Source organism: Eptesicus fuscus, chromosome 6, assembly GCF_027574615.1.
Source record: "Eptesicus fuscus isolate TK198812 chromosome 6, DD_ASM_mEF_20220401, whole genome shotgun sequence".
NCBI lineage: Eukaryota > Metazoa > Chordata > Mammalia > Chiroptera > Vespertilionidae > Eptesicus > Eptesicus fuscus.
The window spans coordinates 95,679,652-95,823,830 of NC_072478.1; the positions used below are offsets into that span (position 1 = coordinate 95,679,652).

A 144,179-nucleotide genomic window follows, 5' to 3' on the forward strand; every position below is an offset into this window, starting at 1 on the left:
AGAAAAGTAATCTTCCTTCAACCCATGGCAGTCAACTTGATAGTAAGAGGCCAAGCTTCCAGACAGGTTATTTACAGTGAAACTGTGGTGGTGTTGGTGGCTGGGCACCATTCTGGACACCTGGACATGGGCAGTTTGTCCTTTTTGGGGGTGCAGCACTCCCCTGCCCTACATGTGCTCTGGGGGAGCCAGGTTGTAAAAGGACCTCAGGTAATGTCCCTATGTGTATGGTATCTTTTCACCAGTGCCTGGGACAAGTGTGCATTATCTGGGGACTCTGTTGGAGTCCAGATATTATATTGTGTTCCTATCATCTCCCTGGCCCGGCAGCCGCGCTACTAGGAGGACAAGTGTTACTTGTGACTACAGAAACATTGTGAACCAAAATGGTTATACTGTGTCACCTGAAGCACATTTTAATACTTCTTGCAATTATGTGGATGTATTTTAAATTCATACTTTTTCTGCCAGAAAAGAAATTGAATGATGCCAAAAAGGGGGAGGGGAGAGTATAGAGTGAGTCTCATTATTTTTAAATAAAATCTGGGCTGACTGGCCACATAATTAGCTAACTAATTAGGAAAAATAATTAGCAGCTTAAGACTTTCACTTTATCATCTGTTCATGGGAGACACTATTTCCCTGGAACTATTTCTCAAGAATTTTTGATTCCTAACAACATGTATATTAAGCCACATTCAATCATTATAAAATATCACCTTGCAAGAAATCATTAGCACCAATTATGTTTTTAAAGTAAGAATAACACAGCCAACAAAGAAGGTAATTATATTATTGTAAACAATTATTAGGATAATTAATAACATATAAAATTACATATTTGTATAAGAAAAACTAAACTTGTCCTGAACAAGAGCATAAGCAGCTAAACAACTGTGTTGATGGGCAAAAGATTACTTATGTCATTCCCAAGACCCACTCATGTGGAATAAAAGAGGAAAAAGATAAATACAATTGTAAAAAACAACAACCATTCACTTTATTCTTAATGATTAAGAATAAAATGAATACATTTTTGACCTGACAAAAGAAAGCATCATTGTTGAGATGAAATAGAAAACTACAGAACAGAAAAATAAGTTAATAAACATCCCAGTCTTTTGAAATCTTTGTTTAATGACCACTGCAAAGCATCAACCTGAGAATGAATGAATCAATGCAATGAATGTTTCTATGTGCTTTTTCTTCCACCCGCCTTCAGCTGCCGCCAGGTATCGGGATCACTGAAGATAAGTACTGTCAACTCATCTGGTCCTTCTAGCCTCCAGCTAGTATTCCAGCTAACCTATTTCATTTGTGGATACAAGTTAGAAACAAAATATCAGAGAAGGGTGGAAAATCTTAAAACAGATGTCTGGGTTTCTTCTCACAGTACAGCTGAGGGAAACCAGGCCCAGGTGGCTCCACGCTTTACCTGAGGCCAGACCCCTAAATGAGCGGCAGAAACAGGAGAGAAACCCACGCCTCCTGGCACTGGCTCTCGCCTTGTTTATAATAAACCATGCAGCCAATGCTGAAATATCTGTCTATGGACTTTCTGACGAATTCAGTAGTGACTTTGCTGGAAATTAGAAGATGGTAGTGCAGTGTCCTCAGGGAACAATGAAAGAGCATCCTACTGGAAATACCTTCTTTAATATTTCTATTTTATGTTTGAAATACAGTATTTTAAAATTCCATTATGTATTCATAATGAAGTACATGGAATAAAAAGTGGAGGACATCTTTCTCTTTTCTCAAACCCGCTTTTTTTATGATTGTATGCTAATGTGTGTTCTTCCGATCTTTCTTCAATGAAATGATGTGCTCATACACATCTACACAAACATACAAAACTTTAGGATGATTTTGGATGCAGCAAAAGCTAAACAGCAGTTCCCCCTTATCCACCGGGGAGTCATTACAAGACCCCCAGTGGATAACACCAAACCCTATGTACAGGATGTTCCCAAAAAAATGTATACACACTCTCACAGCTGATAGCTCATTTTTGAAAATGAAATGTATTTTGATAAACACTACCTTTATAATTATTCAACGTGTGTGTGTTTGTGTGTGTGTGTGTACATTTTGGGGGACACTCTATATATGTTTGTTTGTTTGTTGTTTTTTTACCTCTAATATGTGCGTTTTCACTGAAAGGAAGCACTTTGTGGCTTCTTTTTGGCATCTCCAAATTGCCAGGATCACTATTCTGGGTGCTTTGGGGCCATCATTAAGTGAAATAAGGATGATTTGAACATAAGCAGTTTAATACCATGGCAGCCAAGCTGATAATCAACACGACTGAGTGACTCACAGGCAGGGAGAGTCTATATAGTGTGAATACACTAGACAAAGGGAGGATTCATGCTCCAGGCAAGATTTCATCACACTACTCAGAATGGCACACAATTTAAAACTTTTATTTCTAGAATTTTCCATTTAATATTTTCAGCCCACAGTCAAAAGTGGGTAACTGAAACCACAGGAAGCTAACTGCATAAGGGGTAGGGGTGGTTAACGTATGCAAAACCCACTGGCTTGAGCACTGGGAACATTTATCAGCTTACCTTACTGAATGTCCAGATAAATGTAGGCTTCCAGGTTGACTTAATTCGGGGCCTCTGGCTATGTTTCCTGTGATTCCTTGTTGAACTCGGCCTCTGTGCATTGAGCTTTCAGTGGGATGGCTTCAGCAGTTCTGGCTCTTATAGCCTCACATAGCAGCGTCCTAAGAAAGATATAGCTGGTTACGGACACCAAACCAGAAGGGAAAGAAGAGCGTTCCTAGAAGGCCCACAGCAAACTTGCCCTGGCCCAGAGAGCTGTACTGGGTCACGCCCCTGAGCCAATCACTGATAAGGAAGAAGAGTTTGGAGAGTCTTGAGTGGGGACACCATTGCACGGAGACACATGGGATTTACGAACCCCTGAAGATTCCTTCGGATTCTCCTAAGAAGAAGGGAAGGTACAGATGCTAAGTAGACAATTTACAATGTTCACTACAGACATACAAAATAAATACTTCTCTCTCCCTAGATCTAGATCTATCTAAATCTAGCTATAGGTAGAGATAAACATCTGGAACATCTAATCCTTTTTTATTGTTTCATTATTTAATAATACACAGTACAAATGCATCACAATATATAACTAGTGATATGAATCACTTTTTAAATTTATTTCCTAAATAAATTTGGCTGAGATCTGAAAGAGAAAATTTCCTAAATTTAGCTGAGATCTGAAAGAGAAAATTTTAAATTATCCTTATCATAAACCTAAAACCAAACAAGTAAAAAACACAATCGTAGACTTAATTACATTTTAAAACATTCATGTAAAACGACTGCAGGGAGCAGCACCCGTGGCCTGGCCCCGTGAGCACTGTATGTAGCATCCAAATGGAGTTAATAAAGTTTATATACCATGTGTCTCTGGTTCTCATGATGAGCAAAATGGAAATTCTTCAGCAGTGATGCAAGGAAAGTAAGAGTGGCAAATACTTTATTAAAAAGTCATAGAGACCCAATCAATTAGGCTGGAATTGCTTCTCAGTAATTCAAAAGAACTGTGTAAACTTAATTCTTATTTTTGATTCTTAAAAATTCTAATAATATTCTTTTTAAAAATATATATATTTATTGATTTCAGAGAGGAAGGGAGAGGGAGAAATAGAAATATCAAAGATGAGGAAGAATCATTAATCAGTTTCCTCCTGCACGCCCCACACTGGGGATCGAGCCTGCAGCCCAGGCATGTGCCCTGACTAGGAGTCGAACTGTGACCTCCTGGTTCATAGGAGAACACTTAACCACTGAGCCATGCTGGCCAAACCTAATAATTATTCTTAATTCTAATGTTTGTAGATCCATTGGGGGTATTTTTATTACTATTTTTAAAGAAACCACCAAAAAATAGTCTTTGAAATATTTAAAGAATACCTAACTTTCCCAACTGACTCACTGAGTGATGTTTAGTATAGCCTTCATGCAATATGACACCTAGAATGTACTTCCCTGCAATGGGTTATAAGTCCCACATGATTAGAAACAATGTTTGTCTTGTTGATTACTGTATCCCTAGAGCCTAGCACAGTGCTGGGATAAGTATGCACTGGATAAGTACTTGTCCTATATAATAAAAAGCTAATATGCAATTGACTGAACAGCAGAACCACTGGTCGCTATGACGTGCACTGACTACCAGGGGACAGATGCTCAATGCAGGAGCTTCCCCCTGGTGGTCAGTGCACTCCCACAGGGGGTGCACTGCTCAGCCAGAAGCCAGGCTTACAGCTGGCGAGCACAGCGGTGGTGGCGGGAGCCTCTCCCACTTCCACAGCAGCGCTAAGGATGTCTGACTGCCAGCTTAGGCCCACTCTCCCCCTCCCCACCCCGAGGGTTCCTGGACTACGAGAGGGCACAGGCCAGGTTGAGGGACCCTACCACCCTAGTGTATGAATCTCATGTACCAGGCCTCTAGTTGAATGAATGAATGAATGAATGAATGAATAAATAAATAAATAAATAAATAAATAAATAAATAAAATAAAGAGCAGTGAAGAATGGCATGGTCCTTGCCCTTTATTGAGGACTAGAGGCCTGATGCACAAAATTCATGCAAGAGTAGGCTTTCCTTCCCCCAGCTGCTGGCACTGGCTTCCCTCTGGCACCCAGGACCCGGGCTTCCCTCTGGCCACCTGCAAGCACCCATGACACGGGCTTCCCTCACAGCCCCAGCTTTGTCCAGAAGGTCGTCTGGAAGGATGTCTGGTCTAATTAGCACATTATGCTTTTATTTTATAAACTAGAGGCCCGGTGCATGAAATTTGTGCATGGAAGGGGGTTCCTCAGCCTGGCACTGGCTTCCCTCTGGCACCCTCTCCAATCCAGGACCACTCGGGGAATGTTCAACTGACAGTTTAAACCTGCTGTCAGACATTCCTCTCACAATCCTGGACTGCTGGCTCCTAACTGCTCACCTGCCTGCCTGCCTGATCACCCCTAATCACTCTGCCTGCCTGCTTGATGCCCCTAACTGCTCCCCTGCCTGCCTGATTGGCCCTAACTGCTCTCCCCTGCTGGCATGATTGCCCCTAACTACTCGACCCTGCTGGCCTGATCCCCCTAACTGCCATCCCCTGCCTGCCTGATCCCCCTAACTGCTCTCCCCTTCCATCTGATCCCCCTAACTGCTCCCCCCTGCCAGCCTGATTGCCCCTAACCACCTCTGCCTAGGCCCCTGCCACCATGGCTTTGTACGGAAGATGTCTGGTCTAATTAGCATATTACCCTTTTATTAGCATAGATTCTAGTATATATTCCTCCAGACTATTTTCCTGCATATATTTTTGATACTATATACTATATACTGTATGTTTCTGTGTATAAGATGCCCCCTATTTTTCCAACCCAAAATTAAGAAATCAATATTTTAAACATAAAGCAGAACACATTTTTATCTAGTAATTACCACAGGTAATTTACATACCAATACTATGATATTATGCAGCATATCACTTTATTCAGCCTCTGTTGCATCACTGCTCTCTTCTTCGTCACTATTAGTTCCAGACATATCAATTTCTTCAAGTTCTATTGTATCACTGCTATCTTCTGAGTCACTGTCTATATATGTGAGATCATCCTCATAAACTGGTGGCATTTTCTGAGCTAACTTTGTGTCCTCATGGCCAACCCTTCTCTCCTCATGAAATTGAAACACCATTTTGCCTTTCCTGTAAAATCAAAAATGTTCATTTCGCTTGCAAACATTCTTGCCTGACATTGAATAAGTTTGGTTGACACACAAGCTACTCTGATGCTGCTCCATAATCCAAGTCTGAAGCCTCTGCTCCAAGTTTGCCCATTTTGCTGGTTTTCCTCATAAGGCCTTCTTTTTTAGCATCTTAAGGAGTTGTTCTTCCTGTTTTCTCCACTGTCTGATGATACACTCAGTGGGAGGAGGTCTGAATTGTCTCTTTGCAACTCTATTTCCATGCTCTTTTGTATAGCTGATTAACATTCAGTTTGAATTTTGCAGAGTAAGACAATTGCTTACCGGTATTTAGTATCTTTTTGACATCTTTATGGGCTCAGAATGCTCTGGTCCCTGTTGCATCTGCACACTCTCCACTTCCACCTCCAATTATGGCATCAGGCTCATGACTGGAGGAAGCCTGATTGACAAGGTATGGGCAGCTACACACCCGCAGGGCTCCCTCCTCAGCTGCTTCCGTGTATAAGACGCCACTCGATTTTCAGTCTAACAATTTTAGAAAAAAAATAGTGTCACATGGAAAAACACGGTACATTGTTTTAAAAACAGATAAGGGATCTCATTCTGTATTTTTTAAAAATATACATTTTTGTATTGATTTCAGAGATGAAGGAAGAAGGAGAGATAGAAACATTAATGATGAGATAGAATCATTGACTAGCTGCCTTCTGTGTGCCCCCCATTGGGGATCAAGCCTGTAACCCGGGCATGTTCCCTCTCCAGTAATTAAACCATGACCTCATGGTTCATAGGTCAATGCTCAACCACTTAGCCACATGGTTCATAGCTCAATGCTCAACCACTGAGCCACTCTGTATTTTTAAAGATCACATATTTCTGGTTGCTTATTTATATTACTTACTCCCCTTAAAATATTAATTTAAATGACTATATAATATTCTCTCCTAGAAATTCATCATCTCTATTTACTTATCTCCTCTCTCCATTGCCTGTTATCAGACTTATAGACACAATAACATTGTGGCAAATATTATTTTACCTAAATACCTTTACATGCTCTGATTGGGTCCTTAAATAGATCCCCAGATATAAAATTACTGGACACATTGCTATGAACTTGTTAAAGGCTCTTGAACTATATTGTCAAATTCCTTTTATAAAAGTTATGTTTACTTTTACTCTCAGCAATTGTATAAGAAGCCATCTATCATTTCATTCTCCTCAATTATCCCTAGCATGGTGCTTATGACCTTATCTAGTAGAATATTTCTATAATATGCTAAGATGGGATTCCTAAATAATATGAGTGGGTTTTTTTTAAATGCCTGAAGTATTAAAATCTAGAATTAATTGAGAATATATTCCTTATTTTGGAGTTGCTTTCAAATTTACAATAGTCTAGATCAACTACATAATCAAAATTCTCTTAATTTTTTAAATTTATTGGGGTAATATTGGTTAATAAAATTATATAGGTTTTAGGTGTACAACTCTATAATGCATCATTTATATATTGTATTGTGTGTGCACTGCTCCAAATCAAGTCTTTTCCATCACCATTTATCCTCCCTTTTATCTTCATCTATCTATCTCCCACCAACTCCCTTTTCTCTCTGGTAATCACCATACTCTTGTCTGTGTCTGAGTTGTGTGTGTGTGTGTGTGTTATTTTTTGCTTAATCTCTTCACCCTTTCTACCCAGTACTCCAAACCCTCTCCCCACTGACAGCTGTCCGTCTGTTTTCTGTATCTATGAGTCTGTTTATATTTTGTTTATTTTGTTCATTAAACCAGATTATCAATACAACTTCCCACATCTTTAAATTAATTAATTTGTTCAACTATACTTTTTCATTCTCAATAAACATTAGACATCTATTACAAGCCGAGGCAGTGGTAGGTCTAGGGACACAAATATGAATAAAATATTTTTCTGCACACCCCCAAATCACAAGGTGACAGACAGACATGCGAAAAATCTATTATGATGCAATATTTTAAGTGGTCTGAAAGACTAATGCACACAGAGCTATGTGTTCCAAGAGCAAGATACGGCTAACTCTGCGGCAAGAGACCAGCAAGGAAGTCTTCACACGGAAAATGACATTTCTCTACTATTAGTACTGATGTGCTTAGTACAAAGCACACACGGACTGGCTCAGCTTGCAGCTGGAAAAGAAAAAAAGATAGATTTGGCCAGATAGTGAAGTGTCTCTGCTGTTTCAAATAGTTTGGCATTTATCTTGAAAGCAAAAACTAGCCACTGATGGGTTAGGGCAATTTAGAGGCTGTTGGGATGATCCAGGAAAGATGAAGAGATGGTGATAATGCTGAGGAGCTGGAGAGCTATGAAGAGTCTTGGTGATATTAGGAGATAAAATCAATGATGTTTATCAGCCAATTAGATGTGAATTCTGGAGAAATGGGAGCTGACTTTTTTTAGTGGGTTTATTAGTAGATGGGTAAGGCAGAACCAGTTAAGGTCAATTTGGGCTTAAGTAAGTTTAAAGTGATCAAAGGATATAAATTTGTGTTTACAAATTTGGAACTCAGTAAAGAAGTGAAAACTGATGATAAAAAGTTGAGAGTCAAAAGCACATAAATAGATCATACGTTATATTTGAAAATATAAGATGGAGAGAGTATAAGGGGTAAGAAGAACACAAGGCATAAAAGGGAATCCTAAACATGATGACTGTTTTAAGAACCTCACAGGAGAAAAGAGCTACTAAAGGAGATGGAAAATCAGTCTTTCTAAAGTCTGTGTCACTGAAAAAAAAGAATATATGCCTCAGAAGCTCAAAAACAGAGGGTGTGCTCAAATTTGTCAAGTACAGCAGAGAGATCAAGTAAAATAAGGGTTACAATTGCCCAGTACATTTTGTAATTGGGGGTCACTGTCGTAAATGTATAGATCATGCTGTGGTAGACAAACTAAAGAACCGTAGGTGAGAATTAGACAGTGGAAATGTACAGTACTGTCTCAAGAATCTGATGGTTCATGACAAGCTATGTTATTTGTAATAAATATTATGTAATTGTTAATAAAATCATTTTTTTTGCCTTGTGTAATATTTTTCTGCCTGTACAGAATACAAACTCCACAACGTCAGGAATTTATCTGTTTATCTCTGTGTTCCTACTGTATGATACAATGCCTGAATTTAATAAGCACTAAATAAATAAAATGACAAATGTTGATAAATGAAATTAAATGATAGATGTTGAGAAGTAAACATAGAATAACCACTCATAATTAGTATAACTTTAAGTGATTTTGAATGAAACATATCTAGGATCATAGTGCAGAGAAAAAAAATCCAATTATTCCTCAACTTCCCACACATGTAAGTCTGATTGATGGTCAATACTGTGATAAGAAAGCTAGGAAAGTGAAATTTTCATCACCTGAGTCTTAACTACCTAAAGTTCTTAATGTTTCCAAGTTAATGATTTTTTAATGTTCAATGTTAATTAAAGAACAATTTTAACTTAAAAATATTGGCACCTATCTTTACTAAATGTAACACAATTGCAGGTTTTGTTCATGTAGCAATATATAATCTGGTATAAATTCCTGAAATTAAATATTTTACTGCACCATTTTCATATTGGATAATGATTGCTTTTTGTTTGATGACTAAACGTTTTAATCAGGCTCTGGACCCTCAATCTGGATGCAAGAAATTGCAAACCACATTATGGGAAGTAAGACAGGAAAATGAATTAAATGAATGTCACTTTCAACAATGAGAGGTGGACCATCAAAAGTACTTTTTAGTGAATTTTAATAAATCATAAATTCACCGTTTCTGAAGATCCTATTCCCCCAATAGTTTGTTGTTGTTGCTGTGTTAAAATACACATTACATAAAATTGTATTCCCTAATTTTAAGATTAAATAAGGATATAATATACATGGTAGAGATTACTTAGCTGTTCTCCAAACCTGTTTCTTCTATTTTCTGTACTTATAGCTAAACTTTATTTCCCAGCTGTTCCATTAGCTCCGTGTGGCCTTATGCCTGGGGTGTATGTAACTCATCAAATGTGGAGTCTGAGCAGAAGCTAATATGTAATACTAGTAGCCCTGCACATGAATCCGTGTGCCAGTAGCTCGCTGCCGCCCTCCAGTAGTTCTCCGCCTGCTGCCCCACCCTCCTGTAGCTCCCTCCACCCCCCCCTTCCCCTTCATAGCTTGCTGCCCTGCCCCCTCCTGTAGCTCTCCACCGCCCACTTGTAGCTTGCTGCCCCACCCTCCTGCTGATCTGTGATCTGGTTGTTACGCGGTTGGTCATTACAAGTAACGACCATTTGCATATCACATCTTTATTATATAGGATGCTCCCCTTCCACAACTGCTCTAAAAAATACTTCCACCATGACTTTCTCCATGCTCTTTCCTCATTGAGGTGTTGAATGGAAGGACTTCAAGACCACAAAGGATAGCAGATTCACAAAATGGAATGATGCTAGTGTGCAGAATGGTCCCTTGGACAGTGACCAGACACAGTGGAGCATTAAGAACACTTACCATGAGGTGGAATTTGCAAATTTGATGATTCACAATTATAGAACCTGGCATTACCCCAAGAAATACAATGTGCATTTCATAGCAGATAAAAATATTGACTGATAGCTTTCCCCCAGGTATTGAACTAGTAAAACATTGTGGGTGCTTTTTCTTGTTTGCCTTCCTTGTAATTGACCAGTATCTGGAAGCTGATGGTAGCAGCTGAAGAGACCAATGAAATAGCCCTAAATTATCAGTAAGCAGGAAGAGAGGCAGAGACAAACTGTACACCCTTTTGGAAATGGCACAAATCTCTATGGAGTGCCTTAGGCAGGCCTGAGTTCACATCAGAATGTCAAGATGGTTGCCATGACAATGAGACAGTTATTTCTGCTGAAAATGTCTGAAGCACATGCTGCACCCTTTCCAAATCGAATGCTCTACTTAGAAGTAATTTGCACAGACTCCCTACCCTACACGGCTACAATCCCCTGCTGAGCTCCACTCCTTCCTGTAGAGGCTAAGAGCCTCAGCAAGGACTTGCCATGTGATTGGCGGCTCCCTTTTCAGCTTGTCAGGAGGATGGGAGGTGGATACAGAAGGATTCTTGTGACTGGGGAGAACTTGAACCATGAAGGTGATAGAGAAAGGGAGGAAGTAACAAACTCTGTCCTTTATTCATCATCAGCAGATGGTCACTTAGGCTGTTTTCATATCTGTGTTGTTGTGAATAATGCGGCCATAAATATGGGAGGGCAGATAGCTCCTTGAGATACTGAGTTCATTTCCTTTGGATATACATCCAGAAGTAAGACAGCTGGATTATATAGAAATTTAATTTTTAATTTTTTTGAGAAACCTCCATACTGCTTTCCATAGTCACTGTCCCAATTTACATTCCTAGCAAGAATGTATGCCCTTTCTCTACACCCTCACCAACAGTTGCTATTTTTTAACTTTTTGATAACTGTCATTCCACCAGTTGTAAGATGATATCTCATTACAGGTTTGATTTCAATGTCTCTGATTATTAGTGATGTTGAACATCTTTTATATACCTAATGGCCATTGCTATGTCTTCTTGGGAAAAATGTGTACTCAGGTCGTCTCCCCATTTTCATTTGATTATTTGTTTTTTTAGCTATTGAGTTGTATGAGTTCTTTATATATTTTGGATATTGACCAATTATCTGATAGACAGTTTGCAAATCTTTTCTCCCATACTGTAGGCTGCCTTTTCATTACAGCGATTTGTTTCTTTTGTTGTGTATAGCTTTTTAACTTGATGTAGCCTTACTTATTGATTTTTGCTTTTGTTGCTTGTGTTTTTTGTGTCATATCCAGAAAGCTACTGCTAAGACTAACGTTAAGAGGCATTTTTCCAGTTTTCTTCTAGGAGATTTATAATTTCAGGTCTCATGTTTAAGTCTTTAATACAATTCAAGTTCATTCTTGAGAGTGGTGTAAGATAGGGGTCCAATTTCATTCCTTTGCATGTGATCATCTAGTTTTCCCATCATCATTTATAAAGAGACTATCCTTTCCACATGAAGCATTTTTAGCTCCCTTCACAAATGTTGGTTGACTGCATATAAACTTGTTTTGTGGCTCTCTATTCTGCTCCATTGGCTTATGTGTATATTTTTATGCCAGTATTATGTTATTTTTATTACTATAGTTTTTTTTAAATAAAGTTTGAAATCATAAAGTATAATGCCTCCAGCTTTGTTCTTCTTTCTCAGAATTTCTTTAGCTATTAGGAAACTTCTGTGGTTCCACATGCATTTTAGAATTGTTTTTGCTATTTCTGTGAAAAATGCCTTGGGACTTTTTTGAAACTATAGATGGTTTGGAGTAGTATGGACATTTTTACAATTGAAACTATAGATGGTTTGGAGTAGTATGGACATTTTTACAATATCAATTCTTCTAACCCATGATCATGGGATACCTTTCCACTTATGTGTGTCTTCTTCAATTTCATCAAAGCCCCAGAGTTTTCAGTGAACAGGCATTTCATCTTTTTGGTTAGATTTATTACCTACATATTTTATTTTATTTTTATGCTATTATAAATGGGTTTTTTAAAATATTTTTTCAGATACTTCATTGTCAATATTCAACCGTTTTTAATTTAAATCATTCATAAGCCCAAATGGTTTTATTTTTAGGAGGCTCTATTTGAAAACCTTGGCCCTTGAGATTAGGAAGCTGGAAGAGTCTAGGTGATGGTCCGATAAAAACACATGCACGCTCCATCATGGCACAAATAACATCAACGACATCTAACAAGTCATGTCTGTTGTTTTTGTTTATGCCCACTCCTTTTGCCAATGCTTTTTAACTCTCCTCGGATGACAATTGGTGATAACTACAAGGACAAGAAATGGGCACTTTGATTTTCAATTGAAGGCATTTGTAGGTTATTCTTGATTTAGCAAAACATTACATTGTAAATGTGTGAGGACAGGAAGAGACAGTAAGGTAAAAAAGCATAGAGAGTAGAAAAATGCTAACAATTTATCAACCAATTAAGTAATAATGTATAATAATTAATTGAGCATCAAATGCACATTTTTTGAGTTATCCAGATGCTGATATTAGTTTATGTTTTAAAATTCTTATCCTATCTAATAAAAGAGTGATATGCAAATTAACCACCACTCCACCACACTCACAAGCCACGCCAACCAGCCAATCAGAAGCAAGTATGCAAATTAACCCTAACCAAGATGGCTGCAGCCACAGAGCGAGCAGGAGGGAGGCTTGGTTTCCCCAGTGATGGAGGAAGCCAAGCTTTCCACACACCCTGGCAGGCCCAGGCCTCCACTCAAGGCTACAAAGTTTCAATTATAGAAGTTAAATAAATCCCAACAAAAATGGCAGCAGCCATGGAGCTGGAGAGAGCAGGAAGCTAGGGGAGCAGTTGCCCCGGCGGTGGAGGAAGCCAAGCTTCTGCAGCCCTGGCCTGTCTTGGCCAATGCTTAAGGCTACAAAGTTTCAATTGTAGAAGATAAATAAATCCCAGATCCCAGGGCCTCCGCTTGGGTCGCCGGGGGGCATGGCCAGCCTGCAAACCACCACAGGCCCCTCGCCCAGACCACCCCACACCCCAAGAGAACCCCCACCCTGATCCGGAACACCCTTTAGGGCAAACCAGCTGGCCCCCACCCATGCACCAGGCCTCTATCCTTTCTAATAAAAGAGTAATATGCAGATTGACCATCACTCCAACACACAAGATGGCTGTCCCCATGTGGTCAAAGATCCTGCCCCCATGTGGACACAAGATGGCCACCACAAGATGGCCAGCAGAGGAGGGCAGTTGGGAGGGAGCAGGCCTGCAAGGGAGGGCAGTTGGGGGTGATCAAGCATGCAGGGGAGGGCAGGTAGGGGTGACCAGGCCAGCAGAGGAGGGTAATTGGGGGTGACCGGGCCTGCAGGGAAGGGCAGTTGGGGGGGGGCCCAGGCCTGCAGGGGAGAGCAGTTAGGGGTAAATAGGCTTGCAGAGGAGTGGTTAGGGGGTGATCAGGCTGGCAGGCAGAAGCAGTTAGGGGCAATCAGGAAGGTAGGCAGGCAAGCAGTTGTGAGCCAGTAGTCCTGGATTGTGAGAGGGATGTCTCAGATTGGAGAGGATGCAGACTGGGCTGAGGGACACCCCCCTCCCCGTGCACAAATTTTGTGCACCGGGCCTCTAGTAATTTATATTTTGTAGTCAAGAATATACAAGGAACATTTAAATAATTGGATAAAATGATTCATATAAATAGAGGTATATTTATAAAATAAGAGATAAGATTCATGGAAAGTTATATAAAGTATTTATTAAAATATCAGTCATCAAAACCACTTGTGATATAAGATATAGTAGTGGATATAAAGAGCAGAAACAGTTTATGACAACAAATAATAATACTTGAGTTAAACAAAGGAAGTTTAGAGGTGTGATAAGCTTTGGAGTCTAAATTTCACGCCATATTATCCTCGTTAATATCGATCTCATGCCTTAGAAAAACCAAGGTGTTCCCCCCACCCCAGGTATTTTCTGTATCATCGTTTTATCTCCCCTAGGCAAACTTTGATATCTCTGGAACATTAGGCAAGCCTCTGGCGCTCCCCTGTTCTTTGAGACGCTGCCTCTATGTGCTTGGATTGCATTAGTTCTGCGTTGATTGTGGGCATAGTAAATCTGGGCAGGATACCAAAGGGACAAAAGCACATTCCTGAGCCTTCAAAATAAAGCACTCCATTCGTGCAGCCCTGGCACTGGAGGATGAAATATCAATTATTATAAACATATTCTGGGCACTTAGAAGCATTACTCATTCTTCAATGTGTAATGGGAATTCGTGTTTTTTAGGAGACGAGAGAGTTGGCAGGTGCAATAAGAAATGTTGCAGTAAAAATTTCCCCTACGAAGAGAGATGTTGTGTGTGGAGAGTGTGTACAAAACTTCCTGCATTGCTTAATCCATTCCCTGTTGTGTGGAGAAGCCAGATTACATTTTCCAGTGAACCTTATCCACGGACGACTGCTTTGATTTCGCTGTACAGGAAGCTTAACAAAGAGCCAACGGATTTATGTTTTAGTGGAAAGTGCAGCATAAACTTCAGCAGAAAACCTCCTTCTGAAAGAAACTGTGATTAGACTGCCAAATACATTTAAATGTTGCAACAGTGCCCTTTAAATTACCCCCTCGCGGACAGATCTACACACAATAGCACACACATGTGTCTTGACCTTTGCGAATCTCTAGTTGGTGCCATAAAGACTGAGGAGAAACTGTTTAATGGTAAGATTCTTTTCCTTTGGAGGGGTTTATGCCTTTAAGAAATGTTCCTATTTAGGGCATACATGTTGTCCTCTGTGGAGAACAAAAACAAAACAATAATGTGGATAGTACAACAGATCATGTTCCATAATTGTGAATTTTAAATTGTAAATGATACATTAACTGCTTCTTTGAGGTGTAATTAACATACAAAAAATGTAAATGTGTAATGTATACAACCTGATCTGTTTGGAGATAAATACATACCCAAGAAGTCATCATCCGTATCAATGCCATCAACTTATCCGTCATTTCCCAAAGTTTCCGCTTGCTGCCCTTTTTTATTTTTATTATTATTTCCTTTTGTAGTAAAGATCACTTAATATAAGATCTACCATCTTAGGAATATTTAGAGCATTGTGAATCACAGGACCTAAGTTGTGCAGCAGACTTCCAGAACTTACTTATTTTGCAGAACTGAGACTGTACCCTTTGACCAACACCTCTCCTTTTTCTCTCCTCCCCAGTCGCCATTGTATTCTCAGCTTCCACATGTTTGACTATTTTAGATTCCATGCATATGTAAGTGAGATCATGCAGCATTTGTCTTTTCTCTGGCTTATTTCATTTTGCATAATGTCATCCAGGTCGATCCATGTTGTGTTAAATGACAGGACATTTCTTTTTAATCCATTTATCCATTGATTGTTTCCATAGCTCGCTATTGAGAATAGTTCCACAATGAACATGGGGTTACAGGTACATCTTTAAGATCCTGATTTCAGTTTCTTTGACTATATACAGAAGTAGAACTGCTGGATCAAAAGGTAGTTCTATTTTTAATTGGTTGAGGAATCTCCATATTGTTTTCCATAATGGTTGTACCAGTTTACATGCCACCCAGAGTGTATAAGGGTTAGCTTTTCTTCACATCCTCACAAACACTTGTCCTTTCTTTAAATAACCGACATCCAAATGGGTGTGAGATGATATCTCATTGGTTTTGATTTGCATTTTTCTGATAGTTAGTGACCTTGAGCATCTCTTCCTATGTCTTTAGCCATCTGTATGTCTTTGGAGGAATGTCTTTTGAAGTCCTCTGCCTGTTTTGTAATAAGATTGTTGTTTTGATATTTAGCTACACATGCTCTTTACATATTTTGTATATTCACCCCTTAACAGATATATCATTTGCAAATATCAAATTTTAAATGTTTTTACTCTATTTTATCTTATGGTTGATCCAAATACCTATTTATAGATAAATATATATGATGTGTCTATGTCTTACCTAGGCAATGCTAGCATCTTCAGTCCCCTTGTCACGTGTCTCTGATATAATGCATATGGAAGAGCGTGGCATCGGGTAAAAAAGTTTTGTTCCTTTTCTCCAAGGGCCAGGCTTATTGTAGAATATGCCCAGGTGATGGAAAATAACAGGTGGGAAAGTCAGCCTGCTTCACAGCTGACTAAGAAACAGCTTCTACCCACAAACTTCTTTCCAAACTGCTCTCTAGTAACCAAGAAATGTTGGGACTTACCTTGAGCTCTTAACCTCTTGTTCAATGTAAATCCTTAGGTGAGATATTATTTGAAGCCCTTCTTCATCATTTGCTTGTGAATAAATTGTCAGGTAATCGGTTTAGATGCCTGCCTTGGAGAACAGAGCAGGAATGAAATAAGGAAAAAGTGAGAGGAGTGTGTGGTTCAGAGTTAACAAGGGGTTCCACTGAAGGGTGGCCAGGAGGCTTGAACTTTGGTCTGAACAGAACAGGTGATCTGGTGATCTCTTTAGGCATGCTTGATAACTCGGATTACACATAAATGGTTCATGGTTTATACAGTTGTTATAAGGAGAGGAAGCAAGAGAAGACAGGAGATCTAGCTTCACTGTGAGCAGAGAAAATTGCTGAGGCAATGAACTGACTAAGTTAACTGGGCAGCACAGACTAAGGCTTTTTTGCTTGCTTGTATTATATGGATAGCATCATAATAATCTGCTTTATTTTTCAATAAAGATGCTATCTTTGTATTTTATTTATCAATATTTATTTATCAATAAAGATGCTATCTTTGCAGAGAGATGCTATCTTTGGAGCAGTATCAAGAAAAAATATGGGGTAAAATATTATTTTGGTGTCTAGTTTCTATGTAGGTTAATGCAGAGAAACAATATTTTTTGCAGCACAGATGGAGGAAGAGAAAAGTTGAAGCAGCTTGGCCAGAGTGGCTCAGTGGTTGAGCATCAACCCATGAACCAGGAGGTCACGGTTGGATTCCTAGTCAGGGCACATGTCTGGGTTGCAGGCTGGATCCCCAGTAGGGAATGTGCAGGTGGCAGCCGATTGATGAGTCTCATCACTGATGTTTCTATTTCTCTCCTCCTCTCCCTTTCTCTCTGAAATCAATAAAAACATATTTTTAAAAAATGAAGCAAAAAAAAACCCCACACAAAACTTGTTAGTCCTTGATCTCATTTACAAATACAAGTCTTTGTCATGAGCGTAGGTTCTGTGGGCTTAACTCCAGCTCTGCTTCTTAATTAGTGGTTATAATTAGAAAGTAACTATTCTTTGGTATTCTGATTTAAAATTTGGAGATAGACACATGCCTACTGATTTTACATGTATGCACTATTTCAGAATTGTAAGAGAAAGATTTTCTTTCTTTTATTTGCAAATATTCTTTAAAGTTACTCATTTCTCACAAGCCAGCCTGGCATCTTGGAACACAAGAGAGGCACTGTGTATCAGGACTTTTCCCCCGCTGTTCCTGCTGTCTGGAACACTTCCTCCAGCAACTCAAGATGTTGCTCAGAGATCATCTGCTCAGGGAGGTCCTCCATGGTCACACCCCTGAAGATGTCACCTCCATGCATACACTTCCTATCCCCTTCCTTCACTTTTCTCTCTAGTACTTAACACCTGAAAATAAAGTCTAGCATTTTTATATTGTTAATTTGCTCTCCTTTCACTAGGATGAAAGCTCCACATTGGCAGAGATCTTCAGCTGCTGTTTTTACTGTTGATAACCAGCTCCTAGAACATTGCCTTACACAAAACAGGAATATACACTCATGTCATATATTGAGTGAAGACTATCAATACAAGGGAAATTGAATAGATAAATATAACTACATACAACTTAGATTTATTTTAGTAAACTACATATAATCAGGCTCTTTTTAAAAATATGTTTTTACTGATTTTAGAGAGGAGGGAGAAGGAGAGAAGAGAGAGAAACATCAAGGATGAGAGAAAATCATTGATCAGCTGCCTCTCGCACACCCCTACTAGGGTCGAGCCCACAACCTGGGCATGTGCCCTTGACTGTATGGAACCCGGGAACCTTCAATTAGCAGGCTGATGCTCTCTCCACCGAGCCAAACCAGCTGGGGCCATATAATCAGAGTCTTAATCAGAGCAATAACTAAGAATACTTGTCTAAATTCTTATATTATTATAATTCCATATTTAGACAATCATTTAAAAATTAAACATTCCACATTAATTTTAAACTGACCATTTTATCATTGTTTTGGGTATGAGTTCCTAAAATTTTTCAAAGTTTAGTTTTTTAAGATATATTTTAGCTTAAAGAATAATGCTTTCAAAAGTATGTTCCCATTAAACAAAAGAGAAATTTTTCCCCCTTATGTATTAAAAGGATACAAAACAAATCAAAATAGAGTTTACCTAATTTCAATCATTAACTGAAAACACCTAAAACAGAAAATAGAAAGACCAAAAACTAGAAACTTGTTTATATCCTATAAGTCTACTGTGACAAAAAGAATTAGAGTTGGAAAAGTTTTTTTTCAGATGAGCGTAGATTTGAAGGTGTTTGGCATCAGTTTGGGTTCCATTTCTGATTTTACCTCCAGTTTTCTCCCTACATGGTGGCTCTACTTGGAAAAACATTTTATATAAATACTATTGACTTAAAATAAAAACACTAATAAAATTAAATGCTATTTAAATAATCTTTTCAATTAAAATTTAAAAAAATGGTCCATGTTTGAAAGCATGGACCTATGTCTGCAGGAGGTGACAGTGCTCATATTCAGTAGACATGGGGATTTTATGGTAAAATTTCACCAGCTAATAATGTCCATTGATACTGTGGTTTTTTTTTCCTAGTCATCATGTAAGTTACAAATCTCATTGACTCATTCAACAACATTTGAGCACCTACACAGTGTGCAAAGGTTTACGTATAGGGCATTCTTTACCGTAGGCAACTTGCAACCTTCCTTCACTTTCATCTATCTGTCTCTAAATGTAGTTTCAGCGCACTCCTAAGCAGTACTCAGTGTCCATGTTGCAAAGATATATTTGTTGTCTCTCTTTTTTTTCTCCCACACAGAGATATAGTATGGAATACAGAGCCGCATGGTTGGAAATTATGTAAATAATTGTTCTTCTTTAGAGATTATCACTGGCTCCAGGAGAGAACATTCTCATTTCTGATCTCGGATACATATAGGATGCACTGTTGCCAATGAAGGGAACAACCAGGTATGTGTTTTTCAGGAACAAGAGTTGAGAACTGTGTTTATATTACGACAAAATATCCAGTAACACCGTTCAAAATTTCAGTCATCCAAATGTTTTGAGTACATATCTAATACATTGGACAGATGGGAAGACATGGTAAAGATAGTGGTTGAAGAATAAGAGAAATACTAATGTAACATCCTTCTTAGGGAAAAAAGTAACAGAGTCTAACGGATACCTACATAGTTCATTGCCATCCTCAGAGACTGTCACTTTGTCTGAGATCCTTTTCCATTGAAGAAAACCACATTTCCAACACCCAGGAATTCTGCAAGGAATTAGTCCAAGATTTATGGAGCTTAGTATCAAATTCATGGAAGGCATCATAGCATCATGCCAGGAGCACGTACTCAAGTTCCTTGGCTTAAAAGCCTGGCTATGCCACATAATAGCTCTGTGGCCTTGGACAGTTGATTTTCTTCTCTGTGCCTCAGTCTTCCTAGCTGTTAAGTGTAAACATTACCTCATAGTGCCATAGTCCATAAGTACCATAGTACAGTGGTACTTACCGTGTTGACACAGAAATTAAATGGTAATAGTTATAAAGTTCTTAGAACATTGCCTGCATATAGTAATTGTTACATGAGATATGTTCAATAAAATGCATTTGATAAGTACTTATCCAAGAGCTCCGTCATTTGTGACTTAATGCATGAGTATATTAAAAGCTCCAACCACATAACAGCTGTGTTTGGTAATGAACTACAAAATCTCAATAGCTTATAATTTTTCTCTCGTCTTACATGTAAACAGGTTTAAATATTGGTTCCTATACTCACCAGTGATGAAACTTTGGGCAAGTTACTTCTCTGTATGTCAGATTCCTCATCTGTAAAATGGGAATAATAATAATACAAATGTACCAGGAGATTATGACATTGTAGGCACACCAAATGTTAACTTTATGATTAAAATTCTGTTGCCAAGTGACAGAAAATTACATCTCAAAAAGATGAGGTGATATAAACAAAGGTCATGCAGCCAGCAAATAATGGATTGCAGACACACTAATATTGATTAGAATTTAATTCATCTTCCCCCTTTTTTATATTACATGTGTAGGAAATTCAAATTGCAGAAATACAAACCATGATGCTATTATAAATGTGGTCAAGAATTTGAAAAGAAATATTTTGTTTCTTTAGTTTATCATATTTTAGTGGACTTATAACTTGCCACATTTGGATGCATACACAGTGTGAGAGAGTATGAGTTTGCAAGAAATAACAATGCTGGCCAACATCAGTGCACTTTTATCTCTTTCCCAGCCCTCCTTAATCTCAGCGAGTACAATGGGAGATGGAAACAGTGGGGAAAGAAACCAGCATTTATGGCATACTGATTAGGCTTCATGCACTTCACTTAATTCCCCAAACTGCAACACTGTAAAATGGCCTCAGTATCTGTAAATTTTAATTCAGGAGCACTGCATTATTGTTTCTGGATTTGCTATTGACATTGTCTGTCACTAACTTCCCATTAAATAAAATGTCATTTCCCAAGAAAGACTTTTCTTGATCAAACTGCAAAAGAGGCTCCATCCAAGTCATCACTCCCTGACATTGTAACATATATCTATAACCTTTATCCCCCATCATCAGTGGAAGCTTCGCAAATGCAAAGGTACTGTCTTCATCATTGTTTAATACTCAATGTCTAAAACAGGGCCTGAATGAATGAATGAATGAATGAATGAATCTTTGGATGCAAAATAAAAAGAATGAGGCTAAACTATTTTTAAGGATGTTATCCAACCATTCAGAGCTTGTAAGTTTTACAACTGGAATTTTAACTATAGGTTTCAGTCCGAACCCTGTGGGCACCCCATTGTGCCAGCTGTTTCTATTCAGCTTCCAATAGTTAATGTCACCATGGCCACGGAGAGCCCATGATGCAATATTCCTTTGAACCATGTAGAACTGCCTTTCTGAGCTCAGTGGCATTTAATCCATAGCATGCAATATATAAAGGAGCCACTCTGCTAATAGAAAGGACATCTTATACAGAAGAATCAGTAAGTCCAAAGGCCCACATTTCAGAGAAGAGTGTGCAGTATTCTAGAAACTGACCAAAGGCCCAGATGGTTGGACATTAGTGAGTGAATGACAAGGTGAGCATTTAAAATGAGCCCTAGCTCTTACAAGGTCCAGTTGGCTATGTAAGGAATTCATATTTTATTGTAAGCACAGTAGGAAGACACTGAAGGTCTTCAGTTAGAAGAGTGACATGATCTAATGTGAGTTTTTCTTTTTAAAGGTAAGATTTCCTTCCTTTAAAATAATGATTTAAGAGAGAGGAAGGGAGAGGGAGAGAGAGAAAGAAACATCAATGAAGAGAGAGAATACTCAATCAGCTGCCTCTTGCATGCCCCCTACAGGGGATCGAGCCCTCAATCCAGGAATGTGCTCTGATGGGGAACTGAACCGTGACCTCCAGGTTCATGGGTTGATGCTCAACCACTGATCCACACCAGCTAGGCTGATGTGAGCCTTTGAATAGTGTGGAGAATAAACTAGGAATGGAAAAAGTATACATATATGCACATACACCTTCACACCCCACATGCTGTCTGTCCCCTTTGGAGGTATGTGTAGGAGGGGGGATGTTTTTGCATGTCACTGGGCACATGGTGACAGAGAAATCTGTGACAGCATCCCAAGTCTCTGCTCACCAGGTGCCACGTTTCCCTCCATCCTGCCCAGCTGTGGGCCCGCGCAGTAGCATGAGTGCTCTCACACAGGGTGGGGGCCTACCCTACAGATGACAGCTCCTCTGAATGGAATGCTGAACTAGACGTAATTTCATAAGCAGAACCCTCCAAAGGGGATAGGCAGCATGTGTGGTGTGCATGTCAGTATACGTTTTCCATTTTCCTTCATTCTCCACATCATTTAAAAGCTCACATCGGATCATGTCACTCTTCTAACTGAAGACCTCAGTGGCTTCCTGCTGCACTTAGAATAAAATCGGAATCCCTTCGTAACCAGCGGGACCTTGTAAGATCTAAAGCTTGTCTGCTTCTCCAGTCTTATTTCAGATGCTCACATTGCCAGTCACTAATTAATTTCCAACCTGGTTGTCCTTTGGTCAGTTTCTAGACTACTCCATGCTCTTCCCTGAAAGACGAGCCCTTGAACTTACTGATTCTTCTGTACAAGATCTCCTTTCCATTAGCAGAGTGATTCCCTTATATATTTCATTTTGTAAATAAACTAGAGGCCTGGTGCACAAAATGCATGAACTCGGGGGTCCCTCAGCCTGGCCTGTGCCCTCTTGCAATCTGGGAATCCTCAGGGGATGTCTGACTGACAGCTTAGGCCCGGCAGTTGGACACCTTTAGTGCTGCTGCGGAGTCGGGAGAGGCTCCTGCCACCGCAGCTGCACTCACCAGCTGTAAGCCCAGCTTCTGGGTGAGCAGCTTCAGCCTGGCTTCTGGGTGAGTAGCTTTCCCCATGGGATGGGGCTGAAATTGGCTCTCTGACATCCCCTGAGGAGTCCCAGATTGCAAGAGGGCGCAGGCCAGGCCAAGGGACTCCACCGATGCATGATCAAGGCCAGGGAGAGATGCGGGAGGGCTCTAGGGCATGTCTGGCCCCTCTTGCTCAGTCCGGATTGGCCGGACCCCAGCAGCAAGCTAACCTACCTGTTGGAGTGTCTGCCCGTGGTGATCAGTGCATGTCATAGTGAGCAGTTGAGCCGCCTTAGCATATCATTAGCATATTATGCTTTGATTGGTTGAACAACCAACCAGTTGACCTGATACTTAGCAACTTAGCATATTAGGCTTTTATTATATAGGATGCCACTAAACTCAGAAAGGCAATTCCATATGTAAAAACAATTTATATCTTATTATTAAGATGCATTTTATTCCCGTGTACTATTCAATTGCTAACTATGGTCTTCTTTAATATTTTTTCCATGGCCATATGATTCTTCCACCTAGTGTTTTTTGTTTGTTTGTTTGTTTTTTACCAGTTCCCATTGTATTTTTTTTTTTTTTTGTAAGATAAAATGCCAAGTTCCTCATGGTCTGCTCTATGTATTCCTCTCCATTCTAACCTTTATCAACAACCCCCACTCACCCATCACACACACATATACATGTACTTAGTGCCAAGGTAGTAATGAATAGATTCATCACATTCCATGGTTTCTCCATGCTTTCATATCTTTAGGGACTTTTAATTTTCAGTCTGACAAACTTCCAGTCAACCTTAAAACCTCATTTTCCCCATCTTCTCCAGAAAGCCATCCCTGGTATTTCCTTAATTGGAGGCAGTCATATTTCTCTCTACCCCTCAATAATGAATATGTTAATACTTTTTTATTGAATTGCTATTTTTTTGTTACCAAAATGAGTTTCCTGTTGAAAATTTACTTTTTATTTTATGTTTCTTGTGTGTAATAGCATTGGCCTTGAGACAGTTTAACCATTCAACAAATATGTTCTAGGTTGAATTGGACTTTTCATAATACAGATGTTCTGAATAACTAATATGCCTGTGGAAATAAATTCACATTATGTGGTATGAGTGAAATCAGGATAATTATTATTGTTAGTCACTTGTCAAATTCCAACTACAAAAAGCATTGCAACTTGACAAAACAAGTTTTGAAATTCTATATTTATGAAAAATATAATACAAATAAAGGACACATTAAAATTAATTTTAAAACTTTATTGTTTGGGAAAAAAAACAACTTGACACAATGTGTCAATATACTGTCTAAACCACCTTCTTTATTGTTTCGATGTAAGGATTTTAAAAATAATGTTTCCACTGAGGGCCTCTACTATAATTTACAAGGGATTTTGGTCTTCCTCTTTCATATGGAATAATGGAATATGGACAATTATAAAGTCTTTACATTTTGGGAAAATCATAACTGTGGTAAGTGGAATATATGGTTTCATCCCAATATCTGTGAGTCTGATTCTTTACAAGGTTATAATTCAGAGGTTTCCCTCCTTTTACCCTGAGGAGTATAGGTGATGAATGTCAGCATTAGTATCTATTTAAGGAATCCTTCTCATGCTTCCATTCTAAAGTGTTTCTTCCTATTTATAACTGAAAAAAATATGAGTAAAACTGCTCTTAAAAATTGAATTTCCTTATAGATCCTTGAGAGGTTATCATTATCTTTATCAAGAAGTGATCTCTTGAATTACCAAAGAACCAATTAGTGTGATTCTGAGAGCAATTTATATTTGAATGGTTTCTAAATATGTACTTTATGACAGGGAAGTAAAAAAGTACCTATTTGATTAATTTGATTGCTAAAGGAGAAACTCCAAAAAAGAGAACTCTTTCCCTTCAGCACACAGATTCTTATTTTTCCCTAAAGCTAAAATTCGATAATCAAGAGCTCCCAAACATGACCTTTGCTGGGATATAATGGGGTCTTATGAAACTGGGGTACTAAATATTTCTAGACACCTAAGGAAGATTCCTTAATCTTTTTTTTTAAAATATATTTTATTGATTTTTAACAGAGAGGAAGGGAGAAGGGATAGAGAGCTAGAAACATCAATGAGAGAGAAACATCAACCAGCTGCCTCCTGCACACCCCCCACCGGGGATGTGCCCGCTACCAATGTACATGCCCTTGACCGGAATCGAACCTGGGACCCTTGAGTCCGCAGGCCGACGCTCTGTCCACTGAGCCAAACCGGTTTCGGCAGATTCCTTAATCTTTTAACTGGCAGATCCTCAACTAAATATAATGAAGGCTTTTTTTATTATTTGAAATAATTTGTTTTCATGTCTTGCTTTTGTAAGAGAAGTAATCACACAGTGTTCTACCTAGTTTTAAAAATCTGATTTGAATTATGTCACATTTAGTTTCTAAACAGGAACTTTTAGTCTTTGAGCTCTGATTTACATGTTGTTTCTTCAGGCATTTTTCTTAAAGATTTTTCTAAAAATCAGGCATGAGTCTTTGTAAAGGAAATATAGATGGTGGGCAGAAGCAGCATGGATGACCTTGAGTTCTAATTCTTCATACACAGACTGATGTCTCCTAGAAACCTAGTTGGTAGGGTGGAAGTGATGAGTTGTGGTTGGGATATAAACGACAGCAAAAGCCACCATTACAATAAAGACTATAATTTATCTCTTCAACATGGAGACCCCATAAAAATGTAACTCCTCAGCTAGAAATCTCATTCAGGAACATTTCACAGCTCTTCCAAAAAGTTTGCAAAGTAAGTGCTGTCCTTCAGAGGTGGGATTGTTGTGAAGCTCAGAATCTCCTCAGAATTTGGTGTGGTAGGAGCTTGGTACAAGAACTCATGAGGCTGGATATACACTTTTGTTTTGTTTCAATGTTAGAGATGATAGGGGATCCTAAGGTTGTCATTATTTCCCAAGGAAATGATGGTTTTGTGTGAAATAGAGACTACACATGTTTTCATTGATGCTGCAGCCATTGGTTCTTTAGTGTAGATGGTACTTTCTCCAGTGAAAGCGGCCCTGGCTTCAGTCACAATGCTCCAGGTGGGCACAGCACTAACCACCTCAGCATCTTCTCAATGCCAGGAATGAAAGGATGGGCCCAGGACAATGGGGCCTCCTTGACTAGAGATACAGAGATAAGAGGTCTGCACAGTGGCCAAGAAATCACAACTATCTTCAGCATGGAGCAATCTGAAGATGGTTATGATTTTTGTGCTTTTATAAAAAAATGGAGAATGGTAATTAAAAAAAATTAATTCATGGAATCAGTTTTTTCAAACATGGGCTTTCTATTGGCACAGGAGTCAGCATTCCTTGATTTCCTCTGACTGTTGGTGAGGGTCATGGAATTGACATTGTTCCCCAAATAAACACTAGTGGTCTTTCACTAGTCAAAGAACTTACTACTACAGTGGTTTGCACACTCTTGATATTTGCTCTGGACCATTCCACAACCAGAAATTTGACCTGCATGTCATTGGCTTCTTCAATAAAATATAGACTGGGAAATATACTTTTGTGCATGAATATATACCTGGTTGTAATATACCTACTAACATGTTATATGCCTTTCCCAAATATAAAACTAAACAGGTTCTGTTACTAAGAAAAAAAATATGGATGAATTCTGCCAAAGCTTTTTCAAATTATGAAATAACGTGAGTATTTCTAGAAACATGCATTCTTTGTAACACAATTTGGAAAACACTGGTCTAGACAATCTCCTTTAGACCCCCTTTGCCCCTCCACCACCAAGGGTCACTCCATGTCATTAGTTACTAATTACCCAAGGACTGGACTGCAGATCTCCTCTGGCTTGATCTTCTATCTTTCTATTATGTCAAACCTGCCTTATTAGTTCAGGTAACTTTTAGTGTTCCCTTCCCTTTGACTTTGTGCATTTGTGAAGCATATTCTCCAGGATGATCATAATCCCTCCTCATTAGAGATATTTTCCAGAAAGTCATTATTTTTCTTCCAAAACACCAATGCCTAGAAGCGCCTGGAATAAAACATGGGTCAGCTATATTCTCCTGCTAGATGATCGATTTGGGCACTTCTGCCCATCGTCTCGTTCAGGCCTGGTGCATCTGTTGTCTGCTGTGGATCCACAGGAAGAGCAAATGGCATGTGCTGTATTTCAGCTGTTATACAGGCACAGGCTTTCAAACAATGCCGATAAAAGGCACCAATCATTTTGTCCCGGGACTGAACCTTACGATCTCTGTTGGGATACTACAACTCTCTATCATCTGATGGCAGAGCCGCCTGCTTTATGAGGGAAGAACATCTGCAGTGGAAGAGGCTGTACTAGAACACAGTCTGCATATTCCGCAAAAATCCTGGATCTGGAGCCAGAGAGCTGCCATGGGTCAAATCCTGGCTCAGGCACAGGCGAGGTGAAAATTTCAGGAGAAGAACTTTTCTCTCTGAGCCCGAATTTCCATCTCTGGAAGGAGCATCAAAGCATTTTGCAGAGTAAGTTTGAAGTTTAGAAAAAGTATGTAAAGCATTAAATGTAGTTCTTGGCACAGGAATCTCTCCATAAATTGTTTTCTTTCTAGCCTTCCTCTTCTTCCTCCCCGTCCTCCTCCTTTTGCTCATCCTTCTATTGTTACTTTTAGTAGTAGCAGAAGTATTAGTGGTTTAGTAGTAATAATAGTAATAGTGGTAGTTAATTGTAATTATACTTAGTTTTGTTCTCCAAAAGTTTCTAGGTAAAGGCATTTTCCCCCCTAGAAATCCATACACCTGAATTCTAGAGCACAAATGTGTTCCTTATATTTGAAATACTCTTAGTTTTTAAAGAAATGCAGCAAGTGATCCAATTTAACTTCACAAAGGAAAAGAGACAGCATTTATCCCAGCTGACTATAGTCTATATTTCCTAATATGATCCGGCCCCTGCACTAACTGCTAAATTTACCCAGTATCACATTTCCTCTCACTCATTATATTCCAGCAACACTGCTTTTATTCTTCTCGTTCAAGCCTCTGTCTCTTCTCAATCTCTCTTTCCCTCTCCCCTCTTCCTCGCTCCTTCTTTCTCCTCCTCTCGTTCTCACTCTCTTTTTCTCCATCCTCTTGAAATGTTCTTTCCCCCAAACTACATGGCAGACCTCAGACCATGTGTCACTCCTTTAGGAAGGCCTTCCCTGACCTCCCTAATTAAAGATGCTGTCCCTAATCACATTATCCTTTTCATTCTGCTTCACAACGTGCATAACCATCTGAGATTTTAGATTGCATTTACTCACTTATTTATATTTGTCTCTGCTCATGGATAGATATGGAGCCAGAAGGAGGGAACTTGTCACTCATAGTCAGTACTATATTTCTCATACCTAAAACAATTCCCTGCCACATAGATGGTGCTCAATATATAAATAAAGGACTTAATGCTAAGTAAACCTTTATTAAACATGAAGGGGGAAAATCACAGGCTACTGTTTACTCTTTTACCCCTCTAGAGCTCTTTCATATGCTCTATCTCTTAATTTTTCTATGTGCTGTCAAAATCTATGAAGTGCCTAATACTTTATTTTACTTGCAAGCTACGACTTTATTCTGCTGCAGTTTCATGGATGCTGGCAGGCATAAGACTCCTGGGCCAAAGACAAAGGACTTTATTATTCAAGGCATAGCAAGCAGCATGAGTATTACGTTTGTATCAGTGCTGTGCACCCCGATTTCCACAGGGCCAGATGACACCCACATATGGAGTGGGTGCATCACAGGAGAGGAAGCCTGAACTCAGGGAACCCACATCTCTTATTGTGAGAAGCATGCCCACACTTCAGTCCAGAACGGAATGCTATCTCCACCTTCCAAGGCTGTAAGGATACCTGCTCTTTCTCTGAAGACAGATGCTCTCTCTATCGTTTAAGGCTGTTTACTACAGAAATATCCCTAAAAAAATAATCTGGAACAAAGCAATCATTGTCTATGCTGATAAAATGGGCAGGAATGCTAGAAAGCAAGAGTGAATCGCCCTAGCCGGTTTGGCTCAGTGGATAGAGTGTCAGCCTGTGGACCAAAGGGTCCCGGGTTTGATTCCAGTCAAGGACATGTGCCTTGGTTGCAGACTCCTCCCTGGACTGGGCCTCGGTCAAGGTGAGTGCAGGAGGCAACTAATTGATGTGTTTCTCTCTCATCAATGTTTCTCTCTGTCTCCTCTCTCTCTAAAGATCAATGGAAAAATATCTTTGGGTGAGGATTAACAACCCCTCACCCCAAAAAAACAACAACAGTGAATTGTCTCCCAATAAGTCCTTCTAACTTACACTTCACCCCAATGTCTGTTTTGTTTTCTTCTAGATTCTGCCTTAGGTAAGACTTGTTCAACCCATTTGCTTGATCCCATGCTCCTGGATCTTAGGGAACTCTCAGTCTAATATTAGTGAGTAAGGAAGCCCATGTGTTCAGCCTCCTAAATACTTGCAATGCCGGCCACTGTTCCTCAGGCTCTCTCGCTAACTAGAGCAGGCAGCAGGTAGTCAAGCAATGCTTTCCAATGAGACTGGAGAGCTGGGTATCCTCTGAAGGACTTGGGGATAGTACACCCAGCAGGGGAAGTGAAGGCGTAATTGCACTGAGAAGAATCCCCTCATGTGAATCCCTGTTATTGGTATTGGTAGCAATCATAATATCCCTGATCAGCATGGCTCTAACACTCTGAAGTTGGAAATGTACCTGTCATAGTTTGGAATGCAACGTCTGCATTTGTAAGAGCAAGGTTAGGGGAGGAACTTTTTAAATGCAGTAAAAGCTTAGGCACCAATACATGAGCTGCCAAGTTCTTGAAAATGTTTGGTAAGATCTTTTGCCTTATACATAAGGGACATAGGGGCTGGCATATAAGGAAGTAATTTTCTTGCTTAAGTACTGCAATAAGGACATAGCCTTTAGTATTCAAAAAGGAACAGAGAAGGTGACAGGGACATACACAATTTGCAAAATGCAACATGAGCATTTTAAATCTATGTATAGACTCGTGGAGCCAATGAGAAGTAATCGTACGTGCTGGCTGATCTAATGTCGGTGTTCCTACGACTTGGGTCTTTCTGAACCTTTCTGACTGCAGAGTGCAGTCTTGAAGGCAGGATCACCTGAAGCCTGCAATGCCTGCTCATGCGCCAGCATCACTTCTTCCAGAGACTTGAATTCATCCATTACATCCTAAACTGTGCAGTGCATACAGAGAGGCCTGAGTTCCTGGATGTGTGACATTTACACAGTTATTTTGTGAATTCTCAAGTGACTGTGACACAGTGATATTCCTTACAAAAAAATGTTTTAATACCAGTGTCTTAAGTAATGGTACCTACAGTGACATTCCTCTTGTATTATTGACTTTGTACCTCACTGTGAGAAAGAATATTAATTTCAATCTACAGATTCAGAAACTGGGTCTCAGAAAGCATTTATTATGATAGTGATAATAATAATATGAACAGAAATAATATCAATAACATTTTTAAAATGTTCATTGAGTGTTTATCACGTGCCAGGCATGGTGCTAAGCATTTTCTCTAATTTAGGTTTCATAAGAAAAAAAAAAAAGTGAAGTAGCTCTTATTCCTAATTTTCAGGCGAATAATCAGAGATATAGAAATTCAAGTAACTTGTGTCAGCTGAACTAGGTCCTGACCCATGTTTCCCTGAAACTGCTCTGCAATATCCACGAGGACATCAATGTCATCGAGTTTCTTTTGAACAAAACCTCTCTGTCATCTTTATGGTCATCCCAAACTGGACATTTAGACCCTCCCTTCAACCTCTACTCTCACTTTATCTCACTACCCTCCTCTTTATAACCAGACTGGAGGCTGATGCATGCCATACTTCATATGAATGTCCACTTAATCTTCACTTACTCTTCTGAAATGCAAACTTATTTAAGGTACGTGAGAAATAAGAATGCTAAACTCATCTGCCATAACTCGATAATAAAATGCAATGATCAGAGTTTTTAAACTTAGAAGTGTTTCAACAAAATCCTGCAGATATATTTATCAAAGATTGAGCCTGATCTTTTCATCCTTTAGACAGAAAGCTGTGCTTTTAACTTATGGAAAATAGATGCCCAAATTGCAATGTATATTCAGACGTGGAAAAATTGTTGCCTTTCTTTGTCCGAATGATGCAAATTATACATTTTTTCTTGACCAAGAGGGTTAACTGTGTTTTTTTAATGCCCCCATAAACAGTGAATGTATGATGGTATATTTTTAGGGATGAAAACAGGGAAACTTGAGACATTTAAATTTACTCCCTGTTTGTTTGTTTTTAAATCCTCACCCAAGGATATGTTTTTTATTGACTAGAGAGAGTGAGAAATATTGATGTGAGACAAAAACATTGATCAGTTACCTCTGTATGTGCCCCAACCTGGGATCAAACCCACAACCTGGGTATGTGCCCTGATTGGAAATTGAGCCTGAAACCTTTTGGTGGGTGGGATGAAGCTCCAGCCAACTGAGCCACTCACTGGTGAGGGCTTAAATTTACTCCATGTTTTAAAACCTATTCTCCTAGCTGAGGCCATGTGGAAGGAAACACAAACACAAACACACAGACACAAACCACAAACCTCCAAATGAGAGAAAAGATCAGGCTTGATAGGGTCTTATAGTTGTTTGCTTACGTAACTGTTGTGCAAAACTGAAAAACAAAACTTAAGAGCAGATTCACTTAAAAATAAGCTATAAGAATTATATGGTTGGTGAAGAGTTCCAAAGTCTATAGACAGAGAAGTAGGCGAAAAACTTTGTCTCCCATCAATGCGGTGCTAACATACTTAAACATATGCTCCCTAGGGTTTTTAGCAAGCACAAAATGAATTCTGCATGAAAGCACACAAAAAAGTGGCTGTAAGTCTGCACTCTGGATAATACTGTGAAAACGACCTGGTATTTATAGCATGCACTAAGGAGTCTTTCATACTCAACCATGTCTGCTCAGTTGATTGAAATCCTCTATTTTTCAATCATTTGTTTTTGAGTTTATGGTAAGCCTATATGCCCATTTTTTGGAGCAGTGCCTAAGATTCTGAACTGAGTGTCTCTTTTCTGCAGGGAAGTGTTACTCCTGGAGGACTATATAATTAGGAAATGGGGAAGGTGAGTATGAGCTTCTAGCACTATGCTGCCACTTCCTCCCCGACTTCCGAGAGAAGTGAATGAAATCTCAGCAATTCTGAGACTCCAGCTCTTTCTGGGTGATAATTATAACAACAAACCTGGCTCTGTAAACTGAGAGTCAGACTTCTGAGGTTTTAGCTGAACACCAGTGTTACTGATTCTTTTCTTTTATACCCAGGAATCAAAATAAAATCCTTTGCTTTTCTTTTTCTTTTTGTTACTGTTTTATAAACACTTTTACAAAAGAGGTGCAAACTCACTAAAAAAATCATATTATATAGAAAGGATAAAATAGAAAGGTGTGATCTCTGTTTAGGGGTGACTGGTTAATACAATTATATAGGTTTCAAGTGTATACAATTCTGTAATACATCATCTGTATCTTATATTGTGTGCCCACTACCCAAAGTCGAACCTTCTTCCATCACTATATATTTGACTCCCTTTATCCTTTACTGCCTTGACCCCCAAATAAAAAAAAAAGAAAAACAAACAAACAAAACCTCACAGGCACAGATAATAGTATGGTGGTTACCAGAGGGATCATACTATTTAGATGTTTGCTTTCTGATTGAGCAATACATTGCAAGTACCTTCTTGTGTCAATGGATATATTTTTTAAAACACTACATACACATAATTATATGTGTAAGTATACCAAAATTTATTCAGCTACTCTTCTATTTTTGAACTTTTAAGATGCCTCTAATTTTAGAGGCATTTACAGATAGTTGATCCTACATTTAAAATTTCAACTATATATACCCTTCCCTACTTGCATTAAAATATCTACAGAATACATTCCTACAAATAGAATTACAAATTGAAATTTTGTATATATTTATCATTTAATATATACTAACAGATTGCTACCAATTTTATTACCAGCAACTGAGATGAACATTAAATAAAATAAACTGTCTAACAAAATAGAAACAGAGGCGTGGATACATGGAACAGATTGACAGTTGTCAGAGATGAAGGAGGATGGGGGACCGGATGAAAGAAGGTGAAGGGATTAAACAAAAAGACACAGACAACAGTGTACTGATAGACAGAGGGAAAGAGGTGTGGAGTTAGGTGGAGGGGGAGAAAGTGGGGAAGGAAAGAGACTTTGCTGGGGCCATGGGTATACGATGCACTGTGCAGATGATGTTTTACTGAGTTGTACACTTGCAATCTATACATTCAATTAAAAGAAAGTTAAATTCTTTGTTTTCAATCTGATTACCATGGCATTACATTGTTTTAGTTAGCATTTACTTGATCACAATTAGTGTTTAATGCCTGCTCTCATATTTCTGCTAGCAGAATCTCCTTATAAATGTACAATTTTGTCCTCTTTATCCATTTTTCTGTGACTTGTTTGTCTTTTAGTATTGACTTAGTTGATATATAGTAGTTTTTTAAAGATTTCTTTCTTTACCAGGAATCCATTTTTATTTATATTTGGAAGTTCAAATCTAATTTTAAGGTTTTTTATTTATTTGTTTAGTTCTCTTTTACTGTACGACTCATAGTCCTGTTCCATGTATTACATAAAAGTTACTTCACAAAGATGTGGAATTCCACCTTTTCTTACAAAATTCCTCATATATGTATGGATCTGTTTCTGGGCTCTTCATTGCTTTTATATCTGTACAGGTATTTCTGGACCAGAACTATTGAGTCTATTTATTATCGTTTCTTCATGTATATTTTTACATGTGGTAGTACAATCCCTATGCCCAGGTTCCCTCACCCCTGTTTTTTGTGTGTCTTTGTTCACATTTCTTCCTTCAGAGGGACATCTGAATTGACTTAACCAGTTCTAAAAAATTAATCTGAGCAGATTATTCACCACGTTTGTAAAGATTTTGTCTGAAATAAATTTTTGAAATTCCAAAGCAGAAATATATACAGATACGAATTCTGCAAATGGGCATAGGAAAGTGAAACCCAAGGCTTGAGTATGGTGTGTCCCTGATAGAGTCAGAGAATGCTGTTTAATGAGAGAATCTCAAATTTGGATTTTTGAATTGGAAACTAGACAGAAATAATGATCTGAACAAAGCATGGTTACTGAGGCCTCCTCAAATAACAGTGGCATGAACAAATAACTACTTACTATTGTCCAAGAGTCATGTTTTTAGATTTCATAAAATTTTTATTTTTCCATGATATTTGATGTGCTGAGCTGTGAAAACCATACTTCTCTTTATGTCTTAATCAATGTGTTTCAAAAGATAAGTGATTTTAGCAACATTAGCCTAAGAATGATATTTCAAAGTGAAAAATGATAAAAAAAATTGGGATTACAATTTCAAATCTTACACTTTCTCCTACCTGTGCCCATGCATTATAGTTCAGAAGTTACTGTAAGTTTTAAACAAATTTAGTCCTAAAATGTTTTTTTTTCTCCCCTTCTTACATTTTCCTGGTGCCTCATAAGCTCTTCTATTTTTATTTTTATTTTCTTTTGTTCTTATATGTTGCTCTGGGCCAAATTACACATTGATTTTAGGAGATGTGAGGAGAGGAGGCCACATTGTGTAATGGATATTTTTTTCATAATTTATGGGGCGTTCCATAAGTATATATATAAGTATAATACTTATATATGAGACAGATGCTGTTCTGTCTGAGAATAGGGCTTGTATTTGTGTCCTCCTTAAGCCAAGGCTTTTTGAACCTTGACTGACCTTCCCCAAACATGTTCTTCTAAAGCCACAGGGCAATTCTCCTGAATTTGCTGACTTGCTTGGGAGCCTGACAAAATTTTCTCCAGGCACTGAAATCATGATTTAAACATATGGCTGTCAGACTAACTTAGGGCAGTTCAATTCCTGAAATAGCTAATTTTCCTAGAGGTAAGAGTCTCTCAAGGTCACCCAAAAAGTAACTGTGGTATTTTAACATGGTTCACAGAGCTAAAAATGAAGGATAAGCACAGAACATTAGTATAGTTAAGCTGCTTTTCAGACATTGTTTCTAAATTCTGGCTGTATTCCACTTTGATAGTGTAGAAGAAATATAAGCACGATCAAATTGGTCTATTAAAGATTCATAAAACAAAACAGAATGTTTTGTATGATTTTCAATTTAATAAGAGCTGACATTTGTGTTTAATTTGTATTTCAGAACATTGGTATGATTCACTTGGTTCATCATGGAATGAACTTCCCTGCTACAGTATTCCCATGTGAGTAAATAAAAGAAAAAGCACTGTATAAAAATGGATCTCCAGAAGGCTTTTCCCTGATTTTTCTTTGTCCAGGAAAGGTGGCTTTTCAATTTCAGAATTTGCTGAAACCATAATAATGGCTTGTCTTTCAATGTTCCTTTCTAGAGTTTCTGAACTGCTTCCTCCTTTAGCAATATCTATTCCAATTGTCAGAAAAGGGTAAGACAGAGCAAGAGTAGGTATTTTCCTTAAACTCTTATTCATTAATTTTCATCCCATTTATTTTATATTCCACTTTGCTGATTTCAATATTAAGCTATCCTACATTTTCACTAAACATACTGTCTTAATGCCAAAACAGCTGAGCAGAAGTTGGATGGAGACAGAATTTCTTGCCTCCTGTCATAGGGTTATGGTTGAGTTATGCAGTTGCTTCAGCCTTAAACATTTTATGTTTTATGTCCTACAACTGGCTAAGTTGAATTTCTATGAGATAATGAATTCACTTTCTTTGCAAAGGCCAAAGCTTTCTTGATTAAGGCTATAACTATTTGATCAAAAGAACCAAATGGTCAGCCTGGTATTTGATAAATTTATGCTAAGTGAGTTGGTTCAACTGCAAAGCCACAACATAATTGGTTGTGATGTACAAAAACTTAATTTCAAAATTAGGAAAGGTAAGAAATGTTCTAGGAAAAGTTGTATGTTTTCACAGACCGTTAACAATGTAAAGATTTATATTAATAATTACCATAGTTATCAATTAGTGGATATATTTTAATATGTTATCTACTTTGCAAGTATTAGATCATTAATATTTGAAGTAAAATTAAACTATTAGTCCTCTGTGAAAAATAATAAAACTGAAGCTCAGACAGTTAGGTGGCCAAACAGTAAGCAATTGCCAGAAAAAGAAAATATCTGACTCCAAATTCTACTTTCTTAAGTGTGTTACTCTGATTACCTATACTAATCACTAAAAACTTTCTAATTCATAAGACCTGCATTTCATTGTGTAACTATTTGTGATCAGAATGTTTTCATCAGTCTCTCATGACAGTGCTTCTCCCGCCCTACACAGGGGAGATTTACATTCATTGCCTTATAATCCAAGTTTTTGAAGCCACAAGATCTATGCCTAGGTTAAAATCAAGGCTGATTTATAAGCCATGTGTCTCTGAGAAAATCTATTTGTTTTGAACCTAGGTTCTCTATCTGTAAACAGCATTATTGTGAGAATGCAATTGTGAAAGTTATGTGAAAAAACACACACACTACAGTGTCTGGTATATTATAGGTATTAAATAGGAGATAATCCCTCTCGTATGGGGAAGAAATGGTATTTTGGAGTTCATTCTCTTATCTCCTTAAATGAAAATTTAAAATGGTCTACTTTATGTTTAATTCTAACACCAAATATGAGTAGTGACAAATAGTAAGCCCACTCAATTGCCTTCAAAATCACACTTTACATCTTCCCAAGGCAACTAAGCTCTGTCATCTTAGAAGCACCGAAGTGTAGGACACCTAAATATATCTTTGTCATCCTGATTCTATATGTTAAGTTGGTTCTGTGCTACATAGTTTCTTACGTTGTACCAAATTACTCATCTATTGCAGTGCTTTCTGGCCCAAACCTAGAGTTCTCATGGGAGAAAGTCTATATTTCAAAGATTTGTAGGGGCTTCTAGTTTCATAAATAAAATTACTCAAAAGTGATCATCACTCATCTTTAAAATTCATCAGTTCCTCCCTACCCATGCCTAATCTCACAGATGCAATTAAAATGGAGGCTATCAATTTTTCTCTAATAAAAATCTTAGTGAATGTTATTAAAATCAAAATTGGAAATGGGTTAAGTTGAGAGATTTTTTTTTTTAGTTTTAAATTATAGTAAAAAAATTGAATTAGTTCTATTTCCTACATTTAACACAAGGACATTAGTCACATTTAAATATATTTATGAATAATCATAATAAAAATGCATTCACAGCCACAAACTCATTTTCATTTTATTCCACAGAACACAATTATGTGAACACCAAGAATTGGGAACTATTGAACAGATGGGGCATTAGTGTCTTAATTCTTGATCTTTGTTCTAGTAAATCCTTCCATTTCATATCCTTTCCACAAATACTATAGCCATTCAGGGAAGGCTGAATGATTTTTTAAACGCTGCTTTACTGTTTGTGTCACTTTTTGTGTTTTACAAATTCAAACAAATATGTAAACGCAGCTGCCCAACAGGATAACGAGGCCACATTAAAATCTTCAATATTCTAAACAAGGCATAGGCCTAATCATGCCAGAAGGCTCTGCATAAACGAAATGCAGTTTTTGGGTATCAACATGCCTATTTATTATTATTATTTCTGATAATTAATCTCTCTAAGTTGAGTCCCCAACTCAGATCTTTATTTTTTAGTCTGCATGCTAAACAATAATGATACTGATTAAATATCTATTCATTATGTTCACCTTAATGAAGAAAAATAGGGATAGATAAGGATTCTAATGGTTTAAAGGAGTTTAAAGAGACTATGTACACACACACACACACACACATACACACACACACACATACACACACACACTCATCCTGAATGTCTTCATTTCCCCACAAAAATAGAGAGTACATGCTTCCTATGTCAACTCATATAGGATATAACACCTACAAATATAACATCTAAAACTGTGACATTTTAATTAACAATATCTGCTTCCCTATGCCCTCCTGACTCACTACATGCCACTCATCGAGTTGCTAATGGTATCTAGAGTCGTTTTGGAAATAGTTGATATTGTTATATTTTTTATTGATTTCAGAGAAAAAGGGAGAGGGAAAGAGGTAGAAACATCAATGATGAGAGAAAATCACTGTTTGGCTGCCCCTGCATGCCTCCTACTGGGGATCAAGCCTGCAACCCCAGGATGTGTCCTGGCCAGGAATCAAACCAGTGACCTCTTGGTTTATGGGTCAATGCTCAACCACTGATCCACACTGGCTGGGTAAAATTATTGGTATTTTATTTGATATTCTAAAATATCTTTCAACTATCAGCATATTATAACTCCTCTTAACTCTTAATAAATCTGTATTTTCCTGCCTGGGTTGATGGGTTTGACAAAGTGAGAAGACTTTGAAGGAAAATGGGTGAATCTGGGTTACACATGAGTTGCTGATAAATGAAAACTGCCACAGAAGAAAATTAAATAGTGTCCTACTTATATGACTATTAAGTCATATATATGACTTATATATGTGGGTATTGGTTGGGTCCTTCTTAGATCTTATGGAAAAATAATGTAAAATGTACTCTGGGGGCGTCCATGGCTGGCTGTAGTAGCTGTGGTGTGAACACGTGCTGTGGTTGGATCTACCATGGCGCATAGACTCTTCAAATCTCCTTGGTTTGGAGTGTGTGTAAAATACTCTATGCCTAGGGCAGGTGTAGTGAAAAGTGTCCTTTTTCTCTGAAGACCTTATAAATAAAAACACAGGCCTAGGATTAAAGTGGCGTGGGAGTTAGCTTGTCATAGTACCTTGTCTGACAACTGAATATTTTATGTTTCAGTTAAATCTTATGTAAAATATGGACAATATAATCAGTATTATGAGTTACATGAGCATACTACTGACAATGTACCAAAATGCTAAAAAATAATGACTCTATGTTCAGATAAAAGAGAAGGAAAATGGCATTCATTGGACACCTCTAGGAGTTACACAAGAGGATTATTTTTTCCCATGTTATGCCATAACCAGCTAAGGAGGTACTATTACTTCATTTTAAAACATGAGCTTCAGAAAATTTCAGTAACATACAGCTCTTAGGTGTCAGTGACTTCAGACATATGTCCATGGATGAGCATTCAGTGTGCTGGGCTAACCTGGGTTCTACCTCTGCAAAGATCACAGGAAAAACTGCACAGTCTCTGATCTGTCAAAGTGGTTGCGGCTAACTATTTCTAAGTCCCTTTTAATGCCAAATATTTAGGACTCAAGTATTTTGAGGGAAATTTGATTTTGTTTTCTCGATACCTACCATGTTTCTCACTATGCTGAGATACTAAACTAGCCTTCCAGGTTGGACAAAAGAATTTGCCTAAGTAATCTAGATGAAAAAAAAAGTATCTAGGTTAAGGTTCAAAATTACTCGATTACGTACATCATAATCTTTTCCTTTCCCCAAACCAAACCTGTATTTCAATACCAATTATAAATGAAGGGCTAGCCTTTTGGATGTGCTAGAATAGTTCATTAATAAGATGGTCTTTATTTTATACTGGGAAATTAGAACAAAGGGCTAGTTTAGTGAATGTAAATATTCTCTATAAAATCTAACTATATATACACAAATGTAGGGAAATCATGTCTAATTGTAACCTGTATGCTTATTGTTGCAAACTGATAACCACGTTTCACAGTATGCTAACATTAAAATATAATTTCAGTGTATATATCTGAGCCATGCAATTACTTTGAAAATGACCACTTCATTATAGATTTCAGCTGAAGCTTATTTGATATTTTATCATTTTTACTTGTCTCTTCTTTTCCCTCACTCCAATTTATTTTGTAAATGATAAAAAGCCATGCTGAATTAATGAGAACACTCTTACTATTTTTTTTCTCATTTGGGTTCACATTTAGTTGAAAAAAGTAAAAACATTTCTGTTGAAAAGAATCAGTGCCACTTCTTCAATTAGGTCAGGGCTCCCTGCCATTTAAAATTGACAGAAAAAGCAAAATGTACCAGACTGCAACACTAGAAATAGAGCTATTAGGCCTCCCCAGGATCCCTGGTCCTAGGTTTGACCTCAAATCCCTTCCGCCCAGAACTAGTGCCTGTTTGGAAGGCCTTTGCAGCTGGGCCCATAAGGCAGGAGGAAAATAGCAGAAGACTCTGAAATACTAAAGTAAGCCTATTACATTGCAGTTGGATGTACTAGATCATTAAAATAAAAAGTCTCGGTGTGAATAAATACTCAGAGAATATTTTATGTGACAGACATGAAGATGGTCAATGATAGACATAAGATAAGTAAGATAGATTTTAACTTGAGCTCACTACCACAGAGTAAGGAAATAAAGTAACACAGACATGTGGTTAAGAGGATAAGCCTTGAAGTCAGAAGATCTGGGTTTGCATTCCAACATGAACATGCACCAGCTGTGGGACCTTGGGCAAGTCTCGTGCTCTCTATAACTCAAAATTTATTGAATAATTTGTAAACTGGGGATATTAAGACTCTCACAGTCATGTTTTCAGAATTAAATGGCATGATGTATGCAAACTGATTAGCATATTATTTGGCACCAAGTAAACATTTTAAGAATATTGAACATTATGGTTATTGTTATTTCAAAACTTCCATCAGATTCACACACACTTTGAAGAGATTCATTCCCCTAGGTAAAAAATAAAAATAATTTCAACAGTTATCTAAGGGGTGTTAAATTAACAAGACAATATAAAGTAAATTATTTCCTTTCATTAATTTCTTATATTTTATTCTCACTGGTATTATGTGCAAATGGTAATAATACCTTAGATGGGAAATAATAAACACAATCATAATTTATAGTTGCAATTGCTGTTTTTTCAAATGGTCAAATTATCAAATTTTAAACACTCACAAGTTATTAAATTTACTTATTAAAAACATACATACCCCCAAACAAGTCACACATTACTCATCTGGTAAAAACTACCTTTGAGTTTTTGAAATAGAAAATAATAGTATGGACATTTTCATTTTCATATGTGTGCTATATTTTAAGATATACCCAAGAGTTATTTATAAATACTTGTTTGAAAATATATGGAATTGCTATGCAATTGATTCCTGTTGGATAGTTACATGACTCTTACAGTCTGAAGCAAGATGTGATTGGATTTGTTCTCAGAGATTACTGTTCAAATGATCAAGTTTCACTGGCTCTGCTCATAAAAACATCATCAGTATGGTGATTTGGTTGTATTCATTAGGTATAGGAAATAAAGTTATTCTCAATTTGCAGAGGAGAGTAAAAGTAGCTGCAACAATTCAACTAAGAGAAAAATACACTAAAATATCACATTTTTAGGACTATCAGTCTTTGTTGAGTCAAAACAAAACTATGGAATTGCATTATATATTATCAGGTAAAAAAACACACACAATGTTTTCTTATTGTTAACCTCAGGATTCAAACCTTACTAAAGTGAGTTTTAGTCTCAGAACTGCTCAATAAATAACTAAATTAATGGACAAACTAATTAAATAAAAATTGGGTCATGTAGCATAGGGAAGTTATGATGTTTCTTTAATGGGTATCTTTATGCATATATGAACATTGGTTAAGTCTCAACAGAGTAGGCAACTCCTGCCCAGAAATAGGGTATCATAAGCTGGTCTTCAATTCTCCCTTCCTCAAAGATTTATTTCTGAAATAATTTCCCATTAACATTTCCCTTTGAAAACTCAGAAGATAACCAAACCCAACTGTGAATGTTGTCTTTAATGCTATATTCCTTGTCATTTCAATCACCTGCCTTAAGTTTTCATCATGGAAGATGATTGTGTTGCAGCACAAAATCAAGGAACACTTGTAGAATCCAAACCCACGAGTGGTATGGACTGGTGTTTCCTCTGCTTAGCCAAGCCCTGCCCCTATCAGAAGTATCTCTTCTGCTAGAAGTCCTCTTAGGGGGGAAAATGGCTAGGAGCTCACCAAAGTTGGAAGTTCAGAGTTTATTTACCAGAAGCCTTACGTGGAGGCACCCCATCTTTTCTCCCTAGTTCTGGCGAAAGTGCTGAAGGAACAGCTCCCAGCGCTTTGGGTCCTTTCAGTAAGCATCCCAGGAAGACAGCACCCATCTCCTCTCTGCTACAAACACCCATTCACAAAACCCAAGGAGAGAACTACAGCCTTCCCGGACTCCTTAGAAATTTAGTGAGACTGCGATGGAAACACACCCTCCTTCCCTAAATGTATAATTACTCGTGGGTGGAGAGCCACCAGGGCGGGGAACAGAAGAGGGCAGAGGTAAACACACCAGAAGGGGGTTTGGTCCTGACTTACAAACACCTTTTTGTTCATCTCTCCTCCCCCTCTCCCGTTTTCCGAATCCCTAGAACGATGGACTTGGAGGCAAAGGGAAGATTCTGGGAATGGAGATAGGAATCTCAAACCTAGAAATGATCTGGGCGATGTATTTCAAGTTAAATGCTCCTTGTCTTAGGGACCCAGCACAGTTCACATTTAAGGAGCCTGCGTTGTCTCCATCACCAAGTAAACAAACAATTGCATCCGAAGGTTAAAACCCTGTTCGGAGACTGATCTTGCTGTCCTCTAGCTCAGCCACAGATTAAGGGGGGTTGGAAAGCGCTCACAACCGGGGAAAGTGCGAAAGGTTCTCTAAACCCTGTAGCCGGTTCCCCACTGTCCAGAACTCTCTTCCGGCCATTCCTCACCATTCGTGACTCCGCAAGACAGGCACTCAGACATGTGTGTGGGAGTGCGTGTGCGGGGGATGGAGGCGAGGGGAGCGTGCGCCACATGTGTAGCCCTGCGTCGCCCTGTTCCACGGCTTGCATTCATTCATCTGCGTGCACTGATGACAATTTTGATCAAAGGCGGAACAGTTACCCTGATCAGCTTTGTTTTTAACGGGCACGCGTTGACATAGTGTGCTCCTAAATTGAAAGCGGAAAAAAAACAAACACATTTCTGAATGTGGGTCCTAGGTCTCTCCCCCTGTCTACCCTTCCCTCCCCCATCTGGACTCCCCACAAACAGGGAAAGCTCGCAGCAATCTGATGGTGGAAGGATCTGAGTCTGTAGCTCGGGAAGGAGATTAGGGCCAAAGCGGTGCAAGTTAAATTGTGCTGCATCTATAAAAAAAAAATAAAAAAATAAAATGGGCGGATTGGTCTCCAGACCCAGAGACTGGTACCACCTTCCTTTCTAAAATAAAATCTCTCTGGCATGAAGTCACCGCCTATTTCACATCCGGTTTGCCCTGGGACGTATTACTACTGTCTCGGTAAAGAGAAATCTTTTGTTGTAGAGCCGCGGATTGGATTTGGGGGAGCCAATCTGGGTGTGAAATCCTCGGCAGAGGAGCACGCAGAGTCCATGATGGCTCAGACCGAGTGAGTGAGAGGCTGGGCGCAGACGCCCCTCCGCTCGCCGCCGGACTCGCCACGGACTCCGGCTGCTCGGGCTCCCCACGATTTCCTCTCGCACACACTTCGCCGGGTCTGGAGCGATCGATCGGTGCCCACAGGGGGCCTGAGGTAAGCGCCGCTTCCGACCACAACACGCAGAGCTCGCGCCGCGGCTTTGCCTAGCGGGAGAGGCTGGACTGCTACCCACAGCCGCGGGAGCCAGGGGGACCGGGACCGAGCCCGCTCCCGTCGCAGGTAGAATGAAGGCATGTTTTCCTGTCAAGCTGAAAACCGCCGCGATGTAGGGGCATTTTCTTTTCTTTGCTCTGTTTCTCTTTCCCCCTTTCTTGGGCAGATCTGAATGTGTCTCCCACAGGGTGGGTGGTGACCTGTTGTTTTGGTCGCGTTGTTGGTTGTTGTTTTCCACCCCACCCCCTCCTCCCCCGGAGGGAGTTGGGATGAGGTGGGGAGGGGCTTCGGTGGGCACAGCCTGAAGTTAGGAAGGCTGGGACAGAAACCCTGTCTCCAGGTTCCCTCCTGGCCAGGGAAGCCAGCCATCCTCTCCCTCCAGCTGCACAATGCCTCTTCTCCCCCTCTCGGTGGACACGCTGCTGAAATGCCCTCTGGTGTAGGGGGTCTCTCTGATTCCTGACACAAACAACGCAACTTATCCTTGGACAGACGTGGGTGCCGTGGAATATGGGTGTTTGGAGTGTGTGTTTGGTGGGGGGGAGGTGGAAGGTGGAGAAGGGGGAAGGAGGCAGCTTAACGTTTCTTTTAAACTATTATGCTTGTATTTGCAAGAAACTTTCTCGCTGAACAACTCCAGTGCCATGGCAGGTTTGTTTTTCTCTTTCCAAAATGTTAGAGCACAAAAAGCTATGGTACCTTGCCTTGGGGTTTTGTTTTGTTTCATTTACCCTTTCAGGAATTTTTTAAAAAAGAAAAACCGACACGTATTAATAGGGTAAGAGAAACTGTTGTTCCTTCAGAACAGCTGTCAAAGATTACTAAAAGGATGAATTATAATCGTGTAATTTAGATGCAATATTTTAACATAATATAATTTATCTAATATTTCCTGTCATATACAACTCATCTGTGTCAGAGCCAGACAGTAAATTAAGTAGAAAACTATGATGCTCACAGTTCTTATCTCTAGACCATTTCACTCTAAACACATTATGTTGTATTGCTTACATGCCTGTTTTTAATGGGTTTTGCTGATATAAATGATCCCAGAGAGTGTGGAAAGCATTTGGTAGCTGTATTTAAAGGCATACTGCATTAAATTATAGAGTGCTTAGTGAAAAATAGGTTTTAAAAGATTTGTTATACATTTAGGAAAGTGCTAACAAATACCTTGAACATTTCTCATATTATGACTGGGATGAATTATAGCACATTAAATCAAGTGTTGCCATATCTGCTCTTTAACTAGGTAGTGCAGTGCCTTTTAAAAATTGACTCCACAAATAGACTATACTTTAAAAAAATTATCTAAGCCTTCCATACTCCATTTCTCCAGCATCCCACTACGAAGTCTAAATTCAACAATCAGATGGTGATTGATTACACTTTACCTACGAGAGAAAAAAGAGTTCCTTATTTATGCAAAGCAAAGCACTCAGCTTCCATCTGTTGGAGATGAAACATTTTCTAACAGCAACCTGGCAGAATACGAGAGGGCTTGAAAGATATGTGTGGGCATGTTTGCGTGCACTGATGTGAGTGTGGTATGCGTGTGCGAGGGAGATCAGCACATGGCTTGACTGTAAAGTGTGTCCTTTAGTCTCGCTGAAGCACGAGTGAGCATATTTAACAAGGCAATCACAGGCAGAAAATACAAGCACGACTTTGACATTCAACAGTGTGTTTCGTATGTTGCTGGGTTTTTTTTTTGAAAAAGATAAGTACAGTTGCTTCTGAAATCAAGGCACATCCAGAATGCAAAGATGGATTCAGTCATGAAAGCATTTTAACCTTCCCCATTCTGGTCCCCGAATATTCTCTCTCTGTGACAGACACCAGCTTAAACATTTCAATGCATACTTCAGTTGCGGGAACACAAATCAGAAAGGTCAGATTTCTCAGATGATAAAAAAACAACAACAAACAAACAGAAGAGAGTAATGCAAACTATATAGGAAGTATAAAACCTAGAGAGAAAAACAACTCACAGTTTTTATGTTAAGCAATATTGTAACCTGAAAGCATTTCAACTTGTATTCTTTTACAGGAGAAATTAAGATACTGGTATATTTCTGAATGGAGAAATGGAAGGGACAGTGGAGAATGGAAGGTCCAGGTTTCCATTGCTTCCAATGAGGTGTCATAGCCCAGTGAGGTCATTTCCTGACTTCAAAGCATTCATCTGAACTGCCTCAGTCAGCCCTAGTGGTTATAACCTGATGTTTCTTACAAGAGACATTGATCTCTACTTGTTCTACTTTTCAGCTGCACAAGCCCGCGATGAAGAAGAAAAGCCTGCGTCTCCCTGACTATCTTTGGGCCTGGACCCTCCTTCTGGGCACACTGACTGGAAGAAGGTGGGGACGCTTTATTTTACATCTGCATGAGAATTTCTGTAACTTTTCATTTTATTCTTTCAGTGGGAAGAAAATTGCCCTTGGATGAATTCATGACTAAGGGAATTCAAAAAACTTAACTGCAATAAAATTCCAGTTAAGCATAAAGAAGAGCAGTATGAAAAAATAACCACCTTATTTGTATGTTAGTTAGAATACACTTATTATGCTTTTATTGAGGAATGTATTAATTCAACATTTAAGTCTTAAATTGAACTTTTTTTCACAGTTCATCTGTAACTGGACAAAACCAGCGGTTTCTTATTCATGGAAAAGTTACCTCAGTTAATGTCTGCATACTATGTCAGTTGATTTTTTAACAAGAAAATTTTTAACCAGTAGTAAAATCGTAGAGAAATTTATGACTATATGGTAGTGAAAAGTTCAAAATAATATATGTAATTTGAAAGTCATAAGTCTCAATAAAAACATATACATATGTTTTGAAAACATTACTTATATAACAACTAGAGGTAAAATATGCCAGAAAAATATTTGAGAATATCAGATAAAATTAAAATTCTTAATTTAAGCATAACTACTATGGAGACAAGTTATAAGACAAATTTAATAATATGCTTAACCATATTCAAAATGTTTGCTAATGACCCAACCGAGCATATAAATATTATAGTAGCAATGATATAAATAACCAAATATTTCAGATTATTCTTTACTTTTATATTTCTTATGTAGTCTATTTCCATGGCCCATAAGAAAGTCTTAGACGTATTATAAAAATCTAAGATTCTTCAAAATGTAATGGAAAGTGAGCCCTTATGCGTAAGGCAGAGGGAGAGAATAGCCTGGGAAGATATAAATTCAGAAGGATTTTTAAAATTGAGAAGTTGCTTTTATTTTTGGTATTTCGTGTGGTAAATAATGACTACCAGATGAACAGGAAATGCTTTATTGCCAGATACTCTTAATCTGAGGAGTTAAATGTTCTTCACTGCTTTTGAAAAATTACATGAAGTGTTACTATTGTAATGACCTGTAGATGGAGGTAGTGCACAGTGTTTTATTATCTAGTGGCTCATATGGAATCAAAATCAGGTACTGTAACTGACATTTCTCACCAAATTATATATTTAGTTTAGGAAACATTACATCGGCATGAGTGTTTAATTGCAAATCAATTATATTTATCCTAGGGCTATTCTCTGACAATTACAATGGGGCATAGTGAATTAGAAATAAAGAAAGAATACCTGTTTATAAAATCACATTTTAAAACCAGGTTACCATTTCAATTGCAATAACAGAACTGGTTTTCTGGGAGTGTGGGGATACATATCTTTTGGCATTTGTATTCCAATGCAAAAAAAAAAATGGTGAATACAACATTTACAGGTTAAAACAGGGGGGAAAACATTTCCTGAATGTGATATAAGCTGTAAAAAAAAAGGAATTCAGGTAAAAGTAATAGATAACTAACTCCATATTCTAAGAATCATGGTAACAATCTAATTGTGCCCTGTCATGTCACCCATCTCATCTTTCCCCCTGTTCATTTTATTGCTTTCTTCCTTTAATTACTTGATCTGGCCCCTCACAACGTAAGGTGTGCTAACATTTCTTTCCCATTTTTATCAGGATGACCTTCTAATATCCTTGAAAGACACATTTGACAGTTGGTTTTGTGACAGAGTTTTTGTAAATAATTGCAGTCAGAAAACTATTTTTGTTTTACTGCTATCATCGACTAATGAGACATGCTGGAAGACACAGAGCTCATTAAAAATTTGATTTCAAAAACTACTAAGATGTTTAATTTTACCAAAGGAGAGCAAACCCTTAATCTGCATGATATTGATGTTGAATTTAGGAGAACTAAAGATCATTTAATAGAGGTATATTCTATGCATTGATTATTGTGAATTGCATTTAGTTATAATGTTATCAAATTAAAACTTACCAGAAAAAATAGCCATTACATTTTGCTGCTATAAATTTAATTAAACAATCATGTTGTGTGTTTTTTTTTGAAATGATATTTTGGTTATATATCTTGCTCCTGTAAAATAAGTGGATCCTACTTTCATACGTTACTACTTGTTTTTTAAATTGATTAGTAATATGAACACACAAGATTCAAGCCAAAGCATGTTAAACAGAAAATACGAAAGTGTTATTTTGTGGACGTTTCCTCCTTTATACTCTAATTCACATTGTTTTTACTCAAGGTCAGAGCTATCACTGAAATATATCAGTGACTGTGATCCATCCTAAATTAGAAGACTTCTCTCTCACAGGATTTTGGAGGTGTCATCCTAATCATTACATAAAATATGATTCAAGGAGCACAGATAATATAATAATGTGATTGATGTAAGAAAGACACAATATTTGAACTGCAGTCACTATGTGGTTGAAACTCAGAGACTAGCAATGGTAAAGAATAATTACACCTTCAACTATAAAGATTTAAGTATAAACAAGTACTCCAATACAGAAGAATGGAAATAAAGTTTTAGACTAAAATGTGGAGAAAACCGGGTCCTATTTCAAGCTCTGCTCGCAAGTAGCTGTGTTTTCTTAAACAAAACACCAATCCTACACTACAGCTTAGTAAATCATAAATTAAGAATATTGGACCATATCTTTTTCAAGGTATTTTTTTACTTTTAGGACCAGAAATGACAAAAAATCAATTAATTAGAGGCTTGAATAAACAAATTATAAAACTACCTAAATAGCTTCATAAACCTTCAGATGAATGGAAACTACTCAATGATGTAAAAATGTAATTATACTAAGAAACACGTTTTATCTATTTATCTCATCTGTATTATCTTGAAAGAACATCAAAAAAGCAAAGCACAGCCCCAGCCGGTTTGTGCTCAGTGGATAGAGCATCCGCCTGCAGACTAAAGGATCCCAGGTTTGATTGGGGTTTGATTCAGGTCAAGGACACATACCTCAGTTGCAGGCCCCTCTCAGGCCCAGGCCCTGGCTGGGGTGAGTGCAAGAGGCAACCAATTGATGTGTCTTTTCCTCTCTCTTCCACTCACTCTTAAAATCAATGGAAAAATATCCTCGAGTGAGGATAAAAAAGAAAAAGAAAAAAAGCAAAACACACATGTATGTACACGAAGTAGATAAAGAAAGGCACGTTAGGAGGTGAAATTTTAGCTTATGTTCCATGTTAAATAAATAAAACTATTAATTATCTTGGTAGCTCATATATGTATGTATATGTATATATATATATATATATATATTTGGGAAGAAATCTCCCAAAATTTCTCCTCCAATATACATTAACCTTCTTGTTTGCCCAGAAAAAAACACATTAGAGCATTGCGTTTACGTTCTGAGAACTATGAATGTAAAGAGAAGGAACTTATTTCCTGATAATTTTCCTTCCATGGTTAGAAATATTAGAATAAAGAGCTTATCTCCCATGAGAACGAGTATGAGAAAATGGTAGGAATTAAAATAAGACCTGTTTTTTTTTCACTACACCAGAAGGAATTTTCAAATTAAGATTCAATGGAAGGAAAGTAGGAAAATCTGAGGAAAAGGTTTTAGTAGAAATGTTATCATTTAGTTATCACCTCCTATTATGCTTTTTTCAGCTATGGACAACCCTCAATACAAGACGAACTTAAAGACAATACCACTGTCTTTACCAGGATTTTGGACCGACTCCTAGATGGTTATGACAATCGCCTAAGACCAGGATTGGGAGGTGGGTCACATTATTGTTTCATTTTAGAGAACAACATTAAACCCTTACTTTTAAAGCCTAGCTTTCCCTCTAAATGGTAATGTAATAAAAATGGCAGCATGTAGTTAAATGACTAACTCTATTTTTAATAGATTTCTCAATATTGAACTTACCAGGGTAGCTCCATGTACATATGCATATGTAGTAAAAGGCAGATACAAACTTATAATAACATTAAAGATATGTTACTTTTACTAGACAAGGGAAAAATGGGGGTTAATATTCTTCCTTCCAGCCTGAAGAGTGCAGCTACTTCACTCGGCATTGCTGTGCCTGCACTGAATTCAAGTAGAATATCTCTGAATCTATTGCTCTAAACGTTACTTTTGGAATATTACTCATTGATCCACTATTTTGCATTAGATTAACACCGCCTCTGAGATAAAAGGTGAATAAGATAGATGGTAGCGATTTTTATAAACCATGCATTCAAAACTTAAACCCTTATTTCCCGAAGTAAAAGTGTGTTTTTCTTTGTATTGGTATTGCTATTTGGTTATATTAATAACTTTTTATTATAACCAATTGAATTTAATTGCTTATACAAATAAAATTTTGCTTAGGAAGAAGATAGACTTAATAACACAATATTTATAACAATAAAAGTAAATAGTATTAGACATTACACACTTACTTGACTAACCCTTGAATAAGATAATCAACCTATCTTTTTTAGTTAAACAAAGACTAATGAAGCCAAAACAAAATATTGATTTCAGCGTAAAACAAGTGAAGCAAATAAATAAATTAACATCCAAAGTTGCACAAGAAACCAAGGTTAGAATCTAGGACTCCCAACTATTACTGATGGTGTACCTTCTCCAAAGAATTTATAGAAACTATTTAATAACAATATTAAAATTAAAATTAAATAGAAATATTAAGAAATTCATCTCTTCTTCATTTAGACAGTAAAGATATGTAAACAATACGAAGCTTAAGAATTCAAAACTGAATGGCAGCATGGATTTAGACTTAATTTTTAAAATACTTTGGTTCACGTCATCACCTGAATGTGGATCATGGGTCTATTTTGACGCTGCCAAATGCCATTAATGTCTCGGGGATGGGAGGGAAACTGCTTTGTCAGAGACACAAGACAAATACGTCACAGATTTTACCAGGGATCCTTTCTTACCAATTCTAAACATTCATTCTAGAACTTGCTGTTCAAATTCCTTGGGGTTTGTATTCCACCGAGTTTTCCTTTACTATGTCCTTAGAAAAAAATCTTATGGAACAAAATGTATGGGTCACAAAATGGAGCGTATAATGGTATATGCGATGTATTAATGTAACGTCTTTGTGTATCTAAGCATCTGAATTGGTTTCAGGAAAACTATTTCCTGATTCATAAAATTTGAAATAAATAGAAAGACTGCAGGTAGGGAAGGAAAGTATGCAAAGCAGAAACACTCAGGATAGTAACATAAGTTTTATTTTTATTTATTTTATTTTTTTTATTTATTTATTTTTTTTTAAATATATTTTATTGATTTTTTACAGAGAGGAAGAGAGAGGGATAGAGAGTTATAAACATCGATGAGAGAGAAACATCGATCAGCTGCCTCTTGCACAACCCCTACTGGGGATGTGCCCGCAACCAAGGTACATGCCCTTGACCGGAATCGAACCTGGGACCTTTCAGTCCGCAGGCCGACACTCTATCCACTGAGCCAAACCGGTTTCAGCAAGTAGTAACATAAGTTTTAAAAAGCAAGACTTTTTAACGTCCTGATGGGCATGCATCTAATTTCTTTACTGATTCTCTTTCCGGTTCTATGATTTCAATCCTTACAAAATCAGCAGAATTTTTTAAAGACATCTAGAAAACCAGGTCTTTATTCTAGTTTAAGAAATCCCATTTAATAATTTTACATGTGAATGAGTATTCTTTCTAAGCTCTGTGCAAAGTATTCAGTTTGTTAAAGAATTTTACACACACACACACACAAACACACACACATATTCACACACCCTTTTTGTTAGCAAAAACAACAATATTAATTCATAAAGCAACAATACTATTTTGATAGAATTTACTTTTATTATCTATCTATTAATCCCCTCAAATAAAACAAAAGCAGATCCAGAGACAGAGAAGCATTGATCAGACCGTCAAACCTCAGAGGGAAGGTAGGGTAAGGTGGGGGTAAGGAGGAGAGATCAACCAAATGACTTGTATGAATGCATATAGGCCTAACCAATGGACACAGACACCAGGGGTTTGAGGGCATGAATGGGAGTGGGGTGGGGGGTCAATGTGGGGATAAGGATACATATGTAATACCTTAATCAATAAAGAAAAAAATAAAGAAGAGAAATAGGTAGTTGACTATAGTTAAGGTATATTCTACTTAATTGAAATGGATAAAATTTGCTGTTGTAATAGCAAATTCAAGGACTCAGGAAAATTGAAAAGAATAATGTCCTTTCATCTTTATTACAGATAATTTTTCTGATATTTATTATTCCTTAAAAGTGATTTTGAGGATATAATAAACATTAAAATATTAAAAAGTAGCTCAAATATTTTCCTCTATTTCTATTTTATGTATCATCCTGTAAGACATTGAAATTCAATCTAATGGATATGAGACTTAGGAAAAAACTTCAATAATAATGACTAACTTAATTTTTATAATTTTTGGAGTGTATTTTTTAGCCTTAAAGGATATAATGGTATATGTTTATTACAAAAATCTTCAGAGTCGAGTCATTAAAAATTTTAAGTACATTTTGAGAATGTCTGTCTTTTGAAAACTACTCTTCATAGTATTAAGTACAGACTGTAGATTTTAAAAAAACATAATCAGCTACAGAATTAGAGAAAAATGTTAACTCCATTATGTCTGGATGTCATAAACTGAAATGACCTAAAATATATTTCTCTGTAAAATTATTTAATTTCATTTCTTTACCATTGATTTCTGGTAGGTTATATGTTCCAGTAGATTTCCATTATAAAAATGGACCATTTAAAACTATTATCCATGTGGGAAAAAATGGGACATATGTAATACTTTCAACAATAAAGAATTATTTTAAAAAATCCATTTGCTTTCAGAGGAAAATATGCAGAGGAAATATTTGAGACTGTCAATGACTTCTAAGGGAGTAAAAGATTCCTCTTAGTAGGTTTATTATCACAGCTGGGATAATCTACTCTTACAAGAAAAAGGGGCTCACTCTCTTCATTATTATGGCAAAAGTCTGGTTTTATAAAAATAACAGCACATTGTGCAGAAGGCAGGGATATTTTGTTCCGAATGCCCTCAGAAAATATAAAAATGTGACAAGCTGAGACTTGAGACTAATGTAAGAAACTCTGTGTGTGCAAATTCATTATGACCTGTTTTTTTTTTTCCCCCAGAAACACGCACTGCATCAGGTTTAGCATTACTCTGTGGAGATATACCCAGGGTCCAATAACTAAGAAACAAAATAGTTAACTTGGTGCATCCTGATGACAGAAATCAGTCTGCAGATATTATAACACTATTTAACAAGACTACCTTTTCAAGACCAAGAGCAATACTGAGAAAATGAAAATAAAAGGATAATATATAAGCAAGATATACTGGAAGGGGCTTTGTGTTTGAGATAAAAGAGATAAAAAAGAATAGAATGTGTGGAATTCTAATGATTTCATATACTCTATTTAGGATCACAAAGAGAAAAATAAGTTGACTTTGTTCATATTTTAAGTACAAAATAAATGAAGAAACCTTTATGTGAACCTGAATTGAAACACAATCAGTAGCCAGAAAATACAAATCAAAATTGTCAGTAATTGTGGAATTTTTTCTCATTTAAAATCCCTGTCTTTGAGGGGAGGGTGTGGAGGTCTGCTTCCCTCTTGCAACCAGGGCCTGAAGAATGTTTTTGAAAGGCTCTTGACCTTCTGTACTGACCTAAAGCATGGTCAGTATAGAAGAATACAATGGTTGGGGAAAGGGTGAAGGCAAAAGCCAGAAAGATGGTGAGACAGGAAAGTACAGGTTAGAGAAGGAGAGCAAAAAGGATATTAAAAATAAGGAGAGTAGAGAGAGAAGTGAGAGGGTAGTGAAGGGGAAGGAGAGCAACATGAAGACACGGTAAAGGAGAAAGATCAGCATTATGAGGAGTTCCTAGATGAGTCAGGATTCCATTTCAAATCAGGACCAAACTATACACTTTTCTGATATTCATTTTCCCAAGTTTCTCCTTATTGACTGTGATTATAATAAACTAAAGAAACCTGAATTCTCTCCAACTTTCTAAAAAATTAAATAATGCTCCCTTTGAATTGTACCCATCTGGCTGCAGTTCAACCACCAACAGAGTGGCCTCCTGCACTCTGGTAAGGGGGTTGCAGAAAGAATCCACAACATAGATCCAAAGTTTAATTCAGAAGAAAAGATGTTTGGGTTTTTAATGACAAGCAACGCCTTTCCAGTGACACCTTTGCCTTCCTGTTTGCCCCACCATATATACAGGTGACACTTTATTGATGATATGACAAAATCCCAGGATGAGCCAGGTTAATGACATCCAGTTTAGTGTCTGGGGCTTGCCACCAGGCTGAGGGTTGACCTTCCTCCTGTTCACTGGTTCATTCTCACACAAAAGACTTTTGCTTCGATGAACAATTTTATCTCACTCCTTAGAAAACAGATTAGGGCAAAAGACATTTTTTTAAATGGAACTCAATCTTGGTTGAGTCACATGTTAAAGGAATTGCAGAACTTTTCACCCCCCTCCCTACTAATGGTATTTCCTAAAAATAGTGTTATAATTTCTAAATACTGCCTTAAGTTTAATCTCAATAAATAATGTATAGGATGATGGATACCTCTCAAAGATTTCATCATCAAACCATATAGATAAAGAAGGCAAAGAAAAGAGATGCACCATCAGGTGACAAACCCAGATGGATGGGAGTAGATAGAAGTGAACTGGTGAGCAGGAATATAGATAGAAGAATGGGCTTTATTTCTCCCTACTTAACAGATATTCAGTTAATATTTTCCTATTTTTCCTGTGTTATAGATTTTATGTTTTGTGTTGTTTTATATTTTACTTAATTGGAGGTATCAGTTAGATAAGTATTGGCAAACAGAATATAACTAGAGTTTTCTCTTAAGGTATTTTAGCACTAACATGTTATTTAACAAACAATCTTTGCCTCAAAGCAGACTTTTTCCTTAATTATATAATTTCACTAATTTTGGATTTATTTATGTCTGTATGAGACCTTTCAGACTTCTTTTAGCCCAATTATTATAAGAAACTTCTGCTTTAAGATTTAAACATCTCCAACTACGTAAGTTGACTGGGCTGGATATGCGTGCAGCTGGCCAGGTGGCATTGGATCCTTGGGGAATTAGGTTGGGATCTTGGCTTATATATGTGTCTTTATGTCAAAATATGTGAAGTTGCAAAACTAAATGCTCTGGGGAAAAAACTGGATTAACTTCAATTTGAAATTGTATGCAACTTTGTGAAGTTTAGATTACTAAGGAATAGAGAAAGCAGTACAGTTTAATACGTTATAAAAAATTTCAGCCTAGTTCTAGCTCAAGATTATAAAATTTCTGATATCCATGCGATCTTTTATTATTTTTCCACCCTGTGTGATGTTGAGATTATAGGGAATCATTTTATTCATGTTTAACTAAAGTTAAAACACATGTTTTATATTTATGTGAAAAAGCTAAACCGAAAGGTTAGAGGACAAAATATATTTCTGTCACAATGGAATAGTTTTTGATAAAATAAAAAAGATTCTGAAATACTGACAATACCAAAAACAAATTTTAAAAACTTAGATTTATCCAATATTTGTTATTGTTATTATATTTACTGTCCCAGATAATGGCTTTGAGTGTTATCTTTTGAAATTCTATTCTTGAATTCTTCGTTTTGAATTTGCTGTAGTTTTATCTGGTGCTTTCAATGCAAGGTGTGTAGCAGATGCTCAGACTTTGGCATAATGCAATCTATTTCCACAGAAATCGTATATCTAGACATCCCATAATTCAGTTGAATTTCAGTGAAAAGGCAGTTACCAAAACCCAAGAGGAACTGTTAAAATGAACAGAGAGCACCTCTTAGCCTTTGCTGGCTGACATCGCCAGTCAGCTCATGAAGCCAGCCCGTCTAATGAATCCAACCAAATACCCAAAGGGATGTGCCAGCATGTTTCGGAACTTTCTACTCTCATCTTTTCCTGGTGTGTAGAAACTGTCTACCAGTGCAGAGCCAAGAATTTCCTAAGATAAAATGTAGCCACCGAGGCTATGCTCTCCTTGTAAAGGCCAGATGACTAGTACAAGGATGCACTTGATTTTTTGTGCAGTTATTTTGACCTTTCATTTAGTTTCCATTTCCCATCTTCTTTCTAGAAATAATGTTGATTTTTTAAAATAAATATTTTCTATAGATGATTTATTTTTTCAGGTAAAATCTGAATTATTTATTTGAAAAATAATGTAGGAGTGCTTTAGAGATGACAATCTCATTATTAATCATCAGGAATGCTGTCACTTCAGAAAACATCAGAGGACAAAGTCCTAAGTGGATGCTTTCTCTCTCCAAGATTGTTGTATTATTATTCTCAATAACTAAAATGGGAAAAAAGAAGTATCTTACCTCAAAGTGACTGCAGGTTACACAATCAAGAACTGACATAGAGGGAAAGAAACCCATTCCTCCAACACAGCAACCATACTTTTTTCTAACCATTAGCCCTCTCTCTAGAGAAACTGCCCATAATGTAAGGAGCAAAGGAGGAAATTTCTCAGTGGAATTGAGATAAAAGTCTGCCACAGTAAAATTTACTTTTGTTCCCCCCACCCTGGGAGTTACTTGTATCACCTGAGTTCTTGAAATGAAATGCAAAGGCAACAAAGGATCAGGAACTATTTAGACACCTTGAAGTGGGAGTCTCCACCCTCTCTGCATCTTTAGCAGCTAAGCACATACAAAATTAAGTAGCACTACATACCAACTAGGGAAAGCTGCCAACTAGTCTAACACATTAAGGGATGAAAATGAAGGATGTTCCCGAAAGATTGGCAGGGAGCAGAAACATTGCCCAATCCAGGAGCATACATTGATATTTATGTAGGGAGTCCAGGATATTTTCAATTTCCAAACAGGACCATTTCAAAGTAAAACTTAAAGATACACTTTATTCTGATGACTAATGTGAGTCCAGTTAGTCTCCAGATAGTGACTGCCTCTGTGGACTGATAGACCACAAAGAAGCTTAGAGGAGGCAGTAGACTTCCTTCGGAAGGTACAAGTCCTTGGAACTTGGCATAGTGAATACTCCGAGTGCCTCAGTAGACAGCATTTCCAGTGAAACTATGGCCAATGCCTTAGTAAATAAGTTGCTGTGATAGGCATTCCTAATAAAACACCACCTATAATTTTTCACTGTTGATTGCCTTCCCAACCCCCTTTTGAACACTCTTGGAATGCATTATTCACACAGTATTAGCCATCTTCTTAAACTGCAACTGACATAATTTCACTTCATTACCCAAAGGCTTCTTTTTGCATTAGAATAAAGGTCAACTGCTTAGTGAAATGCACGAAGATCTTTAGGTGTGGGCCTACTTGCCACTAGAATGTCATCTTATATCATGATCATCAACAACACCAGGCTCCGGACATATTAACCTTTGTTTTGTTTTGTTTTGTTTTAGAGCGAGAGGAAGGGAGAAGAGGGCAGGGAGAGAGAAACACTGAGAAAAATGTCAACCAGTTGCCTCCCCCATACACCCAGTTTGGGGATCCAACCTGCAACCTGGGTATGTGCCCTGACCTGGAATCAAACCAGGATGCCTTAGGTGCATGGAACTATGCTCAACCCACTGAGTACACCAGCGAGGGCAAACTTCCTGTTTCCTAAACATAACACACTTACTTTGAATCTTGTTCTTTCCTCTCCTTGAAACGTCTTTCCCTGGATCTGCCTCTCCCTGACGTTTTCTCATCTTTCAAGTAGTTTACAGTCATCTCTTCAAAAGACATTCTTTCAGAGAATTCCCAGTAATCTGAAATTTATTAATATAATTTGTGTATTTGTATATAAATATACATATAATATCTATTTATCTAATCTGTTTCTAATCTATCTAAAACATATTTTCTCAAAGACTATGAGATATGCTACAGAAGAACAAGAACATTTGCACTTTTGCTCACCAATGTGTTACTGTTACCTGCCTGACACAGAAAATGCTACACACACATTTGCTGACGAATTTAATATACCCAACAAATTCATCTCAAAATGCTTTTGGCATCAACAATCTTATTTAACCCTCACTCCAATGCAATGCAGTCATCTGTGCAGGTATTATTTCTTGAGATGAGAATTTCATTATTAATAGTCATGGATGCTCAGAGGGATTAAAGGATAGTACCTAAAATCATGCAGCTTGTTCTCCAGGAAAATCACAGTAAAAATCTGAGTCTTTTGACTCAGAATCCACTGTGCTTACTGCTTACTATACTCCACTGCTTTTCTCATTTTTGCCTCAAGCACTAATCATCTTTTTGAATTATCACTGCAAAACATCTGTTATTTCAATACTTATCAGCGGGTTATCAACATTATAAGACATCCCAAGTGAGAACAGATCTACTGTGGTCTAGCAGTTAGAGTATATAATATAGTGTATGTATATATATATATATATATATATATATATATATATATATATATGTGCATTTGTATGTGGGTATATATGTTTTATATATAAGTGTATTTTTGCAGTTTGTGCTTGTTAAAAGACTTATTTGAATTGATTTATTTATCAACAAAATCTTCATTTACATTGATGAACTACTTGAAGATATTCCCCAATCATTGTAAGAAGAGCAATCATCATCATCATAATTCTGTTTTACATAACTCTATTCCATGTTACACCCTTGAAAACTTGAACATGTGTATGCGTTTAGATAATTCTGTTGTTGTTTTTTACATTGGACAGTGAAGGATTATTATGAAGAAAATATTTGATTGAAAAAAATATGCTGATTAATCTGTTCTTTCAACATGTCTTCCAAACAAGTTATTTGAAATGATTTTCATTTTCAGGGGTTCATTTATGTTTAACTTTGGCTAGGTGTATAAACATTCTAGCTGACCTTCATTAGAAGTTCCTGACTCATGTTGCATGCTCTTAACTAGAGTATTTGGAAGGATAAAAATTTATTGTCTTTTCCTCATGTGATACAGATAAAGGCTTTGAGTACTTCTAATAACACTTTAGAATCTAGCACTAAGTCAATAAAGTCTGGCATTAGAGCAGATGATTTAGATCCTAATGTTCAGGTATTCCTTAAATAATAAATAATTTATATAGATAGATTCCTCCTCCCACCCCATGGCGATTTCAACCTGAAGGGGAGAGGAAGACATGACTAAATTTTCCCAGATTTGGGGAAAAGAATATTCCTCAACCATTCCCCTAAATCTCAAAGAGTATGCATATGAGCACATCTTCCATTGAAGCCTGATCCTGAACCTGAAGAGGTCTTGATTCTAGACCACCATTTCTTTGCCAAAAAAGCAAGTTAACCACTAATTACAATTTGGCTGAAGTCCATTCACAACAATCCTCTGGCTATCTTAAAACTTTGCACCCCAGATTTCTCTGCCTTAAAGAAGAATCAATTTCTAATAGCACATGATCTCACTCATCTAGGGATAAATAATGAACAACATAGACTGATGAACAAGAACAGACCCAGAAACAAGGAGGCATAGATCAGACTGTCGGACCTCAGAGGGAGGGTAGGGGAGGGTGGGAGTAAAGGGGAGAGATCAACCAAAGGACTTGTGTGTAAGCATATGAGCCTAACCAGAAGTTAAGGACAACAGGGGGGTGGGGGCATGTGTGGGGAGGGATGTGGGATGGGAATGGGGGGATGAGGACAAATATGTGATACTTTAATCAATAAAGAAATTAAAAAAAATAATAATAAATAAAAAAATATTTTAATAAAAGAAGAATCACTTCAGGGGCCACTTAGGGACTTCCTGGTGAGCTACAGTGAGAGACATACTTGTGCTCAAAGGTGTCTATCCCTTGTTTACCAACACTGAACTCAACTGAGTGAGAATGCAATTTGAGGATAATCATTAAGCACATATTTGAATAGAAAAAATATAAGGGAATACATCAAGATATTATTAGTGGATTTATGTGGATGGTGATACTCCATGATAGTGCATGGTGAAAAGGTCATTTCAGAGACTCATGTGGTGAGGCTCTTGGTCAGGTATCTGCCTTGGAATAGTACAGTGGTGAGTTTTGGGAAACCTCAGAGGGAGATGGCTGGTAGAAAATAGTAAGTACTGGAAGATGATGAACTGGTATGGTAAATACACTTAGGGGCAAGGATAGATAAAATAATAGACTTTAAAATGTGGCTATAGCCACTGATGTGACCTGTTTTCCATTTATGCCTAATCCCTACATGCACAGAATCAATTATGTCTGGCAATAAACGTATGCAAACTTAACCATGTTTTATGTTCTATTTGAATGGTACAGTGATCTTTACAAATAGGCTTCTGGGCCTTTATAATTTGTCACTTATGTAGACCAGTAACCTACTAGAAAGATAAAAACATCAGAGGGAAACAGCACATAAATTTGTCAAGTGAATATCTCACTGCTTAAGAGCATTTTATCATGCTAGATAAAACAGATTGGCTGCTCCCAAAACATCTGGTAAGCTAATTTTTGTAAAGCTAGCTACCTTGGGGAAATACCTTACAGAGCAGAAATGTTACCCTCCCTGTACTCATGATGTAGGTAATCGTGATAAAGGAGTCCAGGAGAGCTGCCCCACGCCGCCCAGCACTGCCCAGTGCAGACAGGCATTCATATATTTCTCAAATTATCATGCATTTAATGGCATATCCTTGCTATAAACATAAAAGTGAATATAATTTTAATGCCATAAATGTCACTCAGATTTTTGAGATATTCACCATAAATCTCATAGTTTATAATCTGGAGGGAACCTAAACTCAACCTTGGAAACGAATGACTGCTGGAAGGGGCTTACAAGCATGGGAACCCATATAAGGGGCAAATGGTTAATATAGCTGAGACTTATTGCTGACAGGTGTTCTTTCCTCTAAAGCTGCACAGTTGGTGCAGAATATTAAAACTGAGGTCCCAAGTGAGTTCTAAAAACACAACTCTATTTTTTGTCTCAGACTATATCCTCTATTTTGAAAATTTTAAAAGGTAAACCCCAGATAATTCTTATGAAAACCATCTCTTTATGCATTTTGGAACAAACAAAATTGTTTGCAAAAACAAAACAAACAAAAAGAAGCCAAACATATTGTATTGGTTAGTGAAGGGGCTATCTCCACCTTCAAATTATTTTATATTGTGAGGTACACATTATGTGTATTGTCTAAAATGACTTCTTTGAGAGAAATTTGCTCAGAGAGTATTGACTGTGTTCAAGTGAATTGCTGAGGGATAAAATTGATATTCAAAAAATTTATTATCACATATATTGGATCACCATTTTAATATCCTATGCCAGAGATACATGTCCCAATAAATAAAATAAATTGCTTAATATACTGGGGTGTTATTTCTCAGAACTAAAGCTGGAAATTACAAAGTCATCTGTTTTTCATTCTCACCTCTCAACAAATTGTTTCCTTTTATGAAAGAAACATTTTTCTATTTTTTGTGCAAGTGAATGTATTTCCTTAAAAATGTCTGTGTTGAGTTGTTAGAAAACTATAATAAATATGTTTTATTGGTTGATATATATGCCTCAGAGACCAATACGATAAAATCATATTGAACTTGAAATTGAATCTATTAAATGAACTTTTCTGTGCCACATAATATGTTCTTCTTATCCTCAAAATTGAAGATATTTATACAAGTTGTCAAGTTTTTCCAGGGAGCAATTTGGGTAATTCAGTTATGATTTAGTGACAGAAAGCAATAATTTATAAAGCGTACCCTTGAGTCCATAAAGAGTTAATAAAGCTTCTAGCGTACAGTATATAGTTACCAAGAGTAGCTAAATCCTGACGGATCTGGCAAGCTGTGTAAGAATATAGATACTTAAACCATAGCCATATGCTAACACCTTTTTATTGCAATGTGAAATGGCCTTGTATCATTTAGGAAAGTGTGTCCATTCTTGAAGAATTCATTAAGCAGCAGCTGACTTCTCCATAAAGTTTCCACCTCCCAAAGTAGCATATTTAGGCTCTGTTCTCCATTGAAAAATATTAACTGTGAAATTTCATGTGTAAGCAGTAAATTATCAGGACTACACAGTGGACCAATTTTAGAAATAGCTAATCAAAGCCAATAAATTTCCCATTTGGGTCTAAGTGTGTAGCGGTGAGATCTAATAAGGACTGTTGATAGACATTCACTGTCCCAATTTTCTGCTTCATCAGAGCGCGTAACTGAAGTGAAGACTGACATCTTCGTCACCAGTTTCGGACCCGTTTCAGACCATGATATGGTGAGTAACACTGCATTTTTTTTGCTCTCTTGGGATGTTTTCTAAATTTACTTTTGAAAGAAAAATATATTCTAAGTATTTAGGGAACAACTTGAAATACCTTGACTACAGCTTTGTGCCTATGTGCATAATATATAATATAAAATGAATACATAATATTTATATAATAGAAAATACCCATTTACTTCTCTGACCAAGACTATTTATGGTTATCAATCACTACAGCCTTCTTTATTTCCATCCCTGAAGTGACAGCTTTGCCTTGGTTTATGTTCTGTATTCCAAATAGTGTGAGTGTAAGTTATCTTCCATTTCAGTTAGGAGGATTCTAGGTTTCTGAGTAGCCAGCAATATTATAGAATAACCATAAATATTGTGGTTTCTGAATTTTTTGGCTAAAAAGGGGAAATGAATATAAAATCTTAATGCATATTTGACCAGAATTAGACAGAGAAACAGTTAAAATGTACTAGTAAGAAGTATTCCATTTCATTACAAAAGGCATTCATTAAATTGTTATCAAGAGTGTGAATAAAATGAATGCATACCTGTTCTTTCTTTTCCAAAACCCAATGATTGACATGCATTTCTCTTCCATCTGATGGGAACTGGTGCACCAGTAGAGCTCTTGCAGGTATTAAATAATGTTTCCAAAGTCCTAACAGCCAAGCTCCTATATAAGCAAAAAAAAAAAAAAAAAAAAAAAAATCACAAAGAGGCCATGAAGATACATCATTATGAAGATTTCAAAGATTTATTAATTGAATATTATTTTTGAAATGCCATATTAATGTAAAAGTCCTGATTTCATAGTAGCTCAGATGACTCAGAATAAAAGTTATAGAAAATATCAACTGAGACCAGCATTTCCCAAAGTGTGAAATTTACAGTGCACCCACCTTGGCAGGGTAAAGGCTCTGACAAGTCCTGCAGTAAGGAAACTGCCTAACGTCATATAATCTAGTATCTTCCAATTGTATTTATCCAAAATCCTTTTTCTTCATGTAATACCTGTTGACATTCTATAGACCTAATGCTCTGTGAGTCAAACATTGGGAGATGCGGGCTCAGGATAATTTAGATCTTAAAGCAGGTTATGAAATGTACCAACTGTTACAAATTAGGGTCAGTGGAGCACATGAGAGAAAGCAGAGTGGTGGGTAACAATACAGATTTCTGAACCAGAATGTCTGGGTTTATGATCCCAGCTCCTCCACTTATAAGGATAGCTCCTTGGGTAATATCTTTCTGCCTCAGTTTCTTCATGTGTAAGATGGAAGTAATAATAATACCTCATGGGGTTATCACAAGTGTTAAGTGAATTAATACATGAAAAGCAATTAAAATTCTTGGCGTATAATAAGCACTAAACAAATGTCAGCCATTATTACTCTGGAAGAAATAGAAATATAAAAGTTAGCCACAATCGTGGATTTATTACTTCAGCAAAACATTTTTGCCACTGTGGTTAGTCTGTAGACCGCTTATTGAAATACTGTGTGATACAATAGCTGCTATATTGATTGCTCTCTGAGGACCTATTGTGATTCTTCCAGGTGGGAACTGCGTCTTCACACACACCATTCTCTCATGCTACTTTTCTAATTAAGAAGATTTCATAGATCTCAGTCACGTTTAAGGTCAAATTTAAACTCCTCTGCTTGTATTCCATACAATCCAAAAATGATTTTACTAACGTGTCCTCACTTGTTCTAAATATTGACTATTTAATCATTTGTGTGAGACAAATACAACTTGGGGGTTAGCAGGACTGGCTCTAGAATTCAGGCTGGCTGAATGCAAATCTCACTATCAATAGCATGACCTTGGGAAAATCACTTAAACTTATAGTGGGTATGTTACTATCATTACCTATTATCATAAGATTGTTAGGATTTTTTTTAAAAATAAATCTTTATTGTTCAGATTGTTAGGAATTTTAAATGAGATATGCAACTGAAGTGTCTACTGATAGTACTCAATAAATAATAATTATTAATTTTGCCTCTGAACTCCTTATGTACCCTTCATGGAAATTCCCTCTATTCTATACCCATCTAAATCCTGTATTTCCACAGAAGCCCAAATCAAGACCCAAATGCTTTATGAAAAAAAATGTTTTAATTAATCCAATATCAAAATAACTTTCCTTTTCAGCATTCTAATTACATTTACTGACTGTAAAATACAATTTAACCTCACATAGAGCACTGCTTTGTAAAGTTATTTTTCTTATAAAATGTCTTATTTTCCTAAAGTGATGCAAAAGTACTGAAGATACAGTTTCACATTCCTCACAGTATCAGTGTGCTGCTAGCTTACTAAAAGTGTTGAATTATTACTTAATTGGAATAGGTTTAAGAGTCTATATTATCTTTAAAAATTAAGGTCTCAAGGGACTTAATAAATATCACCATTTTCTCAACTTGAGTTCTGAACCTTTTGAGAAATAAGACATTGAGTAAGGGATATGAAATATGACAAAATCACCTTTATTACTAATAATGCTATTGCAGAAGGTGGCTTTTATCTGCAGAAAAGTGTGTTTTCTGAGAGTAAACCCCAGGATCAGCCCGATTAACCCACCTAGTCAACAGGCAGTGTTGGCCTCCCTCTGCTAGGGTGTAGACTGTCCACGTGAACCTTCTAGCAGAGAGGTCCACAGAAAACTTGGTGAGTTTTATGAACAGCCAGCATCCAAAATGGAAAAGTCAAGAGGAAGAGGCTATGATTGGCAAGATTGATTTTTCCTTCGAAAGTCACCTATCAAGTTAAATTAGTTCTCCTTCCTCCCCTCCCCAAATAGAATAGTATTAGGGAATGGAGAGCATTCAAATGTTGTATATTGGATCTGTGCTCTTCTAATCAATGGAAACATCAAGAGAGGAAGTGAAACATTACAGACATCATACTCAGGTAATAATAATAATAATAATAATAATAATAATTAAATAATAATAATAATAATAAATGGCTATTCTTTCTCCAGCTCCTAGTATGATGCCTAACAAAGAGTAGATGCTCAATAGGTGTTGTAAAGAGATAGTAATGAATAAAGCCCAAGGCAATCAAAAACTTTCCTCTTGAAAAATAGTTGGCATGACTTTGAATTATTGCTTCAGATTAACTGTGACTTAAGGAACCAATGGTATCTATTTTTTGGTCTTAGACCAGAGGTACACAGTAGGATTTTTAATAAATCATTAACCCCATGATTATCATGAATTACTTTCCATGCATGGCCTGTGGTCAAATATTAGATAGGAAGAAGGCGCAGAGTCTAGGCCACTGATACTCCCCATTGCCTAAATATCTGGAGCCAGACAACATTTGAATTGTTCTGCAATCACACTAGCCATAGGTCTGCAACTGATCTGCTAAGTGGCTATTGGAGATGGTACCCGACCACTTTGAGAAGATTAATCATGTAAACCATGTTATAGTAGAATTATGCATAAGACAGAGCAGCATGATTTAGAAACTGTCAGAAATAGAAGGCGGAATGACAAAGCTATTTTTAAGACAGGAAAAGCTTCCTAGTTTTTAAAGTGGGAACTAATAAAGTATCTAATTAATAATAGCCATTATGACACTCAATATTATTGGACACTTACGATACGGTAGGCACCATGCTAAGGGTTTTATAGACCATATCTCATCTAATCCTAATACCCAACATTTTAGCTAAGTATTCTTATTATCCACATTTTCCAAAGGAGGAAAGTGACCCAGCTAGGGAGCAACTTGACCTCAGACTGTCTGTCCCTAGAGGCTCCACAGCTCCCTAAGCATCTGACTTCAACTGGAATAGAAAACAAAATTAGGACAACTCCTTAACTTTGTTTTAAAAACCATTAATTAGCAATCAAACAGCACATTCTCAGGGCACTAGGTTCTGACAGAAATATCCAGGCAGCACAGCCACAGAGCCCTGCTTTCCATGGTGCTTACAATGTAGTAAGCCAAAGCACACACAGATGGCAATAAATGGTGCAAGCGGGAACACTTCATTACAATACTTATTTAGGAACGTAAGACGTTTTGCCCAGTCTTCAGAACAAGCCTTACATTGTTGAGGGACCTACTCTGTTGAACAAGGTAACTTGGAGAGACTTTTCACCTGGGTGGCGGGGGCTGGAACTGTGATCCCTGAACAAATTCTTCACCACTGCTTCCTATTTGTTCAGACAACCTTCTGTGGAGTCCTCTCTTTTGCCTCTGTCTTTACTTTGCTTGGTTATGATTACCTTCTTATTTTCCTCGGGTTTTCTGCCCTAACACCATTTCAAAGAAATAGCAATTTTTCATTCCCAGCTACATAAAAATCCATGATAAATATATGTTCATAAAAATAATAAAATAGGAGACGTATAATAACTTCTAACATTTACTGAGAGCTTCCTAGGTTCCAGACAAACTGTTTACTTACAGTAACTAACTTATCAAAAGAGCAAGTGAAAATAAGTGCTGCTATCATCCCCATTATCAATTGGGAAACCAAGGTTTAGAGAAGGTAAGAAAATGGCCTAAGGCCTTTCAGGGGGCACAGACAATTCAGTTCTAGTTAGCAGGTTTAGAATTTATTTCTGTAACCGTTATAGTATGGCTCTGCCCTCTCCTTCCTCTTGTTACAATTTCCGGAAGAAGAGGTTCTGGCCTACCTTGGCCTAATGAACTGTTACTGGGGGCAAGGCCATGCTCTACAAGGTGCTGCTGGCAGCCACCTGCTGCTACCATGGCAATATTGCAGGGGCAGTTCTCAGGACACGGGAGACAAAATATTTACACTCCAGTAGGCAGGAGCTGATCTTTATCAACTCCTTTTATTTCAATTTTCATTTTCACTTCTAACAGAGGAGAAATAGAAATGAAAACGTATCCAATTAGTTTTGCTCTGTGTGTGTGTGTGTGTGTGTGTGTGTGTGTGTGTGTGTGTGTGACCAGTACAACATTTGAAAAGAGAATATCTTAAATGAACTTGGGGATTTCATTGTCTGTTATTAGCACAGGTAAGTAAAGCTGGCGGTAAACATGATATCCATGTAAATGTGAGAATTTTTTCAAGACATATTTTTGAAATCACTGACTTTGGTATAGATCTTGTCAAAGATTTGATAACAAATATATTTTCAGTTTATTCTACATTAACATTTATCTTCAAAAATATCCTTGGAGCAAGCAAACAAATGAACCCGGTTTTTAGATTCATGAGGACTTGGACAGTTTACATATCACATCCTTGGAACTTTCATTTACAAGTGGCCATTCCCTCTACTGTTGACCAGGCTAAAGTAGTTCAGTTGGACAGTGAAGAGAGTATATGTGGCTGATTACCGAGTAATGGCAATATCATCATGATCTCATACACTGGCCTGTTGTCCAGAGAAGAGGACATGCACAGCCCAGAGTAAATGCACCCACAGCTCCCCCCTTCCCCCCACCCCAGCACTACTACTTTGTATCCCTTCCTGGTAGAATGAATCTGCAGGCTCCCTTGCCATTTCTCTCCTCACCAAAGAGACCATTCTATGACCACCCTATTTCCTCCAAGAGTTTTTCTTACAGCATCCAAATCAAACCATTTCTCCCTCTGCTGAATTTAACAGATGCTTAAACAAATGTTTCTTGGTGAGTAAATTCCTATCTCATGCATCTTAGTGCCTTCATCTGATACTGCCAGACACAGAAAAGCCCAGCCATCAAACAAGGTAACTTCCCTTGTCTACAAAGATAGATTAGCATCATGTTACACTTTTTGTTTCAATCAGAATTTCACACTATGCTTAGTGCATTATAAACTACCCAATATAAAGTGATCAGTAAAGGCCCAGCAGAGCCAACGGTGCGCCAAGAATGAGCCTTCAGGCTTTACCCAATCTTGCTTAAAGTCTGAGAAAGAGACAGGTAGTTAAATTCATGCACAAAATGCCTAGACAAGACATTAGTTTGCAAGTTGAAAAGCTGGTATGGATGTGATTTAAAAAAACAACAGAAGCAGCTTTCTGATGCATCAGAGTTAAGTAAATGTAGGATGATGTCTTCAAGTTAACCTTCCGTCTAGTTTGGAGCATGCTAAGATTAATGGAGAATCCAGTAATCTTTATTTCAAACCATTGAGTTCCAAATTTAGTGTCAGTGTAGCAAATCCTGCAAGGAAGATGGATACTACCGTTTTCAATTTTAGGAGCCGGTAAGTCACATTGCTTGTATTCAGATTAGCAGATGTTTGTCTCTGGGTATTGCCATAAGGAAAGCTGTGTTTATTCAAATAGACAGAGTCCCTGGCTGTGAATGATGATGAGCTTCACACATTTCTCATGTGTCCTATACACACATACACTCACAAACGCACACTCATACACACACACACCCATGTTCTATATTCTTTGTTTCTTTGGAAAAGATCCAAATTATCAGCAAAACAGATTCCTTATTTTCATACTCATCTCCATTGCGTAGAGTTGAAACTGTATATACATTATCTATGATAAAAAATGTTCAATTTAGTAAAAAACGGAGATAGGATTGTTACACTCACATTGGAATCATGAATGATTTGGGATTGAATGTGAGGTCTCCAGACATCATGAAGGGCCCTCCAAAACACTATGCTTTATCTTTATAATTGGAATTGTCTCATTAAAAAGTGTTCTTATATGTAATAACTTCTAACATGACTTCCATTTTTATTTGCAAGATATTCTATCTCTTCAGGTGCTGGTGTAGTGGAGGTGGGTTGGGGACAGGGTGTTATTTTCATTTATCTGAGGAGATAACTAGATCCAAGAAGTATTTCAGAAAATTATTATGCCAACCAGTGATTCACCTGATATTGACATGTACAGGCCACCACAAGTTTACTTCTAGAAACATCACTGAGCTCATATTTTACTTCTAAAGTTGCAAAAATTATGCATTGTCAATGTAAGCTATTTGCATTGCAAATTACAGCACAGTAAACTCTTTGCCATTTTCCATAATTACCTAGGAATATACCATAGATGTATTTTTTCGTCAAAGCTGGAAGGATGAAAGATTAAAATTTAAAGGACCCATGACAGTTCTCCGGTTAAATAACCTAATGGCAAGCAAGATCTGGACTCCAGATACCTTTTTTCACAATGGAAAGAAGTCAGTGGCACACAACATGACCATGCCCAACAAACTCCTGAGGATCACGGAGGATGGTACCTTGCTGTACACCATGAGGTAAGGAGGACCGTGTCCCTTTGTGAATCTTTCTGTCCTTCCTTTTTTCCATGGGTAGGTGATCATCAAGCAGATAGGCAATGGTAGGATATCTGGTTTCATTTTTTCCCTATTATTCAACTTCAGTAATTACTCTGCTATGAGAAATAAGCTAGCTAAACTATTACACAAGTATTAAGTGTTATGTAAAATAATTAGATAAAATAAAAAAGTGTTTACAATACTAGTATATATTAAGTAATTCAATGCATTTCTCCCACATGCTCTAGTGCAATATGAGTAACTTCCTTTCCCTACAATTAACTTCATACATTCCTGCATTCCAATAAGGTCTAGATCAAGTTTCTAAAAGCCACCTCAAGGTGTATATATGGAAATCTTTCTAATTATAAAGAAGGGAAAAACACAAAGGAAGGTTCAAAATTCTTAGAAGTGATAGGTTCATGTGGAAGTATACATTTTGAAGGGGGATATGAATTCACAATGATATTGTTAGTTAGATTAAGAATATAGATATTTTAAATGTTGCTTAAATTGAAGATTAGTATATATTTATGCTTTATAAACATTCCCCACAATTTGAGATTACCAGAGATCCTAGCATCTAGATACCAATAATTTATTTATGGCTGAATGAAGGTAACATGACTCAAATAAAACTTTGAACATTTTTAAGAAAATAGAAATATTTTTAAATATTCATATATGTTTATGACTCATTTTTAAGGGAAATATCTGTTTCATACCCAGTTGACTTGTTAAAATGTTGTTTTTGTAGATCTGGCCAGCACTTGGTAATTCAGACCATACAATTATTTCTTTGGTATGGAAAGACAATGAAGGCAAAATTCTAGACTTGGAGGATTCTGTTTAGCATGTAAATAGAGTGATATTTTGCTTTTGGAGAGAGCTCCCAGAATTCCTAGCTTCTTATTTTTAATATTCAAATAAATACCAAATATTCAAATAAAATATTCAAATATAAAAGACAGAAAAATGCTTCAAGAACCACTTTAGATGTTGGACTCAACTAGTATAAGTATAATAGGACTTAAAAAATGAAAAATCAAAAAAGAGAGAAAATAGAGGATCAGATACAGGTGTGTTGAGACCTTTCAAGATCATCCAAGCAGGATCTATTGATATTTGAAATTTGAAATAATCTACCTTGTAGCTGCCCAGATGGCAATGTCTATAATGTCTGGCCTTCCTTTTGCTCATTTCCTAGTATTAATAACTAGCTAATTACAACAGTATCAATATGGATAAATATATTTTCTAAAGATCGTGTGAGGAATTGGGCCATAAATTCCCTCACAGTTCCACCAAAGGAGAGCAAAATTATTTCAGCAAGTTCCTTTCTTAAGTACACTTTTTAAAGCGTGAATGGAATTCACATTCCCAGGAGATATGGACTAAAGGGAAGCACATCATCCTGGCTTCAGTTAGGCAGTGGTTTCTTAAATAAAACAATGGTTGTGATATAGTGAGATCACATGTTCACTCTATAGGACACTTATGTTAATCTCAATTACACAAAGCCTGAGGACACAGTTCCTGTTTCGCCTCTTCCTTTGATTTATGCATTTGATGCTATTTTAGAGGAGGAGGTAGGGAGAACTGCTCGTAGGAAAGAAGAAATTCCCTTTTTTTTTCCTTTCTATCTATGAATTCTTCTTAACCAAGGATGAATTGGTAAATTTGCAAGTATTTGCTTATATCCAGTCTCATCCTTGAAGGATTTAGTGTTGCTAGGTGGATTATTGATGATACTTATTTTGGAAAACATTAGCAATGCTTGCCCAATCATACAGAATCAGGTGTCACCTACTTTCTCAAAACAAACAAAAATGGAAAAAAAGTCATCATAATTATAAATAATTCTTTTTAGATCATTTGATTACTAATGGCTCAATATAGTGCTACCGTTTGTGCCTGTCTCCCTGCTTTGTTAATATATTTGCTATAGGTAATAATATCACATTTGTATGTATCAGGAAGTATCTAACCTATAAGACTCTTCTTTGTGTCCCATATTTTTCCTGAAATGATAAGGTTGACAGTGAGAGCTGAATGCCCAATGCATCTGGAGGACTTCCCTATGGATGCCCATGCCTGCCCACTAAAATTTGGAAGCTGTGAGTAAATTTATTCTCATTAAAAAAATTTTTTTTATGAGAGGGCTAAGTCTTTACATAAGCGAGAGATCTCTAATTAGTTAAGTTTGTTAGATCTATAAAGAGCATCCAGAAAGTTTAAATAGTGAATTGCTGCAATGCATTCTAAAAGTAATAATCTTCTTTTATATTTTTATTAATTTCAGGGAGGAAGGGAGAGGGAGAGATAGATAGAAACATCAATAAACAGCTGCCTCCTGCACGCCCCACACTGGGGATCAAGCCCACAACCGGGGCATGTACCCTGTCCGGCAATCGCACCTTGACGTCTGGTTCATAGGTCAACGCTCAACCACTGAGCCACACCTATCGACACTAATAAAAGAGAAACATGCGAATTGACCATACCTCCACTACGCCTACCAGCCAATCAGAGCGAGTATGCAAATTAACCCAACAAAGATGGTGGCGGCCTCAGAGCTGGAGAGAGCAGGAGGCTTGGGTTGTCCCTGGCGATGGAGGAAGCCAAGCTTCCCACCCACCCTGGCCAGCCCTGGCCTCTGCTCAAGGCGACAAAGTTTCAATTATAGAAGATAAATAAATCACAGATACCTGCTTCCAGCTGGCCCTGGCCTCCACTCAAGGAGGTGCAGAAAAAAGAAAAAAAGGATGGGCTGGGAGCTTGGCTTGCCAGGGGGCGTGGCCAGCCTGCAAACAGCCATCAGCCCCTCACCCAGGCTGGCCAGGCACCCCAGTGGGGACCCCCACCCTGAAGGGGGTGTGGCCAGCCTGAAAACAGCCTTCAGCCCCTCACCCAGGCTGGCCACACCCCCATGGGGTGAGGGTTCCCACTGGAGGGCTTGACCAGCCTGCAAGCAGCCATCAGCCCCTCACACAGGCTGGCCAGGCACCCCCGCGGGGACCCCCACCATGAAGGGGGCATGGCCAGCTTGAAAACAGCCCTCATCCCCTCACCCAGGCTGGCCCTGCTCCCCCCAGTTGGGACCCTCACCCCATGGGGGCATGGCCGGCCTGCAAACCACCACAGGCCCCTTAGCCAGGCCACGCCCCAAGGGAACCCCCACCCTGATCCGGGACACCCTTCAGGGCAAACCAGGCGCCCTCACCCGTGCACCAGGCCTCTATCTATACTAATAAAAGGGTAATATGCTAATTAGACTGGGAGACCTTTCAGGAGACCTTCCAGACATTCTTCTGGACAAAGCCAATGTGGCGGGGCTGAGGTAGAGGCTGTAGAAGCCAAGAGGGGAGGGCAGTTATGGGTGATCAGGCTGGTGGGGGGCAGGGGCTGTTGGGGGTAAGCAGACCAGCAGGGGGGCCAGTTGGGGGCGAGCAGGCTGTCAGTGGGGGTCAGTTGGAGGTGATCAGGACAGCGCTGGGTGGCAGTTTGGAGTGAGCAGGCCAGCAGGGGAGCAGTTGGGGATGAGCAGGCTGGCAGGGGAGGCAGTTGGGGGCGAGCACACTGGCACAGGGGGCAGTTGGGGGAGATCAGGCTTGTGGGGTGGGGCATTTGGGGGTGAGCAGGCCAGCAGGCAGAATTGTTAGGGTCAATCAGGCAGGCAGGCAGGCAGGTGAGCAGTTAGGAGCCAGCAGTCCTGGATTGTGAGAGGGATGTCCAACTTCCGGTTTAGGCCCAATCCCTGTAAACCAGCAGTAGGACATCCTTCGAGGGGTCCCAGATTGGAGAGGGTGAAGACACCTCCCCCCACTAGTAAGTAATAATCCTGACTGCAATTTTTAATGTTATTTGATAAAGGACTTATTTTCTATCTACTGGACTAGAAAGAATGGATTTAACTATTTAGAGAAAAATTTTATTTCTGTTGAAGTTGTATTCACAGAAAAACAACTGGAGTATGGATGCTTGAACCAAATAGATAACATTTCTTTCCAATAAATGGAGAGGATTGTGTTTCTTTTCTATCATTATTGACATTTGTTTGACCTTAAGAATAAATCAGCTTGTTTATCATATGGAAATACTGGTAGTTGACAAAGGACAACAATTAGCTGTTTCCTAATAATTAAGCTTACACCTAAAAGATGCAGCCAGGAAAAAATTTATCCTGATCAAAGTCTTCAGGATGTTATAGGTCTGTTTGCATAATGCATAAAACTCATGTATATATTAATGCTTTTGAAGGTCTGTTAGATCAATCCCTTTCATAATAATTTTCTGGGTTTCTGCTACTAAATATGAGGGCACACATTAGAGGGGCCAAGAGAACTGTGGCCCCAGAGCCAGGTTCTCTGGTCTTCCTCTACCCTTCTGCTTTTGACCAGTGTGCGGGCAGAAAGTGTGTGGGAATAATGCATTCCTGGTTTCCTGCAGGGGAGGTACATACAAAGACTGAGTCAACTCCTGGACTTACCTAACCAGCTGTCTGTTCTCTCTAGACAAGCAATCTAAGCAATTATTTCAGTGAAGGTATATGATTCATAGAAGAAAATTGTAGTAGTGTAGGAAGACAGCAAGCAAAGAAAATAGCAAAGGGCCTTCAGGCTCCTAACAGCACTAGTCATGGAGAGACAAATTTCTTTTTTTATGAGTCTCATTCTATAGTGAAACCCAAGGATATACTACTTCACAAGCTGTCCGCTAAATAGAACTTTGGTGATAAATCCCTCTTCCCCATTCTTTTCCCATTTTAACGGATGTTTTATGTCAAGAACTATTATGTTTTCTTCTGATTACCGATTTCATTTTTAAGAATGGTATTATGTGTTAGTTGTATGCCAGGCAGTACAGTGAGCATTTGTATATGCATCAGTTCATCTAATCCACAAATTATCCTTATAGGTAGGAATATCAAACCTCATAGTAGCCTGACATTGTTTGGGTGCAAGCTACTGCCTTACCCTTATTTCATCTCTCATGCACTTCACTCCCGCCACATTGGTCTTCCTGTCTGTTCGCACACATGCCACACTTTTACCTGCTCTGGAGGAAGAACCTTGTTAGTTTGCCTATCCAGAGGAACTCTTCACCATGACTTAAGATGACTCATTCTCTCACGTCTTTACATAAATGTCACTTCTTCAGAGACCCTCTCTGAGTCCCTAAAACAGGCCCCACCCCCTTCATTTTCTATCCCCTTACCTGTTGTGTATGGCTTTATTGTATTAAACACTACTTGAAAGTATACATTGATTAGCTTATCTGGTGTTGCCCCCACCACTGCAATGCCCATTCCCTAAGATCAGGGAACCTTGCTAATGCTCACTACTATATCCTCAGAAAAGTGCTTTGTCCTTTGCAGATGCTTAGTGACCATTTGTTATGAGAGTGAACAGATAACTGAATGAATCAGGAACATGTGTTTTAGTGTTCCTAAACTAAGGGACATGGGCTCTCTGTCCCTAGCCTGCCCCTGCAACCATGAACTAGAAAATATGAAGCTGATAGAACACACCAACTCATTAGGAGAAGCAAAGTGGCATGACACGCGGACTGTTTTCCATTCCTTCCTTTTAGATGCTTATACCAGGGCAGAAGTTGTTTATGAGTGGACCAGGGAGCCGGCACGCTCAGTGGTGGTAGCAGAAGATGGGTCACGCCTCAACCAGTACGATCTTCTTGGACAAACCGTAGACTCTGGAATTGTTCAGTCCAGCACAGGTAAGCGCCATTTGGCAACTCCAGATATGGAGGAGGGAGCATAAAATATTTTTTTTTGTGAGAATGTGGTAATTCGGTAAGTCTTTCAAAATCCCAATAAGAGAAAGAGAAAAAACTGCACTAAACTGGGATACGGTTGAGCTGAAAACTAGTGTAATCTCTAGAGACCTGTCATCTTAGACTTTTCATTTAATGCCCTTTGTCCTGTGTTTATCTGCAAAATAAATAACTGATTCTATGTGATCAGTATAGCACAATATTTAGGTATGTGAACTCCTAAGGAAGAATGTTTGGGTTAAACCCTTACTCCTCTACCTTGCCAGTTGTTTGTGGTCACCTCACAAGGTAGTTGGAAAGAAAAAATTACATCCATTAAAAATACATACCATAGTTCCTGGCACATAAAAAGCTCTCAGTAGGCCCTGGCTGGATAGCTAGGTTGGTTAGAATATTGTCCCATTACATCAAGGTTATGGGTTTGATCCCAGGTCAGGGCACATACAAGAATCAGAAAATGAATGCATAAATAGGTGGAATAATAGATCGATTTTTCTCTCTTTCTAAAAAATCAATAAATAATTTTAAAAACTCTAATAAATGTTAGGTATTAATATCATCTAGTCCCCATTTACTGCCATGATTCAATGAATCCTGGTGAAATTATAGCAGTAATCATTACACATGGGACATCAAAAAACAATTCATTCTACAAATCCATTTGTATCTGTAGCCAAGAATCTTCCTCAGCTATATTATCACATTACTGCTAACTCCATTTTGGAATTAAAAGTAGGTGGCACGCCATCCTTCTTAGAGTTATAACTACCTTACCAATGCAATACTTAGAAATAGATCAAATAATAATAAACAGCTGGATCCAAAATTTTAAACTTGGATCAAGAAATAAGATAAGAGTTTAATTATGCAAGTATCCATTTTGTGACTAACTTAATTGTGATCATAAGGGCATATAATTATAAATAAAATTTGGGTTCTAACAACTAGTAAAATTTACCCCCTCCAATCCCAATATTTTAAACTATGTTCAATTACTGAAAGCGTAGCAAGACTCAACAATTACTTTTATGGATGTTTTTAAAATTTTAAATTAATTTCTTCATTTTGATTTGTAATTTCTAAAGACAACTTAGTAATATAAAAGGGTGGGATTGCTTTTTTATCTTCCTTAAACTTTTTTTCTTAGATTTCAGATTTTATATTGGGACCCTGATCATTCTAACATGTTTAAGAAATAGGTCAATATTTCTTACTGAGATTATAGGATAATCCCTGCTTAATAGAATTTGTGTTTTGCTTACTTTAAAGTATCTATGGCTACCCTAAAAGCTTAAATATTCACGTTTCTTCTTTTGAAAAATGGAGAAAGTTGTTTCCCAGCTTTAAAAACATTAAAAATGCACATAGAATTGAAAATTTTAAAAATAATGAATTTAAAAAATGTATGTAGCATAGTGGACAGGTCTTAGGCTTTGTAGTGAGAAAGATGTGGACTGGATTTCTGGTCCTGTCCCTTAAAAGAAGCCTTGTGACTTTGTGAAAACCATATATCCAATTATAAACTTTGATCTCTTCTAAGAATGGGGATTCTATAATTTTGCATTCAAGATGAGATAATATACAACATTGATTACAATGTTTATATAATGAATGCTCAAAATGATATGTAATACTTGTTGCTATAGTCCTAAAAATATCACAGAATGTGGAAAACACTGAAGTTTTTTCTCCTCACAAGTTATGTTGGAAAATATATTAAAATGAGTAGTGTTGACTTTTTAGAAATGGAATGGTATTATAAGCTGAATATTATGGCAGGCACTAGGGAGTCGATGATAGACAAGGCAGAAATCTTGCTGCCATGAAGTCTAAGGGAAGACAAACACAAACTATAACTATCAAAATGAGTGGTAAGTGCCATGGTTAACATTTTTGTGAGGGAGGGACTACATCTGTTTTTTTTTTGTGTCCCTAGCATTTATTATAGTAGCTGAAATATAGGAGGTACTAAGTAAATAAAAAGTAAATGAATCCAGCCTAGAATAATCAAGGAAGGATTACTGCAGGATTTAACTTTCATTTTGTTAATCTGTATTAGTTGGGAGCCAAATAATCACTGTTCTAGAGGCATTCAGAATAATAGACATAGAACTTATCCTCAAGAAACTCCCCATCTATTATCATTAGGATGGAAGTTGGAGGATGTCAGGGAAATAGTAATTCAAGTGCAGCAGCACACATGCAATAGAAGTATATACAAGCCACAAACGTTACTCAGCAGAAGGAGTGCCTTTATTCTAGTCACAGCACCAGTGACTGACTTGTCATGGTATCCCTTCTCATGTCTATAAATTGATGTCTTAGTCCGATTAACTTGGAGACCACTTTCATCTCTGGCTTCCTAAGGATTCAGCCTAGCTGCATTCTAGTTACTCAGAAAGATGCATAGTCACAAAGAGGGGCAATAGGTGAGAGACAGTGACCCAACTCATCAACCCCAAGCTGTCTGGACCTCATAAATTCAGTCCATTAAAAGTCATCATTCTGTGCTAGAGCGGCAAGTTTATCTGTACAAAATTGGAGCTTTTTCTTATCATTCCCATAATGAATATTGGTGGTATTGGTGGGGAGAATAATGACCAAATTCTCAAACGCAGGGGTTCAGTACAATGCATATTCAACTCCACAATATGACACTCAAGTGTAGTTACACTTCCTCTGGGTCTACTTTGGCTCATCAAAAATCCACCTTGATGCCCTAGCCGGTTTGGCTCAGTGGATAGAACATCAGCCTGCAGACCAAAAGGTCCTGTGTTTGATTCTGGTCAAGGGCACGTACCTTGGTTGCAGGCACCTCCTGGGCCCAGGCCCTGGTTGGGGCTCATGCAGGAGGCAACCAGTCAATGTGTTTCTCTGACATCGATGTTTCTCTCTGTCTTCCCCCTTTCTCTTGTACTCTCCCTTAAAATCAATGGAAAAATATCCTGGGGTGAGGATTAACAACAAAAAATTTCACCTTGATAGACTTCTGTGGGAAGAAACAAAGATCTTTTGTAAAGTCTGCAATCCCATATTTCACATCTCCTAGTGGAGCCCTGAAAACATCAAGATAAATGACATTCGGTGCTATTACCTCCCTGATTCTGCCAGAAGACTAGGAATGATGGCAGGAAAGAGCACACACATTGACAATGATTAAATAAAGAACATCTTTTTCCACCTTAAAATCTCTGTGGGGAGAGAATCAATTCAGATAATCTTTTAGAAGGTTAGAAGGTGTGGTTTCACTTGCCTGCAATCCACACTCACATGGAACAAACTCACACACACACTACCAGTGACCTCTTGCAGGTCAAAATACCCAATTCTATAACACAGGAGCTAAATATATGAGGCTCAGTCCAATACTCGGGTTTTTTAGAGGTGCAATCCCTTCCTTGGAGTCTGCCATCATATTTTAGGGAAGAAAATGAGTCAGAGACATAGTTTTAAATGTACTTACTCAACTGGCAGAGCAAAACCTTTAAAGGCACATAATTAGCTTTCAAATCCAGTACAATTATCTGTTATTCATTCATTTATTCTCTTATTCCTTTACTTATTTCCTCATGTACTGTGCTTAGGCCTGGAGAAGGACATACAGTTCCTATTCTCAAGAAGCTCATAGTTGAATGATGGAGACATTATTATTATCCCCATATTTACATATGGGACATAATTGAGGCCCAGAGAGGCTTAACTATTTTCCCACAGCTAATGGCACGGGATCTGAAGCTGGGTAGTCAAGCTGCAAATTATGTACTGGCAACCACATACTCTGACACACCGGTAACAGGCAAGACAGGCATGTGTGGAAATGTAACAATGTAATGGAGCACAGTTTAAGAGTGTGGAATCCGAAGTTATACTATCAGGGTTTAAAGGCTGTTTTTACCTTATTAACTGTGTGACCTTTGGCAAGACCTTTCTCTGTTTATCCTTTGCACTATTTGGAGATAATAAGAGATTGTACATCATGAGCTACTTTGAGACTAAAATGAAAAAAAAAAAAGCATACAGACTGATTAGTAGAGTATCTGAAATGTAAAAATTTATATAATAAATATTAGCTATTACTATTAATGATAGAGTTAGTACAAGAGAGCTACCTGATGACATAAAGAAGAAGAGTTTTTTTTTTTTTTTTTGCTTTATGTATTGGAAAGGCAGTTTGGAATAGATGCCAGGCATTGCTCTTGTCCCATTCTACTATACCACAGTATGCTTCCTAAGTAATTATTTAAGGAGAATCCATGTAAAAATTATAAAAGTGATTAAAGAACATGACAATATGACATACAGAGAGGTAAAATAATTAAATTGCCATTAGTCATAAGAATAACTTCATGGCCAGAAGAGAATAAGAATGAAATAATATGTAATCTTTTATTAAAAACACACAATGACTACAAAGTCTTGTATTTACCCCAAGTCAGTGGTCGGCAAACCGCGGCTCATGAGCCACACGCGGCTCTTTGGCCCCTTGAGTGTGCTCTTCCACAAAATACCACGTGCGAGCGTGCATGTACAGTGTGATTGAAACTTCGTGGCCCATGCGCAGAAGTCGGTTTCGGCTCTCAAAAGAAATTTCAATCGTTGTACTGTTGATATTTGGCTCTGTTGACTAATGAGTTTACTGACCACTGCCCTAAATCAACACACAGATTTGATCAAAGGAAATGTACATTAATTTTGCTGAACAGAAATGTCTTTTCTTCATGAATGACTTATAACAGATGACCAAGAGAAACTTTGGGGTCCTCTTTCCAGTTTCCTGTGGAGGAGGTGATTTAAGGATGCACTGAGTTATGATTACACAGTCAAAATAAATGAGGAACTGAATTGTCTTCCCTGACCAGGGAGCAACAATGGTGATTAACCTTCATCAAAGGAACCTGAGGGCTCCCACTCACACAGCCTAGTGCAGTGGTCAGCAAACCATGGCTTTTTGGCCCCTTGAGTGTGGCTCTTCCACAAAATACCACGTGCGAGCGTGCATGTACAGTGTGATTGAAACTCCGTGGCCCATGCGCAGAAGTCGGTTTTGGGCCTGGGCGAGTCTATTTTGAAGAAGTGGCATTAGAACACTCAAGGGTCCAAAGAGCCGCATGTGGCTCGTGAGCCACGGTTTGCCGACCGCTGGCCTAGTGCATGGTAGTCAGAGAAATAATTATAACCATAAAATGTGAAAACTAGGGGGTGGGATAGGGAGACATCTATAGTTATCTGGTCAACCTACTCATATTTCAGGTAACTTGACGGATCCAAAGAGGCTAAGTGGCCTAAAACTATAATCACTGTTTCGTTTCTATTTCAGTATACTTTGAAGCAGAATTTAAAATACCAACCACTCTGCCAATGATATTTTTAATATCTCCTTCCTCTTAAAAAGGTAGTATTTACAGAAAATACTAACTTTTGAATACTTGGAAGAAAAAAATAATAGCTGTACATGGAATCAATGCTCACTATAATTTTGTTGAAAAAGTGAATGGTTTATCTCTTGAGCTGGAGAGAATACATTTCTAATCTTTCTATCTTTTTTTTTTAAAATATATTTTATTGATTTTTTACAGAGAGGAAGAGAGAGGGATAGAGAGTTAGAAACATCGATGAGAGAGAAACATTGATCAGCTGCCTCCTGCACACCCCCTACTGGGGATGTGCCCGCAACCAAGGTACATGCCCTTGACCGAAATCGAACCCGGGACCTTTGAGTCCGCAGGCCGACGCTCTATCCACTGAGCCAAACCGGTTTCGGCATCTAATCTTTCTATCTTTACACTGCAAATCTGCAAGTGACTCCCACTGTTCAAAAAATACTCTCACTTCTATCATTTAATTTTATCCTCACAGCATCTCAGGAATAATGAAGTAAACACTATAATTTTAATTGAACAAATGAGAAAATGTCAACGAGGTTAAGCAGGTATTTACCCTTCAAGTAACTAACATTTGAGAAAGCAAAGAATGGAGGCCAGGTCTACACAAACACTGGATTCTGCTTTACAAAATCAAACCCCTGCTTCTATTTTTCTACTCCCCTTAATTTTGTATTGTAATGTAACAGAAATATTGTCACATCTAACTTACAAGATTCCCTCAGGGTTACATGATGTACAAGAATATTTGAATTACAATTCTTCTAGACTGTTGAGTTAGAGGAAAATAATTTGACATGCTTAGTGCATAAACACTTGATATCTAGACATATTCTTTTAATCCAATTTAGGAGACCATTTTTGTTGTTGTGTTTTTCCTTCCCTTTTTTAATTATTACAACATGATTTTGATTTGGCTGCCTTTTTCTTTCCTTTTTAAAATAGTTTATGCCAAAACTTAGATTTTGTTTAATTTAGGAAGATGATTTTAAAAGATCTGAAATTCTCTTAGTCTAATTTTTTAGTAAGGAAGTGGTTTATAAAACAAGTATAATGTCAAATAATTGCTCTTCAGAACATCAAAATCATATTCTTTGAAGAATTTTCCCAAAATGGCACACTGTGAATAACAAAAGATGATAATGAAATATATGTAGAGACACATATCATCTTTCTGATATTATATGAAAAATATGTCTTAGATGTATGTACCAAGATAAGGATGTAAGACTATCGGCGACATCCTTGGCACATCAATCTCATCCTCAGAGCCATTTTGTCATGTTATTAAAGTGTCTTCTTTTTCTCTTTCCTGGATAAAAGCTTTTCTCTTCAGGAACTAGGTATCACATGGAGAAAGGACGTGTCTAACCTCCAGGTCTTTGTTGCTGATGGAAAACCTCAGAGATTAACTTTTTTTTTCAAGGTCAAATTGCTCAAAGTTACTGTCTGTTTCACCCTCTAGGAGAATATGTTGTTATGACCACTCATTTCCACCTGAAAAGAAAGATTGGCTATTTTGTTATTCAAACATACCTGCCATGTATAATGACCGTCATTCTGTCCCAAGTCTCCTTCTGGCTCAACAGAGAGTCTGTACCAGCAAGGACCGTCTTTGGTAAGTGCCAATCAAAACATGCATGCGAGGGTTGGGAGGGCAAGTTATTCGGGTGATAGTGCAAATAGAATGAAAAAATAATTGTATGTTAAAATACGAAGTTAGTACAATATAAATTGTTTATTATTTAAAAATATTGCCCTAAATAGCAAGCTGCTTCAGTGAAAGTAAATCAATGTGATTAATGAACATTTGATCTGATATTTTGGGAGACAGACTGGAATGATGCAGGCATAAAGTGTATCATACTAGATTAAAACACACACACACACACAGAAACATTAATATTTAAAGCCTACTTTCAGATTACATAATCATATACCTGTGTATTTTTTTAGAATCTAAGAAAATATCAGCAGAACTACTTCCTTACATATATGAAAGCAGGGTTTTCTTACATAGGGCAAGAGCATTAATGACCATATCATATGACAGTACAGGAATAATTCATCCTATATAATAAAAGCGTAATATACAAATTGACTAAACGGCGGAATGACCAGTTGGCAGGGGGCAGGGGGCAGGGGGCAGAGGCAGCGTCAGGTCAGCCAGGGTGCATGCCAGTGGGCAGAGGGAGGGGATGGCGATCGGGGGGGGGGGGGGCTGGTGGCGGTGACCAGTGGCAGTGGAGGGGTGATCCAGGAGGGGGGGCTGAAGGCCAGCCACTTGCTGGCTGGCGCTGTCCCCTGACTGGCCTGCCCAGTTGCCTCCTGCAGAGGAGGAGGCCAGACTGCAGCTTAACCCGCTCCCCCTGGGGAGCAGGCCTAAGCCGTCAATTAGACATCCCCTGAGGGCTCCCAGACTGCGAGAGGGTGCAGGCTGGGCTGAGGGACCTCCACCTCCCCCCCAAGTGCATGAATTTTCATGCACTGGGCCTCTAGTTTACCTATAAGTGTGCATTTCTGAAGAGTTACAAATATGCAATTTTTTTCTATTGAAACGCTTAAAATGCTGTTAGGTGCTTCAAGTTAAGGCAAGGTAATGGAAAACTGCTTAAAGGGTAAAAACCTTTTACTAATAGGAAAAGTCATTCCCTAATTTATTATTTAAGAAATTTGTACTTCATAAAAAGTGTTATACTATCTTAATTATACTTTTTAGACTGATGTAAACAAAAGATTCCATTACCATAAACTCATTGATTCATTCCTTCACTCAGTGATTTTTATTTGAAGTCTACTATGAGCTAGACACAGAATACAGCAGTGACCTTAACATAAACCACTCCCCTCATTAAGGTTATAACTTGGAGCTTAATATTTGAATAACAATATAATCATACACATTATTTACTGAGTGTTTTTATTGCAGGCTCTGTTCTATGAAAAAAACCTACACTATCTTACTTAACACTAAAAAGAAAAGCCCGTGTATTATTATTATCCTTGTGTTAGAAATAAGAAAGCTAAGGAAAAGGAGATTAAGTAACCTGCTCAAGGTCAGAAGCTACGAGGTGAAGTAGTGCGGAGGAAGACCCAAAACCTTAGATCCACAGTCTGTGCCCTTAATGACATGCTGTACCCCCACCAGTGGGCTACCCTGTTCCAATGACAAGACATGGAATGGGGTTCTTGTGGGCAACATCATTTGTTTGTAAACAACAGCCATATATTCATTGGTGAAAGGTGCGGTTACCAAGGTTCATTCCAGAAATATCAGCTGGCACAATGCTATATGTAAGACCCTTAACTACAGAATAGAAGCCTTAAGAAGCTTAAAATCTAAATTGGAGATCATTCATATGCAAAGATCCCTATGCCATCCTCCAATAATATGCAACGTATGAGAAAATCAGTTATCTCAGAAAAAAAGCAAGACTCTACTCCAAATGCCCAGAAAAGACTATTTCCTTCTGAATGTTGCAAGGTGCTTCTAGGTTGGAAACCACCAAATCTTTGCTCTGACAATACCCTAAGAACACAACTAAATCAAGATCCAGAAAGAGTCAGCTACCAAGCAAAGGTGATCACTCCAAACATTCCTTATCACCATTTGTCAATATTAACCAGCTTTGACTCTACTTGTTAGAAATAAAGACACTCACTTCTGTGTACTTATGTAATTTGAGCCCCTTTTTTCCCCCAAGAATTTTTTAAAAAATTAGAACACATAAGATACTTACATTATATTTTATGTAGAATGAATCAAGCACTACAGTGAAAAATGTTTTTAATGTAATTTTCCCCACTTTACCCCAACATAGCTGATCCTTCCAGTTTGGAAATTTTCTAAAACATTTTGGACTGTTTTATAAATCAAAAACTTTGCTTTTTTAAAAAATACGTATCCATTTATTTTAAAAACCTTGCTTTTAACACTTTCAACAATCAGGCAACTCATGCCTTTTTGGTAAACATAACTACCTATACATAACCTTAACTGTGGCAAGTATTCTGTCCATCAAGTTTTATATTTCTAATGTTTCAAGCTCAATAAAATCACAAATACAATTTTCTAAGACCCAGCCTCTTAACATTTATTTAGTACACATGTTTCTATTCTTTTTTTTTTTTTTTGTCTGAACTCAGCATATTTCTCTGAGCTGTGTAAGATGCCTGGTAGGGTCATGAGTTATAATTTATAAGAACTTACTAAAAGGCAACCCAGACTGCAACAAAGCTGAAGCCTGTTTTATGTCTTAAAATATCATATTTTTTACCTTCCATGCTCACATTTGGAGGCAATGTGGTCATGGAATTTTGCTGCCAGACAGATTCAAGTTTTAGTTTTAATCTGTTTTTCCTAAGCTTCATTTGTCAATAAAATGTGAATACAATTAATATCAAATTATACTGTTTAAAAGATTAAGTGATAAAAATAAAATATGTAAATTTTCAGGCTTAGTACTTGCAACTTAAGAGATGCTCAACACACTTTTGTTCTTTTCCCCTCCCCTATAGCAGGAATTATAAGAACACACACACACACACACACACACACACACACACACACACACACACTCTTTATGCTATTCTTCACTGCTTTTAATTTATGCATGCATTTGATTTAAGAACACCTACTCCCAAATTCCTTATGCTGCTTATATAAACCAAAATTCACAAAAATAAAGAAATGAATTCACTATAGCAGGAATTTATCCAAAAGGACTGTATTTGTCAATAATAATAAGTAATTAATCTTGCCCTAAGTAAATATCAGGCTAAGTGCTAAACACTCTACTACTGTATTGTATTTAATAGTCACAACACTCCTCTGAGTTAGACTTATTGACATGAATTTACAAAGAAATAATTATTTTTAAAGAATGGAGCAGAAGCTCTGAATTGTGAGGCAATTTTCCCAAGGTCACTCAGCAATTACAGAACTGAGATTTAAAACTGGGTTGCTCTGTTTCCTAGATACTGGTATTTAGTTACCTTGCTCTTTGCTCAAGTTAATATCGGCATGTACAATTGAGAGCTGTTTTCCAGCCGATATTCTTTAAGACATTTGTTAGTTAGGTAATATAGACAAGGCCCCAGAACTTTCTGTAACACCGTCAAAGTTCAAAGTAATAACTATGACTCGATAAAAGTCTCAGTGTTTCTTCTAAATCCTATCACTTTCTAAAATAGTTGCCAAGATGATCTACCTTGAAATTCATGGAAAACTAGGAAATACTGGATGGTTTAAAGCAGTTCATAAAAATTAGCCACCCCCCATCTCTGTATTCCTACCAATTCTCTGAAAAGTCATCAAGTGGGTGAAGTATAGATATTAATTTTAGACCCCATTGGAAGATAGCATCTTCTAAGGCAATAATTTATTTACATCTTTAAAAGGCTTGTACATATTACTACATTTTATCCTCAAAAAATCTTGTGAATGACTGTGTGGAAATTTTCCTCTCTTAGAACCTCAACAATGATATAGACAGTCAAGAAAATGAAGTTTCAATCGAGCCTCCAAAGATATGAAGACTGAGGTCCCTGGAAGTTAATTCACTTACTCAGGTTATGGAGCTAATAAGTGGTCAGGTTGAGAGTAGTCACTGGAGCAGGTCATGATTTTTCCACATCATGCAGCCTGAGTCATCCTTACTGGATTATGGTGAATTTTTAAATACTTCTCAAATGGTTTATAAGGAACCTTGCAATAGTCTAACTATAAGGTGAATGACATTTAGTAGGCTGATAATATTAATTTGTTATGTGAACATTAATGGATATCATTATTTACATACCAACTCATATAATTACATAAATTAACTAAAAACAACGGACTTAAAGATGGCATTGGGGCAGCAATAACAGAAAAGGAAAGATTGTGGACATTTAAATCTCAAAATGTGTTTAAATTTTGGCTTTGCTCCTTCTGAAATGTATAATCTCAGGCAAGTTACATGCAACTTATTTTAGGAATTTCTTCAAAAGAGTGGCTACTTCAAAATCAGCAAAAAAACAAGTATAAAAGCAGAAGAGTTAATAATGTAACAAAGTATTATCTAAAGATAATTTAGTTATCTATCACTTATCAATCATCAATACACTATTATCTTCTTGGTTTATAACGTTAGAGGTACACGGGAAGAATATCAAACAGAGCTGAGGATTCAGAGTTTTCTGTGGATCAGAGATAGTGATCTATGCTTTCTATTTCAAAGAGTTGGAGAAAATGAGGGAATATTATTTCCTTTTCTAACCAAGACATCACGTTCAAGATGCCCATTTAAAAAGTTCACTATTTTATTAACAGCTCAACAGCAAAGTAGTTTATCCCTAGAAGAGATCCCCTTCAAATTGCCATTCCATCAACTGAAAACTACACTGGGATTAAATTAAAACTCATCCATTCCAGACCAGAATGTGATGAACAAGAAAACTTATACTCTGGGGTACTGTGGTTCTCCCTCTGTACAAGCAGCATGACATCCAGTGATGCCATTGTGTAGTAGCAATTGACAAATTCACTTAATTTCTTTCTTTACAGGAGTAACAACTGTGCTCACCATGACAACTTTGAGCATCAGTGCCAGGAATTCGCTCCCTAAGGTGGCTTATGCAACTGCCATGGATTGGTTTATCGCAGTGTGCTATGCCTTTGTGTTCTCCGCTCTGATTGAGTTCGCCACCGTAAACTATTTCACCAAGAGAGGTTATGCCTGGGATGGCAAAAGCGTGGTTCCAGAAAAGGTAAATGCATTAATATCCCCTGTGGTATAGCACTAATATGTCTTTTTAAACATATTAGATGGCATGTTTGGACTTGATGAAATGGATGAAGAATGCAGAGAGTGGTTAATGAGGATTGTAATTCTTATGTCATCAATGATTAAGTGCTATGATAATTTCATTCTTGTTAAAGAAAGGTTGAGTGGACAGATGTGCAGAGTAGATGCAGAAGATAAAGGAGACAAAAATTAATATTTCTACTCAAATATAATTTTCTATGGCTTCAATTGATCTGAGAAGAGTTTTAACAAGCCTGACATTAGGAGCAAATAAACTGACAACACAGCATTATAATTTTTATAACTTGAAAATCATAGGCTTTTGGTTACTTTTTAAACCTAATCCCTTTGGTTATAAACATCATTACTACAATGCCTCAATTTAACTGTGTTTGCAAAATGCATTATCTCCAATTATCAGTGAAACAAAGGGGAGGAAACATTTTCTCTTTTCAAAATAGAGGCATGCTTGCTTTAAGGGTCATAACACATAGAAATCACAGAAAAATGTAGAAAACTATCAAGGATGGAACTGGAGAGCATTATGCTAAGCAAAATAAGCCAGTTAGAGAAAGATAAATATCACATGATCTCACTCATTTATAGAATATAACGAACAACAGAAACTGATGAACAAAAACAGATCCAGGACAAATAAACATCGATCAGACCATCAAACCTCAGAGAGAAGGTAGGGGAGGGTGGGGGTATGGGGGAGAGATCAACCAAAGGACTTGTATGTATGCATAGAAGCCTAACCAATGGACACAGACAACAGGGGGTGAGGGCATGAGTGGAGAGGTGGGGGTGGGGGCAATGGTGCTATAAGGACACATATGTAATACCTTAATCAATAAAGAAAAAAATTAAAAAAATAAATGAGGGAGTTAAGTAAAAAAAAAAAAAAAGAATATCACTCAGCCCTAGCCAGTTTGGCTCAGTAGATAGAGCATTGGCCTGTAGACCAAAAGGCTCCAGGTTCGATTCTGGTCAAGGGCATGTACCTTGGTTGCAGGCTCTTCCCTGGCCCAGGCTCTGGTGGGGCTCGTGCAGAAGTCAACCAATTGATATGTTTCTCTCACATCAATGTTTCTCTCACATCAAATGTTTCTCTCTGTCTTTCCCTCTCTCTTCTACTCTCCCTAAAAAACAATGGAAAAATATGCTGGGGTGAGGATTAACAATAACCAAAAAGAGAGAGAAAAAGAGAGAAGAGAGAGAGAGAGAGAGAGAGAGAGAGAGAGAATATATCACTCAGAAACTAGAGTAGATTTGAAAACAGTTGGAGCGGCTATTTCTACTTCTGAGGTTTGAAGGAAAAATATATCAAAATGCAAGTGAGTCTTGGGATGGTAGGAAGAAGGGCAAAATCAGAGACAGAGGTTGTAAGACCTCTAGAAGTAATCGAGGAGGATTCACTCTTCAGCAGTTTTCCCTGAATTCCACTCCATTGAATTCTATCTTCTTGTGATGGTCCCTGAAAATACAGCTCTATGGTCAAATACAATTAAAAGAAAATATGCTGCTAAGGTAAAATTCTTTTAGATTTACCCTCAGCAACAGATGAGTCAGTTCAACACCCCAGTGAGCTACATAAGTAAAAGCAAAAGGGTTCTGTACAGGATGCACTATCATAGCCAAAGTGTACCAGAAGCTGGCCCTGAAAATCCAGCCTGCCTTGAAACATTCTTGCCCAGTATAAACATTCTTTGAATTTGCAAACCAAGAACTCTGACTCAGGTTGAGTAGAGAGAGGAGACAAGATACAGGGACTGCATATACCAGCTGGAGAGAGGCCAAGAAGGTGGAGACAAAGTTATTGTCAAATACGTGCCTTAGTCACCCATGGCTCCCTTTGTCCTAGACCAGAAGGGCAGCCTGAAGGAGAGAGAGCCAACCCAGGAGACAGGTTATCATAAAACACTGAGAATTGTAAGACGCAGCCCAGAGACAGAGTTGTGAAAAATTTTTAAATGTACATCTTAGGATTACTGACATATTCTACTGAAATTATTCAGAATGAGTAATAGGCAAACATGGGTGACATACAGTGAAAGTGGGGTGTAAACATTGGGAAATTTGCTTTTCTAGCTTACTACTTTCTTAGCAAGCTGTGAGAGGCCAAACATCTTTCTGATTCTGGCTCCTAAGTATCATCTGTTAGTGACTAGTGGTTAGATGAATGGAAATTTTTATGGAGACCATGGAATTTTGGTTGAGGCATTGGTGAGCTCATAGTTCTGATTGTTATTTATCCCATTCTGACCCCTACATTAGTCTTTCATGTGCTATGTCTCAAAGAAAATATTTTAACCTCTATCAATCTTTAGTCCATACTAGTCAATATATATGTATGTACTGCAATACATCCATATGTAATAATACATCTATATTTACATTAATCATCCTCATTAAATAGACAATATTTTCTATAAATTATTTATGCTTCTGTAAAAATCTTCCCACAGGCTTTGACAGTTTGATTTGCTTATTCTAATCTAGGTCTCATCTTGACATTCAGATGAAGAAGAATATATTTTTTTCTGGTACTAGGTTAATGTTTCTAAGAGAGTTAAAATTTCAACCACTTAACAAGGTTCAATTTAAAATTCAAAAGAACTTTCCCACAGGGTCATCACATTATCCAGTGAGCATACACAGCCTGCTTACAATCATCCTTCTATGGTTAATTGCTAAAAGAAATGCCAACTTCTTAAGAACATGGGGGAGCTCAATATTTTCATAAATTAGTATTTCCTGATAAACAAAACAGTTATTTCTAAATATTCTATTCAACATGATATTGCAAAAAAAGCACTTAATTTGAGAATTTTTAGTAGTGGAGTTATAATAAATTGACATGGGAAGAGATGAAATCTCCATGAACTTTTTCTTTAGAAGATTATTTATTTCAGTTTACCTAATAGGATGTCTGTCACTCAACAAGTTTTGGTTAGACTGGAACCCTTGGCCTCTCTTCAACACCAGAGTACATTACACATATTATCTAAAGGGCATAACAAACTATTTAATGTATCTATAATATTAAAACTCTCATTTTTAAAGAAATGAACTCAACATAAGGTCAGTTTGGCTCTTTAACGGTGTTGAAATAAATCATAATCTCTTTCTGACCTGTAGTCATTTGGACCACATTCAGAATCACTTTAACTTAATTATGGAAATTTCTATTCTTCCTCATAAAGCTTAACCAACTCTGCCTTCACTGCAAAATGAGTGTATACTTAGAGAAAGTGACCTTATTTTAATAAAGTAATATTAGAAAAAATAATAATATATTTGTTTTTAAGTCTCAAAATAGCTTAAGGATTTGGAGAGGAAAAAAATAGCAGACATGGCACATAGCTGGGAAATAAATAAATTTACCTGTTAAAATTCCTGACTATGGTGTCTAGTGAAAAGCATCAGGTCCTCTGGAAGTAATAATTTATCCTGATTTAATAATTTAAGAATACAAATTATTCAGAGAGTACTGCATCTGGTAGTTCAAGTTTAGGTGCTCATCGATGGCTAAGTTTTGGCAACGTCAATAACCAGGTTCAAATCATGAGGAATCCTAATCAAAATATGAGACTGTATCTAAGACACAGCACTTTAAAAAATGTTACTAGTAATTTACTGTACACAAAAGAATGAGAACCACTCTTCTAGACTATCGCTGTCCAGCAGATATATAAGTACACTACAAGCATCAGCCAGATATGTACTTTGAAATTTTCTAGTAGCTTTATTTTTAAGTACAAGCCAGTGGAATTAAGTTTAATAATATACTTTAGCCCATATATAAAAAACTAGAGACCCGATGCATGAAGATTCATGCAAGAATGGGTCTTCCTTCCCCTGACTGCCAGCACCGCCTTCACTCCAGCTCTGGCCCGGAGCCACTTTTCTGCCTTCCCATGCTGCCCAGAGGCCCGGAGCTGCTGGGGCTGTGCAGAACGCCTGTGTCATCGCCATGGCCCCGACCGCTCGGCGCCTGGGTATGCAAATTAACCTGCCATCTTTGTTGGGTTAATTTGCATACTCACTCCTGATTGGCTGGTGGGTGTCACTAAGGTACTGTCAATTTGCATCTTTCTCTTTTATTAGTGTAGATATTATCTTTACAACATGGAAACCATACAAAACATTATTAAGGAGATAGATTTCATTCTTTTTTTCACACTAGGTCTTCAAAATACTATGTGTATTTTAAACATACAGCATGTATCTAATCAGACTAGCTACATTTTATTGCTCAGTAGTCACATGTGGCTATTGGCAATTGTATTGGGCCACACAGCTATAAACAATAATCTACTCAATTTTTTGGCAATGTCTACATGACAGAAATCTTAAGAAATGCTGCAGTTGCCAATTGTTGCATAGACGACATTGATGAAGAGCTAACATGAACAAGAATTGAATTCTGGATATTCTGAATAATTCTGCTTTATCATTTGCCTACCTGAAACCTGGGGAGAAGGAGCAAATAATACTAACTGGCTCAGCAACTTATTGCTGAAAAACAAACCACCCGGCAATAGCAATGGCAAGAGCAACAGTAACGTATAGATCTTAAAATAACAACCAAGCATTTGGGGCTGAGAACAGCCCAGGGGGTAACTCCATTAGTCTAACCTGGGCTCACTCACAGGGTTACAGTTAACTGCAGGCTCCACCAGGGTGAGAAGACCCACAGTGGCCTCTCTCACATGTCTGGGGCCTGATGCTGGTGGGCCTCTCACATGGTCTCTGCCACTCAGTAGTCTGGTCCAGCCTTCTTCATGCGGCAGTGGCATGTTTGCAGAAGGCAAAGGCTGAGGTTGCAAAGCCTCTTGACGTTAGGCTCCTACACTGCAACAGCATCACTCTGTCCAAAGTCACAAGCAGGGAAACAGAGCGCAGCTCTTGATAGAAAAGTGGGGGAAATATTGTGTCGGCATTTTTCCAGCTTTATCAAGATATAATTGACACATGTCATTGGGGAAGTTTAAGGTGTACAGTGTGATTGCTTTGATACATATACATACTGTGAATTGATTACCACTGTAGCATTAGCTATTATCTCCACCTGTTGTATAGTTACCATTTCTTTCTGTAGTAAAGCATTTAACATCTATTCTCTTAGCAACATTCAAATATATGATGTAGTATTATAAGCTATAATCACCATGCTGCACATTATATCTCCCAAATTGTTAATCTTATGACTGGATATGGGTGTCTGCAATTTTAATTTACCCCAATAATACAGTCATAAATTACATTTCTTAGATTTTTAAATAAAGCACAGATTTAGGTTCCAAAGTGAAGGTCACTTTTACTCAGCAACTTATAAATGTGCTTATCTCACAGTTTACCCACCAAAATGTTTTTACTCTTTCTTTTATAGCCAAAGAAAGTGAAGGATCCTCTTATGAAGAAAAACAACACTTACGCTCCGACAGCAACCAGCTACACCCCTAACATGGCCAGGGGTGACCCTGGCTTAGCCACCATTTCTAAAAGTGCGACCATAGAACCGAAAGAAGTCAAGCCAGAAGTCAAACCTCCAGAACCCAAGAAAACCTTTAACAGTGTCAGCAAAATTGACCGCCTGTCAAGAATAGCCTTCCCGCTGCTATTTGGAATCTTCAACTTGGTTTACTGGGCTACCTATTTAAACAGAGAGCCTCAGCTCAAAGCCCCCACCCCACATAAGTAGGTCCTTTCATTCATATTCTGCTGTTCAGTCCTCTGCAATGGAAATTGCTTTCTGTTCTCAACGCAGTAATTCCCATCTGCTTTATTGCCTCTGTCTTAAAGAATTTGAGGGTTCCCTTATTTCCATAATTCCTACAAGAACAGACCCCTGTCCAGCAGTGCAGAGCAGAGCAGAGAATACAGCTAAGAGACAGGATTCTGAGAGAGAGAATGAGAGAGCAAACACAATCACAATGGAAGGAGACAGAACGAAAGAGAGAGGGAAGAAGGGGGACATAGTTCCCAAGAAAGGAGGTAAAGTAGAAGAAAAATAAAACAACTATAACTCTAGATAATTTGTAGATATATATTTCCAAATATTCTAAACAAAGAAGATACTATATATGTCAAAAATATTTTTATGTGAAGGTGTTTAAAAGAAAAAAATTATAAATGTTTAATGGAGAAAATTTTCAAAGAATCTATATCTTTATTGCACAAACTATGGTGTGCTTACATTTTGTGTTGCTTTTTGAACTGATGGATAACTTCAATATTTTTGTTTCCAAAGGTAAGGACCCCCATTCCTTCTCCTGTTATAAATGCCTAACATGCTATTTTGTTGCTAAGAGCTATTTTAAAATTCAAAGAGGAGCAGTCCCTCCTTGTAGAGCACATTTCGTCCAAGGAGAGAAATGCTCTACACAGGCTGTTTTCACTATCATCTGCGCCTTCATCACTGGACTTGATGAAGAATCATTTTAACAAAAACATAGATACTCAATAACAGCCAAAAATTTTGAAAATTAAATAAAATACTTAAAAAATATTCCCTTTCTCATCATGCCTATTTAGAGATAGCACATGGGTCCCATGAATCACTTCATTCCCATTATAAAGATGCTTTAGAGGGGCAAAAATATTTTGCAAGCTCTAGAATTGTTGAATGTATTTTATATACAGTACATTAAAAGCTTTAGATTGAAATTTATGACTAGTGAACAAAAATAGAATATATAAATTATCTATGTAAATATACAGCATGAGATTGTACATTTTTTACTTTTTTTTTAAGGTTGTGTTCTTAAAATAGTGTGTAAGACTCACCGCTCTTAGCTGTTAGAATGTTGTTAAGTGCTATGGAAATACCTTTAGAGCCTGCATTCAAGATCAGAACAGCTTGCAGGAATCAGGTGGAACTTCAAATATATGGGCATAACGTTTATTTACATAGAGAAAGCTTATAATTGCAAACTGCTGTCTGGCGTACAGTAGTAAATCAGTTGCTATCTGCTCCAGTCCTGCCACAGTTCCCTAAATTAGGCTCTTGTAATATAGAAATGAAATGGAAAAGCATTAGTGAGAGCGAGAAAATCAACTGTATATTACCGCTATCTTTGCTGATATCAACTATTTCGATGTGCTATACCATATGTAGCACCAACTATAAAAATTCATGAAAGAATGTACAGGAAATAGCTTTTATTGAGTAATGTTATTACATTTCATTTATACTGTAGCAATATATTTGTAGGTATATTATGTAAGGGCTTTAACGACAAGAGGTCCATTAATACTCCCTATGAAAGTTCTAGGCGGTTTCATTACTTCCCAGATGTTTTAGAGATAAATATTTATGCAGAAGGTATTTTTGAAGTCTCCTTTTTGTCTGATAGGGTTTCAGATGTATTTAAAATTAGCATCCAGAATCCACAGGTCATAGTCTAAGCAACACATTTAGGATACCACAACATAAGCCTATCAGGCTAGTTGCCAAATGAGACAGTCGGGATCCACACCCAGGTTTGGAGCTATGTCTTTCTCAAAAAGCTGCTATCCAATGATATAGGAAAATACACTGTTTTCCTAAACAAACTCTGGTTTCTTTTTAAATGTGCTTTATTGTTTGATTTGGTCCTGCCGAAATTCCATGAGCTAGGCCAATAAAGGCTGAAGCAAGGGTGTTCATCCTCTGGTATCGTGTGTAGATATCATGTATAGAAAATAAAGTAAAATATGGCTCGAACTTCTATGTTACTGTTTATCTTGTTATTTTTCCGTGTCAATCTAATGTGTTTATTAAAAGTATTTTATCTTCCAGACTCATCATGAGTAATGTTTGGTCTGTATTTTGCTCATTAGATGTGAATATTTCTTATTAGTCAGCTTCCTGCTATGCAATGATGGCATTTCTCTCATTTCTTAGTTTGTTAGTATATGTGGATAATATTCTATTGTATTAATTGATTACATAATTTAATGGAAGACAAATAATTCTATGTAGCTTTTCTACAGTGCTTTGCTAAACCATGTAATACTAGTTAAGTCTTCCTTGAATATAAAGTTACGCTGTTACACAGGACAGTTCCTGTTTATTACCAGGAATATTTTTAAAGATGACACTGAATGTTTATTGCACATTAGTGCAGTGAAGTGGCAATAAAACCTAAGATGAATTGAGGTTGTTTATCGCAGATGCATGTATTGCTTTACAGCGTTTAGCAAAAGCTCTTAATTTTATGTCATACTGTATTCTATTATAATAATAAAGCTAACATTAGTAAATAACAAGATGGAATGCCTGATTGTCTTTTCATATTATCAATAGGACATGCTGTTTCCCTATTTTAAAACATTTTCAGGTAGGAGTACCTAAAAGTGCCAATTATTAGCAGGAATCTAGGCTATAGAGAAGGTTTTTGAATATGTATCAGTAGTATAATCCTAAACTATCATTTAAAAATATACATTTTATCGATGCCAGAGAGGAAGGGAGAGGGGGAGAGAGACAGAACCATCGATGATGAGAGAGAATCTTTGATTGGTTGTCTCCTGCACACCCCCCACTGGGGATTGATCCCTCAACCCTTGTATTTGCCCTAATCTGGAATACAACTGTGACCTCCTCATTCATAGGTCCACACCCAACCACTGAGCCACACCAGCAGAGATAACCTATCATTTTTAATGAATCACTTTAAAAAAGAAAAATTATTAAACACCTGGAATCTAAGGTTACTAGTAGCACTTTAACTCAAATTTTATACAGCATACACAGAACAGCATAAAAATGCTTAAATGAGAGTAGAGCCTGGTCATACCTATTGTTAATACAGAAAATCTGTGTTTTTTTTTAAATCTACTCTGAAGAGACTCTGGTTTAATTGTTTTTGGGGAGGAATCTGAGTATTGTAGTTTTATTTAAAAGCTCCCCAGGAGCTGTTACATTCCTTAATGTTTCTATAACCACAAAGTCAGATGGAAGTACAGAATACTTACAATTATTTGAAAGACAATAGAAAAGTCATTTAAATGACAGGCATAAAATTGTACCTGGTTTTTACAGACAAGACCACATCTTTCTGTGTCAATGGTGGCCAGGGAAAAAAACAAAGTATATCGTACTTCTACAGATAAAGTATGTGTCTTCCTAAAAAGTTATTCATAACTTAGCAAAATTAATAATTTTAAAACCCTCTAACTCACTTGACTGATTCAACCAACATAAAACTGCCCATTATAAACTAGCTAAACCATCACATTCATTGACTTCTTGGTTCTCCTAAAAATGAACCTAGTGAATGATGATTATTTTGGCTATCAAACTCCATCCATGCCAGGGCTCACCATAATAATTACCTAAGGAGTGGAAACAAGGATGGAATTGGCATGATTGCTGGCCATCTGTTTGAATTTCACTATACCTGTTTGTTGAGACCTTCTGTTGGAGGTTTCTAAAATCTATCCAGCCCTTGTGAACAGCAAGAACAATTATCTCACTTGATTACGTTATAGCCACAATTCGGTCGAATACGTTGACTCCAAATGTGAATGCAGTTTAACTAAACTAAATTCTACCAATATTGCTGAATCCCTACCCTGTGTTAAGCATTGTGCTAGAATACAGGGATGTAGAGACAAACATTTCATGGCCATTTTCATTAAGGAAATCACAGTTCTGAGGGGAAAGAAAGAGAATCAGGCAAAGACAACATAAATATTGTGAAAAAAGTAGAGGATAAAAGTCACAACAGGGGTTCTTTGCTATTCTGCATAAGGTTACATAATTGAATATTTAGGAACTAATAATATCAAAATGAAATAAAATATAAGAGGTGAAATGGCCCTGGACCACAAGTTAGGTAACTTGGATATAGTATCAGCCCTATGAGTTTCTAGCCATTTAATCCCTGACTAACATTTGAGACCCATTGATCCTTCAGTTAATGTGGTAGGTCCTGAGATGACAGAGATAAAGATGATAGTATGCTCTTGGAAAACTCATAATTTCATGGGGAATCCAAGTGAACCTGAAGTTACAACACTTTACACTAGATGTACAACTACCAATAAATAGGGATTTATCCTTGCCTATTGGTATGGGGAAAGTCTTTAAATGAAAGTGTCAGCTGAGCTATGTTGTTAAGGATGATTCAGCATTTATCAGGCACTTTAGTGTTGGGGTTGGTTGCTGGTGATAGGGAAGACCTTGCATTCAAATATAATACATTAAAACTTAACTCAGAGAGCCATGAAGACTATTGCCAGGAAATTAGCATATGTGTGTGAACTAGACCCAAAAGGACCCTAAAGGAAGCGTTGGGGATTGTGGGAAACAGTGCAACCTGTCCCTGTAGCCTCGGTCCAACTATCTGGTGCCATGAGGAGAAAGAAGCTGTGCATCACTATATATTCTAATGTTACAGAAAAACATTTGCTATTGAAATTATTTCTGACTCTAATTTTAAAAGAACTCTGTCAAGCATAATACACTGAGTGGCCAGATTATTATGATCGCTGAACGCATAATAATCTGGCCACTCAGTGTACATCCTATATGCAAATTGTCCCCTCGACCAGGAGTTCGACCAGCAGGCAGGCCGGCCAACTGCCCATGTCCCCTCCTCCTGGCCAGGCTGGCTGTACCCCACCCATGCACGAATTCATGCACCGGGCCTCCAATACACATATATATATATATATATACACACACACATACACACACACACACACACTGAGTGGCCAGATTATTATGCATTCAGAGATCATAATAATCTGGCCACTCAGTGCATATGAATTGGTTAATTTAGCTAATTCAACTGATTAGTGATCTCTGTTTTCAGAATGTCTATGCAGATTCACACATTCATGTGATCATCATTAATCAATCAGTTATGTTTGGTGTTAGAATTATTTCACAGAGAAAGGTAAGGTGGTCCTCCTCATTGTTAGTTAGCAAACTTAAAAAAGTGATATTTAAAACAATGCTAATTATCTACATTTTCAAAAGTCACATTATTTATCAATAAAACAGTATAAAGAGAAGTCAAAGTTTCCATAAAGTTGTAAAATATGAAGGTTCATTTTTGTTTTGTTAATAATTCACCTTTCTCAAACTCTAACAGGTCGAAAGGATGATTTCCTCATTAGTAGTCCATCAAAGTATAATGCATATTATGTTTTTTATTCTTACCATAGGCAGTGCAATTACAAAAGAAGAAATTCATATACGTCTGTTGATTTGCCTAAAACACTGAAAGTGCCCTAGCTGATTTGGCTCAGTGGATAGAGCACTGGCCCGCAGACTAAAGGGCCACAGGTTCGATTCTGGTCAAGGACACATACCTCAGTATCAGGATCCATCCCAGCCCTGGTCGGGGCACATGCAGGAGGCAACCAATTGATGTGTCTATCTCACATCAATGTTTCTCTCTCTGTGTCTCTCCATTTTCCTTCTACTCTCTCCAAAAATCAATGGAAAAATATCCTCAGGTGAGGATTACCAAAAACAAACAAACAAACAAAAACACTGGAAGTGATGTTGACAGACTTTTTAAAATGTGTTCATTATAAAGCTGATATTTTCAAAACTCATCTTTTATTTGAAAATAAACATGTTTTATTTGAAAAAGTAATAATCTTATAAAATACTAGAGGCCCGGTGCATGAAATTCATGCATGGGTAGGGACCCTAGGCCTGACCAGTGATCAGGGCCTATTGGGGCCTTCCAGCTGGGGCCGGGGCCTATATTTGTTCTGCACCACCCCCTGGTGGTCAGTGCATGTCATAGCGATTGAAAGAATTACTGGTCTCCCAGTCAAACTCCCTAGGGGACACTTTGCATATTAGCCTTTTATATATATAGATGACATACAATATGAAAAGAATAGACATTTCATATCAAAAAGAACAATCATCGGAGTAAGGAAAAGTCATCCTAAATAAGCTAGAGATGATGAGGTGGGCCGTTAAGGGCACTTTGGTGTTCTCTGATACTCTTTGGTATATTGATATTCTGCCGTTGTAGCAGAAAGAGCAAGGTCACTGGAATCAGAGATCTAATTTTATATACTGACTTGGCCTACTGAGTAGTTCCTTCTGAACTTCAATAATAATGTGGACTTTCTAGAATGACAGAGTAAAGACCTGAGCAAATCCACTCCCCAAAAGCAAAGACTTGACAGGTTTTCTAAAGCAGTAATTCCAGGATTGTAGAAATCAACCAAAGCCATTCAACAAAGTAAGCAGTGTTTATTCAAAGAGCACTACTGAAACTTTTGTAAGAATATTTATATGAAATGTTTTAACCTGGGATTGTACTCAGGACCCTTTCTGCTCCATTTTTGCAATAATGCTACCAGGGAAGGACAAGCTGTACAGGCAAAAACCTTCACCACCCAGGGCTTCTTACTACATTTGGGGCCAAGTAAGCACCAATTCCATACCCATGGAAACTGATGGAAACTGTAGCAATTGTACCTGCAAATGAACAGGAAGGCCACTCCTGAAGGTGAGCAGAAGTTACTGATGTGAGTAAGCAAAAGACTGGCAGAGAGACAGAAATGAAAATTTAACAGAAAGATGAGGGAATTAAGGCATCCATAGAGGGCTAACTTCAAAAAGAAGTACACTAGTCTCCCCTTATCCACAGTTTAGCTTTCCACAGTTTCATTTACCCACAGTCAGTTGCAGTCTGAAATAGTATTAGAAAATTTTGGAAATAAACGATTTATGAGTTTTAAATTGTGCACCATTCTGAATAGCATGATGAAATCTCATGCTGTCCTACTTTGACCGGCCCGGGATGTGAATCATCCCTGTAGCCCTTCATCCAGTGTAAGCACTTCTACGCTATATACCACCCACCTGCTAGTCACTTAGTAGCTGCCTGTTATCAGACTGGTTGTCAAAGTATTGTCAGTGCTTGTGTTCAAGTCACCCTTATTTTACTTCACAATGGCCCCAAAGCTCAACAATAGTGATGCTGGAAATTCAGAGATGCCAAAGAGAACCTGTAAAGTGCTTCCTTTAAGTGAAAAGATGAAAGCTCTCAACTTAATAAGGAAAGAAAAAATATTATTGAGGTTGCTAAGATCTATGGCAAGAAATGAATCTTTTATCCATAAAATTGTGAAGAAAAAGAAATTTCTGCTAGTGAGAAAGAGCACAATCACATAACTTTGAATATAGTAAATTCTTAAACTGTCCTATTTTATTAGTTAGTATTTTTAAACTCGTACTGTGCCTAATTTATGAATTAAACTTTATCATAGGTATGTCTGTATAAGAAAATACATAGTATACATAGGGTTTGATGCTATCTGTGTGTTCAGGCATCCACTGGGGAGGTCTTGGAATGTACCAATGTACCCCCCCCCCATGGATAAAGAGGGACTACTGTATAATAATGAAGCTCAAAGGATGAAATAAGCTATGTTCAAATAAAACTAAAATATTATGACAATGATATACTAAATAGGGAATCTCAAGAAAGATATAGAAATAATTTAAAAATTAAAACCAGAGGGAATATCTGGACTTGGAAATAAGAATAATTAAAGTAGTTAAGTTACTAGAGGAGCTCAAAAGCAGATTTAAGGTGTTATCTTATTATTTGTCTGTGGCATCAACATTACCTATAGCTTATGTTTATTGATTCATTGGTTTCTTTTCAGAAACTAAAATAACATATGGATATGAGGAAGGTAGTGGGGAAACTGAAGATTTAAACAATAAAATCTGACTTTACTACCATAAAACATTGGTAGTAAAAATAGAAAGGAAAAAGAGAGATAGAAAAGAATATACATTTTAAGACTATACATACAGTAAAATGTATATAAAAGAATATACATTTTACTGACAATGACAAGGAATTAAAAATGTTATTGAAATAAACTTGGAGATTTTACCTTATGCAGTATACAACCAGTAACTACAATTAATTCTACCCACAAAGGAAAACATGAGTATAAGTAAAGTGACGAAATAAAATTCAATGAACCCGTTAAAACAGAGTTTTTTTCTTAGACAATAAACTCAAATATTTTTGAAAATTAAATGTCTTTGTCCTTTAAAGAGGAAGCTCAATTTCAGACATTATAAATGAGACTATATCCTCTTCTGCATTGTAGAACAGCTACTCGTAGGTCCAGCAGTAACATTAGCTCCTGCTACTTGTAGCTATCTCCACTTTGCCCATTAGCTCTAGTGTGCAACTGATGTAAGAGTGGAGAAAGGCCTCTGGATATTATACAATCCTGAAAGATGAAGTATGACATGCTCAGAAGGATCTAGCTTTGGAGGGTGGCCAATGTGCATACTATAATGAAACACTGCCTCAATGTTCATAACAGTGAAGGCTGTGAAACCACATTGTTGAATATAATTTGGATTTCTGAAATCATAATTATCTCAGGGTGAAGGTTGCAACAGGCCCTCTTCAAATTACTGTAGAGTACTTCTCTTTAAGAAAGCTATTCAAGTACTAAATGATAAACATTTAAATTATTTTTATTAATATTGGTGGTCCTTAACAGCCCCATTTTTGCAGAGACTACCACGAGGAGTTGGAGAATTGACATGTAGGAACTGAATCCACATATTGGAGGTCAGTTGTCCATGTAAATTCAGCCCTTTTCCTTCATGGCCACTGAAAAAAATTGAAAGAAATAAACAGAAGAAATATACCAAAACTGTTTTGAAATTCAAGCCTTAGGGAGTACTGATTATAGAAGTATTCTCTGGAACATTTTGGATTCAATAAATAGTTTCTTGGGTTACAGATTATTCAGAAGTAAGATTAAAGTGATATGTGACTCAAAGTAAAGGGACTTTGTCTTCTCAACAAATTTTGGCATGTGCCCCAGGATAAAAGTACATTCTTGATGTTCAATCATCTCTCTTTATTTCGGGGATCTTAAATAAATTTTTCCACAGGAAAATTAGCCATTGTACAATATAACAGGCATAAGAGTCACTAATTAATAATTCTCAATAATTATTGCTTTCTTCGTGTCAGGGATGACACTATATCATGTTCACATATTAACTCTTAATTCTCATACTCTTACATGAGACTTAACTATCTGTAAGGGCTGATTCAAATGCTTACCAAAACCATCCCTTTTTCTAAATGAAAGAATAAATTCTTTCTTCTGCCCATCCTGCCCGCTGTTCTAGAAATTTGGTCTTTCACAAAAACAATGGGCCGGTAGTTTGCACTAGTGTAATATTTATATTCTAGCACATGTACTTTAAGTAATTTTTTTCATGTTAAGGATATAGCTGGCATTGTAACTCTTAGTTTTGACAGAATGCATAAAGAACCATAAACCTCACTATGCCTTGGTAAGAATGTATAGTTCAAATAAATGATCCCAGAAGAGCCTGGCCGGGTTTTGACTGCAAACCCTTCTATGTCCTTTCAATGGACAGAAGTGGGGATTTAGTAATATTCTAATACCATCTATTTAAAAACATGGCTTGTTGATACATCACATAATTTTTAAGCCAATAAAATAACTTCCAAATATGCATGACTGGCAAATATAATTTGGGCCACCATTTGCATGGGAAGTATAATGATTTGAAATTTATTGACATAATAAAATAATTTTCTCTAACTTCTCCCTCATCCAATGTCTATAATAAAGTTCAGTTGTTTAGATAGAAACATGAATAAGGCATCTTAGAAATCGCATTGGCTGGGGAGTTGAGATCACATTTCAGCTACCACCTCTGCCATAAACTGTGCAAATTGGCAATTCATGTCTCTATGCTTTAGTGACTTCATCTATGAAATGAGGCTATTGCCCAGGGTGTAACTTAGATATGTAAAATAAAAAAAAAAAAAAGAAAGAAAGAAAGAAAGAAAGAAACTGGAAACAGCAAATGACAAAAGGACAATTGAGTAATGGATAATATATAAAGCTGAGTTTGGGATGGGAGAATTAGACATCCACAATTTTTTGTATTTAAAAAAATTTTGTATTGCAGGGTGTCCCAAAAACATGTATACACACTTTAACAGCAGATAGCTCAATTGATATTTCTTTCTTTTCAGTCAAACTGAGGTTTGAACAAAGAAAACTCATCCTAAAATATTCCTGGAAGTTAAAAAAAAAAAGCAGTTGAAGTACAAACACTGCCTTTATAATTATTCAAAGTGTGTATACATTTTTGGGACACTCTGTATATATTTTTCCAGTTTTACTGACATAGGAAAATCTGGCAACACTGGACTTGCACCCTGTAGGCAACAGTGAACTAATTGAAGGTAAGTGGCTGCTGCCACTTCCAGATTAGATGGAGCCTTCATTTCTCCATAATCTTACCCCTCCACTGTGCTATCCTCCTCACCCAGACACACAGGCCTGGCTTCAGTCACTGATATTATCTTTCTCAACTTTGTGTGCTTTTGGATGGTCCTAGTCTAAAGCATGGTGTGCATCTCAATGGAAACTGAGTTGTTAGACTTTTAAAAAATATGTTTTTATCGATTTCAGAGAGGAAGGGAGAGGGAAGGAGAGATAGAAACATCAACAATGAAAGAGAATGATTGATCAGCTGCCTCCTGCACGCCCCACACTGGGGATCGAGCCTACAACCCGGGCATGTGCCCTGACGGGGAATCAAACCACGACCTCCTGGTTCATAGGTCGATGCTCAGCCACTGAGCCATGCCAGCTGGGCAGTTGTTAGACTTTTAGTGCAGTGCCTTCTTCATGTATCTGGGTATTTAACTCTTTCTTATATTTGGGGAAATAACTGTGTGTGTGTGTTATGTATTATGTGAGTCTGTAACTCTCTTTTCACACATAAATAAACGAAGAGAAAGATACAGACACACACATACATATGTATTTATTATCTCCCCAAATCGTTCATCCTATTTGCAGAACCTTATAAAGAGAGGGTAAAAGACATAACAAAGATGGTGCCATATTTTTTTTTTTGGTTTAAAATTATTACATGCCCATAGGTGATCTTGGTTCTAAATGAATGTTCTCTCAAGACCTAATGACTTCTTGTGGTGCCAATGACACCTGCATTTTTTAAAAGATAGAAAGGGCAAATTCTCTCTATCAGCATCCCTGGCTTTCAGGTACCTGTTTGCTTTTATTGTTGCCAAAGGTTATTGGGACAAAGCAGAAATGACAGATTGTCTGGAGACCAGAACACAGCTAGCAGCCCACGGCAGTCCAGGCCACTTCAGGGAGCAGCCCTGAGCAGACTGCCAGGCCCCGTGCTCTTTAATCAGGACTGCTAAATGCTGCAGGTGGCTTGGAGATTAGGGCATCCTAGTAGGACACAGGAGAAATAAGTGAATATTCCCTTTCCACCTGTTCCATTTGGCTCTTCTTCATTCAGTACAAATGTCCGGGAGCCAAGGGGATCGGCTTTGCAGAGGTCAAATATCCTCCTTCAGCCATAAGAATAGAAAACAAATACAAACTTAACAAAAAATACAACAACCACAAAAAAGCCTGTTTGTCAGAACTAGACAGGGTAGAAACAGCCACAAGGCAAACGATTTCTACAGATCTCACAGACAGACTGTGTGGTTTTCATTGTTCCTTACGCTCCAGAGGACTATCGCCTACATGGACTTGGTCAAGTTCCTGAACCAAAACTTAACCTCCCTGCGAATATTGGCCTTATGGGATATACCTCAACCTCCCCAACGTCTTCTTCAACCTCTATGGCAGAACTTCTATTTTAGATCAATTTCTTGACTTATTTCCTCCCATTGAATTGTAAGTTTGTCTTTTTTTAATACATTTTTATTGATTTCAGAGAGTAAAGGAGAGGGAGAGAGAGAAATAGAAACATCAATAATGAGAATCATCCATCAGGTGCCTCCTGCACACTCCCTACTGGGGATCAAGCTCACAACCCAGGCATGTGCCCTGAAGGAGAACTGAACCGTGACCTCCTGGTTCATAGGACAATGCTCAACCACTGAACCATGCTGGCCAGGTAGGTTTGTCTTTCTTATTCTCCTTATTCTCTTCACCAGCAACTCAGCCTTCATTTGCCTTGCCAGGCACCCAGAGCCTGAGGCCCTAATCTGCCCACTCCCACGCCTGCCCATGAATCTTGAGATTCTTACTGGCCAAGTAAATCACCATGGAGGCATCAATCATGTAAAATCAATACTAACCTTAAGGCAAAGCTCATATACTGTTGAGTCATCTACAAATACTCTGACTCCAAAAACTACTCTTAATCTTAACAAAATTTCTCTAAAAACACAAGAAAAAGGATGACTGGAAGGGACGAAATATACTGTGAATTCAGAGATGAGTGTAAATTTGAGTTCAGGACATCAGGGAAGAACACTACTTCAGCTATCCCCCAACGAACAGGTAAGGTTAGAATAAGCAGGCAGAAAGCAATGAGCACCATGGGAGGGAGAACCCAAGAACAAAGGCGCTGATTTAGAAACAAGTGGGGCATAGTGTGAGAACACCAGGAAATGAGGCTATTTTAAGCCATCCTTTTTTTTTTTTTTTTAAATGGGAAAGCAATAGTGGAAGTTGACATTGCAAGATCATGTGTCTTAAAGTTTGCATTATTTCCCTCATGAAGGAATCTAAAATAGTGCAGTGCTTACAAGTATAAATTCTACTTTAGAGAGACCAAAGTTCATATTTCCTTTGGCACAAACTATCTGTATAAACAATGGAAAATCCCATGTCCTCTCTAGGTCTTATTTTCCTGATTTAGAGTGGAAATAATATTATTTAGCTCCCAGATTGATTAGGAAAACTGAATGGGGTAACACATGGGAAAACTAAGTACAATGCCTACCTCATAGAATTATTCAGAAATTATATTATTATTATTAATTATTATTCATTATTAAATCATACAATACTTTTTTGGAGTGTCTATTAGGTTGTATTTGCTGTGCTGGGCATGAGGGATAGAAGTAGAATAAAACCGAGTTCCTATTCTCATTTCATTATCTATTGAAGAAAGTGGGAAGTTAGCCAACAGTTTTAATGCCAAGTCTTACATAATGTGACTAAGGGAAGTCTAAGGCCCTGGTCGGCCACAGTGGAAGGAGCAGTCCCAGGGGCGGAAGGGTTGAGGACCTTGTTTGATTCATGCCTGGGAGGTCAGGTAATGTTTCCAAGAAATAGAAGTATGAGCTGACAAGACTGAGGAAGGATCTTCCAAGCAGAAGGAACAGCAGGGGCAAAGGCGTCACAAATAGTTCAGAGGAGCCCAGCCAAACGGTGCACCTGGAGCACACTCCCGTCCAGCCAGGACAGGAGATGGGGCTGGAGGGCTTCCCAAGGTTCTGGCTTCTGTTCAGCTCTGATTTGAACAGGGATGGTGGAGGATGTTACCGATGTGTGAAAATCACCAGGAGAAAGAGAAGGGAGGTGAGTGCTTCCTTGCAGCCCATTCTAACGGTTAAAGGCACGGACTTTGCTGACATGGAGGTTTTGTACTTTTATACTTGGTTGTTACCTATGTGACTCTGGGCAAGGTAAGTGCTGCAAACCTCATGTGTCTTTCCATAAAATGGAAATGATTTTCCTTTTAGAGTTACTACAGTGATTAAGATCATGTAAATAAGCAATTAGCTCAGTGACTGGCCTACGAGAAGGACTCTGTACTAGTATTTGCTAGCTCTGCTTATCTCTCATTTCATTGATGGTAATAACTTTGACCTCAGAGTGTTGGGCAGGGAACAAAGCCATATCTGCTGCTGTCACTACCTCTGTTGTGTAAATAAAATGTAATCATCCATACAATTTATACTGAGACAAGGAAAACTTAACCTTGAAAATAGAACATGATTACAAAAGCTATGTAATTAGAGAAGAAAAAAAAACACCTTGTTTAAAATATCACACATGATAATTTGTCTCTTTTCCATGCTTCCTCCTTCTTCAGCCCTGCTTCTGTCCCTAGTTCTTTACTTTCTTTCATGATCCAAGTCCTACCCACAAGTTTCTAGACTGCCTTCGTCCCTGTACTGTTTGACGTAGAGGAAAAGGTTTTGTAAAGAAGTTATAATGGAATGGGTTAGTAACCCTTTATAATATGAGGTCCTATTCCCTTAAACACAACAGATTTTACAAAATCTTGAAAACACACAGATGGTTTTTCCAAAAAATTTGGATGTTTAGTCACTTAAATGTTATGCTTAAATTAAAATGACTTAGTGAAAATATTAGCTAGCACTTACTAATTTATTACTATGTGTCAGATATTAGCTAATAATTACATATAGTATGGTGTGTTATAATTATTAACTATTTTTACTTATTTGAAAACAGAAGGGTAACATCCATTCACACATAGGGTAACATCCTCCACCATCCCTATCCAAATGAGAGCTGAACAAAAGCCAGCTATTTGTAAATTAGGCAAGCTGTCACAACTAACACATGACTTTACCTATATCAGAGTCTTTGGTTTAAAGATAAAACTTAAATTTGACTATGTAACCTGAAAACTCCAGACCAGGAAATAGAAAAAAATAATATTCTTGCTAATTTGTAGGTGGTTATTCTTGGGCAAGCTCTCTTCTCCTCTCCAGCCCTTAACTTACAAATCTGTAAAGTAAATACTAGTACATATGTCTGAGACAGTTTAACAATTTGAGGTTTCTATCATTTTTAGATGAGCCCTCAATAGATTTCTCAGTCCAACTGCCATTTTCTACATCTCCCTGGAAAATTCCCGGGGTCATTTATACTCCCTGGAAAATTCGTAGAATGATTTAAAAAGGCAACTAGAGGGTAATGGATTATATCAGTCTATGTATGAATGAAAAATACCTATCACTCCCTCATTCCTCTTCCAAGGCAGATATTGCTAATTAATTATCATACTCATTTATGTCAAGACTGGATGAGGCCTCATTGTCTCACTAAAAGTCAGAATTGACATGTGAGATAAAACATTTATCAACACATCTACATAGTGATGAAATGCCTACCCTAGGAAAAAAGCTGCAGATTTCACAAGCAACATTTTGAAGTACGAAGTTCACAATGCTGGGGCCAAAATTTCTTCACTTTTTTTTTTTGCAACTCTTAGATCCTATCTGTCTTCAAGGACCAAATCAAGCCTCTGTTCTTCCTGCCTCCTTCCCTACCTTTTTTTTTTTTTTTAAGTAGCCAGAAACTCACAGCCTGGACCATAGTTATAGCCAGAGACTCAAGGCCTGAACCATGGTTATATTCAAGTTGGAGTTTGATTATACAATGTCTTAAAGAATGAAATGAATTTCTCTTCTGTTCATTCATTCACTCCTTATTCAACAAATATGTGCTAATTTGTTTTTATGTGCTAGGCACTGAGCTAGGCACTATGAATAAAATATGAATAAGGTAGACACAGATTCTACCCTTATGGGACTTCCTCTTTCACAGCAGATAAGCCACAACTGCAAAATGTGGTAAGTGGGTTAGGGGAGCAGAAGCATCTGGGCTATAAAGGAAGTCTTCCTGGAGAAAATGAAAGTTGAATTCCAGAGGATATTTAGGAATTAGAGATGTACAGATAAGGAATGTGGTTTTCATGGAAAGGGGTCATGAAGAGCAAATATCTAGGGCCAGATGAGAAACAACTGGGACATACTGTGAGAACAATGGCAAAAAAACAGCTTGTGAATTAATGAAGAACAGGGAATTAAGTCTCAGATGCAGAGTGGGGAATTGTAAGAGATGAGTCTGAAGATCTATGAAGAGGTCTATTAATAAATTCATTAAAAACAATAAAAACTAATTATGGACAACATTTTAGAAAATGAAGAACTTATTGAACTGACTAAACCACATAATTGATGGAGAAGCTATGTAGCCAGATTACAAGAAATACAGGAACTAAAAAGATTCCCAGGTAACGCAGTAGCAGGAATTCATGGCATTTTCTTTAGAGTACAGTCATTGCATTGACTCAGCTCTAACCACCTGAGGTCTTTTTTGTCACACTGCTCTGGAGTCAATTCTTGGAAGAGTTTGATTCATCTAGTTTTAGTCATGTGCTCACTCCTTGGAGAGTTTCCTTGCCAAAAAATATATGCATGGGCGAGGGGTGGGGTTGCTATGTTGGTAAAAGGAGCTATAAAGAGCAAACTCAAGAGATGTCTACTATATTATGACTAGAAATTTGAATGCTAAATTGAAGGAAATAGAGTGACACTGAACAGGTAATACAGGAGACTAGCATTAGCAGGTCTGCATACAAGGAAGGATGGATTAGGAGTGGACTGTCCTGGAGGCATACGGGTCTGAGATGATGGATGGAGATTTGTTCAAAGAAAGTAGTAGGAGAAACAGAGAGAATAATACTAATTCAAGAGATTTTAATACTATAAAATAAAAAAATGGGGATGCTATATCTTTACCTATAGGGATATATATATATATATATATATATATATATATATATATATTCATAGCGGCCAGCATATTTCCAGGAACAAAACAGGAGCTCACAAAATATCTATCTATATGACTTAAATGCAGAACTCTCTGACTTAGAAGATTCTTAGTAAATTTTGGCATTTGTATACATTCTACACATCACAATATCTCAAATTTTTTAACTTATTCTTATTTTGCACATAATTTATAGTATTTATTTTAATTCCACAATTTTATAGTTTGTTGCCTAATTATTAGTACACATTAGACATTGGAATAATAAAATCATGTCATTTGAAAGAGAATCTTGATTCTCTGTATATTGCATTGTGTCCACCACCCAAAGTCAAATCTTTTGTCACCATATACTTGATTCCTTTTATCACAGAATTGCACCTTCAAAACCTATCTAATCGCATTAATGTGTCACCCCAAAATATAATTTAAAAAGAAAATAAAATGTCAATAAATAAAATCACATTCAATACAGGTGCATAATACATATTTATAAACTGTTAAATAAACTCTATGCAAATTTTATAATTTAAAAAAAAAGAGAATCTTTTTCTGAAAAGAAAAAATAACATGTAGGAAAACAGTGTTCCAAACTTGCAGGCATTGTTTAAAATGCAGAAAGGTAGAAATCCTTAGTAAGTAGACATATAAGAGTAATTTTGTTAAATAACCTAAAAATTTAGCTTTGTTAACGATGGAGGTTTTTGCAAAGTTCAGACCTCAGCTTTTCTGTCTTCCACAACTATAAGAAATAGAACAATGTCCTTTACCAGTCCCTGAGACAGTTTTTATGTAATCTGATTTAAATTAATTAAATACTTCTGCTTGTTAAATTAGTTCAATGGCAGCCCAAACTTCAGATAATTTCATGTTTCTGGAACAGAGAGAGATGAGAAAGGGAAAGAAAAATCACCAAATTTCTAAAGCTAAACAAAAAGGAAATATTCTAGAGAGAAGGAGGGCTTTGGGAGTTACTGATAATCATCTATAGTCATCACCCTACGCACCAATGTCACACAGAAAGGAAAATGAGAAAGCAGAGCCAGGGCTCTAGAGAGTTAGAATTGAAATATAAATTAAATGTAATCATGCCATGTATTACCACCCTCCTCCTGCACAGCTCAAAAACCCATTTCAGTATAAACAGTGCTGCAGTGTTCCATCTGTAACAAGCTGACCTCAAAGAGGGAAAAATGATTTATTCTCACACGGAAGCTTACCCTTTTTTTTGTTGTTGTTGTTGTTAATCCTCACCAAAGAATATTTTTCCATTGATTTTTAGGGAGGGTGGAAGAGAGAAGGAAAGACAGAGATAAACATCTATGTGAGAGAAACACATCGATTGGTTGCCTCCTGCATGAGCCCTGACCAGGGCCTGGGCAGGGGAGAAGCCTGCAACCAAGATACGTGCTCTTGACCGAAATCGAAATCAAACCCAGGCCCCTTTGGTCTGCAGGCCGACACTCTATCCACTGAGCCAGACCGGCTAGGGCCTGAAGCTTACTCTTGATTAAGGAATATGATTGTAAGGGCAGCTTTGGCACAGTGCTGCCATTCAAATAAACTCTTCAAATGTGAAAGAATATAATCCATCAATCTTCCAGGAAACCTGTCCTTTGCTTCTTCTCTTTGACTCTCCTCTCTTGCTTTTTTAATTCTTAAGACATAATTGACATAATAATGTATAAGTTTAAGGTACAAATAGTTGATCTGATACATTTATATGTTGTAATATGATCACCACCATAGCTAACACCTCTATAATGTCACATAATTATCATTTCTTTTTCTGTGGTGAGACATTTAAGATTTAGTCTCTTAACAACTTAATATAACCCAGTGCGGGTGATTATAATCACCATGGTGTTCACTACATCTCTAGAACCCAGTCATATTCTTGTAAGTTTTTAATCTAAGACCAACATCTCCACATCCTCCCTGCCCTTCCACCCTGGTAACCACCATTCTTCTCCCTGCTCTCAGTCAATCTATGGAAATTGAGGTTAACACAATCGTCTTACAAACTATTAAAAAGATAAGATCAATAAGAATATATTGGCAGAAATAAATAGATGGGGATATGAAACTAGTATCTTCAAAACGCTGACAAAAAATACCAAGTACAGGAGAGGAACCAAGAGCAGCACAGGTAAATGCCTATACTTGCGGCCTTCCATAACCACATCAAAATTACAACTGAAATACAGAACAACCATCATCCAGAACTACCAAAAGCTGGCTGAATGGAAGTCCTACAACTAGAGAAGTAAAGAAGAAAGCCCACTGAGACTGGTAGGAGGTGCGGAGGCAGGGAACAGGGAGGCCCTGCACCCACGTGGGCTGCTTTTTTCATCAGGAGGGAGATTGTCTCTGTGGAGGCCGTCCAGAAGAGCAAGGGGTCCCAGCCCTACACCAGACCCCCAGCCCAGGGTCCCAGAGCTGGGAAAAGAAGTCCCTGTAACTACGGGCTGTAAAAACCAGTGTGGATTGGAGCTCAGTGACATTGAGGCTGTTAGAGACCCAGCTGTTCCTCTTAAAAGGCCGGCACTATGAATTGAAATTGAACTGAACAAAGTGCTGCTTCCTCTGAGCTCTAGCACCAGGGTGAGGCTCTGGGGGACACAGACACATATGAGGAGGGACTGGATTATCTGGCATCAGGGCAGAAACTTGGGGGTGGCTTTCTCCCAGATGGAGGTACTTGCAGGGATCATTGTTCCTATGTAGGGCTGACTGGCAGCCATTTCTGTTTGTTCCGCCCTGGTGATTCCCTAAGACCCCAGTCTCATCCAATTTATAACCCTACCCAAGCTGCCTGCAGCAGCTTTTGCATATGAAAGGCCTGTCCTTGAAAATCTCAAACAAGCTACAGCTGGGTCAGGGAGCCCTAAACCTATCAATAAAAGACCCAAGTCCTGGCACTAGCACCAGTCTTTCTTGCTTCAAAGCTGGGTATCATCTGGGCACTTCTAAACCTGATACAAAAAGGAGGAATCTGCACATGTCTCTGTAGCTCCTGCTGGGTGACTCCAGGCAGTGGCTGACTTTGCATTTCCCTGGAGACCCAAGAGCCAGTATACCCAGTGGTCAGTGTCAGGCCATACCAGATTACAACTCTACACATCCATAAGCAACATGCTTAAGGGGAGACTCAGTGAGCACCAAAGCATGTCCTGCTCCATAGGGTGTCTCCTGCACAGCAGTTACCTCACTGTATTTACATCTGGTCCCCACAGCCAATTGGCCTGGAGGTCAATTCCTCCCAGTGACACCAACAGCAATTAAGGCTCAACTACAACAAGACTGTGCACACAGCCCACAAAGGGGTGCACCTAGAGTTCCCAGCTCAGGTAACTGGGGAGGCTGAGCCACTGGGCCCTATAGGACGTCTATTACACAAGACCACTCTACAAACTCAAGGAGACATAGCAGCTCTACCAAATACATAGAAACAAACACAGGGAAGAAGCCAAAATGTGGAGACAAAGAAACATGTCACAAATGAAAGGAATGGAAGAAAGCAAACTACTGGATATAGAGTTCAAAACCACAGTTATAAGGTTACTCAAGAATCTTCTAGAAACCTCCAAGGGACTTAGTGAGACTTTCAAGGATCTTAGTGAAAAGGCCAAACAATTGGAAAAGGACCAGTCAGACATTAAGCCTACATTGACTAAAATAAAGAATAATATGCAGGGATTCAACAGTAGACTAGAGGATTCTGAGAATAAAATCAACGATGTGAAATATGAGGAAGCAAAAAACACCCAATCAGAAGAGCAAAGGGAAAGGAGAATAAAAATATATGAAGATAGTATAAGGAGACTCTGGGACAACTTCAAGCATACTAACATTTATATTATGCTGATGCCAGAAAAAGAGAGAGAGGAAGAAATTGAAAACCTATTTGAAGAAATAATGGCAGAAAACTTCCCCTACCTGGTGAAAGAAATAGACTTACAAGTCCAGGAAGCACAGAGAATCCCAACAAGAGGAACCCAAAGAGGACCACACCAAGACACATCATAATTAAAATGCCAAGGGCTAAAGACAAAGAGAAAATCTTAAAAGCAGCAAGAGAAAAGCAGTTAGCTACCTACAAGTGAATGCCCATAGGACTGTCAACTGATTTCTCAACAGAAACTATGCAGGCCAGAAGGGAGTTGCTAGAAATATTCAAAGTGATGAATAGCAAGGACCTACAACCAAGATTACGCTACCCAGCAAAGCTATCATTTAGAATAGAATGTCAGATAAAGAGCTTCACAGACAAGAAAAAGCTAAAGGAGTTCATCACCATCAAACCAGTGTTATATGAAAGATTGAAGAGTATTCTTTAAGGAGAGGAAGAAGAAGAAAATGATAAAAAATATGAACAACAACATGGTAATAAATACATACCTAGCAACAATTTAATCTAAAAATAAAAAATAAACGAATAAGAAATCTAATGAACAGAATAAATTCATGAGTAAAATAGAATCAGAGGCATGGAAATGGAACAGACTGATGATTCTCAGAAAGGAGGGGGTTGGGGGGCAGGAAAAGATTAAACAAAGATTTTATATACACATTAGAGGCCCAGTGCATGGAATTATGCACCGGTGCAGTCCCTCAGCCTGGACTGCACCCTCTCGCAATCTGGGACCCCTTGGGGGATGTTGGACTGCCAGTTTTGGCCCGATCCCCACAGGCCAGTCTGAGGGACCCTGCCGGTGCACTGGGCCTCTAGTATACATATAAGATCTTTGGTTAATCTCTTCCCACCCTCCCCCCTTCCCTCTGAGACTCATCTGTCTGTTCCATGTTTCCATGCCTGTGTATTGAGCGTCTGCCCCATGGTGGTCAGTGCGCATCATAGCTACCAGTCGAAGGGTTGCTTAGGCTTTTATATATATAGATATGCATTACCTATGGACACAGACAATAGGGTGGTGAAGGTCTGGGGCAGGGCTAGAACCAGGTGGAGAGAGGCAATGGGGGGAAAAAGAGGGACATCTAATAATCTCAACAACAAAGTTTTAAAAAAAAAAATAAAAAAGATATAGTACAAAAAAATACTAATACCACATAAAAGGTGCTCAACATCACTAATCAAGGAAACACAAATCAAAACCACAATGAAGTATCAACTCAAACTTTTCAGAATGGGTATTATAAAAAAGACAAAAAATAACAATTATTGGCAAGAGAACATACATAAGCCACAAATTCCACTTCTGGGTATTTACTAGGATTTAGGGAAATGCAGTAGTACACTATAATCAAATTATCAAAAATTAAACTGTCTGAGAATACCAACTGTGGAGAAAGATGTGGAGAATCACAAACTCATACGTGACTTATAATGTTCTTAACTGGCCCAACAGCTGGGGGCAATATCTGGTAGATTCTGGATCTACCTCAATGAGCTATGTATACAATGTCACACGCAGTCAGACAGCCTGTGTTTAAATCCTCCTCATCCAATTATCATAAACTCTTGATTTGTTTTTCGTATTTATAAAATGAGGATCATGATTAAGGCTACTTAATAAAAATATTATGAACATTAGATCAGTTATATGTGTAATATATGTATAAAGTCTTAGAACAATGCCTGATTGATCTGAGAAGGTGACAATTTCAATTCTTTTAATATTTACTTTTTTATTTGAATGACATTTGAAGCAAATATTGGATAAAGTTAAATCTTGTAAAGCATCTGTTGAATCACAGGTATTTATATTATTAATTGGAATGGTTTGAGATATTAAAGTTTTACCTTAATGATCATAATTATTTATATTATGTCTATAAAAAGTAAAGCAAAGACTAGGCATATAAACTTTACAGGTCTTTTTTTTACACTGGAACCAATTTATTTACTCATCTTACCTGCTGGCCCTAGTAGCACTTACGTTTCTAATCCTACTATCTCTAAAACAATGAGTCTTATTTCTAGCATAGGTATCAAGTATACGTCACAATTACAGGTTCACCTTACATTCATATATACATATACATGTATTATTATCAGATATGAATACTAAAACTGAACTGACATTACTAAGTACTAATATAAAATGTTTAGTCCTTTAATCACATTTAATATCAATTAATTTTACTAAAAGTTTGCCTTCATTATTTTTTGTAGATTTTCTTGTTTCCCTTAATTCCTCTATACTTTAGCCAGATTTAAAAATGGATATACTTAGCTCAAGCATCTGGAGATAAATTGCTTCTTTATACAACTTTAAGTGTTGATTTTTAAATTACTCATTGTATCATCAAGTCATCATATATTTTAATTCTTGTTCTACTGCCCCAGATTCCATTATTGGTTATATAATGTTTTGAAAAAATGTTTTATCATTATACCATAAATCATTTCTGAAACATTTTCCAGAAATCAATGAAAAAAATCATGTAATTTCAACATTTCCCTTAAAGGTAAATTGAGTTGTCAGACTGAATGGTCTGGGAATTAACAGAACAAAATTGAAAATTGTTCTTTGAGAAAGAGCTAGGGAGCAAGGGAGAGAGAGGAGAGAAAAATAAAACTAATAAAATTCGAGTTCAGAAGAAAAGGTTTCCTCCTGCAGCCTCCTCTAGTGCAGACTCTCACGAAGCTGAGGTGCAGAGCATTTAAACCCATAACTAAATGGAGCAGTGCAGGCTGCAAGAAATCCAGCAAACATGTCTTGAATAGCTTTAAAATAAACTATGGTTGCTGATATTTCCTAAAATACAAACACAGATTAAGTATTTTTTAGATATTAGGAAATTATTTCTTTAAAGTATTTTTTCACACACAATTACAGTGATTCCCCCCCCCCCCCCCTGGTAAGTGATATTAGAGGAGACATTTATCATTTTTGAACTTTATGTTACAATATAACATCATTACTTTTGGGAATTTTTATTGTTAAAAATTACCTGAACATTTCAGAAAAGCACAAAGTTTAAAATAAGAATAAAATTTTATTTTCATGGCATACTAAACGTCTAAGATCATTCCTGTCCCTGAGACTAGTCAATGGTTGAAGTAAATAAAACAGTATATTATAAGCAATCCTAATGTGAAAGGTACAGATTTAACTTACTTTACTGAGTACCTATAACATATAATCAATCACAATTGTGCAGCACAATGGTTAAGAATGTGGGTTTTTATAATTTGCATTTTTGTGTACATGTTTTCCTAGCTGTGTGGTCTAGCATGAATTACTACTTTTCTCTGCTTCAATTTCCTCATATTCTAAAAGGGAATATTGAAAATTCTTAGCCCCATAGGTTTGGTATGAGAATTAATAAATGAATACATGTGAAGCACATAGTCTTGTGGATTGTATGTTTGTGTCCTCCCAAAATTTATATATTGAAACCCCAACCCTCAATGTGACGGTATTTAGAGGCAGAGCCTTTGGGAGGTAATTAGGTTTAGATGATATCATGAGGGCAGGGCACCCTGAATGAAATTAGTGACCTTATAAAGGAGAGAAAAAGCCCAGCGCTCTCTCCCTCCTCCATGTAAGGACACAGGGCCTTCATAAACACTCCTACCATCCTGGCACCCTAATCTTAGACTTGCCAGCCTCCAGAACTTTGCAAAATAAATGTCTATTTTTAAGCCATCCTGTCAGTGGTGTTTTGCTATAGCAGCCTAAGAAGACAAGACACATGGATAGCTAGTACTTAATAAGTAGTTACTAAGTAAGTGTTCGTTTACATTAGTTTTTTGTTTATTGACGAGTATGTAACTTGCACTCAATTTTTTTATTTATTTTGGCACATTTATGAAAATGTTAAAGGATAAGGCAACACGGAAATGTGAAACTGAAAGTCGACCTATAACCAATTTTTATAACCACCTACCATTTTCCTTTTGTAATTTATAGCACATTTACAATTCAACATTTCACAGCTACACAGCAGTCGGTGAAGAGGACCAGGATGAAACCTATTCCAGGGTGAGCACTCTTGCCACAAATCTTTTCTTATTTATCATTATATTTTTCTAATGAATCATAGATTGTAACTCACTTCTAAGAATGTAGTTGAGAATGATAAATAAGAAATTATAATTCATATGAACATCATTTCTACAGATATAAAATACTTTGAATAATTGCTAAGATGTATCATTAATTATTGATCATTTGTAGAAGAATTTTATTCTAGCTAGCTAATCTTGGTGATGACACTTAGGGACTGCAGGGAAAATATGGCAGATTCAACATGGGGTTATCAACACTGGTGCCGCTCCACACCCCCACTGAAGCGTCAGTAAAAACATAATACAGACACATGTCTACAGTGACAGAAATAAATGGGCAAAAAACAACTATAGGCTATAGATGTCAACAGAGTACTAGAAGATAGAAAACAGATGGTCAGGTAGTAACTGCATAACCAAGCAGAGAAAGCTAAAATGTAGCCCATAATTTTTTCTCATCAAGAAGCCATCCAGCCAGTATGCACAAGGCCATAAAAGTTTCATGAATGAAGATTCCAGACATTTATGATTGTAGGACTTGATGAATGGATCTGAAACATACATTTATTTAGAATTCTAATTTACGTAGCATTAGGCCTTCATGGTTCTCATGACTCACGTCCTTCCTCTCTCTCATTCACATACATCCAGAGGCAGCTAGAAGTCACCTCTCCAACCAGATGGCAGACAGCAGTTTCATTCTCTGGAGAAAGTGAACCTGGTGAGCTCTATCCTAAAGCACCAAACAACAGGTGCGTCAACATCTTAACAGTGGCTTTAGGATTTGAGAAGTCCTAATAAATAACAACCCTCTTTCCTTACCTGCTTTTAGAATCCTCGGAGATACAGACATACTTTAGACAGGTGAAAAGCAAAGTACAAACTTTATGATGGGCATGGACTACTTGGTAAGATATGCCTTTAGATCTTAAACTATGGCAACAAAAAGGGCATGATAATTCTTTTCCCAAGGATTGCATTGACTCATCTACTCTGTCAAAATCAGAACTGTGAAATTCCAGGCTTCCCTGTAGATTTCTCCACTATAAAATTTAAGGCACAGAGAACTCGAGGTGCTGATCAGGCAATGGAATTGGTGAGGGGAAGAGCGAAGCCAGGAAATTCTCCCTCTTGCTAGAGAAATCCACCTAACAACAATGTACGTTACATAGAAGTGAAATACTGACCCTTACCCCCAGTCTCTTTCTTCTGCTAATTTCTCAGAAAGCTGGCCTGCAGGCATAGAGTGGCACCCTCAACCCCCACTTTCAGCCCATCCCAGGGAGCAGACTGGAAAACTTTTCTCTGAAGAATTCAAGGGCTTCGATTAAAATACCTAGAGACAATAAAAACTTTTTTCTGTAGGATTATTAACATCACCACTTCTTTCTTTTATGTTTTATTTTTCATTTGTTTATTTTTTTATATTGAGAGCCAACTGAGAACCGTAGGCTGAAACTCATTCCATTTAGACATCTATTGTTTCTTATTTCTGCTGGGTTACGTTTTTCTCCTGCCATAGCTGTTTGGTGGTCTAACGTTCCACCATCTCCATGTCCTCTTCAGTTCAGGGAGTCATCATTCCTCACCCACAATATAAAGTTAGCCTCCTTAAATGGCACCCAGCCTCCAGAATGTTCATGTCTGGGGACATTACACACTACTGATCCTTTCAAAGCCTGAATCTGCCTCAGCAATTATGATGTACTGACTACCATTTACAAACCCCCCTAGAAGGCTTTTCTAAATCCACATATCATTTGTCTCTGCTGTTTAATTACTTTCTTGCTCCATTTGTTTACCTTATTTTAAAGGTAATACATGCATATTACAGAAAATATAGAAAGAAAGGTTATAAAAAAGACAAAAATAAAATCACCTATAATTAGCACCACTCAGAGGTGAATCACTTTGAACACATGTGTAATAAATGCTGAGTTATATTATTGTCATGATCTTTAACAAAATTGAGATTAATTCCTAAATCCATGCAATGCTCTCCTTTGGAGTGATTTTCAACCAGGAACTTGACCTCTCCAGCACTGACAACCTCCCCATGACAACATGCCTCTTGCTAAAGATCTCCTTCATCCCTCTCCAGAAGCAAAGAGGAAACACAAGAAGAAGCATTTGGTCCAGAGCCCCAATTCCTACTTCCTGGGCATGACATGCTCTTACATCACCACCGACTGTGGCCATTCACAAACAGTCCTTTTGTGTGCTGGCTGCTCCACATCCTCTGTCAGCAACAGGAGGCAAAGCCAGGCTTGCAGAAGGATGCGCCTTCAGAAAGAAGTAGCACTAAAAGCACCCTGAATCAAAATGAGTGAGGAACCATCTCAATAAACACATTTTAGATTAAAAAAAAAAAACAGTAAAGCAGCTAAGTGGTTGGAATAAATATAATACTTAAAGTAAAAGATATAAAATTGCTATACAAATATTGAATTATTTATATAAAGGTACACTAATCCTACATAATAAAAAGGTAATATGCAAATTGCATCACTCTGCTACGCCCACGATTGGGCAGGCTGGAGGCGCGGGGGGCGGGACTCAGGGTGGCCGATTGGCTGGCGGGAGGAGCGGGGGTCGGGGACTCGCGAGTCCCCGACCCCCGCTCCTCCCGCCGGCCTAAATGGCCGGCGCTGCAGAAGGACCCATGGGGCCAGGAGAAGACTCTGGTGGCAGAACTCGGGGTGGCCTGCCGGCACCAGTTTTCCGCCAGCAGCAGTTTTCCTCTGGCCACCCGCTGATCGGAGCGCCTCCCAATTGGAGTTCCTCTCGGGGTAGCCGATTGCGCTGGCGGGAGGCGCTCTGATTGGCGGGTGGCCAGAGGAAAACTACTGCTGGCAGAAAACTGGTGCCAGCAGCCAGGTGAAAGTCTATTGCACGAAACTTCATGCAACGGGCTTCTAGTATTTGTAATATATTTTGTAACTCTTTTGAAATGTGTTAATGACTAATGAACTCCATTAAGGCAGTACAGAAAAAAAATGTCTTCTAAAACACAATGGTGATCATGGAATATAGTACAACTTCTAAGATCAGCATGGTTTTGTATCACTATAAGACAATTTGAGGAGAAGTTATTTATGCATGTTAATACTAAAACCTGTATGCATGAAGGATAGATGACAATATTATCTGCAGTATTTGGACTTCTCATACAAAAATATAAACATTTTATTGGCAATTTTGTTAAAACACATGCACTTTTCACAAAAATTTGGAGTAGAAATTATTGTTTAACCTCCAATTGATTTGTCTTCAGGATTGTTCAAATAAAAATCTAGTAGAGTATCATCTAAAAATCATATTCTGTTTTTAGGGCTATCTTTAAATGCAATCTCTAAATTGGGTAGTTTGTGGAAGATATCACTGAGATCAGTAGCACAGATCTCATCAAATACATCCTCAACAAAAAGGCTCAGCTACAATCAGTGCTACTGATCAATGCTTATATATCTGACTTGATGGAAGGTCAAAAAAGTGGGAAAATAAAAGTGACAAGAAGTAGGATACATTTTTTCCCAGCTAATGTTTTCAAAATAGCAAGTAAATATAGCACACTTAAGCTTAACTATATTTAATATTGCAATATTTTTATTCTTAATTTCCATAGAAAGACCACAGACACATTCTCTGACACAAATGTTTTAGATAACATTCTCAATCTCTTGATTTTGTTCAGGTTCATTGATACCAAAATTCTTAGTCTAAAAATCACTTAATATTGCAAAGTGGTAAATATTGTAATGAAATAATATAGATGTTTGTATATTTATAATTGTAGCATTATTCCAAAGAAAGTATCAGTCCCTAACTTTTCTCCCTGCCCCCAAATACATTTCAAATAACATTTCCTAATTTTACTTGTTGCCTGTACTAGTAAATTTATTGGCCTGTGAGCTCTCTCTCTCTCTCTCTCTCTCTCTCTCTCTCTCTCTCTCTCTCTCTCTTTCTCTCTCTCTTTCTCCCTCTCCCTCTTTCTCTCCACATCACATTTGGCATAATATTTAATGACACATTCTCATTTTGTCAAGTTAGTCTTAATATCAGAACATACTCCCTTTTATAAACTCATGTAGGCTGTTGAATATATCAAAGCTTACAATGAGATCAAACTCATCATTTTGGCAAATTCTTGTATTTTGAAGAAATTTTGAGAAACACATGTAAGCATCTGGTCAGGAAAGTAACAGGTGTTAATTCTGTGGTGAAATAAAATGTGTACAAATACATTCTCTGTACTGGTTGAGTTTTTAATCAAGAGTGTATGTGTGGCCATTTGTGTGTTTGATGGGGAGTGCTGGGAATAATGATGAGTTTACAGGCACAAATGTTAAGCTGTAGCATCCAAGGTAGACTAGGAGGAAGTGTCAAAAATGTGTGTAATCTCAGCCATAAGTGCTCTAGGAATTCAAAGAAGTATGTGTGTTGTTAAAATCTAAATTAAACATTGAAAAATAAAAGGTGATATTTAGGAATGCAGAGAGAATGATCAGCTTAAGCAAATAAAAAGGAGGACGATTTATTTTTCACATATTGGATTCAGATGCTCAGACAAAATGGCTTTATTCTCAGCCTCTCCATGAAAGTGAGAGTTGCCTGCAGTGACTGCATTTGCAGGTCTGTGACTACATTTGCAGGTTTAAGACTTTAGGAAAGAGAATGCATGGCATATTCCTGAATAAGCCTTGGAAAAATAGACTAGAATTTGCTTTGATTGGGCCATGTATTTGTCTTCAAACCAATAACTATGGATAGAGAATGTTATGCTCTGATTGCCCTTGAAGATAAAGGGGATATCAGGTCCTCTTATACACCCCTTAAAATGAAAGAGAATGAATGCTCATGACAAAAACAATAAATATCCTATCTAATAATAGACAAATATGCAAATTGACCGTACCTTTGCTATGCCCGCGATTGGCCAGGAGGCGTGGGGGGGCGGGACTCGGGGTGGCCGGGGTGGCCGATTGGACCGGCAGGACGCTGAGCTCGCGTCGCCAGCAGCGGCTCGAGCTCAGCGTCTGCGCCATGGCTGTGCTGCAGCACAGAAGGGGCCTCTGGGGCTGCGAGCTCACGACCCACCACGGACCATCAAAAGCAGGGGAGCTGGGTGCCTGTCCGCTCAGGCACCAGGCCTTTCAAAAGCCTCCGCCACGCTGGAGGCTTCTGAAAGGCCTGGTGCACCAGTGATCAAAAGCAAAATCGTGGGAGCTGGGTGCCTGTCCGCTCAGGAACCAGGCCTTTCAGAAGCCTTCGCCGCGCCGGAGGCTTCTGAAAGGCCTGGTGCACCAGCGGACAGGCACCCAGCTCCCCCGTGATCAAAAGCGAAAGCGTGTAGGGGACCCTACACGTGCATGATTCAATCATGCACTGGGCCTCTAGTATATATATAAAAGCCAAAGTGACCAGCTGACCGGCCGACTGGCCAGTAGCTATGACACACACTGACCACCAGGGGGCATACACTCAATGCAGGAGCTGCCCAGCTGCAGTCACTGGGCAGCAGCTTTTCTCGTGTGATGCACCCGGAACCAGATAGGAGGGAGCCCAATTCCGGGGTGCGTCACCCAAGAACTACCCTCTCGCAATATGGGACCCCTCGGGAGATGTCGGAGAGCCAGTTTCAGGCCAATCCCTGCAGGCCAGGCCGAGGGACCCTACCGGTGCAAAAATCTGTGCACTGGGCTTCTAGTATCTAATAATCACAGGCTCAAATGTAAATTACTAGCCTTTTGCTTACTATATCACTGTGGTTGCAATTACATAAGTTCCTACCTTTAGTGTTATATCTAGGATTAATGATAGCTACCATTTACTGAGGGCCATTTATCATGCATTGTGCTGGGTATCTTTTATATGTCACCTAATCTGTAGTTAACCCATTACATTGAAAGCATTTTTTATTCAAACTTTGAAAATCAGAAGGTTTTATTCTTTGTTTGTTTTTTTGAAGCTTTATTGAGATATGATTAACATAAAACACTGGATTAGTTTAAGGTGTGCAATGCGTTTATTTGATACCTTGATATATTGCTATATGATTACCACCACAGTGTTAGCTAATACCTCCATCACATCACATAAATACCATTACATTTTTGTGGTGACAGCATTTAAGATCTACGTTTTTAGCAACTTCCAAGGTATCATACAATATTGTTAATTACAATCACAATGCTGTGCATCCCATACCCTCTTATTCACCTTCTAACTGGAAATCTATATTTTTAAATTAAAATCTCCTGCAGTTTCCCTACTTTTCAGCCCCTGGAACTACCTTTCTACTCTCTATTTTTACAAATTTGGCTGCTGTTTTAGATTGTACATATAAGTGATATCATACTGTATTGGGCATCATCACTTTGCAATTAAATCCAATTTTAATTATTAGTCTTTCATTAAGTTTTTAACATCTAGCTTTTTTTTTTATTCTTTGGAAATTGCCATGTTTATTTCCTTTTAAACTTTATTTATTTTAGTTTAAATTACTGAATAATTATAATTGTCTTATCAAATATTTCCTCTTTTACTATTCCAAAATTATAAGTATATTTTCCAGGTTATATACTAGAAAGCATAATGACCAAGCACATGGTATCAGTAGTCAAAGAGATCTGAATTCAAATTTTGTTATGCAATTAAATAAACACCAGAAAATAAAAGTCAGCAGATAGGGTTCTTTTGTGACTAACACTTAATTTTAACATTATATTTCACTTAACCTTCAGGTGTTTTATCTATTCTTTAAAAATTATTAAACCAATTTTCCAGTCAACTTTAATTAGAGTTGTTGACTTAGTGTCAATGAACTTGACTTTATATTTCTGAGCTTTCATATCCCCATCTGTAAAATGAGTCAATGATGGTAAGTATTTAATAGGAGTGCTAATTGCTTTACCTATTATCTCAATTAATCCTCCACACACCAATTTTACAAATGAGAAGGTAGGGATTCAGAGTGTTAAATGAACTGGCAAAAGTTACATATGAGGTCCAAAGGCTAACATAATATTTGAATTGTGATTGTCAAACTCTTGATTCAGAACTCTATCAATATTATGTTCACAGGAATCATAATTATTTCTACACATCTGAAAATATTGACAGGAATTTCAGAATTATAGTTAGTGGTCTTAAGCCTGGCTATTGAAATAAGATTGAAACTAACCAACTAACTTAACTAAGTAAAAGACACTGAGGAGGAAAATGAACTAACTAGAAATGATCCTCATCAGGCAACAATACCTATATTATTAGTTGTTCAAAGACCAGAGATTCTCACATCTTATCTAATAATAGACAAATATGCAAATTGACCATACCTCCGACACACCCACAAGCCACACCCACAAGCCACGCCCACCATCCAATCAGAGCGAGTATGCAAATTAACCCAAACCAAGATGGCTACAGCCACATAGAGCAAGGTTTCCTAGGTAACAGAGGAAGCCAAGCTTTCCGCCTGCCCTTGCCAGGCCTAAGCCTCCACTCAAGCTACAAAGTTTCAATTATAGAAGGTAAACAAATTCAAACAAAGGGCGGCAGAATGGAGCTTGAGAGAGCAGGCCAGGGTTGCCGCCGGCAACAGGGGAAGCAAAGCTTTCCGCACACCCTGGCCGGGCCCACCCGCTTAAGGCAACAAAGTTTCAATTATAACCCCAACACAAATGGCTGTGGGCCTCAGAAGGAGCCCCAGGCTTGGCTCCGCTTCAGGCTACAAAGTTTCAATTGTAGAAGGAAAATAAATTTCAGATACCAGGGCCTCTGCTTGCGTTGCCAGGGGGCGTGGCCCGCCTGCAAACCACCACAGGCCCTTTGCTCAGGCCGCCCCACACCCCAAGGGAACCCCCACCTGATCCGGGACGCCCTTCAGGGCAAACCCACCCCTGTACCAGGCCTCTATCCTATCTAATAAAAGAGTACTATGCAGATTGATCATCACTGCAACACACAATATAGCTGCCCCCATGTGGTCAAAGATCCTGCCCCCATGTGGACACAAGATGGCCACCACAAGATAGCCAGCAGGGGAGGGCAGTTGGGAGGCACCCAGCCTGCAAGGGAGGGCAGTTGAGAAGGACCAGGCCTGCAAGGGAGGGCAGTTGGAGATGATCAACCCTGCAGGAGAGGGCAGTTAGGGGTGACCAGGCCGGCAGAGGAGGGAAGTTGGGTGCAAACAGGCTGGCAGCAGAGTGGTTAGGGGGTGATCAGGCTGGCAGGCAGAAGCGGTTAAGGGCAATCAGGAAGGCAGGCAGGCAAGCAGTTGGGAGCCAGCAGTCCTGGATTGTGAGAGGGATGTCCGACTGCCCGTTTAGGCCCGATCCCAGTGGACATCCCTCGAGGGGTCCCAGATTGGAGAGGGTACAGGCTGGGCTGAGGGACAACCCCCCTCCGTGCACGAATTTCGTGCACCGGGCCTCTAGTGAATATATAAAAAATAAAATAAGTTTATTTAAATGGCATTCCATTCTCTTCCTGAAGCTTTTCTTTACATGCAATGAGGGTCTCAATGATGTAAATTAAATTATTTTAGTTAACAACAGCTTTTTAGTCACATTTAGAGTTGGAACATCAGAAGCCTGGTTACTTTGTTTTTCAAAATATTGAAATGGTCCTATCCCGTTTGGATCAATGGATAGAGAGTCAGTCTGTGAACTGAAAGATCCTGGGTTCAATTCTAGTCTAGGGCATGTACCTCAGTTGCAGGCTCATCCCTGGGCCTGGTTGGGGTAGGTGCAGGAGGCAACCAATCCATGTGTCTCTCTCACATCTATGTTTCCCTCTTCTCCCTCCACACTCTCTAAAAATCAATGGAAAAATATCCTCCAGTGAGGATTAACAAAAAAAAATACATATATGTATTGAAATGATGACTATTGTCCTTAAATTTTCAATTAATAGAATGTGGTCAGATTAAAAAACCAAACACCTCAATATCATTTTATTTCTTAATTTTCTCATCATTACTTTAATATTATAATATATAATTGAAAAATATGCATAATTGAAACAATGTTTTAAAATATTTTATGTTTTTTATATTTTGTACATTACTTTTTAAAAAAATATATTTTATTGATTTTTTTTACAGAGAGGAAGGGTGAGGAATAGAGAGTTAGAAACATCGATGAGAGAGAAACATCGATCAGCTGCCTCCTGCACACCCCCCATTGAAGATGTGCCCGCAACCAAGGTACATGCCCTTGACCGGAATCGAACCTGGGACCCTTGAGTTCGCAGGCCGACACTCTATCCACTGAGCCAAACTGGTCAGGGCTGTACATTACTTTATAGTAAAACTTAGGAATGGTTCATTAATGTAATTTTTTTAAAATCATATATCTTTGATTGCTATCTTCAATATCTATTGATGAGCATAAAAGGAATAGGTATTTTTAAACATTGCAGATGGGAGATAAATTTATATAACACTTTGCAGAAAAATTTGCAATATCATTCAGTTTTTTCTAAAATTAAATATATGTAATTCTCTAAAATTACTATATGTATAAAGTCTTTGCAGCATAGTTTGCAAAAATATGAACATCAATTCATATGGAATTGAGTAAATAAATTATGATATATTATTACAATAAAAGAATATGCAGTCATTAAATAATAAAACATATCTACATGACAAGTTATATTATTATGTGATAATAAGCAACTTGTATAAGAACAGGTAGATTTGAATCCACTGAAATTAATAAAAAAGTAAACACATACCCTTGTAGAGATATAATATTTTAATAGATAGTGAAAATTATTTAGGAAGAGGAATTAGTGGCAGTATGGTGGTAGACATTTTTTACTTTATATACTTTGGTACCTTTATTTTTAATAATCTATATAAAAAGGAAATACCCTACTCTTTTGAGGGAAAAAAATATCTGTCTAAATAGAAACATTTGTGCCTAAGTCCTCTGGGGATAACATTTAAACATCAAAAATTACTGGTGCAATCATGTTCAAACCCTTTTTATTAGTTTTTAAGTGATTTTGGAGAAAGAGGAAGGGAGAGGGAGAGAGAAACATTGACATGAGGGTGAAACATCATCTGTTATCTCCTGCATGCGCCCTGACTGGGGATCGAACCCAAAACGTGGGTATATGCCCAGACTGGGAGTCAAACCCATGACCTTCAGTGTCCTGAACAATGCTCCAACCAACTGAGCCACACCAGCCGGAGCCAGAACCACTTTTCAAAGATAAACTTTACAAATAACTTCTAGAAAATCAATAAAAGATATATAGCACACATAGTACAGTATTGTATAATTGAAATTTGCTAAGAGAGTAGAACTAAATGTTCTCTCTCTCTCTCTCTCTCTCTCTCTCTCTCTCTCTTTCACACACACACACACACACACACACAAAGTTAATATGTTATATTATGGATGTGTTAATAAACTCAATAGAAGGAATCTTTTTACAATGTATTCATATATCAAATGCTCATGTACATTTCATTTTACATATCTTACCATTTTATTTGTTTATACCTCAATAAAAAAGCTAAATTTGAAAAGGTAAAGATATGTAACACAGACAAAAGAAAGCATTCTTACAATCTTGATACAGAAACTAACATTAGCAATGTTAGTTATAAAATAGTACAATATTGTTACTGTCTTATTGATAACTCTGATTATTCATATTGAAAGGCTACCATATGCAATGCACTCGTTACATACAAGGCAGGCAAGGACACAGCCAAAAAGCTTCAATATGCTGACATGACCCAATTTACTCAAGGTCACTCAACCAATCTGTGCTAAAATCAGAAATGAATTATAGTTTGTAATGGAGCCCTCATTTCACTAGACTACACTGTCTGTAGAAGTGGGTGGCATTCATCATGGTGACACATTACCTGTAGGCAAGACCAATGAGGTGTGACATTCATAATAAAAGAGTGAAAGAAAGTCCATTTATTCAAGATAAATAGTATTCCTCTACTATGGTAACTTCAAATTTACCATTTTACCTACTCCATCCCATGGACCTATTACAATTAGTGGAAATGAGATGGAAGAGCAATATTTGGGTAAAGAAAGCAGTTGGAGTGACACATGAATTTGCAGTCTCCATCCCTTGCCTTTCTGTCTCCAGACTGAATTTGCAGTCAACATTAACCAAATGCAAACACATTTCATAAAGCCATTTTTTTCACTCCCTATTATTTCTTCACTTTAGTTATCATAAGTAAAATACATTTTTGCAGAGGCAGAAATGTTCAAAGGTATTCAAATCTGACTATTGTCCTGTCAATATGGCTCACACCTTTATTTATGACATTAATTACTTGCAATTATCAAATGCCAGTTTATTACAGTGGATTTACATTTTATAACTCAAACTATTTAAATAGGTTTGAACAGTAATTCCATTTTTAACAGTCTCTTGAGAGGAAATAAAACACATTTTTTCTGCCCTTCATTTGTAAGATTATTTCATAATTATTTTCCTCTGTTTTTAATAAAGTGTCTCTACAGTCATTTTATGTTACATAATCTGAAATACTTTTACAAATGAATGAAAAATGTTTTCTTTCATGGGTACCTTTCTATAATCTCTACATTTGGACAAAATACGCCCCCCCACACACACACACATACACATATATACTCTCCAGAATGAAAAATTACAAATGTCCACTTATATTACAATAAATAATTTAACATGCATGGCTGTCAACAATAAAATTTTCACTAATGCTAAGTAATATTATGAAAAAAAATGATGATACCACATGTCTTTATATTGTTTAGAGCCTCTTTACCATGTTACTTTTCTACATCATCCACCTATGTTCCTATTCTATGCCTCATTTCCTTTACACCAGAATAAAGGAGTAAGTAGTTCTAAAATATTTTAGAAGAGAGCACAATTGATAATGCCCAATAAGAATCATCTATTTCGGAGAGAAACCAAGATGGCGGCATAGTTAAACACCTAAACTGCAGCCTTGCAAAACAATTTCAAAAATAAGAGAAAACCACAAGGAAAATCAGAGGAGCTGTAAAAGCGTGCGGAGAAGACGGGGCAGCTGAGTGCCTGTCTGGCGTTCTCTAGCGGGAAGGAGATAAAAGCTTCAGACTGCGCTGAACCCCAGCTCTGACTGCACTGAACCCCAGTTCCGGGCGAGACCCTGGGGACCCAGGCTCATACTGGGGGAATCTGGGCTATAAGGCGGAAACTCAGGGGATCGGCAAAAGGCAGAGCTCCGGAGGCGTGCATGTGAATGCGCGCAGAGGACGGACTGTTGACTGTGCCGCTGAATTGCCCTAGCAGGAAGGAGACAAAAGCTCCGGACTGCGCTGAACCCCAGTTCTGACTGCACTGAACCCCAGTTCTGGGCGAGAATCTGGGAATCCAGATTCATTGGGGGAGAGACTAGACTGCTTGGCAAGCGGGAGAAACTCCAGAGCTCCTTTCTCTCAGAGGTGCTTGCAGCGAGTACCGAGGGACACTGAGACCCAGGAACCTCATAGGGCGGGGCTGACAGGAAGCCAAGGCTGTCGGCTCCACCCTGAAACTCCGCCCCATCCAAGCTGAGCACAGAGGCTTTTACAATTTTGCAAGTCTAGTCCAATAAGGCTGTCTCCCTGCATAGACACAGCTGATCCTCACAGCCAATTGGCCTGAAAGTCAACTCCTCCCACTGATACCAACAACAATCAAGACTTAACTAAAACAAGGCTGTACACACAGTCCACAAAGGGGTGCACCAAGACTGTCTACCTCAGGTAACTGGGGAGGCCGAGCCACTGGCCCATATAGGACAAATAGCACACAAAGCTACCCTATCAACTCAGGGAAGCAGCGAAAATGTGGAGACAAAGAAATAGATAAAAAAAAAACCAAAGAAATGGAGGAAAACAAATGACTGGAGATAGAGTTCAATACCACAGTTATAAGGTTTTTCAAGAATTTCCTAGAAAAGGCCAATAAATTTAGTGAGACCCTCGAGGATATGAGAGAGACCCTCGAGGATATGGAAAAGGACCAACTAGAAATTAAACATACACTGACTGAAATAAAAAATATTATACAGACATCCAACAGCAAACTAGAGGAACGCAAGAATCAAGTCAAAGATTTGAAATACAAAGAAGCAAAAATCACTCAACTGGAAAAGCTAAAAGAAAAAAGAATCCAAAAATTTGAAGATAGTGTAAGAAGCCTCTGGGACAACTTCAAGCGTACCAACATCAGAATTATGGGGGTGCCAGAAGAAGAGAGAGAGCAAGATACTGAAAATCTATTTGAAGAAATAATGACTGAAAACTTCCCCCACCTGGTGAAAGAAATAGACTTAAAAGTCCAGGAAGCGCACAGAACCCCAAACAAAAGGAATCCAAAGAGGACCACACCAAGACACATCATAATTAAAATGCCAAGAGCAAAATACAAAGAGAGAATATTAAAAGCAGCAAGAAAAAACAGTTAATTACCTACAAGGGAGCACCCATACGATTGTCAGCTGATTTCTCAACAGAAACTCTGCAGGCCAGACGGGAGTGGCAAGAAATATTCAAAGTGATGAATAGCAAGAACCTACAACCAAGACTACTCTACCCAGCCAAGCTGACATTCAGAATTGATGGTCAGCTAAAGAGCTTCACAGATAAGAAGAAGCTAAAGGAGTTCATCAACACCAAACCAGTATTATATGAAATGCTGAAAGGTATTCTTTAAGAAGAGGAAGAAGAAGAAAAAGGTAAAGATAAAAATTATGAACAACAAATACATATCTATCAACAAGTGAATCTAAAAATCAAGTGAATTAAAAATATGATGTACAGAATAAACTGGTGAATATAATAGAAGCAGGGGCATAGAAAGGGATTGGACTGACAACTCTCAGGGGTAAAGGGGTGTGGGGGGTGCAGGAAGAGACTGGAAAAAAATCGTACACCTATGGGTGAGGACAGTGGGGGGAGGTAAGGGAAGAGGGTGGGATAGGAACCAGGTGGACAGGAGCTATGGGGGGAAAAAAGAGGAACAACTGTAATAATCTGAACAATAAAGATTTATTAAATTTAAAAAAAAGAATAGATCAATCTAGAGACAAATGGTGGGGGGGTGGTTAGAAAGCAACCAACGGACTTGTATGCATGCATATTAGCATAACCAATGGACACAGACACTGGGACATTTGGGGCTTGCCTGGGGTGGGAATGGCTATGGGGGAGGGGTCAATTGGGGGAAAAAGGAGACTTGTGTAAAAAACTTTAGACAATAAAAAAAGCAAAAAAAAACTTTTACAAGTACTATATACATTTTTTTTTTACTATTTCATTATTTTTATTTTATAAAACACCATTTGTATAACACATTATTGTGTTAATGGCATTCACAAGTATATAATAAAGTAATAAACTAGAATACTAAAAAAAAAAAAAAAAAAAAAAAGAGTACCCAAATTCCATTTGCATTGTGATTTCAAGAGTAGAGGGAGGCTTACAGGGAGAGAAGAGCCGGTGTGAGAAAAAGATAAATTTCTGGTGTTTAAATTCTTTTCTCTTTGGTCTTCAGTACCTTTCTGAAGGCTACACCTGTCCTTAGGAACCAAAAGTACTCTCACTGGAAAACTGTAGTTTCAAAAGCTGTATATTTATGTAAATAAACTTATTCATTTATTTATTGTCTTTTTGTTTTTAGAATGTAAAATTTAATGTTGAATCGAAATAGATTAAATGTAAAGAAGAGACTATATGTATGATCCATGCATCTATGCAAGGAATGTATTTAAAAAAAAAAGAATCATCTATTACTATACTGTTTTATACTGACTCTTGGTAAGAGGGGGCTCTGACTTATTTTCTATGTAATATGATTTCTATACATATTTTTATTTTAGGCTGGCATACAGATGAGTAAATGGTGCATGCATTGTGGACAAGAGCATCAGTTCTGGACTCAATCCACTTGGTTTGTAAACTTCTCTATGGCATTTTTTGCTCATTAGAATTTAGGAGATGTGCTTAATTTCCTCCTTGGGAAAATTAAAGTGCTGATACTACAATCTATCTGTCATTGGATAGATTGGGAGGATTGTTGGGAGGATTAAATGAGAATACAACTGAAGTGTCTGTAACAGATCCTGGTATTTCATATCTAGTGAAATAAAGTGTAATCGAGTGGAAAGCATTTATTGGGCATATGGGAAATAACCATCAATTCCACCTGTGCAAAGTCAGGAAAGGCTTGTTAAAAGGTGATATTTTTACTGAGTCTTTGTTCATTCCTGGCCAGATGAACAAAGCAAATAAGGGAGAGTGAAATCACTTGATTTAATTGAAGGGAAAAAAAATACCAATCCTGCAAATAAATAAACATTAACCTCAGTGAGAAATGGCGGCACGCTTGTTATTTTCCAATAACATAAATAAAAGTCAAAGTCAAAGGTATCTTTTCCAAATACATTTTTAACTCACTTACTGGATTGGATTTAGTATTGATGCATTTTGTGAAGATTTTATGTTGATGGTGAAGATGTGCTTTTATGATAGATTACAATCTGAGAGGCTGCCTATGGGTGTTGTTTACCCTAAACAGTAAAGGTCTAAACAGTACAGTTGGGACGTTTCTATCAAAGATTCCTGCAGGGCCAGCCTCTTTTGGTTGGTATTGACCCTGTTCTCCTAGTATGTATAGCTATTATTAAAAAAATGCTGTAGTTACTGACTGCTAGTACAATTTTTAAGGAAAAAAATCTTTTTCTGTATTATCATATTGTCTAAAATTTCATGGTGACTTCTTGAGCAGTGTTAAACTAAAAACTGCCAAGTTCCTCACTTTGTATCAGTTGACCATGACACCACTGTGGCATAAGCAAGGCTTATGAAACCTTTCTTTATCAAAAGAGGGATCCTAAACAACAAAATCTAATAAAATGCTGAGCAAAGTTTTAATGTTAGTTATAACGGTGCACATATAGGATACAGATCTCCTCAATCTAATCCAGGAAAGCATTTATGATTTCCTAAGGACACCAAAGGACTTGAATGCATGCATATGAGCATAATCAATGGACACAGACAATAGGGTGGTGAGGGCATGTGCTAGAGGGTGAGAGCGGCCGGGGAGAGCTCATTGGGGGGAAAAAAGGAGACATATGTAATACTTTCAACAATAAAGAATTTAAATTAAAAAAATAAACCAAGGAAAAATAACAAAAGAAAAGAAATATAATTAAAACTTTAAGAAAACAGAAGGACCAATGTTCTCAGTGTCTTTAGCTAAACAAATGCTTATTTATATTCACTAAGAGCATTGACTGCTTTTTCTAATATGCAATTTGATTTCTGCCTTTCAATGACTTTTTGTTAATAAAATGGGCATTTAATTTATTAACATTTAAGCATATATCATTTTTACATGGATGGAGTTTATTTTTTCTACTAATATGCTCTAGTTGTGTTGTGGTGAAGAATAAAAAGTGCCCTAAATCTAACTTGATAGTAAGAAGTTAAACATTTATTGAAATAAAAAAGTGTTACATTAAATTAAAATATTGAGTTATCATGCACACTTTTGTCTCTAAAGTCCAGTTCATTTCCTGAATAAGATATTAGTTGAGTTAAAATTTGAATTTTTAATTATTTTTAAAAATTGGCTTTATTGTGACATAATTTTTATAAAGTAACTAAATTTTTTCAATGAGTGTGTTACATTTAGCAATGGAAGGAGAACTAAAAGCTCAATTATATACCTTAAAATTAGACACATTTCTATTTAAAAGGTAAAAAGACATAATTTAGAATAATTTAATCAAAGAATTATTATGGATAGTTTCAACAAGTGAAATCACGAGTCTACTGATTACTATTCAAATAGTACCATTAAAGTGACCTAGTAGAGAAGAATTAGAAGATTTTTGTGTTTACATTTGAATACTTTATAATTATCCTACCTAATAAAAGAGTGATATGCAAATTGATCATACCTCCGCTACAACCCACAAGCCATGCCCACCAGCCAATCAGGAGTGAGTATGCAAATTCACCCAACCAAGATGGCTGTGGCCACAGAGAGAGCAGGAGGCTTGAGTTGCCCCAGCGATGGAAGAAGCCAAGCTATCCACCTGCCTTGGCTGGCCTTGGCCTCTGCTTAAGGCTACAAAGTTTCAATTATAGAATATAAATAAATCCCAACAAAAATGGCAGTAGCCACAGAGCTGGAGAGAGCAGGAGGCTTGAGTTGCCCCTGGCGATGGAGGAAGCCAAGTTTTCTGCCTGCCTTGGCCTGCCTTGGCCTCCACTGAAGGCTACAATGTTTCAATTATAGAAGATAAATAAATCCCAGATGCCAGGGCCTCTGCTTGGGTCGCCGGGGGGCGTGGCCAGCCTGCAAACCACCACAGGCCCCTCGCCCAGGCCACCCCATGCCCCAAGGCAACCCTCACCCTGATCCGGGACACCCTTCAGAGCAAACCAGCCAGCCCCCACCCATGCACCAGGCCTTTTTCCTATCTAATCCTATCTAATAAAAAATATGCAAATTGACCATCACTCCAACACACAAGATGGCTGCCCCCATGTAGTCAAAGATGGCTGCCCCCATGTGGACACAAGATGGCCACCACAAGATGGCCAGCAGGGGAGGGAGTTGGGAGGGACCAGGTCTGCAAGGGAAGGCAGTTGGGGGCGATCAGGCCAGCAGGGGAGGGCAGTTGGGATGGACCAGGCCTGCAAGGGAGGGCAGTTGGGGGCAATCAAGCCTGCAGGCGAGGGCATTTAGGGGTGACCTGGCCCGCAGAGGAGGGAAGTTGGGGCGACTGGGCCTGCAGGGAAGGGCAGGGGGGGGACCCAGGCCTGCAGAGCAGAGCAGTTGGGGGTGACCAGGCCTGCAGAGGAGGGCAGTTAGGGGTGACCAGGCCTGCAGGGGAGGGTAGTTAGCGGCAAACAGGCTGGCAGGGGAGCAGTTAGGCATCAATCAGGCTGGCAGGGGAGTGGTTAGGGGGTGATCAGGCTGGCAGGCAGAAGCAGTTAGGGGCAATCAGAAAGGCAGGCAGGCGAGCATTTGGGAGCCAGCAATCGTGGATTGTGAGAGGGATGTTCAACTGCCCGTTTAGGCCCGATCCCTCGAGGGGTCCCAGATTGGAGAGGGTGCAGGCTGGGCTGAGGGACACCCCCGCCCCTGTGCATGAATTTCATTCACCGGGCCTCTAGTAAAGCTATAAACTTCCATTAAATATACATGGCATTGCAATCCTTAGATTTTAATATGTTGCTTTTACATTATCATTTAGTTCAAAATATTTTCTAATTTTCCATGTGAATTTTTTTAACACTTGAATTATATGTAATGGTATTGCTTATTTCCCAAGTATTTGGGGGGATTTTTAAATTACTTTTCTGTTATGTATACTTAAATTTCTCTATGGGTAGAAAATACACTCTGCATAATTACTAATATGTAAATTATTTTGAGAATTTTTTATTGCCCACTATATGGTATATTATAGTAAATTCTCTAAATACACTAAAACACATTATTTGTTGTGCATTGAGTTACTATAGCACTCCATATTTATTAATTCTGCATTACATGACTATTTTTTCATACAGATCAGTTTTCTTCATTTATTCTTTCTGATTTTTTATGTTCTTTTTTCTAGTTACTAAGAAAATGAGCTATCTTCCATTATAATTATGCAGTGATTTATTTATAATTTTAGTTATAATTTTATTTATTGTAATAAGAATACTTAACATGAGATGTACCATCTTAAAGAATTTTTAAGTGTACAATAAAATATTGTTAACATTAGGCAAAACATTGTACTTCACAATTCTCTTTTCATTTTGCATAATTAAAATTGTATGTCTACTTCCTACTACCCCTAGTCCCTGTCAGCATTTCACATTATATTTCTGTGAGTTTGACTATACCTATCAGTATTTGTATTGTAGTATTTGTCCTTCTGTGACTGGCTTATTTTATTTAACATCATGTTTTCAAGGTTCATCCATGTTACATATGTCAGGAATTCCTCCTTTTTAAAGACTGAATAATAGTCTATTGTATGTATATACCACATGTTCTTTAGTCATATGTATGTATGTATGTATGTATGTATATACATAAGTACAAATACATGGATTTATGGGTGGATGGATAACTAGTCTGTCATAGTAACCATTGCCATACAGAAGAAAATCTCAAAAGTCTTCCACCTGCTAGTCTTCAGTCAATCCCCTCCCCTTACCTCAAACACCTGGCAATCACTGATCTGCAATTGTTACTATAGCCTTGACTTTTCTGTACTTTTATATAAATGGAGTCAGATAATATGCAGTCTTTTGGGTGTACTTCGTATCATGCTTTTGAAACTCATTCATATTATTAAATGTGTCAGTGGTTCCTTCTTTTTTATTTGAGTAGTATTTTACAGTTTGGACATATCACAATTTCTACATCTACTCACCAGATCATAAGACTCTTTTTCAAATAAAATTCTCAAAAGATGTTTTGCTTCGAAATGTCAGAAGTGAGCAACATTTTTTAAAAATGTACTCAAAACCTGTCATCTTCCCAAATCCCCATCATCTTCCAAAATCTACACCACAGTAGTTCCGGTATATGCAATAGTCACTGAGAGAGCACAGTGTGCCAGGCATTTTTGTAGGGAATTCACCTTATATTGTTGCTAAATGAAGATTTTACAAAATAATAATAAAATAAATGAAACCTATCATAGATTCTCTAAAAAGTTTAGGTACATGTCTACATTCCTATCTGGAATTTCCTAACTCAATTTTGGTTTTAGTAATAAATATTTTAATGCCAGATACTTTCACGGTCATCTTGAGAAGATGCTAAATTTCTTTGTATTCTTCAAGTGTCACTTTGACACGTTTTTGTTCCTAGACAACACCAGCTAGCTAGAAGCAACTCTCTTTTTAAATGTTAAAATAAATGAGCAAGACAGTGAAGAATCCTGGTTAAGAACACAGGCTCTGGAACATGTCTGGTTTTCAGGCTCATTTCTGCCATTTATGAGCTGAATATTTGGTCAAGTTGCTCAATACTGTCCCTACATGGATAAGCTGGAGAAATAATAGTACCCACCTCAAAGGTAACGATTATATAATAATGCATAATAATGTTATGTTCTTAAAACACAGCCTTTTGCATATGCATTTCTCACTATTAGCAGAATTAATCAGATAATAGACTTAGTTCTGATATTTGTATATTTTGTATAAATAGAGATTATAAGTCTAATACTGTGATAATAGAGAATTTAGCTATTAAAATGAAATAAAAATAAACAGTTCTTTAAACCAAGTACTTCTATTTTGTGTGTGTGTGTATACTGCTAAGCCCAGGGGTTGGTTCCACTGAGTCAATAGCACTCTCCCTCCATTCCCACAACCCTTTCTCCAATTTCTGTTTCAACTCTATTGGGTTTCATTTTAACTAAAAGAAAGAGTGAATCCAGAGAATTAAAGAATGTGAACCTTGCAGGATTCAAATGGAACCACCTTCAACTGGTTGGATACAGTAGTTTGCTTTGCTTCTGGACAATTCCCAGGCCTGCTCTCATATACATAGCCTGGATATCCAATCTGCACCCCTTTCCATTAGTTTTCCTATAAATTATGTTTTCTTATATTCACAGTGGAGATATTGAATCAGGAGCCTAGTCATCTCATGAAGATATTCACAGGCTTTATGGAAAGAGATTACCGATCTCTTTGTAATGCATATTCCTTGTAAAGAAATAATGTTTTGCTTCATATTCCTCAATACCTACCATATCAGAAATACATGTGGCATAAGTCATAATCCTCTTGCCCAAGGCTTACACTCACAATACTCATTTTCTTTTGGCATTGTTTCATGCCCTATAACGTTTGAAAATCAATATTTTAAAAATGTCCTTTAATCAGATTTTCCATGGCCTTTATCCTTATTTAAAATGTTGACTGTCTTACACTGTACCAGAGTCTAGATTTGTCTCTCAGACCTTAGACTATAAACTAGGTTTAATTACACAGTTAATGGATCCATAATCTGTCTAAGCTTTGTTAAAAAATTCTTTGCTTTGGTATTACAAAAGAAAAGTCAAGTTATGATAACAAGCTAAATAGATTATAGATCCTTTTCTTCAAACAGGTTTCATTTTTTACTCTAATTTTATAAAAACACATTATACTGTGATTAACAATAAAAATTTAATGCCAAGTTTTGGTCTTTGTATTGTCTGAGATAAAAGTAGAAGCATAAATCTCCTATTTTCTTGATTGCTAAAGATATTACAAAGCACAGCTAAAAATAACTCCATAAACCAATCAAGTTTGGCCTTTTAAGGTTCAAAAACGTTTTAGGCCATCTTTTTACTTTTCTGTTTCAAGAACCAAATGTTCTCTAAAGAAGTTGAAGGAAAATAAGATTTAACCCTCAAAATATAGTTTTTTTTTCTTCTTTCAGTTGAGTTATTTCAAAATAACTTAGATTTCTGTATAATTACTATCTCATATATTCATTTTCAAGGTAAAGTAATAGATACATATTATAATAGTAAATGAACTAAATTCCCTTTTAAAAGAATGTATAATTAGATATTAATAAATGAAAACAAATGTTTACTTATTTCTAAAGAACCAATTACAGAGGCATACATTAAATCTCAACATAAGAAATAATATTCAACACATTTAGTGAATATAGTGCTTCAGCTGTTTGGATAAATATGTCAGTTTTTCAGGCAATATGGACACATTTTTCCTTAATAAAGAATTAATATTATTTTATTTTGTCCTTTCTAGGTGAGCAATCTTTCAGCCTCACAGATGTTTCTAATTCATCAGAAAACTAATGAACTCTCACACTGTGTAAGTTCATGTCCTGTAAAGAACATAAGGCCAACGTGGTGCTCTGAAGACATGAGGAATAGTTACTCTCTGAATAATTTATCTAAGACCCTGTTTTCCAAAACGCTATGTCTTTCCAATTTTTGCAAAAAAACAGATTACAGAGTCAAAAAGATACTGTTTTACTCAGGTCTCCCTGCCTAGAAATATATATTGCTATATTTCTCTATTACTAGTTTATGTAAAAAGTGCTGGACCAATGTTTACCAAAGGTGGAAGGATATTTGAAATTATTGATGTTAAAGGCACATCTTCCTTACCTGATAAAGGGAAAGTCATTGGTGGTTGAATTCCTGTTCTTTTGTAAAAATATTCATGGACTTTCTTCAGAGCACAGTCTTTGGAATCTACCCGAGTTTGAAGTGCTACCACTATAAGACATTAGGACAAGCCTTCAATTGTGATCAGCTCCAAGTTTCTCATCTGTAAAATGAGAACAATAATAAGTTATATACCTCATAGGATTGTTAAAAGATTAAATGAGATGATGTAGTCAAAGTAGCCAGCAGAGAATCTGGCATATAGAAAGTATTCGATTAAGGTTAGTTAGTTATTTTGTTAGTTAGTTATCTGTATCACTATTATACTTAAGGCAATTGTTAGTGCTCATTCACTACAAATAAATATGAAATAAACCAAATTGGACTTCTGAATAATACTGGTGTAGATAGAAGGTATTTAACCCCCACAGTGAGAAGTTTTCTCCCCTGGTGTCACTAGTTTATCCATCAAATGTACTTTAACAAAGAGCAACTATGCACAATTATTCCCCATCAATCAACACATATTTATTAGCAACCATTGTCTATTTAGTGTCTACTACATAATAAAATAATACGTAAAGGTCCATTGGGAGATATTTTAGGGGTATAAGGCATGGATGGGCTGAATTAGAGAAGACTAATTCACATGGGTTACTCATGAATAATATAATAAATTATAAAATTAAAAGCTAAATATCAAGGCCTAAAGTATTGATGTTTTAGTGTATTGATAAGAAGTTCTCTGGAGGCAAGTAAAAAATCCAATTCAAATTAGATGAAATAAAAATATGCACTTACTGTCTTACATAAATGAAAGACTCAGGGGAGATATCAGGTATGGTTGGATTAAGGGAATCAAACAATTTCATTAGTCATCAGTTTCACTCTATGTTCCTATATTTTTCTGCATTGGCTTCATTTTCATGGAGGCCGTCACTGTAAACTAATTAAATTGTTTATTGGCATCTCCTGACTTGAGAACTCAAAATGTAGCAAGAGAAGAATATGTGCATTGATCTTGTATATTATGCTCACCCTGAAACTGTGAACAAGAAGATGATGGTACACAGTCAGGCCTGGCTCCAGCTCTTCTGGAGTTGGAAAACATGGATCACGGTGGAGGAGTAATTTCCCAAAGCAAAAGGTGCTATTTTCAGTATTATACAGCTGAATCCCTATTCAAACAATATCGTGAGGTCTTTTCTCTCTTCTTTCTTCTTATGTATCCATTTTCAGTCAGCTTTGCTGGACGTGTGTTCCATACATTTTCTTTCAAGTTCTGTCCACTAGGTGGTCCCTGACTGTCCAAGGTTACATCCTCCCCACCTAAAGACAAGGATTGAGAAAAAGATCCTTTTAATCATCTGCATCACTAGTTCTGGCTTGGTTACATGCCCATCCCTGAAGTAACCACTTTCTATGCATGAAAGAAAGGGTTGCAATTCTTTAAACTGGTCACGTCTGAGTCACACAGTTACTCTGAGAACCTGAGGTGAATTCAATACCAGAACCAAATCAAATGATTGTCATTATGAAAGGGCCCCCACTCCCATGCAAAAAAATAAAATAAAGATGTTATAAAAAAAAAGAATGTAGTGCCCGACTAGTGCGACTGTTAGTTGAGCATCATCCCATGCATTGGTTCGATTTCTGGTCAGGGCACATGCCCTGGTTTGCCAGCTCGACCCCCAGTAGGAGGCCTGCAGGAGGCCACCAATCAATGATGTTTCTATCTCTCTCTCTCTCCCTTGCTCTTTCTCTAAAAAAACAATAAACACATATTTTTTTAAAGAAGAAGATTGTATGGATAACTGGAACATTCCAAAATAGAAGTTCATTACACCGCTGACAGCAGGTTTGACTCCAGATCACCAGCTCTTGCTATAGAAACTTCAGCACTGCTCCTGCAATTCCTGTCAAATCTTCAGCAACAACTGCTTGATGAGTAAGCCCCAAATAGTTTTACAGTGTGCTTTCAAACACTTTGAAACACTTCATTTACATACCAGCATTGTGAGGTAACGATTACCATCTCCCTTGGCAGATGAGGAACCTGAAGCTTACCTGAGATTTGCACATGGCCAGAGGGCAAGTACGACATTGAGCAAGTACACAAAGCCCTGTCTGTCTCATTTAATTACCTTGCTATTTTAGGGACACCAGCCTGCATTCTCTTCCCTTAAGTCTTGAGACATAAATTTCACTGCCTATAGGAGTGCGGCAGGTAATATAAATTCATGGAGATAGCAGGGTGGAGAGGAACAAAGTCACAGGTACTCATGCCTTCTCTCCAGAGGGCACAGCTTCTCCTCAATGTCAGATAATTGTTGCTGTGCAAAATGTAGGCCATAAATGCCATATCTTCCAAATGTTAAAGAGAGGCTAAATACTGGAATGTTCTGTGAAATGTCCTCTAATTTAAATTTAGCATTCAATTTATTAAAATTAAAAACTGAGGGCTAACACAAAATATGTCTTATGCTATCCATGTGTGCCCTGCTACTTTAAATAGCTCAGAGCCCTGCACTCAATGTCAACACTGCAGAATTAAGTGTGTTTACTCCACCTTTCTTAACCTGCTGTTACTAGAATGAATAATTTCACAGAAGCATAGTACTATTTATTAGATAAATGAGCGGCATACTGTAATTTTGCTCTTCATCATTTCTCTTTGCTCTTTCTCCATAGCACTGTTATTAAACCTCCATAAATTGTGAAAGAAAGTAAGAGCCAAACAGAATAGAAAAAAAAATAGTAGAAGAATGATCAGAAAGATTCTGTCTAGTTAATGTGGGAATGAAAGGAGAAAGATCACCTAAGACATGTTTCAGAGGGAGAATTGAAAAGGGTTTAATTCCATTGGGTAGCTGAGGAAAAAAAAGGGGCTGGGATTGTCCCGCTTGTGACTAAATGAAGAAATTGAGGTCAAGGGGGCTTATTTAAATCCACAACTGATGGCAGAGATAGACCTAAAAACAACCCAGACATTTTGCATTTTGACTCCCAGATGTCAGTTGCTTATCTCTTTAAAACTTCTAATAGGTTCTTTCCCTCTGACTCTCTCAGGCTGTGTGTGTGTGTGTGTGTGTGTGTTGTGTGTGTGTGTGTTTGTGTGTGTGTGTGTGTGTTACCCAGTAGGTGACAAAATGTTACAGACAGATGGACTCATTTTAGTGCATGATCATAGGGAATATCTGCAAATGAAAACGAAAAATGGATAATGGGTGTTAGGCATAAAAAAATCAGTAAAATAACAAAACATGTGGAATCTCAGAGGGAAGGCAGAGGTGGGTGGGTGGGTGGGTGGGTGGGAAGAGATCAACTAAAGAACTTGTATGCATATATACATAACCCATGGACACAGACAATAGGGTGGTGGGGTGGGTTGTGGGAGCAGGCTAGAAGGGACTAAAGGGGGAAAAAGGGAACATATGTAATACTTTCAACAATAAAAATTTTTAAAAATGAAACAAACAAAATATCTTTTTAAGTCTTTTAGAAACCAATCTCCTTGTTCTAAACTTTCAAAATTCACTTTAAAGATCTAAATATCTATCTCCCTATGATCACCTAAAAAAAGTTGCATGCTTGTGATATTTTATCAAATAATATATCTTTCAATTGAACAAATAAATGTCTGCCTATCACTTTATCCTCATGTCCCTTCTCTTTCTCCCATCTGACTTGCTCCAGTCATATTAGCATTCTTTCCTGTTCCTTACACTAGTAGCTCTTCCTACTGCCTGAAATTTTCCCCAAAATTTTCACATCCCTGCCCACTTCTTTATATTCAGGCCCAGTTAAAATGTCTGTTACTACTCAGTCTGAAGTTAACCTCCCTCAGTTAATTACTATGTTTCATAACATTATCATAAAACAATTATATTTTTTGTTGCGTTTTATTATGCGTCTCTTTCCCTAGCATGCAAGTTCTACTTGAGGAGCCCTTATCTGTCCATGTCACCGCTGTATCCCAGATCTGAAGAGTGGCTGACAAATTGAAGGTCTCAGGGTCCCTGAGGGGACATATTTTCCCCACGTGTTCCAAGACAAAAAGAGAGAGACAGAGACAGTGTGCAGATAAAGATCAAACCACTATCTACATTACTGGT

The 144,179-nt window shown here is 37.6% G+C and overlaps 1 protein-coding gene across 1 annotated transcript; it reads left to right on the forward strand.

Annotated features, from left to right (window-relative positions):
• The first annotated feature begins 45,978 nt into the window (after positions 1-45,978).
• GABRA1 (gamma-aminobutyric acid type A receptor subunit alpha1) lies at positions 45,979-93,251 on the forward strand. The gene is made up of 9 exons (XM_008147646.3): positions 45,979-46,055; positions 49,676-49,788; positions 62,285-62,352; positions 69,341-69,561; positions 71,617-71,699; positions 75,175-75,318; positions 82,222-82,374; positions 87,304-87,506; positions 92,940-93,251. Exons 1-9 carry the CDS (start codon positions 45,979-45,981, stop codon positions 93,249-93,251), a joined length of 1,374 nt encoding a protein of 457 aa, XP_008145868.1.
• Positions 93,252-144,179: the final 50,928 nt, after the last annotated feature.

Excerpts from the sequence above, each read along its gene's own strand:
- GABRA1 (XM_008147646.3), top strand. The coding sequence starts at position 45,979 with ATGAAGAAGAAAAGCCTGCGTCTCCCTGACTATCTTTGGGCCTGGACC. Across the intron at positions 71,700-75,174 it reads CCCACTAAAATTTGGAAGCT|ATGCTTATACCAGGGCAGAA; the intron begins GTGAGTAAATTT and ends CCTTCCTTTTAG. Across the intron at positions 75,319-82,221 it reads AATTGTTCAGTCCAGCACAG|GAGAATATGTTGTTATGACC; the intron begins GTAAGCGCCATT and ends TTCACCCTCTAG.